The sequence below is a fragment of the Gorilla gorilla genome, chromosome 21 (genome assembly GCF_029281585.2).
Source record: "Gorilla gorilla gorilla isolate KB3781 chromosome 21, NHGRI_mGorGor1-v2.1_pri, whole genome shotgun sequence".
NCBI lineage: Eukaryota > Metazoa > Chordata > Mammalia > Primates > Hominidae > Gorilla > Gorilla gorilla.
In genome coordinates this window covers 75181613-75321291 of record NC_073245.2, presented here as the reverse complement: position 1 = coordinate 75321291, position 139679 = coordinate 75181613, and the positions used below count along the sequence as shown (strand labels likewise).

The 139679-nt window shown below is 53.6% G+C and overlaps 4 protein-coding genes across 17 annotated transcripts; 2 read left to right on the top strand and 2 right to left on the bottom strand.

Moving 5' to 3' along the window:
• Positions 1-10265: 10265 nt before the first annotated feature.
• Positions 10266-12442, top strand: BHLHE23 (basic helix-loop-helix family member e23). The gene has a single exon (XM_004062508.5). The coding sequence runs from the start codon at positions 10462-10464 to the stop codon at positions 11182-11184; it is 723 nt and encodes a 240-aa protein (XP_004062556.3). The 5' UTR covers positions 10266-10461; the 3' UTR covers positions 11185-12442.
• Positions 12443-47913: 35471 nt separating this feature from the next.
• On the bottom strand, positions 47914-63957 carry SLC17A9 (solute carrier family 17 member 9). Of its 5 annotated transcripts, XM_019017515.3 has the most exons (14): positions 62912-63957; positions 62531-62592; positions 58955-59152; positions 58413-58552; positions 55563-55662; positions 53571-53701; positions 52956-53052; positions 52645-52741; positions 52010-52097; positions 51157-51191; positions 50599-50714; positions 49969-50024; positions 49818-49847; positions 47914-49213 (listed from the first exon to the last, which is right to left on the bottom strand). In XM_019017515.3, the coding sequence occupies exons 2-14, from the start codon at positions 62569-62571 to the stop codon at positions 49050-49052; spliced, it is 1293 nt and encodes a 430-aa protein (XP_018873060.2). In that variant the 5' UTR covers positions 62572-62592; positions 62912-63957; the 3' UTR covers positions 47914-49049. The 5 variants fall into 5 exon arrangements, with proteins under 5 accessions (XP_018873060.2, XP_004062554.2, XP_055228598.2 ...); XM_004062506.4 differs by lacking the exon at positions 62531-62592 and having other exon boundaries at positions 62912-63956; XM_055372623.2 differs by lacking the exon at positions 62912-63957 and having other exon boundaries at positions 62531-62874.
• A 3351-nt stretch (positions 63958-67308) lies between these two features.
• Positions 67309-77726, bottom strand: GID8 (GID complex subunit 8 homolog). Of its 3 annotated transcripts, none has more exons than XR_010132334.1 (6): positions 77473-77706; positions 74082-74211; positions 72521-72717; positions 72013-72210; positions 68846-70963; positions 67309-68124 (listed from the first exon to the last, which is right to left on the bottom strand). XR_010132334.1 is itself a non-coding variant. In XM_055372631.2 (6 exons), the coding sequence occupies exons 3-6, from the start codon at positions 74197-74199 to the stop codon at positions 70790-70792; spliced, it is 687 nt and encodes a 228-aa protein (XP_055228606.1). In that variant the 5' UTR covers positions 74200-74211; positions 76899-77126; positions 77473-77601; the 3' UTR covers positions 67309-70789. The 3 variants fall into 3 exon arrangements, 2 of the variants coding, with proteins under 2 accessions (XP_055228606.1, XP_030860857.1); XM_055372631.2 differs by adding an exon at positions 76899-77126 and having other exon boundaries at positions 67309-70963; positions 77473-77601; XM_031004997.3 differs by having other exon boundaries at positions 67309-70963; positions 77473-77726.
• Positions 77727-77780: 54 nt separating this feature from the next.
• On the top strand, positions 77781-137601 carry DIDO1 (death inducer-obliterator 1). Of its 8 annotated transcripts, none has more exons than XM_004062503.5 (16): positions 77781-77924; positions 100993-101189; positions 103775-104615; positions 105370-105691; positions 108028-108240; positions 109265-109478; positions 118355-118817; positions 118956-119115; positions 120170-120286; positions 120421-120525; positions 120788-120923; positions 121142-121670; positions 122376-122529; positions 123252-123341; positions 124176-124371; positions 132925-137601. In XM_004062503.5, exons 3-16 carry the CDS (start codon positions 103777-103779, stop codon positions 136104-136106), a joined length of 6720 nt encoding a protein of 2239 aa, XP_004062551.3. In that variant the 5' UTR covers positions 77781-77924; positions 100993-101189; positions 103775-103776; the 3' UTR covers positions 136107-137601. The 8 variants fall into 8 exon arrangements, with proteins under 8 accessions (XP_004062551.3, XP_063558505.1, XP_018872471.3 ...); XM_019016926.4 differs by lacking the exon at positions 77781-77924 and adding an exon at positions 78434-88757; XM_019016923.4 differs by lacking the exon at positions 77781-77924 and adding an exon at positions 88866-88965.
• The last annotated feature ends 2078 nt before the right edge of the window (positions 137602-139679 follow it).

Below are 139679 nucleotides of genomic sequence, written 5' to 3'. Positions count from 1 at the left end.
GATGTGGCCCCAGAGTGGCCAAAGACACACTTGGCCGCTGCACCCCTGCTCCCCCAAAAGCCTCGCCCAGACTTGGCCACTGAGATGCAAACCTGGGGCCTTTGCTGCCTCCCGGCGGCCAGAAGAAGAAACGCCCAGGTCAGCCACCCCGACCAGCCTGCAGAGCCCTGGAGACACTGGTCACACCATCTGGGGAGGCCCTGGACCCCAGCCTGTCCCCAGACAGCACCGAGGGGCTGGGCAGAGCTAGTCAGACCATCTCCCCAGGCCTCCCCTCCTCCTTCCCAGACTGAGCCCCCACTCATGTCCCCATAAGGTGCCCAGCAGGGGCTCAGGACAGCATGGCCCCAGCAAGGGCTCAGCAGGTGCCAGGCTGCCCTATGCCCCTCCAGTCCACTCAGGGCACCTGGAAAGAACACAGGTGGACAAGGATGAGGACAAGGAAGCGCAGCCACAGCGTGGGGGTGGCGGGGCCTTAGAAACAGAGCAAGGGAATTGGGGACTTTGTCGAGTGTGCTGACGTCAGCGTCTGCACATGGTGAAGGCAGGGAGGCCGAGCGATGATATTCAGGAGGCGGAGTGCACTGAGTGCATTTCATCTGGAGGCTTTCAACTAACACTGGGTTTATCAGACGTGACCCTGGCATGATCCAGGAGGCCCTGTACAGGGGAGCGAGTGCAGAAATGGGGAGTCCCACAGGGCAGTGTCTCAGTCACCTGCTGCCTGGAGCAAACCACCCTAGAGCTTGGTGGCTTAAAACAACCCCCACTTTACAGTCACAACTCTGGGTACAGGACTGGAGAAGGGTCGGGGTAGCCGTGTCGGCTTCATGAGGTGTGGCTGGGTCGACCTCGTGGCTGCATCCCGTGGGGCTGGGCTGGGTTGCAAGGTCCAAGCAGGGTCACTAATACACAGGGGACCTTGGGTGGGCCATGGGCTGGGCACACCCTCCACGTGGCCTCTCTCCATGCTGCAGGAGAAGCTGGACTGGAGGTGCCGGGCAGTGAGCGAGCAGAAGCCGAGGCCACCACACCCAGAAAGGATGTGACGCCTCTGCTGCATCTGTCATGGCCACGGGGGTCCCAGCAGCCCAGACGCAGGGGTGGAGCAGCCCAGCACTGGGTGAGAGGAGCTGCAGGCCTGGGCGGGGTGGGGGGAGGTGGAGGCTGGAGAGGCAGGGAGAGGCAGGGAGAAGCAGGGAGCCCTGTGCAGATGGGACCTGTGATGGGGCTGACTAGGCAGGGGTGGGGGAGGTGGAGACAGGGAAAGGCAGGGAGCCCTGTGCAGATGAGACCTGTGATGGGGCTGACTCTGGGTGTCGGGAAGGTGGAGCACGGGGATTTCAAATGCACTGGATGAGCGTGAGCGAAGGCACTCAGAGTGGCGGCGGGGCTCTCGCTTGAGCAGCAGGAAGGAAGATGGGGCTGCCCCAGCGCGCCAGGGATGTGGGGAGGCCCAGCTGCCCCGAGGGCAGTGAGTGGGAGCCTAGGAAAGCCCAGGACCCGGGGACAGAGCCAGGCCCGACCCCACCCCAGGTGAAACAGCCTGGTTCACAGCTGGGACCCCAGAGGCACACCCGTCCCCCAAATAGCAAGGAGCCAGGCAAAATCTCAGGTCCCCTCTCCCACACCACCCACCAGTGGAGACATGAGGCTGCCTCAGGAGCCCATGTGGCATTTCTGTGCATGTCTGTTGCCACACAGCCAGGGGCACCCTGCCCAGAAAAGCCTGGCGTGGTCCCGCGTCCTCAGGCGGTGAGGAGGGGCCACCTGCAGCTGCCTCATCTCATCCCCAGCCTCTCTAGAGCACTCTACATCCAGCCCCGTAGTCAAGACCCTAGAAGCTCACCCAGATCTCCACACACAGAAACCCACCAGGCCGTTCACTGAGCATGGCCGAGCACAGGGAGGTGACGTGGGGCTGGACACCTCATCTGACTCCCCCAACGGGATGCCTCCTGTCTTCAATGAGGGCCGGGTGTGTCCCCGGGCCCAGGGCCCACAGCAGCAGCTGCCAGGCCACGTCTCTCATGGAAGACACCCTCTCTGGGCATGGGCATCAGCTTTGAAAAGACAGACCCCACTCGCCTGCAGTGCAGCGTCCACAGACTGCCTGGTGGGATTTCCCATCCGGGACCTCAGAGGCTGTGAGCTCGGGCGGCAGGAGGCAGATGGGGCCATTCGCAGTCTAGTCTTTGCTGATGACAGGGGAGGGGCCGAGGCAGGACTCTGAGAGGGAGAGGCGTGACCTGACCCTGCCTGAGGAGGACCTCACAGCTGCTGTGTGAAAGGGAGGGTCTGGGGATGATGGGAGGGCAGAAGCCATTAGAAGGCTGCTGTGCTGACCGAGCGCAGGCGGGAAGAGGTGCGGAGCGGCCGCATTCCAGATGAATGCGGGAGGGAGAACCAACAGGATGTGAGCTGCGAGGAAGCATGATTTGCCATCAACAGAATCTGGGGGTGTGGGTGGGCGGGTCTGGGGGAGACCGCAGTTCCATCTGGAACGCGCTGCATCGGAGGCGGCCCTCACACATCTGACATCCTGCGCCCCGCTGGATCCGTGAGTCTGGAGTTCAGCACTGGGGTCTGGGTAGGCTGTGGGAAGGGTATTGGATGAGATCCCCGAGGGGGTGGACACAGCTAGAAAAAAGGCCAAAGGACTGAATCCCAAGCCCTCCAGAATGAAAATGTCGGGGAAAAGAAGAACGGGCAAAGGGGGGCTGAGGATGAGTCACCAGGAGGTCACTCTAAGTATTAGCTGAAATAGTGATGATTTTACAAGGGGGAGGAAGGTCTATTGCATGAACTCTAAACTGGTCACCGCAGAATCAATGTTGTTCAAGACTGAAAACAACCATCAGACTTCCAGTTTCTGGTCATGAGGGACTAGTTAATCTGGACCCATCACTTTTCTGAGGGTGACTACAAAAGCTGAGCAAAATGTTAAAAATATTTACTTGGAATGCAAACAAACAAAATCCCGGAAAGACAAAGACCCAGAGTGAAAAAAGCCTTCGGGATGCTCACTTTTCCCCCAAAGCATTTGCTGCTTCAGATAGCTCACAGCCCAGTGAGGAGTGAGAGATTCAGCCCGCCTGAGAATGGGGAGTTGGCGAACATCCCCCCGACCCCACCACTTTGAGTTGGGACAACAAATAACCGCACCCTAGACATAGGGGTGGAGAGAAGGAGACCGGCTCTTGCAGCAACTCAGGGCCTTTTGCACCACTGCCAGGGTAGGAAAACCTAAACTGTAATCATCTTGAAATGATTTCAATCCCTGAAACTAGAGTAAGATGATCCAGGACCCCTAGTGCCCCCATGTCTCGCAGATGCAAACATAAACCCTCTCTGGAGGAAAATAAAATAGACCTCAAGTGATTTCTACAAAATAATTTTACAAATACAATGTTCAGTCCACAATAAAAATTCTAGACAATTGAAAAAACAAATCAGCAAGAATGAAAGCAGCAGAGACCATAGGCAGCAGATCTACCAGTCCAGACACTGGAGTCGCGAGACAGAGACAGGAACAAAACTGTGCTTACAGCATTTGCAGAAATAGAGGTGGAATTTAGAATTTCAGCAAAAAAAAAAAAAACCTAGAAAAACCAAATGAAAATTCTAGCACTGAAAAATAAAATCACTTAAATTATAAACTTAGTGGCTTTAATAGCAAATTCAGCTGAAGAGAGAATTAGTGAAGTGGAAAATAGGTCAGTAGAAAATATTCAGAATGAAGTATGGATAATACAAATGGAAAATACAGGTGACAGGTTAAGATACACAAAGGATTCAGGAAGAAGGACCAATATATTTGTAACTGGATCCCAGAGAGGAGATGAGAGAACATGAGGTTGAAGCAATACTCCAGAGTTAATAGCCAGGAAATTTCTAAAAGTAATCAAAATCATCAAATCACAAATTCAAGAACCCCACAAACCCAAAAAGGATAAATGAAATGAATCAATTTCTAGTCCACTGTGTGAGAAGCTTGGAAACAATCAATCTTTTCACAAGAACAAAACGTGAGCAAACTGAAAGTCAATAATAAATAATATTTCTTATATTCAACAGATGATGAGGTCACAGGGCAAACCACTGCCCAAAAAAGTTGTAGAGACGACAGACAGATGCAGAGAATCCCAATTCTGCAGAGCAGACACCTCCCTGGGAACCACTGCCAGGTTGGGAAAACCTAAACTGTCACTGGCAGATTGCTGGAGGCTGTGTGGCCAAGCTTGACAGTTAAAAACTCCAGGGCCCAGTCTTAGGGTGGAGGCCACACTTCTGTGAGTTTTACCTGCACAAACTCTACCAGATCCCCCAGGTAAATACCAGAGAAAAATCCCCTTGTGCTTTGGACAAGGGGAGGGGAGAAGTAGCACTTTCGAAATATGCCAGAGCATTCTGTTCTTCCTCTGCCCTCGAGAGAAACTATTTTTAACGTACCAGAGTTTAATCAGAGTCTAACCAACCTGGAGGAAGGGAAGTATCAACTCCAGCTCCCTCCAGTCTTTTATGTTGGGAAGGGAAACACACAGCCCGATTCTCTATCCCTCTTGTCTCATTTAAGAAGGAAAAACAGGATGGGCATGGTGGTTCACACCTGTAATCCCAGCACTTTGGAAGGCTGAGGCGGGTGGATCATCTGAGGTCAGGAGTTCAAGACCAGCCTGACCAACATGGAGAAACCCCGTCTCTACTAAAAATACAAAATTAGCTAGGCATGGTGGTGTGCGCCTGTAATCCCAGCTACTCAAGAGGCTGAGGCAGGAGAATCACTTGAACCCAGAAGGTGGAGGTTGCAGTGAGCCAAGATCATGCCACTGCACTCCAGCCTGGGCTACAGAGCAAGACTCCATCTCAAAAAAACAAAAAACAAAAAACAAAAAAAGTGTCCAACTGAAGAAAGTGTTGAGTGAGCTTGTCATGCATTCCTACACAAAGAGTACAACCGCAACATATTCTACAATAGCAAAGCAAAATAAGTAAAATCATTCCAAGTAAACTAACTAAACAGAAAGGCTTTCCAAGAACTGGGCAGCTGTTGGAACCAAGCCAATAGAGGACTGACTGACAGCTCATCAATGGCAGAGACGTGAGCATCTGAAGCTCTCCTAGCCTGGGTAATGGTCTGGAACGTAAAATCCCCACAGACTTAGGTTGGCCGGTTGACTATGCCAGGGCAACCCACAGGTGGAGGAAAGTGGCAATTCTCCACATACCCAACCGTTTATGTGATTATGTAGACAGGCTAAAGTCCGTGCCTACTCAGTAAATAAATCACTCTGTGCATGATTCCAACTTGTGCCTAAAAGTAGAATGCCAATCCAGGTATTTATGCCACCCATCCCTCTCATTTCTTAGGGACAGGAATCAGAGGTCACTGACTGGCTCACAGGAATAAACGGGATCAGTCTCTTGTGTTCCGTTGGCCTGTGGGGCTTTATAAGAGACAGGTTTAATTTGAGATAAGTGGACCCAGCTGTTTTATAAGTGGACCCAGAAGTTTAACTGTAGTTGGGGAACTAAGGAGAACTCGATAGAGTCCCCTCCACTTGGGGGGAAAGTTGACCTGCTGAGGATCCTTCCTTCCAAGTTTGTAATAGGACCCAGTCTCCCGGCTGGGTTGGAACCAGATCGTCTTCCTCAGTGGGGGAAGGGAGTCTTTGATTTCCATAGTCAAGGAGTGCGTTTTGCACTTGTCCTAAGTTGATCACATAATTCTGTAGCTTGAAAGTATCTATGTCTATTAGGAGGTCTGTACTTAAGAAAGGCCTTCTATACATTATTTCAAAAGGGCTGAGATGCAGATTTCCCTTAGGGGCCATTCGAACCCATAATAAGGCTACAGGTAATAAAGACCTCCAGGTTTCTGATGTCTCTTGGCATAGTTTAGCAAGAGTCCTTTTTAGAGTTTGATTAGCTCTTTCTACTTTCCCCAAAGACTGTGGCCTCCATGCCGAGTCAAGGCGGTACTGAATTCCTAGGGCTGAAGATGTGTTTTGGGTAACTGTCGCTGTGAATGGTGAGCCATTATCACTCTGTAAACTCTTAGGCAGCCCAACTCTAGGAATTATTTCCTTTAGTAGGAGTTTAGAAACCTCAATTGCCTTTTCAAACCGGGCAGTAGCGCACGCCTGTAATCCCAGCACTTTGGGAGGCCGAGGCGGGTGGATCACGAGGTCAGGAGATCGAGACCATCCTGGCTAACACGGTGAAACCCCGTCTCTAATAAAAATACAAAAAATTAGCTGGGCGTGGTGGTGGGCGCCTGTAGTCCCAGCTACTCGGGAGGCTGAGGCAGGAGAATGGCGGGAACCCTGGAGGTGGAGCTTGCAGTGAGCCGAGATCGCACCACTGCACTCCAGCCTGGGCAACAGAGCGAGACTCCGTCTCAAAAAAAAAAAAAAAAGAAAAGAAAAGAAAAAAACCCCACATAAAATAGTAAGTGTTTGCAAGAATACGAAGAGATTGGAGCCCTTGTCCGTTGCTGTTGGAATGTACAATGGTGCAGCTGCTGTGGGAAGCAGCGTGTGGGAACCTCTGAAGACCACGTGAGAACTCCCTGAAAGAACTGAAAGCAGGGGCTGAGCAGGTGCGCTCATCGCTCCCACTGGCCAAACGCTGGAAATAAACAAGATGGACGTGAACGTGCGGAGACCGCATGAGGTCATTTTCTGAGGTACTTGGAGCAGTCAAATGCAGAGGTGGGCGGCGGAGTCGTGGTTTCCAGCGGGTGGGGGAGGAGGGGAGCAGGGGTTACTGGGGACAGAGTTTCAGTTTGGGAAGATACAAACATTCTGGAGTTGGATGGGGGCGTCGGCTGCACAACACCACGGTTGTGTACAATGCCCCTGGGCTGTGCACCTGAAAATGGTCACAACGATCAACTTCATGTGATACACATTTTGACAGAGCACATATACACACGAAAGAAAAGGTGGAGTCTTCAAATCCCAGGGCCTGGGCGTTGTCCCTAAAAGCCAAACAGTGTGGGTCCCAGGGTTGGGGCAGGGGCCTCCGGTAGGATTTCTTTCCTCCTCCCTGTTTTGATCTCTAGAAGACCCTATACGTCCTGTGGAAGGGGAGCATTGAGGAGGCGCCGTCTCTGGGAGAGGCAGGGTGGGTTGTTCCAGTTACTAGCACCATGCCCTGCAGGCAAGAAGCTGGCTGGCCCAAGACCACCCAGCGGGGGCTCCCTTCCGCTCCCCCCACCCAGCCTGACCTCCTGGTGCGCCCACTGTGCCCCACCAGACCTCCCTTCCCCAATCCCAGCAGCATGGACAGCAGTGACGCCCACAGGGTGCTCACTCGGGCCACAGCACACCCCGGTCTTTGGGCACCCCCAGGGCCAGGGAGCAGTGGGAGCCAGGGGCCGCTGCAGGGACGGCTGCCGGCCACAGGTGCTGTCTCCTGGGAGGGCGGGGGAACCACCGGTTCAGAACAGCCCGGGACAAGTGAGTCCGCAGTTACAGACCCACTCCACGGGGCCGTCGCTAGACCACACGTGTTGTGGACAGACCCCACTTTACAGATGTGGAAACTGAGGCCAGAAGGGCTGAGCAGCTGGCCTTGTAAACGCCTCCGCCGCGCGGAGCCGCTTCGCAGCCTCCACAGCCTCTGCCCAGAGGAGGTTCGAGAAGCTGGCCAAGGTGCGGGGCTGCTTCATCGGCTGGGACCCCCGCTCAGCCCTCAACCCCCCAGGCTCACCTGCTGCTGTGCAAACTGGCAGCGTCCAACCCCAGCTCGGAGGGGCACTCCATGGCGGAGACGGCAGGTTCCTCCAGCTCCCCCATCATGTGGGCGCCTGTGAAACAGCCCCCAGCGTCCACCTGCGCAGAATCCGGGAGGGCCTGGGAACCCGCAGTTTCACCCCTCCCGGGCCCGCTGAGAAACACGGGTTCTGAGCCTCTGGGTGCAACTCCCAGAGAGCCAGCAGGTGGCAGCGTCGCACCGAAAACGCCGCCTCTGAAGCTGGCGGGGCTGAAGCCCGGAATGTGTGGCTGGTCCCGCAGGGGCCGCAGCAGGGGCCTCACCGGGTGCTGTTTCGTGCGCCTCACCCCTTACCCCCTGCCCATCCCTGCCTCCAACCCTCTGAGCCAAGGTCGATCGAGTCTACTGAAGATTAACTGGGCCTGGGAACTGGCCCAGAGCCCTGGCTCCCTGCTGGGGAGTTCGGACCTCCCAAAGCCCCGGCCCAGCCCCAACCCCAGCCCCATGGCGTCAGCGTCTCTGGCTTTAATGAGGACCCTGCTCCAGCCGACGCTTTGAAAGCCACTCTCACCCACACTCGTGATGTCAATTACCGCGTACCCCTCAGAGGCCTCCCCACCAGCGCTGGCTGCACCTCCCCTCGGGGGCCTCCTACATTCTCCAGCTCCATAGCTTCCCCTCCTGGTCAACCCCATCCTCCTGCTCCCCCAGCTCCGGGGACCTGTGGAGCCACCTTCCCCATGGCCCCCACCAGCCCTGCAGTTCAGGCCCAGGAGGAGGCCCCGCAGCCCCGGACCGCACCGGCAGCAGTGCCAGAGTGGCTCTCCGAATGGCCATGGCGCCTTTCTTCCCATAAAGACCAAACTCCCCGCGTGATTCAAACTGTCCCACAAGCCTGGTCCCGCCCCTCTATCTCCCGGCCCCACCCGGGCCCCTCACTGCCCTTCCCTGTGCCAGGGCTCCTCCGGCCACCTGAATGCTCCCCCGACCCCGGCCCGTGGCCACAATGACACCCACTCACCCTTCAGACCCAGGCCCAAACACAGCGGCCTCCTCCACACCAGGTATCCCCAATTCCCGGTCTATGCATCAGCCCCGAAGGCGGGGTGGGGCCCCAGGACAGCGTCTCAGACAGACGCTTCCATCCTCGGGGCCCCTGCGCTCCTGGCGGGCGTGTGCTGGGGGTGAGGCCGGTGCTGCAGGACGCGCAGCCAGACAGGCCGCCAGCCCGGCAGAGGCTGCCTCAGGCCCATTCCCCGCCGCCAGGACAAAGGCCTGAGTTTCCCACGGAGACTTATCCATGCATCTGTCTCCTCACACCCCGCACCTGGCAGGGAACCACCGGACAGGCCGGTCACTGCTGCGTTCCCAGAACCTTCCAGACAGCACATCCGCCCCACACACGTGCAGCTCCCACTCCCCTCCCGGGGCTGCGCACACAGCCCCATCGCTGTGGCTCCTCCTGGGGCGGAGCCTGGAGAACAGAGAGGGTATGCGGCCCTACCCAGGTCACACAGAAGGGCCCGACAGGCCGCTCCACCTCGTGCCATAGGCCTGGGTGGCCCAGTCTCCTACCCAAGCGAGGACCGGAGAAGCCACTATCCCTCAGCACACTCTAGCCTCAGCACTCGGCCGGGCCTCCAGGCAGGTTCCCACCTGGGAGAAGCGCTGGGGTCCTGGCCTTCATGCGGGGTTGTTCTGGCCTTCATGCGGGGTTGGAAGAGGACTAAAGAGGCGAATCCGAGGCTGGCCACATTCCCATCCAGTGTGGCTGGACCCCAGGGGTTCGGAGTCTCCGGGAAAGCCCACCAAGCCTCACGCGTTTCGCTGATAGATGCCCAGGAAGCGGCTGGCAGGGAAGAGGCCGTCCTGCAGCTCACAGAGCTCCCCTCCCACCCCCGGGGAGCCCCAGGCCGCGCTGCCTTCCACCTTCCCGCCCTCCCCGGCCTGCAACGCTCGTGGCGTTTTTCAACAGGTTCTAGAAACTCCCTCTCACTCTGCCCCTCAAGCCTGGCCACAGGGCGCCCCGAGGAGGGAGTGTGCGGGCTCCGGGTACACGCTGCGCCGCGGCTGCACCAGAGCGCCCACGACCCTGACCCCGACCCGAAGCGGCCCCTCAGCGGGACAGGGTGTTGGCGCTGGTGCTGCTGCTATTGCGGCGCGCCCCCCCGCTCTGGCCCCTGCGTGTCGCCAGGGACTCTTGCGCTAGGGTCAGACTCAAAGACGGACCGAGGCGGGTGCCCACCTGGGACGCGTGCGTTTGGTGGCGGAATCCCCGGGGCGGCCGGAGGCGGCGGCCAGGGAGTCGAGAAGCAAGTATTAGCGCTCCAGGACCGCGCGCGCCGGACCGCGCCGCCCCGCGCCGGACCGCGCCGCCCCGCGCCGCCCCTCGGTCCAGAGCCCCCACCCCCGGCCTGTGAGCCTGCGGCGCTGGTGGAGCCCGGCTCCAGAAAGAGGAGCTCACCCGGTCCCCCCTGATTGGACAGCAGCGAGGTCCCACCGGGCGCCTCCGCGGCTTAAAACCTAAGCGGGGGCGAGGGGGAGGTAGAGCCCGCCCCCTGCGCGTCGCGGCTGGGAGGGAGAGGAGGTGGGAGAGAAGGAAGAGGCGGAGGAGGCAGCGGGCGCCGAGGCTCTGGGACCCGCAGGCAAGCCAGACCGACGCGCAGAGCCGGGACCCTCATCGCAGCGGCAGCGGCAGCGGCAGCGGCGGGCTTGGGCCGGCCTCGGGGGCTGCTCACCCACATGAGCATCCGCCCACCCGGCGAGCCCCCGAGCCCAGGAGGCGCGGCCATGGCCGAGCTCAAGTCGCTGTCGGGGGACGCGTACCTGGCACTAAGCCACGGCTACGCGGCGGCGGCTGCGGGTCTCGCCTACGGGGCGGTGCGAGAACCCGAAGCGGCCCGCGGCTACGGCGCTCCGGGCCCGGGCGGCGACCTCCCCGCGGCGCCTGCACCTCGCGCCCCAGCTCAGGCGGCGGAGAGCAGCGGCGAACAGAGCGGTGACGAGGACGACGCCTTCGAGCAGCGGCGGCGGCGCGGGCCAGGGAGCGCGGCGGACCGGCGGCGGCGGCCGCGAGAGCAGCGGTCTCTGCGGCTCAGCATCAACGCGCGCGAGCGGCGGCGCATGCACGACCTAAACGACGCGCTGGACGGGCTGCGAGCCGTCATCCCCTACGCGCACAGCCCGTCGGTGCGCAAGCTCTCCAAGATCGCCACGCTGCTGCTCGCCAAGAACTATATCCTCATGCAGGCGCAGGCCCTGGACGAGATGCGGCGCCTGGTGGCCTTCCTCAACCAGGGCCAGGGCCTGGCCGCGCCCGTAACCGCCGCGCCCTTGACGCCCTTTGGCCAGGCCACTGTGTGCCCCTTCCCCGCAGGCGCCGCGCTGGGGCCCTGCCCTGACAAGTGCGCCGCCTTCTCCGGGACGCCCTCCGCGCTTTGCAAACACTGTCACGAGAAGCCGTGACCGCGCGGGCCCGCGCCCCTCCCGCACGCGTCCTCCAATCGCCCCCGTGACTGTCTCTCTGCCCGGACAGGAAAGGCCTGGAGAGACCCTGCAGACCAGGAGGAGGCGGCCCGACTTCGCTTCCAGCCTGTGCGCGGTAGACAGTTTAGCGCAGCGGGAAGCGCCAAGGCCGTCGGGGCGCGGTATTGAGCTCGAGAGCCGGACGCTGGACTCTGCGCCCGGGAACTCGCGGCACCCAGTGGGTATTGTCGGGACCCAGCAAGTCTAGGAACGGGGGTGGGTAGAGCATCCTTCGGGCACTGCCGTTCGCCCCCAAAAGAAGACCACCGCGGGGTCCCAGGGCCACGGCGAGGACGGGCACTGGTCAGATTCCGGACAGGCGGTCCTGGCCCCGGGCGCACGAAAGGTGGAGACGAAGAAAAGCCGGACTTACTGGCTCCTGATCCTCTCGCAGTGGGCCTCGCGCTCCCGCTCCAGCCGGCCCTTCGTGCTAAACTGCAGGGCGGTGCTCTGTTCCTGAGGACGCGCGTGGCCAGCACCTCCCACCTCGGTGACTCCGAGACTCCGCAGCCCTGCGGAGAGCCCACGATGGCCGTCTGCAGAGGAGCCGGACCGCGGGCGCAGGAAGACCCCGGGGAAGGCGTTTTCCAAGTAGGAGTTTGTTCTATTTATTTGGGAAGTGGACGCCGTCGCCGGCTGCCTCGAAGTCTGAGGAATTTGTCCCCTAAATGTCCCCTGGCCTCCCCCCCCCCCCCCGCCGCCATCCGCTGCCTGGGACGTCCGCGGGGTGGAGTTGGATGGAGACCGCTTTGCGGGCCCTCTGCCTCGGGGGGCTGCGTGGAGGAGGGTCCTCACAGCCCGCGCCCTACTTAACCCTGACGGTCAGGGGAGGGCCCCGTCTAGCCCTGGTGTCCAGCAAACCCCCTCCCCACCGATCCCCTCGCCCTTCCGAGGGAGGAGGCCGGGCTACGGGTGAGTAAGCTGCTGCGGGCCCCGTGCCCCGCCGGGTGTGAACGGAGATGCGCTGCGCAGTGCCCGTCCTGCGCAGCTCCCAGCTCTGCCACCATACGGGATCCAGGGAGCTGGGCAGGGTGCCCCCGGGGACCCATCTGTCCGCACCGGTTTGCGCCCCGCGGCCCCGCCGCAGTATCCGGCTTTATTAACCCAATTTCCTCGGCTGTCGGTAATGCCAAGGGGAGAGGGCCGCCGCCCTGCAACGCGCCTGTCTACAGCGTTTAACTTTGATTAATACATTCCACAGGGCCTTCTGTACTTGCAAAATGAAGTGTATGGTTAAGTCTTATTCATAAAGACATATGCCTAATACTGGTTTCTGCTAATTTCCACTTTTATTTCTTCATTGTCTTTTTTTTTTTCCCTAACAGACTAGTTTATCAGTTTTGCACATTCGAAAAGCTGAGTGCCAGACACCGTTTTTCCCCTTTTAGATAAAGTGGGAAAGCTGGAAACTCAAATGCCCTTCACTTCTAGGGTCATTTCAACGTGATCTTAAATAAATTACCTGCTTATCAGAATTTGAAACAGGGGTGTTTATTCTGGTTAAAATCAGAGACATTGGTACATGATTTATATTCAGAATAAAGCATTTTATTGCCATTTATTTTATAAAAATAATATGGTTAAATTTTAATATCAAGTGAAATAGTGTTCATTTGTAGCTGAATTCACAATAATTTCAATTTTCAGATACTTGTGTCCACTCGAAACCAGAGTCTGAAGAGTCTCTGAGATGCTAAAACTCATCCAAAAGCAACCACTTATTATAGCACATGTGGGAAATCATAAGGAAAAGGGCAGAGGAAAAAAATCTCTCTTTCTCTCTTTGGGTGGAGAATAAGTTTTTGAAAGAACCACTTCACTAATCAAAAATTCTTCCGATAACTTAATTTAAATAAAAATTCAAGTTACATTTAAACTTTTTTGTACATGACAAAGCTGTCTGTCTACTGTTCTACAAACGTCTGCATGCTTCTCACTTGGCCTGAGTGGAGTGTTTCGGAGAATTAGCTCGCCTTCTCTGCAGTGGCTGCTCGCGAAGCCACCTGGGCAATCACAGTGTCATCTGGCCTTTCTCAGATTTGCCCAAGGATCTTCTCATTCCAAGACAGCCCTCCACGGCCTGTGTGCCCACATCTGGCAAACAGCAAAGCAGAACCCACGCGGGTGCCTGTGCAAGCCCGTGGCTCCCGAGAAACGTGGGGGGCTGCTCGTCTTTTCTCTGACGGCTGTGCTCCTGCAGGTGTGTTGAGAATGGCTGGGGATCACCGGGAAAGAACTTCACCGTCACCACCCACCAGGAGCCACCCTTCCCCCAACACTCAGGGAGGAACCAAACACGAAAGAGCTTTGCTTCCAGCTGAGCTTTTCAAAACGCTCACTGTGTTGTTTTGTTTTGTTTTGTTTTTTAAGACAGAGTCTCGCTCCATCACGGAGGCTGGAGTGCAGTGGCACCATCTTGGCTTGGCTCACTGCAGCCTCTGCCTTCCGGATTTAAGCGATTTTTCTGCCTCAGCCTCCCTAGTAGGTGGGACTACAGATGTGCACCACCACGCCTGGCTAATTTTTGTATTTTTTTGTAGAGATGGGGCTTCATCATGTTGGCCAGGCTGGTCTTGAACTCCTGATCTCAAGTGATCTGCCTGCCTCGGCCTCCCAAGTGCTGGGATTATAGGCTGAGCCACCACGTCTGGCTAAGATGCTCACCTTTAGATTCCTTCTAGGTAGAGATGTGCAGGCTGTAGGAGGTGGGAGGCAGCGTCCCCAGAACCGAGGTGTTCACACCACCCCGTGACCAGTGTTGCTGTAGGGAGAGAACGTGGTCATGTGTAGAATTTTACGTTTTCAAGTGGCCATATTGAAAAAGGAAATAGAAGCAGATGAAATTATTTTTATTGATAACTTAATACTTATCCCAATACATCCAAAATATCATTTCAGTGTGTCATCAATATTTAAAGTTATTTGATATTTTACTTTCCTGGCACTAAGTCTTCAAGTTCCAGCATGTGTTTTGCCCAGCTCAGTTCATACCAGCCATGTTCCAATGCGTTTCAGTGCTCAGTGGCCACGCGTGGTTTGGCAGCCTCGGGTTTTGCAGCTCTCGGCCGTGAAAACACCAAGCACGCAAAGTACTCCTTGCTTCTTTCTCTTTGTTTAGTAATAACCAGGAAATGCCTATGGACTTAGGGAGTCCATTCTAGAGCTGGGCAAATAGGAAATGTCCCATCCTTGTTTCTTTTCCAATCCTGATTCATCGAGCCTTTCTCCAGAGTGCGGGCTGGGGCTGGGGCTGTGGCTGGGGCCTGGGCCGGCAGCAGGAAAGGCAGAGGCTGTACCCACTGAGTCACTAGGTCCACATGCCCCTCCAGCCTCACACGCGCCAACCACACCCAAGCCTAGGAAACAGGAGAAAGCGGATTACAAGGCCACAGAGTAAAGGTGTGGGCCCTGCTGGCTGCTGCTTGAGCGACTCACAGATCAAGACCTGTTCTTTTTTTTTTTTTTTTTTTTTTGAGACGGAGTCTCACTCTGTTGCCCAGGCTGAAGTGCAGTGATGCGATATCTGCTCACTGCAACTTCTGCCTCCTGGGTTCAAGCTGTTCTTCTGCCTCAGCCTCCTGAGTAACTGAGATTATAGACGAGTGCCACCACGCTCAGCTAATTTGTGTGTTTTCTGTAGAGACGGTGTTTTCCCATGTTGCCCAGGCTGGTCTTGAACTCCTGAGTGATCCACTTGCCTCAGCCTCCCAAAGTGCTGGGATTACAGGCGTGAACCACCACGTCCGGCCAAGACCTATTCTCTTGATGGCTTGGCCTCTCTTTGGAAACGGGTTTTGTGAAGCTTAGTTTGTGGCAGCGTGGGGCAGGCTTCTCCGAGCCCAGTGGCTCTGTAAGAGTCCCTCGTGGGGTCAGGAGATGCAGGTTGCCTGACCTAGGTCCCACTCTTGTCTTCATGCACTGATGGCCATGCCTGCTTCCTTGCTCCCCAGGGACTCTCCAGCTTGCTGAGTAAAAATAGAGGGCCCAGCAGGTTAGAAAACAAACGTGGGGTTCACAAGGCCTCTCCTTTTTTCTTTTTTCTTTTTTTTTTTTTTGAGACAGAGTCTTGCTCTGTCGCCCAGGCTGGAGTGCAGTGGCGTGATCTCGGCTCACTGCAACCTCCACCTCCCAGGTTCAAGCAATTCTCCTGCCTCAGCCTCCTGAGTAGCTGAGATTACAGGCGCCCGCCACCACGCCCAGCTAATTTTTTTGTATTTTTAGTAGAGACAGGGTTTCACCATGTTGGTCAGGCTGGTCTCGAACCCCTGACCTCATGGTCCACCCGCCTCGGCCTCCCAAAGTGCTGGGATTATAGGCGTGAGCCACCGTGCCTGGCCTTTCATTTCTTAAAGAGACAGATGCTTCTCCTGCATTTCCACGCGTTGGGATGCCCTGTGGTCAGCGTACCTCAGACAAGGCAGCCCTTAACACGCAGTTTCCTGCCTGAAACCAAGCTGCCAAGGACTTTCCCACCCCTGGGTGAGGCACTGTGGCCCGAGCACTTTTGGTTCCGCTGGTGCCTGGTATATGTTACAAGGAGCTTTGCTTCCCCCAGTTAAGAAATTCACTCACCTAAAACTGCATCCCTGGTTTTCAGTAACAGGCGATCGGCCTCCTATCTCAGGGCAAAACTGCCCCAGCTTCACCTCCACCCTAGGGCCTGTCCGGTGCCACTGGGTCCATCCGGCCCACAGCAGTTCATGGGCAGACCCTGGTTGACCAGGCACGCTGGCTTCCAACAGCTCCTTTTAGCTGATAATTTCATCCCAACAATGGGATTTGTTTTCATGTGCGCAGCTGTCACTAGACTCATTGGGGAACTTTGTTTTACCTTATGGTTAAGTCAATGCCCAGCTGCTTGCTTTACAGACGCTTACTTTACCAAATGCGCGTGTCTGTTTCCCTTGCAGGATGGGAACAGGAGAAGAAGAGGCACCTCTTCGTAAAGGACAAACACCGTTCTCCTGAGAGGATGGGTGAAATGCACAAACCGTCTCCAACCCCAAAGCCACTCTGGTTTCACCGTCGCTCTCCAAAAGACTTCCTGTTGGAACCAGCCACCAGAGGCTCCTAAACCCTGGTTAATCCAGCAGAGAATGATTACAGCAATTTTCTAATGCGAATTTGTTTGTGGTATGTTTTTAGTCTTTAATCGCTTTTGGCATCCCATTTGAAGAGATAGAAATAGAGGGATTTGTGATATATTAAATTATTTCTCCAACAATTACCTCTTTGAACTCATAACCCTGGATACTGTGTTCCAATACTCCAACCAAAGTCTGTTTCATAAAATTAGGAAGTTGATATGCATTTGCAAATTTAATCCCAAAGGGACAAAACCTGTGCTACCCCGAACGCAGAAAAGGTTCAAACAGCTAGCAAAGTCACCTTTGATTCAACTGTTTTACTTGCTGTAAAAAGTGATTTATGCTGTATTATTTCCAGTCTGACGTGCCTGAGGCATCTTTACTCACATAAATGTATAAAAGCTGTTGTGTAGTAGCTGAATGGAAAGATGGTCAGAATTATCCTTGAAGTTAACATAAGAGGAGGAGCCCCTCTGAGGGGCATGCATAGAAGGGGGTCTCAGCACACCGCACACCGCCGTGGCCTCTCCTGTCTCTGTCCTTCCCTGGTGTGTCTTTGCCCAGGCATCTGTGGGCATCCTCCGAGAGCCACCCTTGCAGGCAAGCGGCCTCTGTGGCTGTGCGTTTCTGGGGGCCACGGTGGTCGGAAACAGCGCAGAGTGCGCACGAGCCTGCCAATGGTCTCTGTTGCCCGAGACACACAGCGCCACCATGCATGCCTGCCCCACCCGGGGCCCCTGGGGACAGGACCACGATCTTGGCTAAAGTGCTCCTCAGAGAATGTCTGCACCTCTTCCTAGCCAGCCTCGTTTTGCCTCCAAGCTGGGTTTTGTCAAAAGTAATGAGCCCACAGTCCGTTGCTCTCCCGGGAACCCCTGATTGGCCCTGACGGGAGGCCAATCTCCCCGTGCACGTGGACGGCCCTTGCTGTCCTAATGAGGTCTCCACCAGTCCAGATCTGTGGCCGCAAACCCCGAGACACAGACAGGACCCACGATGCTGTCTGATGGCCACAAGGCATCTGACAGGATGCATTTTTGTCGCCGTCATCCACAGCCTCTGTGTGCTCTCGGCGTCTGGAGCTGCTTCTGGCCCCCAGCACTTCCTGCTTTCCGACCACGGATGACACCAAAGTTACCAAAGTTACAGGGTCAAACGGTCTCTGCATTTCATGCACGGAAACAAAACCATCCTCCACAGCCCAGCAGACTCCTGGGGCATTGCGTCCCGGTGGGTCCACGTAATGCAAACCGGCGAGAGACTCGTCACAAGGGTGTTCAGTACATGAACACACCCGCAGCTTTAGGGACTGGGATTCAGAAACCCACCGACTATGAACCAGTGAGTGCCAACAGGCCCATGCTGCTGGTGGAAGAAACGGAGGGGAGAAGCTTATTCTCCTCCAGACCCCACACCAACCAAGCCCCTGAGCAGAACCATCCCACCTGCCGGAGAGTGTCCCCACAGCCCTGAGCCGAGAAGTCAGTGACACCTACTGGAGAGAGTCCCCACGGCCCTGAGCTGAGAAGTCGATGAAGCCCTCGCTTTCATTCCAAGCACCATAGACAAACGGGAAGATGTTGATTTCACATTCAGGAATCTGGGTTTCCAAAATAAGCGTCTTCACCTGCTGCCGGGAAGAGAAGAGCACTCCCCTGCTTTTACCCTGGATCTGCCCTCAGGGTGGTGGCATCAGCGGTGTGTCCAGAATGAGCAGATGCATCCAAAGCCGTCTGCTCTCCTGCCTTCTACCTTAGCAGCTTCCAGGGCACTAACAGAAGGAAAAGCACTAGGCTCGCCCTCCCCTCTTCCCTCTCCCCTTCCCCTCCCCACTCCTCCTCCTCCTTCAAGGCTCTCTGCAGAAGATGGGGTGCTTCTGCAGTGCACCCCCTCTTGTCTGGGTAGCTCTGCTCCCCTAACCATCAACCCATGCTTTTAAAAATATCCCAAATGTATAGCGGGTCTCAAGCCCCTGGTCACTGCCCCCAGCCCAGGTAGGTGCTGGTTTCATCTGGCTTGGGGAAGGCCTGGCGGGTCTGGAAAGAAAAGACTGGCCCTGGTGGGGCAACTGACCGCCTGTCGTCACCCTAGTCTTGAGATAGGCAGACATCAGATGGGGCAAAAATTATCTCTGCCCAAGTGTGTTACCCAAACTTGTGTGTGTGTTTGTGTATGCTATATGTGTGTGTCCATGTGGTGTGCCTGTGTGGACACGTGTGCATATATGATGTGTGTGTGCATGTGTCCATGTGTGGTATGTGTGCGTGTGTGTGCATTTGTGTGGTTTGTGCGTATGTGTGTGGGGGGTGTGCATGTGTGTGGATATGTGTGGTGTGTGTGCATGCATGCGGGGTGCATATGTGCGGTGTGCATATGTGTGGTGTGTGCATATGTGTGCATATGTGAGGGGTGTGTACATGCATGTGGGGTATGTGCATATGTGGGGTGTGTGTGCCTGCATGTGCGGTGTGTGTGCATGCATGTGGGGGATGTGCGCATGTGTTTGGCATGTGTGTGCATACACGGGGGTGTGCATTTGTATGCATATGTGTGGTGTGTATGCATGCATGTGGGGTGTGTGCATGTGTATGCATATATGAGCATGTTTGTGGTGTGGTGCTGCATACAGCTCTCTTTCTGTGTGGGTTTCCAGCCCCCTCGCCTTCGTCCTGTTACAGCACAACTCTGACCTGCCAGGACAGCCCTGCTGCCCCCACGTCCCTCCGCCTCCAGCCCTGAGAGATCTCTGGGGCCCTCCTTCCCTTTCTGTCGAGTTTGCCTTGTGTGTTTCACCGAGGTGAGACGGGAGCCACCATTCCAATTCCCAGGACACAGCCCTTTCTGTCTTTCTTAAACCCTGGAAAGCCCTGGCAAACACGATGAGTTGGGTGTCCCAGAGGTCAGGCCCTGTAACCCTTTCCGGAAGGCGAAGAGAGAGTTGGAGCGTGGGAGGTTCCCCGGCTGTCCCCAACTCTGAGTGCCCCCGGCTTCCCCGTGCTTCTCCTGTGTGCGTCGGAGGGGTGAGCATAGAGAGGGAGGGAAAGCCGGGGGCAGGCCAGCGCGTTCTCATTGCCCGGCAGGAAGGCTGCGTGGCATCCAGGGCACACCCCACTCGCAGACGTCACAGCCGGAGGCACGTGGAGCCTCCCTGAACCCAGACACAGACAGGAGGGCAAGGAGAAGGGAGCGCCAGGGAGGATGATGGCCTGTCCTCAGTGTGGGGGTCCTTCGGCCATGGTTCCCTTCAGGCTTTCTCCCCCCAGGGACGGAAACTGGAGTGAGACTGAGTCACAACAGGGCCAGGGCAGGGAGGGGCCGGAGTTAGGGGCTGCGGCTGTTTCCTCCTGAAACTGAGGACTCCCACCTCAGGCATGCAAGGCGAAGACCACACCTGGCCTCAGGTCCCTCCAGGGTAGGCTTTGCTATCAAATGAGTGTTTTTTTTTTAACATTTCCATTTTCAGAGCCTTTTGAAATGGAAGCTGTGGACTTGAGACAACAGGCCTGTGGGATTCCATTGACCATCGACCATTTTTTCAGAAGGAGAAACCGAGGCTGGGGGAGAAGGTTACTCTTTCCAAAGCACCAAAACTCAGATTTAAAACTTGACTGTCAGGCTGGGCGCAGTGGCTCACACCTGTAATCCCAGCACTTTGGGAGGCCAAGGCAGGCAGATCACCTGAAGTCAGGAATTCGAGACCAGCCTGGCCAACATGGCGAAACCTAGTCTCTACTAAAAATACAAGAAAAAAATTAGCCGGGCGTAGTGTGCACCCATATCCCAGCTACTCTGGAGGCTGAGGCAGGAGAGTCGCTTGAACCAGGGAGGCGGTGGTTGCGGTAAGCCAAGATCGTGCGACTGCACTCCAGCCTGGGTGACAAAGCAAGACTTCATCTCAAAAAAAAAAATTAAAAATAAAGTAAAATAAAATAAAACTTTACTATCAGCCCCTGAGACCACAGCTGTGTCCACTGTGAGCATCGCCCCAAGACGCAGTGTAGAGATGTGGCCCGAGACCAAAGAGCATCTCGTGGCTGTGGCTCGGAGAAAATGGATGTCAGCCCAGGAGAAACGCCTGAGCCTCACCCAGGGTGGGGTCAGCCCTGCCTCATGGCTGTTCCAGAAGGTGGGCGAGAGCCACTGCGCCCGGCCAACGGTCGGCACATTTCAGTGAGCATGGGTGTAGCAAGTCAGCTGTGACTTTCTGCTTAATGAGGCTTAAAAGGTAACTTTGAGGAGACATGGCTCCCCCAAACCTGCTGGTTATCAGTGAGGGACCTGTCTCCGGCACAGGTGGTGGTGATGCTGCGGCTAACTGATATTGTGTGGGATTGCAGCTGTGGGGACAGAGGAGGGGACGGGACAGACGGACTCTCCAGGATGCAGTGTCACTAAGCAGCCTCTGTACAGCCTGCAGCAGCAAAATGTGTTGTGGAAAGGGGACGCTCCCCACCCCTTGCCCCCATCATGTAGTTGAACAGGTGTTTCCAAAATAATTACAAATGAACAGACGCGCTCAGAGGCTGGTGTGCTGGGGAGGGAGGGGCGTGTCCAGGGCCCTGCTGTGGTCCAGACACACTGCCTCACAGGCTGAGGGTGAGGTCTCCGCCCGGGCTCCGACCTCGGCACTGTGTCCCTGTCCTTGGCAAACTCCACGCCAGGTGGCCAGCTGAGGTCTGCACCTGCAGGCTGGGCCCCGGCTCCCCTCGCCCGTCCGGCCACCTTCTCTGCTGGGGAGTGACCGTCGTTCAGCCGCGTCCTGAGGATTAAGGGGGGACCTCCCCACTCCAGGCCCGCATGGTCACTGCATCAGGGTCAGCTGCAGTCCCACAGACGCAGCAGCCTCCAGCCAGACCTGAGTCACGCGGCTCCACGCCGCATGGCGGTGACACAGGCACCACAGCCCTTCACTAGAGAGCGGCAGCCGGAAGGGGCAGGTGCGGCCGGTTCTCTGCCTGAAGAGCCTGCAGTGGAGGAAACGTGGAGCTCACCGTGGTAACCATTCTTAAGTGTATAGTTCGGTGACATGAAGGACATGTAGTGTAGTGCAGCCAGCGTCACTCTCCATGTCCAGGACTTTGCTATGATTTGATCGTTTGTCTCGTAAATTGAGGTGTAATGTATGTACAGTGACATTCACCCTTCTGAAACACCACGGCCACACAGCCCCCACTACAGAGGAGACAGAGAACACTGCATCACCCCAGAGGTCCTGCTGTGGCCCCTGCCCTGTGCCCCTGTGACCCCTGGCCTGTGTTCTGTCCTGAGTTCTGCCTTTTCCAGAATGTCTCATAAACAGAGTCACCGGACTGGGGACCTCAAGTCTGTCTTCCTTCCCTCCCTGTGCCCTAGACTGTCAATCAGCACTAACGTGGCTGCACTGGGGGGTTGAGGAGCTGCAGGAGGTGTTTCTGTAAACCCTGGAGTGGGCCAGGCCGGGAATTGCTGTCATTCTTATTCTGCTGCCCCACGGGGGCCCTCACTGAAGCTCTGAAAGTCGTATACCGCCTTGATTTTTGCAGGAGGAGCCCTGCGTGAGCCTCTGGATGTGAAAGAGACGTTTGGGGAATGAAGTGATCGGCCCAGCCTTAATCTTGCTGGAAAGATCCATGGACCTGTGTCGAGATCCTGCCTGCAGTTCTGGGCTGCTGCGCACGGCACACGGAGAATCCGCAGTGCGATGCATGCTTGGCAGCCCTTCGGAAGCAGCCCAGCTGTCTCCCACAGTTCCAGAAACACTTCTCCAGATTCCAGCCACAGCACAGCACACCGGGTGCCGGGTTGACAGGGTGGAGACAGGCAAGGGGAATGAAGTGGCCAGGCACGCACGGGCGAAGGGAAGGCTGCGTGGTGTGGAAAGGCCTGGGGCAGCTGGGGGCTCAGGCCCTTGCAGGACTGACGGATTGAAACAGCAGCAATGATCTGGAGGGGACGCCAGGGAGGCCCCTGTGAGCTCAGCCCCCAGGGCTGCCGCTAAGCTGCCTGTCACTTGGCATTAACCTGGGGACGTCCCCAGCCCTGACTACAAACACTGCAGAATATAAACCAGTCACGAAAGGCCCACGCGATCTTGCAAGGAACCAGCAAAGGAGAAAGGACCAGACTAGCAGCTCCTGAGATGGAACAGGCCCGGCCAGAGACACGTTTTACTGTCCTTTGTCTCTAGAAGGTGGAACATGGAGGGTGGGTTTTCCTACTCAGATCTTGTCTCAACTTTTTTCTCTTTCACGTCTTGATGGACAGGCCTTTAATAGACAAGCCAGGTTTAGGGTGCTTCCACCAGGGGAAGTCACGATGTCAGGACGTCAGCACCCCAAACGGAGCCTGGTGCGTTGCTCCCAGCCACCTCCCAGGCCGGGCCCAGACAGCAGGGCTGTCTCCACAAGCCCGCGTTCCTAATCCCCCTCTAGGCAGCTCAGTTATCTGTCGGGCACTGTGGGATGTTATGGATGAGCTATGATTATATTTCCCCCGTAACACCCTAAGTCAATCTTCGCAATTTTCATTTTGCCGAGACTTAATGTAGATTGTGCCCTGTTGTTGACTCCCATTTTAATCCAAAATCGCTCATTAAATGGAGACCAGCAGGCGTCGGTGGGCGAGGCCTGTGGGCTGAGCCTTGGCCGAGAGAGACCAGAGCAAGTTCCAGATGGACAGAAGCAGCTGCCCTCGTTACGTGCTGGGCGCTAATCTGCACATTACAGTTATTAAATGCAACCAAAATTCCGGGGATGACGTGGTCCCTGGATGCCTCTGGACCAGGAGCCTGCCTGGGGCTGCACTCCTGCCTCAGAACCTCAGCGGGAGGAGGACAGGCAGCTCCGCACAGAAGCGGCGGTCTGGCCCCCAGGGTCTACTACAGGCAAAGGCCCCCCACTCTGTGCCCACGGACAAAGCCCACCTGGAAACCCCTGGGATTCCCTGCCCACCTGGCCGAACACGCCCGGCTGGGGTGCCAGATTCAAAAACAGTGACTAGGTCCCAAGTATTGCATGGGGCATATTTACCCTACAAATGTATTTATAGTTATCTGAAACTCAAAGTTAACTGGGGGCATCCTGTGTCCTTACTTGCTACATCTGGCCACCCTCCCCTGCCTCCCAGCCTCTCCTGCCTCCCAGCCTCCCCTGCCTCCCAGCCTCCCCTGCCTCCCAGCCTCCCCTGCTCCCAGCCTCCCCTGCCTCCCAGGCTCCCCTGCCTCCCAGCCTCCCCTGCTCCCAGCCTCTCCTGCCTCCCAGCCTCTGCCTGCCTCCCAGCCTCTGCCTGCCTCCCAGCCTCCCCGCCTCCCAGCCTCCCCTGCTCCCAGCCTCCCTGCGTCCCAGGCTCCCCTGCTCCCAGCCTCCCTGCCTCCCAGGCTCCCCTGCCTCCCAGCCTCTCCTGCCTCCCAGCCTCTCCTGCCTCCCAGCCTCCCCTGCCTCCCAGCCTCTCCTGCCTCCCAGCCTCCCCTGGCACACTAACCAGGTAAAATCCTGCAGCTGCCAGCACCTTAAATGTGGTTGCAGTTATTAAATGCCACCAAAGTTCCAGGGCTGACCCTGCCCTGCGGCCCTTCCTCCAAAGGATGCTGTAAACACCTTTCCAGTGAGTTTCCTGGGGGCAGGACTGGCTACAGAATTTGCAGTCCCAGCACAAAATGAAAATATGGGGCCCTTGTTCCAAAACTGTTAAAGATTTCAATATGGCAACTTTGGAGAATTAAACCAAGCAGAGGTCCCTTCTCATCACAGGGCCCTGGGCAGCTGCTCGGGTCATGCACGGTGAAGCCAGCCATGCCTGGGGAGGGGAGGGGTGTACCTCGAACCCAAGTCAAGCAGCACAGCAAGCTAGGCCCACGACAGACCCACTTCTTAGCACCCTCCTCTTCCTCCATCCCTCTTGGCCCCTTCATCCCAGTACCCCACGGTCACATCCATATACGTGTGCACACGTCTGCACACACACCCAGGAGCACACACTTCCACACTTCCACCTGGACACTGCTGCCTGTGTGGGAGGTGGAGACAGGCCTGGTTTAGCTGCTGCTGCCCTCGCTCCCGTCCATGGAACAGAGTCTGTCCAATCTCCATTTGGAGAGGAGATGGCCAGTTTCTATCTCATGGGAGAGGCACGGGTTTCCCTGTGGGTTCTGTCCCTCAGCACGGGCGGGCCAGAGCATGAGTTGGAGCACTGCTGTGCACACAGGTGACATGGCCCCATCTGTCTTCACATCACCTTCTCCTCTGTGTGCATTCGTCCCCAAACTCCCCTGCCTCTCTCTTCTAAGGATGCATGCAGGCCAGGTGTGGTGTTACACACCTGTGGTCCCAGCTACTCAGGAGACTGAGGTAGGAGGATCGCCTGAGCCCGGGGGGGTTCGGCTGCAGCAAGTGAGCTACGATGGTACCACTGCACTCCAGCCTGGGCAACACAGCAAGACCCTGTCTCAAAAAAAAAAAAAAAAAAGGGTGTATGTTGTATTAGTAGTTCCCACATTGCTATAGAGAACTACCTGAGACTGGGTAGTTTATACAGAAAAGAGGTTTAATTGGCTATGATTCCCCGAGCTGTACAGGAAGCGTGGCCGGGGAAGCCTCAGGAAACTTACAGTCATGGCGGAAGGCGTAGGGGAAGCCAGGGCGTCCTACATGGCTGGTGCAGGAGGAAGAGAGAGTGGGGCGTGGGGGCACTTTCAAACCACCAGATCTCGTGAGAATTCTATCATGAGACAGCACTCAGGGATGGTTAGAAGCCATTAGAAGCCACCCCCATGGTCCAACCACCTCCCACCAGGCCCCACCTCCAACACTCAGGATCACAATTCAACATGAGATTTGAGTGGGGACACACAGCCAGACCATGCCACAGGTAATGGCATCAGGGGCCCCTCTGGTGATCCAGGATAAGCCCCTTTTCTTGGGACCGTTAACCTAATCATGTGTTTTACCACGTTCACAGGCTCTGAAGATTAGGGTGTGGACCTACCTTCTTGGGGGCTGCCACTCAGGCCACTATGGGTATTTTCTTCTGTTAAGAATGTTCCCAGTGGTAGAGGACGGTTTCCGTAGAGATGCAGCTCCGGGAATCGGGCCTCCCTGTCCTCCTGCCTGCTGGGACAAGCACCTTCCTCAGAAGCCGCGCAGTGGCTGGTTTCTCATCTGCCTACAGAGACATTGTGTATCTGAGTAAATATCCCTTCCCTAAAAAGCAGAATGACAGCCTGTTGCAAACAGTGCTTCTGGCTACTTGCTTCCTTAGTCGATCTGGGAACTGTCTGCATCGTGTGTGTGACTGAGCCCGGCTCCTCTGAGCAGCAGCCCAGGTTCCATCTCTGACTTCCTGGCCTTTGCCAACAGCTTGCAGTGCTGGGAGTTGGGATTCACGGCCACCACCAGATGCAGAAGGAGGCAAGGAGAATCCCCCTAGGAGGACTCACGCCCTGCCCACACCTTGATTTGGGGCTTCTGGCCTCCGGGACCATGAGGGGATCAGTTTCTCTTGTTTTAAGCTGCCCAGTTTGTGGTACTTCACGGTGGCAGTTCCAGAAGACGAAAGCAGCACCTGCCGTGAAAAATCCTAAACTTGGGCTGCGTGCGCCCCCACGCCCTTTGGCATCCTCCTGGGGTGGCGGCTTTCCTTTCCACCTGGGCCTGTTCACATCTTTCGTGTAAGTTTTTTTCTCCCAGAGGAATGAGAGGAGAGGGTGGGAGAGCTGTCAGTGTGAAAGTCCATCAAGTGTGCATGGCAGCAAAGCTGCCCCCACCCCACAGGTCAGCCAGCCAGGGTGCCCAGAAATTGGGCACAGAGACCCTTGTGTGGTCCTGTGGGCCTCTGCAGCCCGGCACGGGAGCCCCCACTGTGGAGGTGTTGGATATTGCGTGGATCACGTACTGAGTGCTCAGCAGCCTGGCTCAGGAGCCCCTACCGTGGAGGTGTTGGAGATGAGGCAGGTGAGGGACTGATCGCTGTATAGCCCAGCTCAGGAGCCACTGTTGTGGAGTCGTTGGAGGTTGGGTGGGCTCAGGTACTAAGTGCCCACAAGCCGGCGCACTCCCCGCTGGAACCCTTAACCTAATCACGTGTTTTACCACGTTTGCAGGCTGTGAAGAGCTGTGGAGATTAGGTGGGTCAGGTCCTAAGCACTCCGCAGTGCAAGCCACGAAGCCAGGCTCTCGTTCCCCTCTTGCAGATGGGGTGGTGGCGGGTGAAGGAGACCCAGGGCCTCCCGCTGCTTTCGGAGGAGCCGGAACTCAGGGCCCAAGACAGCTGCAGGCAAGTCTCCCGGCTGGCCCCATAGAGGCAGCCCCTGCCTGGGGTGGAAAGTATGCAGGGAGGCGGCTCTCTGGCACACACAGACGCTCTCCTGGTCCAGGCATTTGCATTCTTGAACAGAAGGTCATGCACCCTCCACCTCAGGATGCTCAGACCAAGGAGCACGGAGGGTGGGCTTGCTGGGCTCTCCTGAAAGTCACAAGCACCTTGGAGGCCACCCCAGGAATGTTAGGAGAAGGCAATGCCAGCCGGGCCACCCCAGGAATGTTAGGAGAAGGCAATGCCAGCCGGGCCACCCCAGGAACGTTAGGAGAAGGCAATGCCAGCCGGGCCACCCCAGAAGGGGCGTGTGTCAGTGGCTGGGAGGATGGCCTCAGTCCTCCATGTCCACGCCAGGAAACAGGTGTGGGGCCTGGGCTGATGCAGAGAAGACGAGCAGGGAAAGGGGTCCCGATCCAGACCCCAAGAAAGGGTTTTTGGGTCTCATGCAAGAAAGAATTTGCGGCGAGTCCATAAAGTGAAAGTAAATTAGGAAAGTAAAAGAACAAAAGAACGGGGACTCCACAGGCAGAGCCGCCGCATGGGCTGCTGACTAAACTCACTTACACTTATTTCTTGATTATATGCTAAGCAAGGGGTGGATTACTGATGAGTTCTCTGGGAAAGGGGTGGGCAATTCCCAGAACTGAGGGTTCCTCCCCTTTTTGGACCATATAGCGTAACTTCCTGACGTTGCCGTGGCATCTGTAAACTGCCATGGCACCGGCAGGAGCGTCTTTTAGCCGCTAACCTATTATAATTAGTGTGTAATGAGCAGGGCGGGTGAGCAGAGGCCACTCTTCTCACCATCCTGGTTTTGGTCGTTTTGGCGGCATCTTTACTACATCCTGTTTATCGGCAGGATCTTTATGACCTGCATCTTGTGATACCAGTCCTGCCGACCTCCAGTCTCATCCTGTGACTCCGAATGCCTCACCCCTGGGAGTGCAGCCCAGCAGGTCTGAGCCTCATTTTACCCCCTCCCTACTCAAGATGGACTCGTTCTGCTTTGAGCCCCTCTGACCACAGTATCGGAGGAACAGGAATTGGGGTGCGGCTTAGCTGGGTGGTTTTCACAGGAGGTTGCTGTTGAGGTGCTGGCCGTGGCTCTGGTCATCTGAAGGACCCACTTCCAGTTGGGGTGTGGCTTAGCTGGACGTTTTTCACAGGAGGTTGCTGTCGAGGGGCTGGCCATGGCTCATCTGAAGGATCCACTTCTAGGAGGGTTTCCGCGGCTGCAGGCAGGCGGCCTCTGTTCCTCGCCACGTGGACTCCCAAAGCGGGCAGCGCCTCACCTTGGAAGTCACACTGTCCCTTCCACCACTTCTTTGTTTTTCTTTTTTTTTTTTTTTGAGATGGAGTCTCGCTCTGTCACCCAGGCTGGAGTGCAGTGGTGCGATCTCGGCTCACTGCAACCTTTGCCTCCCAGGTTCAAGTGATTCTCCTGTCTCAGCCTCAAGTAGCTGGGATTACAGGCATGCGCCACCATGTCCAGCTAATATTTTTGAATTTTTAGTAGAGACAAGGTTTCACCATGTTGGCCAAGCTGGTCTCCAACCCCTGACCTCCAGTGATCTTCCCACCTTGGCCTCCCAAAGTGCTGGGATTACAGGCGTGAGCCACCGCGCCCGGCCCCTTCCACCACATTTTATTCATGAGAAGCCAGTCGCTAAGTCTGGCTCACACTTAAGAAAACTGCTTTTGAGGGGAGGATTGTCCAAAAAAATGGGGGACATTTTAAAACCACCACACTCAGATAGTTCACTGACAAGGATTTAAAGAAAACCACCAAGGCTGGGTACAGTGGCTCATGCCTGTAATCCCAGCACTTTGGGAGGCCCAGGTAGGAGGATAACTTGAGACCGGGAGTTGGAGACCAGCCTGGCCAACATGGTGAAACCCCGTCTCTACTGAAAAATACAAAAAGTAGCTAGGCGTGGTGGCGCACGCCTGTAATCCCAGCTACTCAGGAGGCTGAGGCAAGAGAATCGCTTGAACCTGAGAGGTGGAGGTTGCCGTGAGATGAGATGGTGTCACTGCCCTCCAGCCTGGGCAACAAACGGAGACTCTGTTTCAAAAAAATAAAACAGAATAAAATAAAATAATATAAAATATAAAGAAAACCACCCAAAGATCCTTCCACACATGTAAAAATAATGATGGGGCCTAAATTCAACCTTCAGATGAGTCTCCAAGCTCTGGAGTTAGAAGCGAACATCCCAAAAGAGGGGCCACATACGAAGGAATGTCCATCATCGACCCTTCAAGGCCAGTCGCCGTCCTCTCTCAGGGGTCTTTGGTGACAATGACCTCTGTCCTCGGGGCGAGGTCTGTGCCCATCGCTCTATCCTCACTGTTCCTGTCCTGCAGGTACAAGTAGTTGGCTCGCATGCCTGGCTTTCATGACGCTGGATGGGCGTGTCCCCCGAGCTCTGTGTTCACCCGTGTCCTCAGGGTGGGGGCGGCCCGGGTGTGAGAATGTGATTGTGTTTTGCAGCTTTAGCAGGGGTCTCCGGGTCCTCCAGCTGTCTCTGCTGAGTCCCCCATCCCCATCCCCCCTGTGCCCACCCCTGCATGCTACGCTGGCTCTACCAATCCCCTGAGACTATCTTTTATCATCAGTAATAACGCTCACGTTAATTAACTTAATGAGCTTAACCCAGGTAATGACTCTATCGCAGGAGCGATTCCAGGTCCCAATAAAAACTGTGACGTCACATTTCCTCTGCATATTTATGTTAAGCTTCCATTGTTCTGAAACAAAGCGGAGCTTCCACAAGAACGTTCTGGAGGGGATGCTGGAGCCTCACACTCCTTGCCCCAGTAGAAAATGGAAGGGCACTAGAGGGCTAAGATCCCAAACGTGCCCCCAGGCTCTCTCTGCAGAACCCTCTCGCCCCACCATGCTGGCGTGGCCCCCAGGAGGGTGCAGGCTGGGATAGGAGACTGGGGCATCCCCGCAACGCAGGGGCCAGAGCCTGAACCAATGCCCGAGAGACCAGGCAAGCCGCTGACCGCTGTGAGCCTCCGTGTCCTGGTCTGTGAGATGACGGTGAAGACGTGGCTCCTGCCACCCCTGGGCTCAGCAGATGAGGCCCACAGACACCCAGGAGGGGTGGACACCCTCTTAAAAGTGAGAATGCACAACAGGGCGGAGTTCGCAGACACCAACTGGCACAGTTTTCAGGAGGATAGTCCTGTTCTAGGGTCACATTTTCCCCTGTTAAAATCAGTTTCCTAGTTCCAAGGCTCTGAACTCACAGGGCTGGACATTTGCATTTGAATAAAGGGCAGAGTGGAGAATTACACCCACAGGCCACTGCAACCCCATGCCTACATCACCCCCATGTCAGCCTCCAGCCACCTGTACCCCCTGCCCAACTGCATCCCAGTCCACCTGCACCCCTGCCCACCTGCACCCCTGTCCACCTACACCCTAGTCCACCTACACCCCGCCCACCCGCACCCTCTGCCCACCCGCACCCCCGCCCACCAGCACCCCCGCCCACCCGCACCCTCTGCCAACCTACACCCTCTGCCCACCTGCACCCTCTGCCCCATCACCCTTTTCCCACCTGTACTGCACCCACCTACACCCCTGCCCATCTACACTCCCACCCATCTGCATCCCCGCCCACCTGCACCCCCTGCACACCTGCACCCCTACCCACCAGCACTCTGCCCACCTGAACAGTGCCCACCTGCACCACTGACCACCTGCACCCTCTGCCCACCTATGCCCCCTTTCCACTGTACCCCAGTCCACCTGTTCTGTCCCACTGCCCATCTGCACAATACCACTTGCCCTGCTGCACAGCCCCAGGCTCTCCTCCATCCCACCTCATCCTCAGAGCCCGAAGTGCCTGCTCTTGCTCCCTGGCCCCTCTCCCCAGGTTTCCTCACTGTAGGTCATTTCTAGGCCTAGGAGAGGTGTCCTCAGGCCTGACAAGGTCCAGCGGAGGGCTGGACGCAGGTTGGAAGGTCTCACCTCCCACAGTGCCAGCTCCTGTGAAGAGATGACCTGTGGTGTCCCCTAGCCTGCCTGGGCAGAAACCAGGGAGAGGGACTTTGACAGAGCTGGGCCAAGCAAGTGTCAAGATCAACACGTTTGCATGAAAGACTGTGGTTCTGGGGCCCCGAGGGACTGCCTGGTGCCTGCCTCTCCTGAGCACCTCACCTGAGCAGGGGCCGCCTCACCCCCAGGTCCAAGCGCCTGTCAGGTTTCGTGTTCTAACATCAGGAAGGAGACACTTGCCTCCATCCACCCCAGACGTGTGGGCAGCGGGTCCTCTCAGAAGGACTCTGGGACCAAGACGGGCGAGGAACTGGGGTGGCCTCACCCATGTCAGCCAGCTCCCAGGTCCAGACTGGACCCTGGCTCAGGCGCCAGGCCCTGGAGCTAAATGTGTCCCCGGAGTCCTTGCGGCAGCCTGAGAACCACGTGCAGTGGCCTTTCTCAGATGCTCAGATGCCGGGGAAGCCGGGGCCAGGACTCCCTTGAGGCCAGGCCTTTTCCAGACGCTGGAGTCCTCCCCAGCCCGCCCGGGCCCCGCCTCTTAAGGCACCAGTCCTCCATGTGGTCCGTGTCAGGATGGAGTAAGATGACTGGGGAGGGCCTCAGGAGAGCGCCGTAGACCCTGCGCAAAGCCCTGGTGATACTGGCTGAAATCAGCAAATCAGAGTGTGATGGATGGACAGGTCAGACCACAAAGGACCAGCGTCTCTCTGTGTCGATGACGTCCCCTGTCCTGGACTCCCATCAGTCCCCTGGGGCCTCCACCCACTTGGCAAGCATTGTGTGAAAATCAACCTCTGCATTAAAAACAGCTGAGGTCAGGCTTTTCGCGGATTCTGACAGGTGTTCTCCCTCGTTGTTCTCAGCTTTTTGCTTTTTTTTGTTTGCAAAGGGTGCCTGTGTGGGCCTGGGCCTGGGCCTGGGCCTCCCTCCCAGGCCCTCCCATCCTTCCGGGGCCTTCTCTCTCCCTCGCTTCCTCTCAGTCTGGGGAGCCTCTGGCTTCGCATGGAGCCTGGGCTGATCTCTACCCCTCATCCATTCCAGAACTGTGGCCTCTGTAGAGTCCTGGCCTGTTTCTCGGAGGCTCACAGGGACTCTGGAGGCAGAACTTGTTCCTCCCTGACAGCCAAGGCCCAGAACCAGTGCCACGGAGAGGTGTCTGGCCTGTGGCTGCCTCGTCCTCTCTGTAAACCCAGCCACGCAGGCCCAGCTCATGAATATTGATGGCACCTCCTTTGTGGTGAGCGCGCGCCCAGCCACCCAGGCCTGCTGCTGAGCAGCCACCGCTCCAAGATCGATCCAGCTTTGTTGAGTGTCAGGACACACGGCGGCGACAGATGGACGCTCGCCTTCAAGCCTCTGTGCACCCGGGCCCTGCACAAAAGAGCCCAGGATGTTTTTAATATCACACACTTGCCTCAGGGCTTGTTTTAAATCCCCATTTACCAAGGGTTCCAGCTTTTTATCAGTCAAACGCCTTAAGCACTTTGTCAACCTGGACATCTGGCCGCACGTTTAAAAAATTTTTATTTGCTAAAATATTTAGTAGTATGGCAGGGGAGCTAGCTGGAGACTTGGGCGGCCGCGCATATGCTCACACCCGGCCACTCCTGCAAAGAGCTCGAGTTGCTTCGCCAGCTCAGGGCTTGGCTGCTCCAGCCCAGGACAGGGGAGGGAGGTCAGGAGGTGGAGAGGATGCGCTGTCCTGGCAGGAGGGGCCTCCTATGGATAACCAGAATCTGCCCCAGTCGGGGGCAGGGTGGGCATTCTTGGGGAGGATTTGTAGCCCTCCCCGCACACCAAAGACCAAGGGGGAATCTGTGACTTCGGGAGACAGTTGCAGCTGAAAACAGGGGATCGGCCAAAGCTGCACACGTGCATCTCGAGAGCGGCAAGGATTCGACGCCTCTTCAACAGGACACGGGAGCCAGGTGGGGGTGTCCAGCCCTCAGCCCTCAGCCCAGGACAGACCAGCGAAACGCCGTCCACCCATAGGTGCCTCCATGCCACAGTACGCCCTTGCAGCCTAAGTGAAGCACGGATTCCTGCTACAACAGGGACGAACCTTGAAAACTCAGTGCTCTGTGGAAGAGGCGGGACACGAAGGGCACTTATGATTCCACTTTCATGAAATGTCAGAAATTGCAAAGCCACGGAGACAACAAGGAGATTGGTGGCTGCCAGGGGCTGGGGGCGGGGGGTTGGGAGTGATGGCTTACAGGCACGAGGTGTGTTTTGACAAATTGAAAAGATTCTGGAAGTACATGGTGGTGATGGTTGCACAACATTGTGAATGTCCTTAATGCCACTGAAAAGCACACTTAACAATGGCTGAATTTGCCAGGCGTGGTGGTGCGGGCCTGTAATTCAGCTGCTCGGGAGGCTGAGGCGGGAGGATTGCTTGAACCTGGGAGGTCAAGGCTGCGGTGAGCTGTGATTGCCCCACTGCACTCCAGCCTGGGCCTGCCTCAAAAAAAAAAAAAAAAAAAAAAACAGTGGTTGAAATGGTAAGTTTTCTGTTATGTGTATTTTGGCACATTCTTTACAAAGATAATCACAAAGAAGAGATGGCACTGATGTCGATGGTAGCAGCCTTAACCCTGTCACACTGACCGATGGTCACAGGTCTCTGTGTGCTCACTGAGGACATGACGATGGATAAGAGCAGCCTGGCCTCGCCCCAGTAGAATCCCCAGTCAAGAGCAGGCACAGCAGTAACCAGCCAACTCAGCCTGAGAAGAAGGAAGGCTTCCTGGAGGAGGTGACCCTTGGGGGTGGGCATCCAGGCAGGGGAACAGCACATGCAGAGCCCTGAGGCAGCAATGAGGGTGCTCAGGGGAGGGGAAAGGGTGTGTGGGTGCGGGAGGGGACTAAGATTGGGGAGGGCGGTGCCAGGTGCCCTGGCTGGAATGGAGGTCGGGGCCTGTACTGGGGACAGGGAGGGGTCTGCTCTTTGCCCTGAGCGCGGGGGTTGCCATTGTAGGAAGGGGATGGGAGTGATGAGGGCAGCTTAAATCTCTGCGATGGAAACCCTGTTCTGTGAGCCTGTCCTGTGTGCCCACCGGGGAGGCCACAGGCCTGCAGTTTTGGGGCAGGGCCCTCAGTCCTCTGTGAGGGCAGGTGAGGAGGCACCACCATCCCCCATCCTCTTCTCAGCCACCTTTAAGGCCACCCATGGGTTCCACAGCTTCCCTATTCCCCCTTCCAGGGACAACCCGGGTTCCCTGCCCGTGTGAGCCATCGAGGTGCGGCCGGGTCCTCAGCCATCGACTCGGAGCAGGCTCAGCCACCGGCACCTCCCCCGGCCAGGCTTCAGTCCCTCCTGCAGAGCCTCTGGAAGCCAACTCGAGAATGCATGCACCATGAAATGGATTTGTCTTTGCCTGTTAATTAATGCATAGCCTAATCACAATGCATTAGTTGGAAAGCCAGGAAGGACAAGAATTATAGCTGTGAAATGGTCCTGGGGGCAGTGGCCATGGGCTGTGGGGGCCAGGCAGGGTGAAGTGGGAGGACATCATTTGTTTTCAGACTTCAACATGTGACTTCCTCCATGTTCCCTCCCCACTGCCCACAGCTTAGGCCAGTGGAGACAGTGCTCAGTCCCAGGACTTGCCCCCAGGCCTGAGAACCCGGAGGCTTCTCATGCCAGATCCTGAGGGCAGCCTGCACTCCTGGCTCCTTGGGCTCACAGCTCTGGCGTCCAGCAGAGAAGGACATCCAGTCCCAGGGCCGTCAGGGAACCCCAGAGCCTGTGAGCACAGGGAAGGCACAGGGCAGGGCACCCTCAGTGTGGAGAACCAGGTGGGGTCTGGAGAGATGGGGGTCCTCCCCAAGCTTGTGGCCTGGCAGCTGTGGTCGCTGGAAGGAAACCCCTGGGAGGAAGTGGAGAGAGGTGGGGAGGGGTTGGGGCAGCTGGTGCTGTCGGGGCACTTCTGGAGGAGGCCAGAGCTGGGCACTGCCGGTTGCCTTCCAGGGTCCCTGCACTCAAGGCCTCGCCAGCCTCAGATGGGCCCAGCCTGTTCCTGCTGCCTCCTGTTGCCCCTCTCTCAGCCTGCCCCCTTCTCCCAATGCCCAGGGCCCTCTGCTGTCCCCAGCCCAAGTGGAGTCACGGTCCCCCACTCTGTCCCACCAAGGGCCTGCTCGCTGCCCCCCAGCAGGTCTTGGTCTGGCTGCTCCCTGGCCGCTCCCGGGCCCACTGGACCCTGAGGCCTCACACCTGCACCCATGGTCCACAGGCTCTACGCTGGCAAGGAGGGAGACAGCCCCGAGGTCTCAGAGTGGGTCACCCTCAGCGTCGGAAGGAGCACAGTGAGGGTCAAAAGATTCTGGAGGGTTCTGTGTAGCCAACTCACCTTTGGAGCCCTCGCCCATCCTGGGTTCTCACAGAGAGGCGTTAAACCACTGCCCCTGAACCCACCGGGCCTTTGCCCATACTGGTCCAGAAGCCCTGCCTGCCCTCCCCAGCTCTTCATGGCCTCTCTCCCCTGAGGACACTGCCCCTGGCTTCTCCTAGCCCAGGGTCCCATTTCCCCACTGCATGAGCTGATTCATGCTATTTTCTGAGCCTGGGTGGATGGTGGGACCTCCCTGCACCACGGACAGAGCCTGGGGCCGAGGGGAGCCCAGCAGGAACCCCGGAAGGGCGCACACGGCCCCACTCTGATGCACAGAAGGGACAACAGCAAGAGTGACTTTGAGGACGGGGGTGGCAGCGGCGCCCGCCCAGCTGAGACTGCCCCAGAGGAGAGACCCACGGAGGTTGCTGGGGGGAGGGGGGAAGGGGAAGGAAGGGGGGAGGGGAGGGGGGATGGGGGAGGGGCAGGGCCAGCGCCACCTGCCGCCACCGCCCGCCACCCCAGAAGCCATCTCCTCTGACACTGGCCCCGCTCACCGCAAACTTCTTCAAAGGGAACATTTGTTCTCCTCTCAAGGAGACAGGCACATCCCCTCCCCTGCTTTCAAGTCCCGGCAAAGGCGCCAGTCAGCATGAGCGCTCTTGCCTGGAGCCTGCCAATTACGCCAGTCCCGGAACGCAGCCGAGCTCTCGTGTGGCCGCGCGTTTCAGCCGACAGGAGGCTGCCTGAGCCCCTCCCGCCAAGCGGCTCCGTGCCTGTCACCCCCGCCCCGTGCCTCTCTGTGTGGTGCCGTCTGCACCCCGTCCCCGTCCCTGGGGACCCCGGTGGGTCTGGGCACGCGGCCCCTCCACCAGCGACGCCGGACCTAGGCCGCAGGTTTGGACTGTGTTGTCTCCTTTACCTTTAGATGTTCAGCAGCATGAATATTCTCATTTTTTATTTAAAACTAATTTGGAGTTCTCGCTCTCCAAGGGGCTTCTAATCACCAAAAAGTGCCTCGGGCGAGAGCTGATTGACAGGCAGCGTGGCCACTTCTGAAGAACAAATTGGCCACTGGCAGCATGGCGCACAAAGGGAACGCTCAGTGCTTATTATTTATGAGCTATTAGGGAGAATGCGATTAGCATCTGCTTCCCACATGGGCAAAAACACCTGTCAGACATCAGGAAACCATAAAACATTGCACGTTTAACAGCTACTTTGTTTAAAAAGTCATTAAAATTGAATGTCAGCTAAAACTTAGGAAAACATTTATTCTTCAGCCCCCTTTGAATCGTGCTGGTGAGCAAAGGAAGATGGGACTGATTCTGTCCGGGACAGACACCGGTGGTTTGTGCGCAGAGAGGGCCTCCCCGTGAGCAGGCGCAGCTGCCGAGCTGGGCAGTGAGGGGGGCCGCACTTGAGCCTGAGATGCAGGGTTGGGACTGCAGGACCCTCGCCCGTGGGGTTCAGACCAGGACTGGCAGGGAAGCCACCTGTCCCTGCCTGGGGCCGCTGGACTGAAAGGACCCAGTCAAATCTGGCAACCGTGGGCTGCATGCGTTCAGGGGCTATTCTCCTCTCTTCGTTTTTCTGCAAATAAACCGAGTTTCCTTGCCAGCTCTAGACAGCGACCAGCCAGCAGGGTTGGGCAGGGCTGGCAGGCAGTCCTGTCTCCTCGCCTCCCCTGCAGGGTCCCCCCCAACGCTGGCTGAGATGGCAGCTCTCCGCCCACGAGGGGATGGCCGCAGCCCCTCACCCTTCTCTCTGAGAGCTGCCGAAAAGCCGCCAATTAGGCCAATCCTGGAGATGACTAGGGACAGGAGCCTGTGGCCCTGGGTGGGTCTGCACGGCAGGCAGGGGCGCTAATGAAGGAGCCTGAGCTGTGCTGAGGGGCTCTGCGTGCTGGAGTGTTGAGCATCTGTCTGTCCTCTCCCAGGCCCCAGCTTGCCCAGGGACAAGACGAGCCTGAGCCATTTGCTGCCCACGGTCACTACTCTGTATGGACCGATCAATATGGAAAATCCAAGACCATCACGAGCTTTGTATTGCAGTGGGAGGGGCAGGAAACTCCACTCTGGGCAGAGCTGCTATCACCTCAGCCCTCCTGGCAGAGGGGGCAGAGAGGGCCCAGCCAGACAGAGCCACGTCCTTGGCCCTCGCAGGATGAGGGGAGGACCAGCCAGGGCATCGAGCTTCGGTCGGGCGCAGGAGCCAGTATGTGTTCTCAGCTCTTATTGGGAGACCCTGGCTCAGCTGTTTGCGCTCCAAACATTTGTGATCCAGGTTTTCGACTGCTTTTGCCTGGGGCCCGCGTGGTGCTGTTGAGCTCAGGGTCACCTTTGTCACCCACTAAAGGCCAATGGAAGAATAACCTCCACTTGACATCAGCTAGAGCTTCAAACCCAGCCAGGAAACTGAAGGCGCCCAAGAGAGATGGGGCGTGATAATTGGCAAATTTTGACAGTGGCCAAGTCTTGTTCTTAGTTTTCCACATAAAAAAGTTAATGTTGGTAAAATCATTTCCTCCAATTAAACGTAGAAATGGAAAATGTTTGAAAACGGGGTACGTGACCGCTGATCCTTGAGTTCCCTGGCTTAGCAAGGGAATGTCCAAGAAAGTCCCTCCTAAAACCATCCGCTCCATGGGATGCTGGCAAAAACACAGAGACAGACCGTCTGGGGTCAGCGTGGGGGCAGCGGTCAGCCGTGCTGGTGCCTTCCCGAGCCTGTAGCCAGATTGCCTATTTGGGGAAAAAATGGCGGCACGGGGAGCACGTAAACAGCCTAAAGGGCGGAGGCAACTCCTTCGCTGAAAACCCCTCAGGCCCCGTGAGAAACCCACACTGAGTGTCCACAGGAAACACCCCGGCCTCCGAGGGTCCCCCCGTCCCTGGGCACTGCCATCCACCAAGCTCAGCCCCCCAGGACAACGGGGTGAGGAAGTGCTGCCCGTGCCCAGCTCCAGAGGGGTCCCTGAGGAGGAAGGGCCCGGCTGCTCAGGGCTTGTCTCCAGCTTCCCCACGCTGGCTCAGGCTGTGGGAACAGAGGACGCTTGGGGACGGGAGGAGCTGCAGAAGCAGAACTGAGACTCAGGGGCCATGGAGGGGGCGGAGGCTGAGTCTTCCTGGGCTGGGCGGGGGGGACCTCCAGCCTCCAATTGCCCAAATGAGCTTCAGGAAAGGCTTCGGGCCTTGCTCGGGTGAGCAATCCTCTCATCCTTGCCTGGGACCATCCTGGCCCTGGGGGAGGAAGGAAGGAGGATGGCCTGGATATGAATGGCAGGGAGATGCCCAAAGGAAGTAGCCAATCCCAGATCCCACTCTCAGCCACCTGGGACAGGCGAGGTGGTGTCTGGGGCTGGAAGCAGGGAGCAGTTTTCTTGGCCTCTGGGGCTCACAGCCCCCTGGTATGTGTCCCTGGCGAGGCCCAGGGAGCGGGGTGCCGAGCAGAGGTGTCTCAGCAGAGGGAGATGGGGGTGGGACAGCCGCTGCCCTTGACAAGAGACCCTACGACCCGGCAGGAGAACGCTTCCCATTAGGGGGCCCAGGGGAACCCGCGGTGCACAGACGCCCAGCAGCTCGAAGGATACTGACCAAACCCCAGAGGATGCCTGGGCAGGGTTACTTCCCTCCGCTCACTCGTGTGTTTTACTTTCTCAGATAACGGTATGCGGTTTCTGTGACGTCTATCAAGGTGACATCCTAAAACCAGAAAGAGGAAGTGCGCCAGGAGGGGAGACGGCCCACAGGAGCCGTGAGACCCCACCCTGGCCTCGTACCCCCTCAGGGACCGGCCGCCCCAGCAGGGTGGTGGGGACGGTTAGGGGGCCAGTTCCACATGCTCCACTTTAACAGGGGGGTCAGCAGCTCCCCGACACCAGGCGGGCTCTAAGGACCCCTCCACAGCCTCGGTCCCTCCTGATCCTCCCGTGGGTCACAGTTCCAGCCATTCTGGTGGGTGTGGCCACAGTGCCAGCCATTCTAGTGGGCATGGCCACAGTGCCAGCCATTCTAGTGGGTGTGGGTGTGGCATCAGGTGGGGGTTTCTATTCTGTTTATAATGACACGTAATAACAGTCCATGTTGCAGGCACAGCTTACCGTTGCACACAGGGCGCAGCCATCAGAGCAGCGCGGCTGGCGCCTCCACGCCTTGTGAGTGTTCTGTGGGGCTGACACTCCAGGCCCTGCTTTCTGTGGGCTGACCCTCCGGGCCCTGCTTTCCAGGCTCTGGAGCCTGTGTCACCCCTCTCGCCACAGCTCCGCATCCCCTGCAGCAGCACCTCCTGCCTGGGCCCATCCCTAGGGCTCCATCTGTCCCCAGCTTTCTCCTGGCTGGACTGAGTCCTGTGGCATTGTGGCCGAACATGTCATCTGCCATGGTCCTCTCAACCCGGTTTGGCTTTTTTTCCTTATTAATAGGGAGGGTCTGCTGGGAGCCCTCCCAGCAAGGGGCTTGGGGTCTCGCCTTAGGCTGGGCCCCCACAAACTTGATGGAGATGGAGATTTGCCGAGGGAGGGTCCTGGGGCTGGGGGGGCAAGGCAGGGCGGGGGAGGAGTTGGGGTGCGATGCAGCCCCGACAGAAGCTTCTGCGGCCCACAGGTGCTCTGGAGCCTCCGTGGCTTCGGGGTTGTCCCCCATGCTGACCAGTCATCAACTTGCTAGCATGAGACCCAGGAGAGGGACTCAGCTGTGAGCCGTCTGTCGCCACCACCCCTCAGTCCCCAGGGAGGTCAGGGCAGTGCCAGGCTGTCGTATGCTCTCGGGTAGCCTCGCTGCTTGGTAGGCCCTGGGTCCAGGGCAGGCGGGAATGGAGCCTCGCTGTGCTGGGCTGAACTGTGTCCCTCCCCTTCCTGTGCAGAAGCCCTAACTCCCACCTCAGGTGCAGCCTCATTTAGAGTTAGGGTCTTTAAAGAGGTAAGGAAGGCAAACTGAGGTCACCGGGGTTGGTCCTAATCCAGTCTGGCTGGATTAGAAGAGGAAATTTGGACACAGACATACACAGAGGGATGATCAGAAGGACACAGGGAGGAGAGTGGCTTCCGGAGGAACCAGCCCTGGTCTTGATCTCGGTCTTCTGGGCTCCAGAGCTGAGAGAGAGCCCATTTCTTTTGTTTGTTCGTTTTTGTTTTTTGAGACAGGGTCTTGCTCTGTCGCCCAGGCTGGAAGGCAGTGGTGCAACCATAGCTCATGGCAGCCTTGACCTCCTGGGCTTAAGCCATCCTTCCACCCCAGCCTCTGGGGTAGCTGAGACTACAGGCTCGCACACCCACACCCGGCTAATATTTCTTTTTCCTTTTGGTAGAGACAAGGTCTTGCCATGTTGCCCAGGCTGGTCTCAGACTCCTGGGTTCAAGCAATCCTCCTGCCTTGGCCTCCCAAAGTGCTGGGATTCCAGCCACTGTGCCCCGCTGAGAAAACTCATTCTTGTTGTTTAGGCTGGCCTGTCACACGGCCCCGCTAGGGCAGCAGAGGTAACTCACACGACACCGTCAGACCCACCCCAGCACCAGGCCTGTCTGTGTGGGGGTTCCAGATTCCATTCATGGAAAACGTTCCTATAGGCAGCCCTAAAAATAGATGGCAAGGGGAGAAGGGGCCAGAAAGACCTGGAGCCTCTCTGCTGGGGGAAGGTTGGGGGCAGATGTGGTTGTGGGGCTGGTGTGGGTGGGTCGGGGGCCCCAGAGGCAGTCCTGCACCTGCTGGGGGAAGGTTGGGGGCAGGTGTGGGTGTGGGGTTGGTGTGGGTGAGTCGGGGGCCCCAGAGGCAGTCCTGTGCCTGCTGGGGGAAGGTTCGGGGACAGGTGTGGGTGTGGAGCTGGTGTGGGTGGGTCGAGGGCACCAGAGGCAGTCCTGCGGCACCTGTGCTGGGGTGGGAGCACACCGCCAAGACCCCCACATCACAGAGGCTGGTGTGGGTGAGTCAGGGGCCCCAGAGGCAGTCCTGCGCCTGCTGGGGGAAGGTTGGGGGGAGGTGTGGGTGTGGAGCTGGTGTGGGTGAGTCAGGGGCCCCAGAGGCAGTCCTGCGGCACCTGTGCTGGGGTGGGAGCACACCGCCAAGACCCCCACATCACAGAGGCTGGTGTGGGTGAGTCAGGGGCCCCAGAGGCAGTCCTGTGGCACCTGTGCTGGGGTGGGAGTGCACCTCCAAGACCCCCGCATGACAGAGGCACAGGGAAAACAGTAAAATACATTTCCAGCCTGAGCTCCAGCTGAAGGTTCTCCAAGCCGGAGGAAGGAGGGAAGATGTGAGCCACTGCAGGTTTGGAGGATTGTAATTAATGTTAAAGGTATTCAATAATTCAGTGGGACAGGCTGTATTTTATCCCACATGTCTCTGGCATTTTTAGTGGCCTCTCAGGTTTGTCCTTGGCACGGACACTATTGGCTGAGGACTTTTTCCTGAAGCAACGCTGAAGTCCAGCTGCCCGCCTCAGGGGGTGGGCGGAGGTGAAGTCAGTGCTGGTCAGATTCTCTCTGAGCAACAGCCATGAGCAGAGGCCAGATAGCTACAGAGGGCCGGGGCTCTCCGGGCAGCAGCTGGCTGGCACTGGCACTCGGGTGGGCACACGGGCGCTCCCTGCCCAGCACTCCCTGCCGGGCCCCTTCTGCCACCGGGGCTCCTGGGACTGCTCTCTCAGTGAACAGCCTTCCGTCCTCCAACCAGCTCAGACACCCCCTCCCCCCACCCTAGGTGCATGTCTGGCCTCTCCAGGTGGCTCCTGCGTGGGGTGATTCAGCTTCCTCACAGCATGGTGGCCGGGTCCCAAGAGTGAGTGCCCAGGATATCCAGGCAGAAGCTGCAGAAATCACATTTTAGCTTCAGAAGCAGTCACAAGTCCCCACCCCCAGATTCAAGGGGAGGGGACACAGGCTCCATCTCTTGAGGGAAAGAATGTGGGTGCCAGTTTTAAAACAGCCTCAGCAGGGCACCCTCCCATGATGGGCACAAAAGTGCCCAGGCAGTGCTGGGATGGGAAGACCCTAGAATTTCGGCAAACCAGTGTGGGAGACAAGTGTCCCTGGTGCCTCTCGGACACTATATTTCCAACCCACAGATAGATAAGTCGGGGGGCAGAGAAGAGTGCTCGGACCCCAAGGGGGATCACAGGGACCTTGGCCTCCCCATCCATGGCTGTCTGGCCCAGGGCCCCTCCTGCACCCCACATGGCCACCAGGTTGTCCAATGGACTCCAAGGAGGACCAGCCAGAGCGGGGCTGGAAGGCGAGGCGTGCCCTGAGGGTGGACGCCCCCGGCAGCCCCCACTCCATGCACGAGCACAGCCTCCCTGTCAGCTTCTTTGAAAGTTGAGAGCGTCTTTTGTATTGCAAAGGCCAAAGGGCCAAGCACGCCTTTAATTAAAATGCACGTCCTTTAATTAAAGGCCTCATAACACATGAAGGGCATCCACTGAATTATGATGTGTGACATAGTCATTACCCTGCTGTTAATTACTAATTAATGAAGCTATTTCAATTAATAGCTTCCCCACCGTCGCTCCCCCTCGGACAGGCCCCCTGCTGGGCACGTCAGAACACAGACCTCGGCTCCGCGCCAGCAGCCGGCGACGCTGAATATTCATGCCTCGACTTCCACGCTTTACAATTAAACACAATAAAGTAAATTCCCGTCAAAAGTATATTCCAACCGCTGCCCATCTTTCCTTCTGACCGACTTGGCAGGACCCAGGGGAGGGGAGGGGCCGGGCAGCCCGGCGGTACCCACTGCTGACAGGCAGAACGCAGCTTGGAGGGCTCCTGAGAGGTGCTCCCACTAGGGCATCCCCCAGGCATTGTCCCAGCTCGAATGTCCCCATCCAGGGGAATGGATGTCCAGGGTCCCCAAGGGGGCAAGCAGAGACCTCCAGGTATTGCCGTCCCACAGATGAAGGACAATGGCCCAGAAATAGGGAGACAGCCCGCCCAGAGTGGGGGAGGGGTTATTAACATACTAATGATGGCTATTAAGCGGCCATTAAAGATCCTGATTTAAAGAAATGACAGAAAGGCTGGGCTCGGTGGCTCACGCCTGTCATCCCAGCACTTTGGGAGGCCGAGGTGGGTGGATCACAAGGTCGGGAGATTGAGGCCATCCTGGCTAACATGGTGAAACCCCATCTCTACTAAAAATACAAAAAATTAGCCAGGCATGGTGGCGGGTGCCTGTAGTCCCAGCTACTCGGGAGGCTGAGGCAGGAGAATGGCAGGAACCAGAGAGGTGGAGCTTGCAGTGAGCCGAGATCGCACCACTGTACTCCAGCCTGGGTGACAGAGTGAGACTCCATCTCAAAAAGAAAAGAAAAGAAAAGAAATGACAGATAAGTGCCTCTTACAGTGACCAGGAGGGGAGGTGAGTAGGAGAGCCCTGGGGAGGCTGGCGTGGGGCGGTCCGGGCCCGGGGACAGGACCTGGGGGTCAGGGAGCTCGGGCAGGCACAGCCCCAGCCCTGGAGGGACATGCGGGGTGTGGGGCGGGAGGACTCAGGGCAGTGGGCTTGGGGAGAAGCCGGGAAGTGACCAGGATGGGGCCTCTAGGGCTTGTGGGCTGCGAGGCTGGCAGGGGCAGCCACGGCTCGACTGCAGCACGCCGGGAAACTGGTTTTCCCCTCCACAGGCCTCTGTGTTTCCCAGCTTCTCTGGACTGGTCATCACAATAGTAAATATTTCCAACAGGACTCCCCGTCACAGGGACTCGAAATCTTCATGCAAAGTCCCGTGGGAAAGAGCAAGCGTAGAGCTCGGTGGGCACTGCAGCGCCCGGACCACCAGAGCTGGCACCGCCCGCATGTGACCCCCGCCCCAGCCCGTGTTCCTGAGCCAGTGTCCTCAGTGATCCTGTGCCCACAGCCCTGTGCCTCGCCCAGCCTCCCTAGGCCCGCGGACCCGGAGCCGCTCCTTAGACGATGATTGTCCTGGATGGGGCCGGGACTGCAGCCCCCGCCACAGAACTCCTACCCGAGCCGTCTGTCCACACTGCAGCCCGGCCCTGCCCTGCTGGGCCCTGTGGTCTTTGAGGGGAAGGGCATGGGGGCGTGCTGGACCATGGGGAGGGGCGGCGAGGAGAGCCTGGAGCTCTGCCCTGGGCCAGGATTCTGCCCCTTGTCCTTTAAGGGGGAGGCAGGACACGCTACGCACCCGGGGGAAGGACGCGCCGTGGTGACCCAGGCTGGGGACAGACGGGATGGTGAAAGGGTTCTTGCCCTCCGTGCATCAGGCCCCTGAGGCACACCCACCAGTCCTGAGAAGATGCGGTGCCCACGCCTGGCCCCCTCCCCCGCGTCCCGCTCCTGGGCCTCACACTCTCCCTACTCGCATCCCAAACTGGACGTCACTTTGCCCCCTGCCATCCCCCACGCTGTTCCTCCACCTCGTAGGTCTCCCTTGCAACCCGTTCCCTTCTCTCACAGCAGAGCGGCCGGCTCCTCCCCCACGCTGAGTCCCAAGCAGGAGACAGCTTTGCTGGGAGCTCAGAGAGCCGTCACAGCCCTGTCCAACGGCACCCTCTGTCGGCCCGACAGCGAATGACCGCCACGGCCAGGTCCTGAGGTTGTGTGCACACTCAGTCACGAACACACAGACATGCATATTCACGCGCACACGCACATGCGGCAACTCGCACACTCAGGCACATGCACACTCGGATGCGTGCACACACGTGCATGCTCACCCACACTCAAACACAGGGTCACACAACTCATACACACACAGACACACATTCTCCCACACACACTCAAACACAGGGTCACACAACTCAAATACACAGACACACATGCTCCCACACACATTCAAACACAGAGTCACACAACTCATAAATACACACACAGACACACATGCTCCCACACACACTCAAACACAGGGTCACACAACTCATAAATAAACACACAGACACTACACGCTCCCACACACTCAAACACAAGGTCATACAACTCATACACAGACACACATGCTTCCACACATACAGGGTCACACAACTCATAAATACACAGACACACACACTCCCACACACATTCAAACACAGGGTCACACAACTCAAATACACACACAGACACACACACTCCTACACACATTCAAACACAGGGTCACACAACTCATAAATACACAGACACAGATGCTCCCACACACAGCCCCAGCTGGCCAGAGCCCCTGCTTCCAGGGCATGAGGGCGCTGATGAGAGGTGCCGTGGGCCCTGCCGCCTCCTCCTGGCTTTCGGCTGCCCTCAGGGCTCCAACCTAGCAGCAGAGTGGTTTGTTGGGGGGGTTCTGAAAATCCAGACCCAGAAATGGGAGCTCCTCGTGGGCCAGCATCAGGATCTGAGGTGGGGGGGCTTTGGGAGCTGGGTCTGACGTGGCACTGACAGCACGTTCTGCCTTCTAGCAAGGTCCCAGGAGGGCGGGCACCGAGCTGGAGGACCAGGAGCCTGTGTGCGGCTGGGAGTCTCCTGCCCGAGGCTGTCTGTGCTGGCCTGCATAGAGGCCTCCAGGCTCACAATCCACCCAAGCAGGCCCTGCCACTCGCTTCCTCCACAAATGACCACAGGGCCTGGACGGTCCTCCCCAGCCTTCCCAGGCAGGTTCCCTCTCATTCCCGCCCACGTCCCGGCCCCTCCGCCCCAGCCGTGTCAGGACTGCCACCCAAGCCTGGAGCTGACCTGGCAGAGGCAGTCAGCAGCTATGGCCGAACAGCTCCTAGAAGAAGGAGCCAGCACACGGGCGAATAGACGAGCATGCTCTGCCATCAGCGCTCACTCTGCGGCTGAGGAGCTCCATCCCGCAGTGCATCTTATTCCAGACTGGGGGGGCCAGGGGGTTGGGCTCCCACAGCTCCTGCACCACGATCCTGCAGAGCTGCCCCACGGGGTGCAGATGGCATCTGGGCCTGTCTGCAGCAGACAACAACATGCAGACCCCGCCATCCCCTCTGCTGGAGCTGGAGAACAAGCAGACCACCTACAGTCTCCCTGACTCGGGTTCCAACATCCGCCTGAGGAAAGGCCCGGGAGGTGGCACCCAGAAGCTGCTGGGAGGGAAGGGGGTGGGCCTGCCTGCCGTGCCTGGGCCTGCGCCCCCACATCCCACATGACGGCCTCCCCGGCCCCCACTCTGCAAGGAAGTGACAGAAACTCCACAGAATCCAGAGGGCCTAGGAATGTTGGTCCTGCAGGACTGTGCAGCCCAAGGGGCGGCCGCACTGCCCACCTAGTCCTGTATCCCTTCTGGGTTCTCCACTCCAGTTCCCTGGGAAGGGCTGCCTCCTTGCTCTCAGAGATTTTACAGCTGGCTGTGGATTTTAGACGGTGCTGACTGGTTGGGCTCCGTGGTTCATGCCTGTAATCCCAACACTCTGGGAAGCCATGGTGACAGATCACTTGAGCCCAGGAGTTCAAGGCCAGCCTGGGCAACACAGTGAGAGCTGGGCATGGTGGTGTGCATCTGTGGTTCCAGCCGCTCGGGAGGCTGAGGTGGGAGGATCAACTGGAGTCAGGGAAGTTGAGGCTGCAGTGATCTGTGATTGTGCCACTGCATTCCAGCCTAGGTGATGGAGCAAGACCCTGTCTCCAAGAAAAAAAAAAAAGTAGGGCCGGGGCCGGGCGTGGTGGCTCATGCCTGCAATCCCACTACTTTGGGAGGCCGAGGCAGGTGGATCACCTGAGGTCGGGAGTTCGAGACCAGCCTGGCCAACATGGTGAAACCCCATCTCTACTAAAAATACAAAAATTAGCCGGGCGTGGTGGCAGCCACCTGTAATCCCAGCTACTTGGGAGGCTGAGGCAGAAGAATCGCTTAAACCCGAGAGGTGGAGGTTGCAGTGAGCCCAGATCAAGCCACTGCACTCCAGCCTGGGGGAGACAGCAAGCCTCTGTCTCCAAAAAATAAATAAAATAAAAATAAAAGGTGCTAATTGCACACTCGTGTTCATAGGTCCATCAATGGGTGAACAGATATAGAAAACATGGCTTATCCACACAATATTTTATTCAGCCTTAAAAATGAGAAAAATGCTGACACTTGCTACAAAACTGATAAAACCGAAGAACACTCTGCTGAGTGAAGTAAGCCAGACGCAGGCAAACCCAGCGTACGTCCACTGGCACTGGTCCCAGAGCAGCCACACTTACAGTCGAGACACAAACGGGAATGGGGTTGCCGGGCTAGGGGGAGCAACGGGGAGCTAGCCTTTAATGAGCACAGAGCTTCGGTCTGGGAAGATGAGAAAGTTCTGAAGGCGGAGGGTGGCGGTGGCTGCACAACGCGAATGTACCTAATGCCACAGAACCGTGCACTTACAAATGGCTAAAATGGTAAATTTTATGTTAGGTAGAGTTAGTGCAAAATGAGGAGGAGAGAGACAGCAATTCATTCACAACGCACGGGCCCCACCTCTGAATTCAGCCGCAGGTGGGCTTCCTGGGCTTGGCTTCCTGGCCTCCAGACAGCAACTGCCAGGCTTCTGGAAGCCCCTCCTGCCCCAAGAACCCCCAGCGGCATCCAGCAGTCCAGCAGGGCCGTCCCGAAACCTCTGTGGGGGTGATGCTCTAGGCTGTACCCATGGTGCCACAGGGTTGGGCTGACCGAAACTGGAGAGATTGTAGGGGAACATTTGTGCTCCAGTGCAAAACTCCACTTTGTCTTTCCAAAGCATACCTGGGCTGTCTGACTCCATGGGGGCCCCACATCTTGGAAAAGCTGGGTGGACAGCTGATAGCAGGGTACGTCGCTGTCATCTGTGGACAGGCAGGACCCCTGGCGGCAAAGGAACCCCGAAACCCAGCCTGGCTCTGCTGGCATGCTCATTTCAACACTCCCGGCCTAGGAGTCCGTTCCTGGGATTCTCCTTTGACCTGATTCCAACGTGTCACTCGTTTCCTCATGAATTAGTTACAGAAAGTCTTTAACACGTGTTCATTCTTAAAAAACAAAGGTGTTAAATAAAGTAACAGTCTTCTTTTTGAATAGTTTAATAGTTATTATTTAAATAAGGCTTTGGCGTGCTTTTCCACATTTTTAGGTTTTTTTCTCTATGTGTACACCTTGCAAGATGTATCATTAACTCATGAAACCACCAGCTCCTCAGGCAACGAAAAGGGAGGTAGAAAGAACGCCAGAAAGGTGGGTCTGTGTGTTCTGGGGTGCGTGGGGCCCGCCCCCGAGGAAGGTGCCAACCGTCCCTGGAGAGCAGAATCACCAGGCCTGGGAAAGCCATGCGGGTTCGAGAGCCTGCGCCATGGCCATGCTGGGCAGGGCCCAAGGGGTGCCCAGGCGTCTGCCCACTGAGAACACTGTTAGTGCGGAGGGATCCACAGGAGGGGAGAGCGGCGCCAGGGTCCCGGAAACAGGCAACGGTCTCTAGCCCGCCACCCACCCACTGCCCTGGGGGTCTCTGTCAGGCTGCTGGGAGACACAGAGACTCTGAGGTCATGTCTCGAGGGTGGCTACCTGGGGAGGCTGGGCAGAGTCTGGAGACATTTCTGGCTGTTGTCTGACTGGGAGGAGGGAGGGTAGGTGCTGCTGGCTAGGGGTGGGCGGAGGCCAGGGATACCTTTAAGCAACCTACAGTGCACAGGACAGCTCCCACTAAGGAGGACAGCCCGCCAGAGACACAGCAAAGTGGGCTGGGATTGGGGAGGCTGCAGCCTGGTGCCAGCCTCACACTGGCCGGCGGGCGCTGCAGGAGGCTTGCGGAGAACACGGCGACCGAGGGAGGTTTGGCGGGAACCACGGCACTGTGGGAGGCTTGGCGGGAACCACGCGGAAGATCGTGGTGGGAATGAGGCTGCGCCTACTAACAATAACCCCACCCACCCTGACGGCCACACCAGCCTGTGAGGAGGACAGGGCCGAGCCCGCTGGCAGGTAGGGAAACTGAGGCCCAGAGAGCAGCGAGCCTGGTCTGGACCCAGGCCCACCCCACCCTCCCACCAGCTGGTGTGGACTCTTCTTAAGGAGCTTCAGGCTCCACAGTGGTTTGTGTTCCTCTCTGCTCATGTGTCTGACATGGAGTGACCAAGTCCCACACACTGAGTCCCCTGTGTCCCGGGGCTGCTGGCGCCTGGGTCCTTGGAGAGGCTGTAGGGTTGGGAGCTAGAGGTCCTCATGGGTAGAGCTCAGGTCCACCCTCTGAGCCTGTCCAAACACCAGGAAGGTGCACAGCCCCAGGTTGCTGATGACGGCCACAAAGTTGAACAGGCAAGTCCAGGAGCCCGTGGTCTCGATCAAGTAGCCGCCTAGACACACACCCACGACACCTGCCCAAGAGAGGGCCAGGCGGGCTGAGTGCTCCCAGGCAGCCCAGGCCCCACACCCCACCCTGGTTCCCAAGGTAGTGCCAGGGGAAGGGCTGGGGGTCTAGCGCCTGATAGAAGCCCCCATGGTTCCCAGGGCTGAATTCAGTGTCCCAGCTGTGGGTCAGGCTCAGACTTGGAGGGTCTTGGAGGGGCAGAGATCTCAGAGGCCAACCAGAAAATGGCCTGGTAACAAGTCCCCTTTGTCCCGCTGAAGGGGAAATGGGAGCCACAGGCCGGCCCAGGCGAGGCTGAGCTGAAGAAGGACCCCCATCATCCATGGCACTCAGTGGTGCCAGGCGGTGTCCCGGGGACCCTGGGCTACCAGGATGGGAACATATCTGTGAGTCAGGGCAGATGGCGACTCATGAGCCACCTGCCGTCAGCAAAGTCTAGTGGAACCTGGAAGGCAACCACATCCTCCTCTCCTGGGCCTGCTCTGGGGTCTGTGCCCTCCTCTGACACCCGGACCCCCTCTGAAGGGAGGCACACCCCCACCCTGCAGCACCTCGGTGGGCTCAAACCCCACAGACAGGGGAACTCCTGGGCACAGAGGCCCGCCCCTCACCTGCCAAGGCCCCGGCTGTGTTGGCCACACCTGTGAACAGGCCAGAGCGAGAGAGAATATGAATGGTCAGCAAAAGCCCTCTGGGATCTCCCATGGCTCACCCACCCGGAGGCCCAGGGAGGGGAAAAGCTGGGGTGGGCAAGGTCCTCACCAAACAGAAAGCCGGCGCAGGACGGGGCCAAGTCCTGGATGTTAACAGAAATGCCACTGTGGGGAGGAAAGAGGGTGGTGAGTGGCCCTGGCCACCACCGAGCTGGTGGCCCAGGGTTGTCACAGGGGAAGCGGGGAAGGTCTAGTGGAGACATGGGAGGGGCTGGGAGACGCTCAGGCCTGCTCCCTGGCCAAAACACTGCAGCCCTGCACACCACGCCAACCCGAGCCCCAACCACCCACTGGCCAAAACACTGCAGCCCTGCACACCACGCCAACCCGAGCCCCAACCACCCACTGGCCAGAGCACTGCAGCCCTGCACACCCGCCAACCCAAGCCCCAGCTGCCCGTGTTCATGGAGGACCCAGTGCAGGAAGCGACTCCTTAGAGTAAAGGGCTGTGGGGAAAGCGTGTGTGCACAAATCACGCACACATGCTGCTCACTGATGTGAACTGCTGGTTCCTAAAGAACTATTGGGTCTTCAATGCAGTCGCTGCCCAGCAGCTTGGGAAGGGGGTGAAGTGTGAGGAAGAGACTGAGAGAGGCGGACAGAGCTCCCTCTTCACATGTGCGGGCCTGGGCCGTGCGGGCAGCACGGTGCTCTGGTGGATGGAGCGGTCGGCCCTCACCTGTGGTTGAAGGTCTGGAGGCCAATGGAGGCTGATGCAAAGACCACAGACTCACAGAAGCTGGAGGTGTGGCCCAGGCACAGAGCAAAGACGCTGGAGAGGCCAAGGCCCATGCCCTGCAGGAAAGCGCCACCGTGACGGGCAGGCACCCAGCCCGCCTGCAGCTGGGCCCTCTCCTGACTCAGCCGCCCGAAAGCCCCCCTGGGCGCACTGCACAACGGTCAGGTCGGCTGCGACCAAAAACCTCTCTCAGACCAGGACCCCTAGAGGAGATCTGGGGGGAGTCTCCGCAAGAATCAGCCCCGCTCCAAGGGAGAGGCCCTATTCGACGTGGGCAAGCTCAGGCCTGGGCCCAGAGGGGCACAGGATGCTGACCCCAGCCTGCCCCCCAACAGCTGTCTAAACAGCCCCCTCTGGGCCCAGTGCTGGACACATGGAGAGGCCTGGCATTTGCCTGGTCCCAGACATCAGGTGACTTGGGGACACAACCCTGCGGTCCTGGGAGACCCTGAACAAAGCAGGGATATCCAGAGAGAACGACCGGAATGATTCTCCTACCTGCATGAGCTTCCGCACCGTGATGGCTCTGTAACCTACAGGGGGAGGCCAAGGAAGGGGCTCCCGTTAGCCCTTTCGTGCTGACACCCCAGAGGGGGTCCCATCCCGAATGGCTGCAGAGGGGCAGCAGGGGAGGAAGAGGCTTGGGGCTCAAGACAGCTATCCCGTGCTGCAGGCAAAAACGTGTGCACACACGTATGTGTGGTGCAGCCGCGAGGCTGCACGTGCGCCTTTGGAAGGTCCCCAAGGCGTGGGTTTGGGCAGAAACACAGAACAGCCACACAGCAGTTACAGAGGCGGAAACAGGCGAGTGGCCCCACTTCCTCTGCTGCTCCAGATTTTCTAGCTTTTCCACAACGAGTGTGTATTCCTTTTGCAATTAGGAAAAACACGAACATTCTAAGAATAGGCACACATGTGTGGAGAGAGCATGTGGGCACGCGTGTGCATCCGCCTGTACGTGTCTGTGCAGCGGACACTGCACTAGGGGAAGAAACACGCAGCCTGCTCGGGGCTCATGCCAGAGTGGGTCTGGAGCACATGGAACAAAGACAGAAGCTCTTCCAAAGGTTCAAGGATGCTTATAACCTCTGACCCCTCCAGGCGCCTTCCTGGAGGGTCAGGGGCTGCATCTAGCCCCCAGGGGTGAGCTCCACAGTCACCATGAGACCAGACCCTCCACCACAGTCTAACCCCACCCTTTAAGGAGGAGGCCGAGCCTGGAAAGAAGTGCCTCTCTGTCCCAGCTCTCCGTGTGCTGAAGCTGCACCCCCAGGAGGGGAGCATCCTGCCCCTCGAAAGCGAGGTGAACCAGGGTGTGGCTTCCAGCCCCGGTTCCCTCCCTGGGGCTCACCCTGATTGATGAGATGATCAGAGAGAAACCCACTGAATAGACTGGCCGGAATCGCCACCAACCAAGGCACCACGTTGAAGATCCAGCCCTGCAGGGGGGAGTGTGGCCTCAGAGGGGGCCAGGGCCAGCACCTGGCCATCTGGAAGAGGATACTCAAGCTGGACAGCGCCCCCGTGCCCATCACTGCCCAGGAAAGCTCTCCGGCAGGGCCAGCCCTGCTCCTGAGAATGTGCAGCTCTTGACCACCACCCGGCGGGGCAGCAAGACAGCCTCAGAGAAGGAACCATGCTGACCGCAGGTGACCCCTCTGTCCACATCCCGGCTTCTGCACCGGCCTCCTCAGGCTCTGAAGTCGGGTTCTGTGGGCCAGCAGGTCACGATGAGGGCTGGGAGGGCTGCAGCCGCAGCAGGTAGACACCGAGCGCCCACATCATTTCCAGCCTCAAACACAGAAACCTGCCACGAGCATGGACGGGGTCCTCTCCAGAGGAAGAGCCTGGAAGTGCCAGGACCCTCAGAGTCCAGGAGGAGCCGAGAGTTCCACCATCTGCAGGCCAAGGACCCACAGTGCCTGGTGCAGCTCAAGCCTCGTGCCTTCTGGGCGCTCCTTCACCCTGCGGGAGCCCCCAGCTCACCTTGGCGTCAGGGAAGGTCTCCTCGAAGAAGGTGGGCAGCCAGGAGAGGAGGACGAAGAAGGAGCAGGCTGCAGAGAGCTGGGAGATGACGGCTGCCCTGCGGGGCCCAATGGTGGACCGTGACTCTGGTGCCGCACAAGCTGGCCGGGCCTGTGGGACCCACCCCGAGAGGCCTCCCCTGGGGGCCAGAGTTCCACTTCTCTGAGCCCTAGGCCCTGCTGGCTCAAGGGCTGTCAGGTCCGGCCAGGTTCACACCCCCATGGTCACCGGCCCTGCCACTGCTCCAAGGGGTGGCACAGGTCCCAGCTCACCAGACAGCAGGCTTCCGGAAGAGCCGTCTCCAGGGGACTCTGCTGTACCTGGACACCGGTCGGCTTTGGGCCAGGACACCCAAGGCCAGGATGAGATCTGAGGGAGCAATGGTTTCAAAGTGATGGCTATCAGGGCGGGAGGCGCCACCCATTGCCAAAGGATTGGGGATTTGGGGGTGGTTCCAGAGGGGTCAGCAGGCCTCGTCCATGCCTCAGGTTGCACATGGGCGCCAGCCTCCCATGGCCTCCTCTACCAGACACCTAACAGGCAGCATCACCTTTGAGAACTGCGTTCTGAACGACCCTCCACACGGCCTCCTCCAGAGCCCCCTGGCCACCCAAAGACTCGGCTGCTCCTGCACCCTGCCTTGACCTGTGCCCAGCAGGTCTTCCTGGGTGTCTGCCTTAGCCCTAGATGGAACCTTCCAGATCCAATTGAGTGGCGGAGCCGCTGACAGCTCAGCACCCGAGCGCTTTTCCTCACTGGCGGATTCTTTGGGAGGTCAAAGCCATCGTCTCCGGGCTCCTGCTCCAGGCTGCTCAGCGGCTGCCACCAGGGGAGGAGGCACTGGGCAGCTGTGGGCGCCCGGGACTAGCCCGCCCGGCCTGCGTTACCTTTTTCACTCAGCAGGTACCTGTACACGTACCACACCCAAAGCAAGGTGAGGCCGCCGGAGAAATAGAAGATGCTCTGCCAGCCATACCATTCCAGGAGCAGGGAGCCCACGGCCCCGGTCAGCAGCGTCCTGCAAAGACAGGGGGAGTGTGGCCAGGCCCCTCAGCGGCACCCCTCGGGTGAGGAGAGGCCTCTCAGAAACCCCACCCTGGTGCAGGCTGAGCCCCTGGAGAAGAGGGTGTTTTCATCGCCTCCAGAGGAGCAGCTCAGAAGCCACCGCCCTGGCCTGTTTTGTTAAGGACTTCGGGTACTCAGGGGAGACTCCGGACACACAGGGCTGGGGCGAACTTGGGACCAGCCACGCATGTGTCCCAGTCGGGCGGCTGCTGTGGAACTCACATTGTTTTTCACATCTTGCTTCTAGGCCTTCCAATTGGCCTACAATTTGTCATGTGGATCCTTTTCTACTAGAAACGGCACCGAGGAGGAGACGGTGATGAGCATATACTACAGTGAAACTCCGCACGGTTTTTGTGCTTCAAACATCATTGAGGATAAAATTCAAAAAGACTTCTGGATGCAAAAATACCATGATGGCCAAATCCAACAACCCCCATCCCGTCCCCATGACTTCATTGTCCCAAATAGCCCCTCAGAGGCTCCCTTCTGGGTGCAACCTGGCTGGCAGCCCAGCCCCCATCTGCTGCTGAGGCCCCTCCACTGGCACCAGGGGGAATAGTTAACATCATGGCAAAAGGAGGAAGAGAGAGAGCCCCAAAGCGGGGCCTGGCATCCAGATGGGGCCTCCTTCCTCCCGCGGAGCCTCTGCGGGGTGGACATAGCTCCTGGGGTAGCAGGACTTGGCCTTGGGCACCAGGGCAGGCTGGGGTAGCACTCTTCCTGCCCAGCCCAGCCCACAATTGACCCTGTCTCTGCTCCCCACCTCGGTGCAGAAAAACCGCAGGACACTCAATGAAACCGGGTTTCGGAGAAGTGAGGATTCATTCTTTAGTAGAAGTATATCCCCTCCGGTTTATCTGAAATTCACATTCCTCTGGGCAGTCTGTTTTTATTTGATGAATCTGGTCACTCTAGGCCTGCCTGGGCCTGCTCCCGGCCCCACCTACAGGGGCCGCCTCCGCCCCTCTGAACCTCAGCAACAGTAACACGAGGGCCTGAGCCCAGCGATTGGGAAGCCCCGGTCAGCTCCTGCACCTATCCACCCTGCTACAACCATCGGGAAGGCCTCCCACCCCTGGCCTGGCCTCGATCCAGGCCGCCAGCATCGCTAGAGGGTCTGGAGCTCCCCAAGGAGCGGGCGCAGGGAGGGAGGACTGAGGGGCACGGGGTTGCCGCATCGTGGATGAGGACAAGCCGTCCTCCAGCCAGCTGATAGGCCCACCCTGAGGACAAGCCGCCCTCCAGCCAGCTGATAGGCCCACCCTGAGGACAAGCCGCCCTCCAGCCAGCTGATAGGCCCACCCTGAGGACAAGCCGCCCTCCAGCCAGCTGATAGGCCCACCCTGAGGACAAGCCGCCCTCCAGCCAGCTGATAGGCCCACCCTGAGGACAAGCCGCCCTCCAGCCAGCTGATAGGCCCACCCTGGCCCAGACGCTCCTGCGCTCACAGACTCTCCTGTCGAGGGTGGGGGCCAGCGGATGGTGGGGACGGGCATCTGGCATCGTTAGCACAGATGAAAGAAAATGAGATGATGTGGCCACTCCTCAAACCCATGTCCCCAAGTCCCAGCCTCATCACCTGCCAGCCACTCCAGAAAGGCAGAAATATGCACAAAGCAAGTGCGGTGCCCGGGGCTGGTACCTGCAGAGCACAGCCTCGGGCTACAGAGCCCAAAAGGCGCCTGCGGGACCCACCTCACCATGGTGGCCCTGCAAGCCCATGTGGCCCATCCCCCACGCAGACCAGGCGCCACTCGGCAAGGGGCTCACCTGGTGGCCTCTCCTGGGCCCCGTCTTAGGCCAGAACTTACCCAAACTGGGAGCCGGCGCCCACGATGCTGTAGGTGAAGGCTCGCTCACTCTCCCGCACCTTCTGCGACAGCAGGCTGGTCAGGGCAGGGAAGTAAACCCCTGCAACAAGTGGAGGGAGGGTCTCTCAGGGTCCATCCAGGGAGGCTCCTCCCGGCCCATCTGCTCAGGTTTGGGCTGTGATTCCAGAGGACGTCCACCTGTCCCTCTAGCTCACCTCCCCACCTGAGGGACCAGCAGGGCAGGGCTTTTGGTGCCACTGAGGAAACAGACTCCTTTTGGGCGAGGCTCGCTCAGGGTCGTGCCACCCGCACGGCTGAGGGAAACACCCCTGCTTCCAAGCTAGCCCTCCCACCCCACGAACACACACACGCACATGTGCACACTCTCACCACCGGCCTCCAGCTGTGCTCTACAGAGTCCTCGCACCAACACACACACACACGCGCCTGCACACGCAGGTGTCCACCGGCACACTTCTTGGCAGTGCTGCATTGTGCTCACACTGATGCAGATACACGCATACGCATGAAGATGCACACCTGCGTGCACAGAAACCTGCCGCATGCGTGCACAGACACATACTTCCCCCAGGAAAGCTGCCCTTCCCTGTTTTATAAACTGAGCTTCCTCCCAGGATTTCTTTTGGACCAAGTGTTCTCAGCCGCTTCAGAAGTTTGGAAACCACCTTACCACCCAATGCAGCTCCACATCCAGAGGGCTCTGAGCCTGACCTGGAGGGACTCTGCGAGGGGAGGCACCACAGAGCCACGGTGACAACAGGAGCTTGTCCCCCAAACCCACGGGCCGTGTCTACAGGGCGCTGATGCTACCCTGCAGGGGGGCATCGTCAAACAGACGGCCACACACAGGAAGCGCCTGCCTGGCCAGCGCCTGTAACTTTTAACCGCAGAGCGCTCACTCATAGGCTCACGGCTCAGAGGCAGGGCCCGTTCCCTCGCTCCCTCGAGGGAGGCTGGGGGCCGCCTGGCGGAGCTCCTGGGGCTCCCTCCAGAAGTCCGATGCCCCGCAGCAAGAGCCACAGGTCTTGGGACACTCGGCGTCTCTGCTCTGTCCGAAGACAGCGTGCACAAACATGGCAAAGCCAGCCGCAGGTGGTGCCCACTGTTACCACGCAGCCGCCATTGCTGCCCCCCAGACCCCCAGAGTAGGCTCGTGGGCACAGGATGACATCTGACATTGAGACGTGCCAGACTTTGAAGCTTTCTAGAAAACAGAATGTGCCTCAGGTGTCAAGTCATCGTAGCACAACAAGCTGGGCCCCACAGAGGAAGCGCAGCTGGAGCTGGCAGCGAGCCTACGGGGTCTGGCTGCCTGCTGGGTCCCCAGAGCTGCCCACGAGGACAGCCGCCTGCCCCAGGGCAGAGGGTCTTCTCAGCGACACTTGGAGGCATTGGTCAGCCCAGTCCGAGGCAGCGCCACTGTTTTCCTCACAGCTTCAGCCTTGGGACCCTCCTCCCTCACCCCGAAGACCCTCCAGTAAACAAAGATGAGGGCCCCCACCCCCCGCCAGGCCTGTCCTCCCCTCCAGGTGGTTGCCGATTCGTTCATTCCTCCCCTCCTCCTCCAGCTCCTGCAGTGGGGCCTGGGCAGTGCCTGGGGAGGCAGTGGTGCTGGAGGGGCTGGCTCTGGGATGGGGCCTCACAGTAAACACACAATCCTAAGTCCTCAGTTGCACTCGCTGCACCCTCTTCTGAGGGTGGGCCATGCACGGGGCCCTTGTTCTCATGTGACACCCCATGACCATGAGAGTGGCCTCTCTCCTGGGCAGACCCCCTTCCTCTGTTATGGAGACAGTCCCAGGCAGCACCTTCCAGGCCATAACCTTGGGGAGTGAGGGTGTGGAGAGGGAGGACAACGAGGCCTGGGAGTGAACTCCCCAAAGTCTCTGGACTTGGAGGAGAGGGAGGGCAGAGGTTCTAGGGGAGCCATGGCCAGCGCTCTGAACCTGATGCCGGCTCAGGAAGGTAGGGGGAGTCCTGAGTGGGGGGTCTGGATGGCCCAGGACACTGGGGGAGGAGTGGCCCAGGCTGGGAACTGCTGATGGGTGGGGTGGCCAGGCAGGCTGGGTTGGGGCCAGCAGGTCCCTGCAGGCTGGAGGCCTGGCTGTTTCTCCACGGGACCCCAGCCAAGTAGGGGCCCCTCAAAGCCCCCTTGGCCCCCCCACCCACCTTGTTCTCCTGACAGTTAAGGCGCTCCAAGGCCCTAGTATCAGAGGCATCATCAGCATACGTGTGACCAAAATGCACAAAACCGAGAGTCCCACAGCGGGTCCCTTGCAGCTGGAATCCACCACTGAACTAAGGTGTTTGGTGACAAAATTCAGGGGCAGGGGCAAGTTCACTACACAGGTGCCCCCTGTGATCCTGTGTATCACTGCAGAGTGTGCACCTACAGAAGGCACATGCATGGCCACACGTACACCCTCATATGGGCATGCTCACGCACGTACACACGCATATGGGCACGCATACGCACATACACATGGATACAGGAACGCACACACACATACACATGCATACAGGCATGCACACGCATGCATACCACCTGCATGCACAAGTGCATGCTCACACGTGTGCATGCACACATACGTACACACATGCACAAGCACAAACATACATACACACTGCTTGCATACACGTGTCTGCAGGGACATATGCACTTGCACACGCACACACACAGGTGTATGCATGCACGCGGGCATGCCTATACACACAGACTTGTACACCACCTGCATGCACGCGTGCACCTGCACACACATCCGTGCACACTCCCCTTGTCTCCCCACCTGGTGCCAGAGAGCGTGAGGGAGCCGCCTGAGCTCCCCTTACCTTGGAGCAAGCCCATGAGGATGCGTGAGAAGGTCATGAAGGCCAGGTGGGCACTGCTCAGGTGGGCGAGCAGTGGGGTGACGGCCGTGATGGAGCCCCAGGCAGAGGCTGACAGCAGGATGACCTTCTCACCCCCAATCCTGGAGGGAAGACAGAGGGAGGTGAGGATGTGGCTGTGCAGGACCAAGGGGCACCACCCTGACTCAGGGCAGCCCTTGAGTGGGTGCTCAGAGCTGGGCCTGGCCTGTCTGCCTCTACAGGGCCTGCTCATGACCCCAGAGCTGCCTCATGAGGAGACCAGGTACTCCAGGGGAGCGGCCTGCCTCCTCTGCCTGCAGGGCCCTGGGGCCTTGCCAAGCCTGGCCTCTCCCCTCCCAGCTCCCATCTTCCTCTGGGGGAGTCTTCTGCCCAGATTTATCCACCAAGCTCCTTCCCCAGGAGTTGCATCCTCTGTGTGCAGCAGCACAGCCGGCCCACTCGCCCCTGGAGGCCCCAGTGGGGCGGCCCCCACCAGCCTGGAGATGGGGAAGATGGGCAGTTACCGATCCCCGAGGTGGCCGCCCACAACCTGCGTCAGGCAGTAGCCCCAGAAGAAGCTGCTGAGCACGATGCCGGCCTCCTTCTTGTTCCAGCCGAAGTCCTGGCTCATGGAGACGGTGCAGATGGGCATGCTGGAGCGGGCGCAGTACAGAAGGCATGTGCCCAGCAGCAGTGTCCCCGTCCACGCCTGGCACTCAGGCCTGCGGGACAGGAGATGGTCAGGCCCTGGGGAGGCCGCACGGCCCTGCTGCTTCGAGTTCGTCACTCAGAGACCTCCCTCAGGGCTGGGGGACATGGACTGTGAATGGGGACAGCTTTGATGGAGGGCAACTTGGCAAGCATTCAAACACCTAATCGCACCCATCTGCTGACCCCTGGGAGAACACAGGCAGCCAGAAAGGAGGCACAGTGGCTCCTGGGAGCAACTGAGTGGCCAGCACTCGGGCAGGTCACAGCAACGACTCATCCCCACAAAAGGTGCCTGGGCCGGGCCCTGCTTGTTCCCCTCAAAGAGAACAGGGGAGAGGGTGACCAGGAGATGGGTGGCAGAGGAGTCGGACACTGGAGAGTCTCACCCCACCCTTCCCAAAAGGTCCTGTCTGCCCCTGCGGGGAGCTGGCTGCACCCCGGGGGTGTGCTCCCAAGAACCTGCCACAGATGAGTGAGTGGATGACGGTGTGCTGTGGACAGAGGGGCAGGTATCCGGCCTTCTTGGCACTCTCTGCAAGTCTGCGCCTAGACGCTTCCCACGGGAGAAAAGACCAAGTCGGGCACTGACCATGCCCGAGGTCACAGAGCCAGGCCGGCCAGCTCACACTCCCAATCCTGGTGAGGGAGGCCGGGCGAGATCTCAGAGGCAAGAACAGGTAGCTCCAGAAGCCCAGAGCTGCGTCCTCTCACACCTCCCGCTCTGCCAGAGGCTATCCTGGCTCCAGCCCCTCCCCACAGCAGGGCCAACCATTAACCCCCTGGAGTTTGGAGAAAGTTGTGTGGGAGGAAGTGCTGTCTGTCCTGGATCTTGGCAGTGAGTGTGGTTTCGCCAGCGTCATTTGCAGCCAGGTTCCACTCTGGGGACAACTGGCTTGCCCCATATCTGGCTGCTCCCTGGGTTACCACAGAAGGACACAGTCCTCACTGCCAGCCTGCCTAACCCAGTACAGCCCTGGCCTCCACGCCCTGTCCTGGCGTGGTTGATACCCGCAGCCCTGTTGCTTACCTAGCCCCAGGCTCTCTGTAAACAGTTTTCATTGACTTAACACACGAGGCTTGCAGAAGGGACATGGGGGCCCCCACGCTTAACTTTCCACTAAAAGCCACACAGTCCAAAGGTGCCTTTAAAAAGGAGCTTTAGAGCCAGGTACGGTGGCTTATGCCTGTAATCCTAGCACTTTAGGAGGCCGAGGTGGGCAGATCACTTGAGCCCAAGAGTTCAAGAGCAGCCTGGGAAACATGGGGACATCCTCAACTCTACAAAAAAAAAAAAAAAAAAAACTTTAAAAATTAGCCAGGGCCGGGCGTGGTGGCTCACGCCTGTAATCCCAGCATTTGGGGAGGCCGAGGCGGGAGGATCACAAGGTCAGGAGTTCGAGACCAGCCTCGCCCACATGGTAAAACCCCATCTCTACTAAAAATGTAAAAATTAGCCAGGCGTAGTGGCGGGTGCCTGTAATCCCAGCTACTTGGGAGGCTGAGGCAGGAGAATCGCTTGAACCTGGGAGGCAGAGGTTGCAGTGAACCGAGATCAAACTACTGAACTCCAGCCTGGGCGACAGAGTGAGACTCCATCTAGCAAGACTCCATCTCAAAAAAAAAAGAAAAAAAACAACAACAATTAGCTGAGTGTGGTGGTGTGCACCTGTGGTCCCAGCTGGGAGGCTGAAGTAGGAGGATCACTTGAGCCCAGGAGGTCGAGGTTGCAGTGAGCCGAGATTGCACCACTGCACTCTAGCCTGGGCAACAGAGAGAGACTCTGTCTTGAAAAAGAAAGGGGGGAGGTGGGGGACCTGTGTCCAGGTGGCACCTGCCCCGCACTGCCTGGCCACTAGCTAGAAACAGCAGAAAGCTCAGTTGCACTGATCCTCACCCCCATCGTGGCCAGCACAGTAATGAGAACACAGAGCCACTCCCGGGCCTCCTTGGAAGGAGGAAGTCAAGAACAGCCCTTCCAGGCAAGCAATCTGCCCTACGCGGCAGGCGGCAGCCATAGCCCCTTCTCTGAGCTGGGCAGGTGGTGCTGGCCAGGTGGGCACAGGGGCACCCTCCACAGCCGCTGGGGAGACAAGGATGTCAGGCTGGAGAGGATGGCCCAGACAGTCGGCTACCTGAGGGCTGACTAGGACCCCAGGCTGGGAATCCTCCATCCTGCTGGGGGCGCGGGGGACAGGGGGTGTGCCAAGAACCGGAAAGCTTTGGGCAGCTTCAACAGCTTCCTCCCACCACTCTGCACTCCCTGAGCCCAGCAGCCTGCTTCCTGTGAACTTTCTAGAGCAAACGGCCCCTGTGCAGAAGCAGCATCCACGGCTGAGCAAACAGGTGGTCACACGGCCCCTCCATTCAGAAAAGGGAACTGTCCGGGGCCAGGCCAGGAGAGCAGCGAACCGGAGAGTGTGGGTGCCGCCCTCCAGCTCTGTTCTCGCCTGGCCCAGCCTTCGTGATGTGGCTGCAGGAGGGAGGGCTAGGAAAAGGCGTGCGTGTGGCAGCCTTGACCCACAGGCCCCTCCAGAATCTTTGGCGCTACCCAATAAGGGCCTGCAAAGGAAGTTGTAAGAGCTGTGGCAAGGGCTCCTTTTTAAACATCGAGCCTGGGAGGGAGTAGTGAAGGCGGAGCCACTCAAACCCAGCCGCCAGTGAGGAGGCCCTGAAGCCCTGGGGAGCTGGCCTTGCCCGGCAGGCCTGGATGAACGTGGGTGGGGGAAGAGGAAGAGAGCAAGGGGCAGGGCCCGCTGAGGGCAGCCCTCCCCTCTAATTGGCGCCTGACAGGGCTGTGATCTGGGCTGCCAGCTTTTCCCATGCAGCCAGCGCTCCCTTCATCTGGGTGCCAACATCCGATGGTGGCACTGCCCCTTTGGGCCTTCCTGCAACTCTTCCCAGCACTTCTAGGGTCCTCAGCCCTCATACAGCTGGGAACTGGTGGGGCCAGAAGGTGCCATTACCTTGCCATGCTCAGGGTAGGTACCCTGGGGACTCAGTGCAGGCAGGAGACTGCTCTGGAACCCACAGGGCCTGAGTCTAGGCCCAGGGTCCAGCCACTTAAGGCCTCAGCCCAAGACCCAGAGCCAAGGGGTTCAGCAGTGTGGGGGCTGCTCTCAGGAGCTCCCTGGCAGAGGCCCTCCCCAGCTGACCAATGGCCCGCGGTCACCATCTCGCCCGGTTTCTGAGGCGTCACCTGCCCGGGGAGCCTCCTACAGGCAGCAGTGCTGGTGGCCAGGCAACCTGCCCAGGCCCTGCTTCTCCCCACCACCAAATGCTCTGAGAGCTGAAGCCAGCGGGGAGCTTGTCCTCAGCACACAGCTGGCACATGGTGGCAGGACCCCCCCCCCACCCCTGTCCAGCTGCAGGCTCCAGCCCGTGCCCCCTACCTGGCCTCCTGACTGTCCTGGCGCCTGCTTGTCAGGGTCATGCATACACAGGGTGGTTCCACCTGGCGGGGGGTATGCCTCCTGACTGTCCAGGACAATGCCCCTGGCCTGGGGAACATAGCCCTGCCTGGAAGAGCCCCAGGAACACTGGCTGGGATAGGGTACTTGCCAGGTCCGTTCCTGGAATCTCATGGCAGGGAGGAAGGACAGGGCACTCACTTCCTTCCACCTCCCACAAGGAACACAGAGGGCCCCACAGCCACAGGAGCCCGCCCAGCTCAGCCCTCCCCACCTAGCATCGTCCCACATGGCAGTATCTCAGCTCCCTCCCCACGGCCCCATCTCCCCACCCCTCCCCTCCCCCCCTCACCCCCGCCACACCTGGACCACTGGGTGTCCCCGGCCATGTCCCTGCGGGCCTCGTCTGGGGGTGGCTGCATCGGGCTTGGGGTGCTCGGACGGCGTGGGCACAGCTGTGTCCCGGGGCTGCCTCCCAGCCCAGGCTGACCCACCCGGGCAGCACCGCCCAAGTCCACGTGTCAGTCCCAGCGCGCTTCCGTCTGGTTCTCTCAGGACTTGTCGCCCCCAGACGGCCACCAGGGCAGGCAGGCGGGGCAGGGCGGGGCATACCACTCGGGTGCCCGCCCCACCCTGCTGACGTCCGTCCCTGCTGCCCCATAGGAGCAGGGCCGACGGTCGCCCTGGCTGGGTCGCCCTGACTGTCCGACGCGCCCTGGCTCAGCCCCAGCTGAGGTTAGTGTGGGGGCAGAGGGGGATTCCCAGCAGCAGGCCGGTCAGACTGGGGCTTCAGAGAAGGGCCCTGGTGGTAAGCCTGGTCCAAGAGGTGCCGGCCCATCCCTTGGACACGACACGGAGCCATGGGGCCGTCTGTCCCCTGTCTATAAAATGGGGAATGATGGCAGTCCCTGCCTTACTGATCAAATAAAATCAGGGATAAAGTCTTAACCAAGTGCAAAGAGAGTAAAAGTACAGGGTCACTGATTTTTAAAATGGATCTTTCGGGGCAGGGATGGGTCCACTCCTGAGCCCTTGGACCAAGCTTGGGAGAGCTGGACAAATCCAGCGCTGGCCCATGTCTTCTCAGCAGATGCCTGTGAAGGTTGTCATTGGCCCCTGGGTTCCTGGACAAAAGGTGTCCTGAGGACCCATCACAGGCCAGGTTCTGGGCTCGGGGGCAGGGGCGACGGGGTGGGGCCCCCACTCTGTGTGCTCCTGCTGCCATGCCAAGGATGAAGCCAGCAGGGGAAGGCCTCAACCATGCAGCCTTTCCCCAGGAGGCGGCAGGGCCTGCTCCTCAGGCGTCGCCCCCACCTCAGTCCATCCTCCACACAGCAGCCACCACCCAGGGACCGAGGGAGACACGCATAAGGCAGGGCCCTGCACTTAGAACAGAACCACATTTACCCCCCTCCCTCCCCCTAGCCCTCAGGTCTCCAACAGCCCAACCCACTGCACTGCAGGGCCTGCTCCCAGGGCCCTCTGAACAGAAAGACACGGGCACCCTGAAAAGCGAGGTCATGCTTTCATCCATCCTGACGTAGGGTAGGTGAAAAGATGGTGGCAGAGAGAGGTTTATCGCCCCAAACAGCCCTAGCCCATAGCCAGGAAGTTTGGAAACTGTTGCTAAACGTATCGCTGTCAACAGCACCCTCTTTGAGGTGATTCGCTTCCATTCACTCTGTGATGGTGATTTCCTACCAAGATCTGTGATCATGCTGCAGCAGACATTTGCCATCTGGTTACCCAAAGTCCCCTTCCTCCTGGAGCTGATGTTCTGGGGCAGGTAGACAAAAATCAAAGTAGTGAAAGGGGTAGGGAAGGGGTGTTACTTCAAATAGGTTGGGCTGAGGAGGCACCCCTGGACACCTGAGTGAAGGCTGGATGAGCTGAAGAAACGGGCCATGCAGGGATGGCTGGGTGGGTGAAGGGGCCATCTCACAGGGACATTATAAAGCTGGGTGCTGGCAGTGGCCAGATGGAGGCTCTCCAGGCTTCTGGTGGATTCTGAGAGCTGCCCTGCACCCAAGCATCTTTGAGGCCTAAGGTGAAAAATTAGGTACGGACAGTAGACAGTCAACACCTGGGTTTTCAAGGACACAGGGTGATCTTGCGGACAGGGCAGTCACAGCCAGCACCCACTGGCCTCTGCTTCTGGAGGGCTGCGTGCCTCCCTCTTGTTGGGCCTGGCCCACCTAACTTCTTGTTTATTTCAAGTGCTGCTATAGGGAGACGATGCTAGAAATTTTTCTAAAGCAAATCCATACCTCACTACGTGTGGCTCCCGTTGCCCAGCCTCTGCATCCGCACCCCCCGCAGAGGCCCCAGGAGACCCCGCACAGCTTCTTGTAAACCAAGACAAGCCAGCCCGGGGCCTGGGGCTCCTCCCTGCACCCCACTTAGCCCTGCACCCTTCCAGCCCAACTACAATTCTCAAGATGAGGAGTCCATAAAAAGGAGACTGACAGATGACACTTTCCTCTGCCATGACTGACAGGCAGCAGCAAGAGGGAAGACCGCGGTACTGGACATCACGTGCGGGAACTGCCTCAAAGGTGGGGGCACCTTTCGGGCTGAGCTAACCCAGTCAACAGCAGACTGGAAAAAGACAAAGAACTGTGTGAGATGATGCTCAAAACCAGAAAGATGAACTCTGCAATGACGACAAATGGATTTGGTGTGATGTGGGCGTGATACAGAGAATCATTCTTGAAGGTTCTGGAGCAGTTCATTTTTCTCAGAGCTGGTAAAGTCATTGTTCAAATCTTACAAGCACTAGTGTTCAACATTTCTAAAACTGGGAGGGCCCAGTGAGGACTGGATGGGCACACAAATCTATAAACGAGCACGGACGAACCCTGGGCTGTTGTGACCGCCAGCACCTCTTCCCGTTCTTCCATGACCCTCCATGGCAGAGAATTCTTGGTGACGGGTCAGCCTGCTTCACTTTCAAAGCCAGCTGGGAAAATTACCAAAGCTGTCAGTCACACACCGTGATCCACAAGAGGGAGAAAACCTTGTTTGTGTGAGGAATGCCTACAGATGTGTCTCCAGGAAGCAGAAGTCACAGCCAGGCGGAGACCTTGCCTGACACGGGCAGCTCAAGGCAACAGCAGCTCCACTGCTTCTCCCTGGTTCCCAAACTCATCAATTCCACCTCAAATACACAGAGACCCAAGGACAGGAGGCGCTGCTGCACTCAGCACTCTTCATCTCCGAAGTGAGCCTGCGGGGTGACCAACTGCCTTGCATGGACGGACAGCCGGCGGAAGAGCCTGCAACGTGACCTGCATTTACAAACGTGAGGAAACCCACTCACCTTCAGTTGTTACTCCTTTCATGAATTCTTTTGGTTATAGCTGTGCCTATGGCTTTACAGGCTTCACCTGATAAATGCTCTTCTGTACTATGGACAATTTGGACCCGTAAACCTGGCCTTGAACTAGGTGACACTGAAATGTTACAGACAACTCAGAACGTCACATTCCCTTCAAATATTCCCCACACACATGCACCAGGCTGACTGGCGGATACTGGGGTGTGAAATGAGAGAAACAGCCCCCACTGTGCAGATGTGGGGACATGATTATTATCAATTAACCACAGGCTGCATCTCAGCTCCTGCACACCAGGTGCCTTGTGCCGGTGGCTCTGTAGCATGGGCCTGTTTATCTCCAAAGCCATTTTGTGGCTTCTAGAAAAGGCAAACAAGCTCAGGACATTGTACCTCCACGGAGCACATCTCTTAGAAGATTCTTGCCATAGCTAGTTGCACCAAAGGCCCATTCAAACCCCATGTTCTACTTTAACAGAAGTGAAAAACCACAAGCAAAGACGGCATTCCAAAATAAGGCAGAATATCTAAGACAGGAAGGCCATGTGTGCAAGGATGGTGTGAGCCTCCAGACTGTAGTGTGGGAGCTCACACTGAAGCATTCCTGGTGATGCCCACCTCCACTAAGAACTACCGTGCTGCCTTCTGACCCGTGAGGCTAATGGACCGGCACAGGTGTGTGAACATCAAGAACACTGTGACATGCCACTGCCACATAGGGAGGAGCAGCAGGTGAGGAGAGGCCTTCCCTGTTCTCTGATACCCAACAAACACGCAAGCTCTCAACGCCTCGCTCCATGATGCCCGCTGCTCAGCTTCTCTGCATGGGCAGTTTCTGAATTTCACCTCAGGCCCTTGAAGCGGTCAGTCTGAGTCCTTTCCAAGAACCCTACAACTGCCTTCCACTCATGAAGACGCTCATGGCCCTGAAAGCATGGTAGCCACCCAGAATCAGACACCTGTAGTTATCTCCTGCCTGGGGCTCTGGCAGGTGGTGTTGGGTGTCAGGCTGACTGGTGGATACTGGGATGTGCTGGCGTATTCCCTCTGTTTTTAATATGTTTGGAAATTTTCATTAAGCAAAAAAAAAAAAAAAAAGAGTAATTACTTAGGCTATTAAAATCAGTTTAAAATCATGCAGTGGGTAGCTCAAAAGTTCTACTTCCTTCACACCAAGGAAACTAGTTTATGAAACATTAAGTGCCCCAGTCAAGAGAGCAGCCGATAGGTTTCAAATTAAACACACCAAGTACAGATTTACAAACTAAAAGAGGCAGCACTGTCAGAGTGAGAGGAGAGCCAACTACAGTTCCATGAGGCGAGCTTTCTTCTGTCCTTCCATTCCAAGATACCAACTTTCAATACAAATGCATTAGTATTTGTTACTAAAATACCCTTAGGAAAAAAAAGAGCTTCCAGATAACAGTTCTGAGAAAAATGTGAAAACTTTTACTGTTACATTAAGAACAGGTGGTAGAAGCAACCTATTCCGCACTTCTCAAAAGATACTGAGGGGCACATATGCCACGCTGGAATAAAGAATACAGAATCAAACATGTACAAAGGTACCACAGCAGGTTATGGTTCATACAGGACTTTAAATGACCCATGTTGACAATACAATTTGCAAAAAATATGAGAAAAGCAATACATATTTCTGAAACAAAAACATACCTGTTGTAAAAAACAACACGCGTAGTATCAGAATAGAACAGTCAACAGAGCAGCAGTTACTGAAGACAGACGGCAACAGGCAGCTGCGCCAGCCATGGGTCTGCCGTGCGGCTGCACCCATGAGGCCCCATTGCAAACAACGCAACGTTCTCCATCAGCGGGGAAGCACACAGACTGCTTGGCCACCAAGCTTTCCGCCTGGTCTGTTCACACTGAGATTTAGCAGTAACAGCCCAGAAGGGAATGCAGCTCCCCGCTCCCTATGACATCAGTGTCTTCAACACATGTGTAAGATTCTTTCTGGAGCCCCCAGCTCCTCCACTCTTCAAAGCTAACAACGCACAGAAATAGAAATAAGAAAGCAAAGACATCACATTGCCTTAGAAAAGCTGTCCTCAACTCATCTTCTCTACATGTTTTCAGATCACGTCCTGACGGAATGGAAAGAGCAGCTCCACCTCCCCGAGGCTTCCGTGGACTCCGCACACACACGACCACCAGTCTTCAGTCATGTGCCATGGAGACTTTGGTCCCAACCAGTGTCTGCCTTTTCTAGAAACTGGAGACCCTGATTCAAATGGCAAGATGTGTTAGTTCCCATTTGCCTTGCAATAACCCTATGCTTCACAAAGATTCCAGACTAGGGGTTATTCCTCACCCAATTTCATGCATCTGGAACACAGAGTACCAGAATACTCTCACATCTTATTTCAAGGCACTCTCCACCAGAAAGTATAAAAAGGATAAACTACTCTGTAAAATGTGACATTTTTATAAAGACAACAGTGAGATCCAAAATGAGACAAAGTAGAATTATACTGAATGTTCATTATCCCAAAGTGGCTTAATTTCATTTGCTTGCTGCAAAGACAAAGACTGTAAAAAGGAGCAAAGAAAGTGTGCAAAGCACTTCCTTGGAAGACCTCGTCCACTAACAGATCATGAGAAAAGCAAGTGCAGCCCCTTACATGAAAGGAAGGCAGGCAGTAACATCGGAGACTTCCCAGTCTCCCCGACATCTGCTCATGCTGGATGCTGGCACCGGCTTATCAGCTACCCACTGGCTGAAATGGAAATCAACACCAGCACTTCACGTGACAGCCACATAGTGACAGTCCAGGCATGTGAATGACCCCATTTGTGTTCCCCTAGTTTGTGGAGAGACTTCCTATTGCTGTGCTTCTCACACCCTCTAGTTTTAAGAATATGTCAAATTGATGATATATTATGCAAGTAAACGATCTTATATACACGAATAGTGAAAGATAATTAGGAATACGCTGAATCACCTGGTGCTGTTGGAGAAAACGTGCAGATGCCTCTCTCACCTCACCGTTTTCTTCTAGCTTCCGCTATATTTCATCCCCTATTAGTTACTCTCTTTCCCTCCAACTTATCTTCATCCTCAAACCTCAGAGGAAATAATCGCAAGGGTCACATCTGGGCGAGTGGTAGTTGGAAGGCAGCATTTCTAGGGGGTAGGGAAGCACCACCTCCCCAGCACCGCATCCTTACAAAATCTAAAGGGCAACCAATGGGTCAGTCTGGAGGCCGCCATGCTTCTGTAACAACCGCAGCAATTTTATCTTTGCATCTCTTACTGGATTATACAAGCCATCTAGGTAAAAGTAAACAGTGCCAAAAGCTCCTACCCACTGGAAAGAGAAGTAGAGGGCTTGAAAACACAACTTTGCCAGGCTCCAACACAGAAAGAAGCATCATTCAGAGGTGAGAACAATGCTGTGGACGCCTCCTGATCAACACTCAAGGGATGCAGGAGCTCGGTGAGGACGGTCCCTCAGAGGGAGATGACCCGACCGGCTCAGGTACTGGCGAGCTGGCCACCAGACCTAGACCATGCTTGTCGAGATGCCTTGCTACTTGAGAATAAGGCGAGATCCCAGATTCAAGTGCTAGCAGCATTCTGCCCCTCAGATGCACCTGCAGGCTCCACTGGCTCCAAAGGACCCCCTTGGATGGGTCAGCAATTCCACGAACATCCACAAAACCAACACTTAGCACCGCTCAGTGGGGTCAACAGTGCCCGGTGGTCCGCTGCAATGAATCCAAACACATCTGTGCCCAGAGCTACAAGGCCATGTGCCCATCAACTGTCCCAACTCGCGGGCAATGCACGCAGCCCTGCACCACTTCCCTCCTGCCCACCACGGAGCAGGGGACAGTTCTGTGAGTGAACAGAAGCAGGACATCGGCAGAGCCGGCTGACGATGGAGGATGAGATGCTGCCGAGATGCTGGAGGGCAGATCACTGAGGCTGAACACGCGTTCCTTCCGCCAACAGTCATGCACCACCTGCTGGGGCTCTGCGTCCCCACTGGCCAAGGGCTGCCTCGCTCTAATGAAGGCCGCTCACTCAGCACAGGGCCAAGTGGCCTTTCCAGCTGCAGGTACCAGAAAAAGCCACTGCCGCTATCACAGGCGGGAAGAACGCCCCAAAGACAAAAGGTCATTTGAGATGATTAACATCTTTTAGAGGCCATTTTGGTCATTCTTGAAATCAAAGAGAAACCTTTATTTTCAACAAAACTGCCCAGAAGAGATGGTTCATTGATCCACTAGGAACAAGTCTCTCACCACACACAGCACCAAAATATATATTTAAAAAATTAAAAAACACATAGCCCCCTCACACGCATCCCCCAAAAGCCACACAACCCAGACCAAAGGGAAAACAAATCAAACTCAATGCCCTCACACACGACCCATCTTTGAATTAGGATTTACAAATTTATATATTCTTTCCTATGGAAAAAGAAAAAAAAAAACACAAAAACCACAGGGGTAAGGAAAAACCTGTAGGTGAAGGCCCAATGTCTGCCTAAGCTAACAGAAAGCAGAATCATGATTCGTGCTTTTCCTGTATTTTGAGTGGGATGCAGCCTAACAGCACAGCCCTCCGTGGTAGACCGAATCCTTCAGCAGCCAGAGGCCCCCGGAACACTGGAAGAGCAAACCGCAACCTTCCAGATTCTTCAGCGAGTGCCAGAGTGCAGGCTCTGCATCAGACTGCCAAAGAGACGGCAGCTTTCCTTGCAAGTTTTCCACTGCCTACAAAGGCCATTTTTCCCTATAAAAAAGATGCCAGGTCAAAAAAAAAGTACAAGGGAGAAAAAGAGTTCTCTACTGCAGTAAGAATCTTGCAGTCGCAGGCTGATCTGAGGCAAGTCCCACGACGCAGGGGTGGTGTTGGGTCCACCACACAAGCGCAGGGGCTACTTGGGCTCCTCAATCACACCCTTGCTGAGGTCTGTCATTTTGGGATATTTTACTTTCTTCTGGTCCAGCTCGTTCTGAGCCCAAAGTAGTAGTTTCAGTAATTTTGCCAGTTTGGGTGTTGACTCGCGATTTTCATAATCTAGGACAGCTTGGTTAACTTCACTCCACACCTAGAATATAAATACATCTGATAAAAATCACCATACACGCAGACCACCAGCAGAGTCTATTAAAAAGAGGCAGTTTAAACAAACATTAAGCTCCTAACTGCGAGACACTCTCGGGACATGAAATACATAGTCCTTGCCTGGGGAAGCTCACAGTCTGGTCGTTAAATGTCACATCCAACCTCGATGGCAGTTAAGTGCCATGAGCAAGGCTTGAACAAAGTGCTGAGGGGACTGGGAGAGAGGTAAGACCAGCGTAGCAGGACATACCAGCACCCTCCTCACAAGCCTCAAGAAAACATCTCAAGTGGACTCTAGGACAGGCTATCCTTCCAAGACAGTGTAGGGAGGACAGAGCCCCTGGGAGAGGACCCGGGGGAAGAGGGACCTGGGTCTGGGAAGGCGAGGAGCTGTCAGGTTCTGCCAGACAAAAACATAGCAGCAAGGAGAGAAAAGTTTCAGAAGACAGGATTTTAAATGAGTAATACTTGGGAAATAAACAGAAAGAAGGTTCAGATAAATATAAGACATCAGCAAAGGGTGTGAATACTCTGTAACGGTCACCAAGTCCGTTGTCCCTAGTTTGACAAGATAAAAGATTAAAAGCCAGAGAGAGGCTGAGCATGATGGCTCACACCTGTAATCCCAGTACTTTGGGAGACTGGATCACCTGAGGTCAGGGGTTCGAGACCAGCCTGGCCAATATGGTGAAACCCCATCTCTACTAAAAATACAAAAATTAGCTGGGCGTGGTGGCACACTCCTGTAGTCCCAGCTACTTGGGAGGCAGAGGCAGGAGAATCGCTTGAACACAGGAGGTGGGGGTTGCAGTGAGCAGAGATCTCGTCACTGCACTCCAGCCTGGGCGACAGAACAAGACTTCACCTCCAAAAAAAAAAAAAAAAAAAGCCATGAAGGAACCACTTAGCATCCCAGGCACAGAAGCCACCTGTCTCTCAGTCCACACCGCAAAGCCACACACTTGGCGTTGTCACGAAGCCCCCTCAGAGCACATGGGGAATGGAAGAAAGCTTCCCTCTGGCAGGCCCCACCTTCTGCCTCTGCATGGTGTGGAGGAGGTCTCCGAAGGGCGACTCCTCGGGACTGTCAAAGGCCAGCAGTGCCAGGGTACGTTCCATCTCTGTGAGGCACTCTCGGCTCTCCTCGCCCTGCTCCGCCAGCTGAGTCTGTGCAAACTCCAGCGCTGCCTCTGTCTCCCGCTGGCGGATCAGCTCGATCAAATGCTGTTGCTGGAGGCAGAGACAGACAAGCTTGACCCACACACATCCAGGCCAGGGACTTAGGGCAGGTGGTACCAGGTCCCAGTCAAAAGTACATCACAGAGGGAAGACTTTTCTTGCATCTCTGAGTTATCAAATTTGCATTTTTAAAAAAAAAACAGCTTCTGAACTACATAAAAGAGCAAACTCAAACCCCTCCCCCTCACATGCATTGAAATAACATTATTAAAGCAAATTAGCCTAGTTATTTCTCAATCACTGCAAATAACTTTAACTTATCAAGTATTCGCAAACCAGACTACCCTCTCCTGAAACACACCTGCAAATGGAAGTAAAGATACCGGTTTGTGTCCAAGAGCTCTGGGTGGAGGCTGTTGATCAAGGCGATGGCCTCCTGAATCTGACCTTTCAGTATCATCTCCCGGATCTTGATTCGTTCATCAAGTGTTTCCAGATCCACACTAGGTTCGATTCCAGATTCCATTCGAAACTTCTCCGCTGCTTCCTTAAAGCCCTCTGAAAAGAAAAACCATCTTCACTGCTAGGAAAGTTAGCAAGGAATTAAGGCAAAGACTTTGTATCTCCAGAAACTCCAATTGCCTCAATTAATAACCTCTGATGTGAACCACACTTTCTTAGGAACTCGGTATTAATATCTTTATAAGTTACAAGTTATGCTCTCAAAATACATATAGAAAATGAGAAGAGTATACTTCATTCCTTGTTATCCCATCCAAAAACTCTAACCCATTAGCCAAAGAGGTCAGAATGGCTGCTGGCCCAGTGTGTTGGTGTGGGCTCCTTTGAGAGGACAGATAATAGGTCCAGACGCCAGCAGCCGCAGCTCTGGTGCCAGGTTAGGCAAGTCACACTGGCTCAGCCTCCACAGCACAGGGGCCCTCCATGGTCAGCTATACCTGCAGTGGCCTGTTGACTCCCACCTCTTAAGAGTGTCTACAATTTTTCAAAGCCAGCATGTGTGCCCCTTCCCCTGCCCCCGACATAATTATAGGCCTAAATTTCCTCTTCACCTTCCAAAAATATTTTTTTTGAGATGGGGTCCCACTCACTCTCCCAGGCTGGAGTGCAGTGGCACAATCTTGGCTCACTGCAACCTCCGCCTCCTGGGCTTAAGTGATCCTCCTACCTCAGCCTCCCAAGTAGCTGGGACTACAGGCACGAGCCACCACATCCAGCTAATTAACATTTTTTTTTGGTAGAGACAAGGTCTCACTATGCTGCTCAGGCTGGTCTCGAATTCCTAGGCTGGAACAATCTTCCTCTGTCTCTCAGTGCTGGGGCTATAAGCATGAGCCACCATGCTTGGCCCAAAAAAGTTTCACAGAGATTAATTTGGGAGAAGGAACTGGGGACTAACAGGAGGGAGATTTTTCATGTCATGTCTTTTAAAAACATCTATTTTCTTGCCATATACAGCACTGCCCTTCCTCCAGTTGACATCAAGAACAGCCTGAGTGTTATTTCCCTCTGCACGCTTCTGCTCTTCCCCATTCCCATCCTCTGAGTTGGGCATACTTTCCAGAAACAGGCCAGCATATTTTTGCAGGCTGGCCAGAAGAGATCAACTATTTGGGCTTTCAATATACTTACTTCACAACAGTCTCAATTATTGTGAGTAACTGTAAAACTGTCAAAGGCTGAAAAACGGGTTTGTGTTAGGTCTCAGAGACCTGGAATAATCTCATCTTCAGAAAAGGCTTTCACACCATAACTTCCAAACCTACCAGGTTAGCATTGTGTTTTCATAATGTCTGAACACAAATAACTACGTCATCAAACCTCAGTGCTACAGCACTCCTTATGTGTTCAAAAAGGGAGAATCACATTCACGCAACAGCATCCTCACTGTAAGCCATTACCTGTGACCAGGTAGTTCATGATGAGGCGGTTCATGTCTGCTCTCTGGACATGCAAGTTATTGAGCTTTTCCATCCACTCATCTTTCGTGATTTCATCGGGTTTTTCTGCATAACTCATTCTGATTTATTTCTACAGGAAAAAAATAACAGCTGAGGGAGGGGTTTAGATGCTCCTCCAAGGGCAGAGGGCAGCGCTGGAAGAGCTGTGATCCGGAGAATCCCACACTGAGCATGTACGGAAAGACAACGCTGCTGTGGGACACCCACCAGACTGAGAACGCCAATGCTTAGCAAAGAATAAGTTCACTTCAACTTTTTCTACTCTGGTATCAGGAGAACGGACTGTGCTACAAAAACAATCTGGTACTCCTTACAAAGCTGAACATGTGTGCTCCTCACAACCCAGCAATTCTACTTTTAATACATTTATATTCTAGAAAAACTCACCAGGATGCACCAAACACAGACAACGCTGTTCACAGAAGCACCGTTCAAAGCGGCAGGAATGTGGAAGCCACCCACCTGAGCGTTCATTCAACAGCAGCGTGGACCAAGGGACTGTGGCGCACAGAACTGCATGTTTAAAACCCTTGGGCAGATGGGTTTTGGAATTCGGAATTCTTCAATGTACAACGATTATTTGGCACAATTTACCATGTAACAGTCTCACTGGGGTTTGGGGGCACTCCCCATCATCAGACGTTATTTCTTCACTGAAATGTGTTAGGTATCTATACTAAGTGGTAGAGGCTATTAAACTTTACCTGGTGAGGTTTTGGCCACCACATAGGTTAAAAACAAAACCAAAAACTTTGGTTTCAGAGATGTTTAGATTTTTAGCATTGCTGAGAAGGGACTGTGGTCATGTATTCACACAAGAGAATTTCATAAAGCAGTTAAAATAAATGAGCATGACACAAAGTCACCTGGATGACTCTCATAAAACAATGCTGAATGAAAAAAGAGAGTTGCGGCCGGGCGCGGTGGCTCACGCCTGTAATCCCAGCACTTTGGGAGGCCGAGGCGGGCGGATCACAAGCTCAGGAGATCCAGACCATCCTGGCTAACACGGTGAAACCCCGTCTCTACTAAAAATACAAAAAATTAGCCGTGCTCGGTGGCGGGCGCCTGTAGTCCCAGCTACTCCAGAGGCTGAGGCAGGAGAATGGCGTGAACCCGGGAGGCGGAGATTACAGTGAGCCGGTATCATGCCACTGCACTCCAGCCTGGGCGACAGAACAAGACTCCGTCTCAAAAAAAAAAAAAAAAAAAAAAAAAAAAAAAAAAATTGCCGGGCATGGTGGCAGATGCCTGTAATCCCAGCTACTCGGGAGGCTGAGGTAGGAGAATGGCGTGAACCCGGGAGGCGGAGCTTCTAGTGAGCTGAGATGGTGCCACTGCACTCCAGCCTGGGTGACAGAGCGAGACTCCGTCTCAAAAAAAAAAAAAAAGAAAAAAAAGAAAAGAAAAAGAGAGTTGCAGGAGAGGCCAAATCTGGCGTGAGTTTCATCAGGAACAACAAGACAAAATACATGACATGTGCTTTAGCAACAAATATGTACGTGGCAAACCTATTTTGTTTGTTTTTTTTTTAAATAAGGGCATGAAAGCTGACACTCAGGAGGAGGTTACCTGTGGGAGGGGCAAATGGCTGAAGCCCCAGAGGCAGCTGTTCCGGCTTTGGGAGAATGGGTGGGTACCTGAGACAGGCAGGGGCACGCCACCGTCCACTCTTTCTCTTTTGCCACTGATATATACGTTACACATACTACTTTATACGAAGTACTGCTAAAGTGTTTCAATAAATTAAAAAACTTTGGTCTCTTGGCTGAAAATGGGATGAATGCAGGGTGGTGAGATCTGAGCAGCCAGTCCGTTAGGGAGACACCCAAGCGAGAGAGAACATCGGCAGAAGAGATGGAGAGCAAGGTGAGATCAAGATGCTTTGGCCAGAGTCAATGGCTGCTGCTAGACAGATTACCGGACAAAAGAGAGGGAAGAATCGAAGATGGTCACAGGTTTCAAGCATGAGAGGCCCTGCAAGATGGGGCCACAAATAAGGAGGAAGGACTGGAAGAAGAACAGGTTTGAGAAGCAGGGCAAGTTTGACGTGACTATTAGACATGCGTCTGGAGAAATCAAGCAGGTGTCTGAATCACAGATCCTGAGCTCAGTGCTGAAAACATGAATTCGTGAAATAAGGGGCGGGGGGGGGGGTGCTGGGGCACAGGGATATTTAAAGCCAAGAATTCAGCAAAGACCATAGGAAGAGCGTAGATAGGGAATGAGAATCGTCATTACTTGGAGGATGCCAACCTTGAAGGTAAAGCAGAGAAAGTGGCACCAGCAGAAGAAAACTTGATGTGGAGCGGCAGGTAAAGTGGAGGAGAAACCAGGAGTCGCTGTCACACACGAACACCCATCTTTCGTAGTCAACTGCAAAACTCACTGAGACCAACTTTTTATTCACGACAATTAATGGTAACTCAAGGACTCATTTTCTTTTTCTTTTTCTTTTTTTTTTGAGACAGAGCCTCGCTCTGTCGCCCAGGCTGGAGGGCAGTGGCGCGATCATGGCTCACTGCAGCCTCGACCTCCTGGGCTCAAGCGATCCTCCCACCTCAGCCTCCAGAGTAACTGGGACAACAGGAGCGCACCACTCTGCCTGGCTAATTTTTTTATTTTTAGCAGAGAAGGGAGTCTCGCTGTTGCCCCGGCTGGTCTCGAACTCGCGGGCTCAAGTGATCCGCCCACTTCGACCTCCGCCACCGCGCCCGGCCCTAGGACCAACGTTAAGAGCTCCCTAGGAAAAGGCACCTTTTCTCTCGGCTCATTCGGTGATCGGCACTCACAGCGCTTCCACTCCGGGCAGTTACGTGCGCCCATGAAAAGCAACAACTTTGTAGAACTGGCCAGTCCTGTTGTTAGCAGGAGGAACTCGGTAGTCTCAAACTCCAGCATAGAAAGATTCAGCAGAAGAAAACACCCGTGTGCTGAAGACTCCTACTTTCCATGCCACACTTTACGTCCTCACCCGCTCGGTTTCTGCTTTAAAGCAGCAGATTTTATTAAAAAGACTTCGTTACAGACGTCGCTCCTCCACAGACACAGCTACCGCCGCCCCTCAGGCTGGCCGGGACCGCCCCAGAACACCAGCGCCTGAGGCCGCGCGCCTGGAGGCTGAGCCCTGAGTGCCCCCTGCGCACCGGCGCGGGGCGGCCGTCCGGGCCCGGACTGACTGCGCGCCCCAATTCCGCACCTGCCAGCGCCGGCGCTTCCAAGGCCCCCAGAGCGGGGGCGGCGCGCACCCCGGCCACATCCCGCCTGCCCGCTCGCCCCGGCCCCGGGAGACGCTCGGCCCGGCCGCCCGGGCCCGCCGCCGCCATCTTACCGTGCGGAACCTGCCTCCCGCGCTGCGCGGTCTGGGCGGCTGCGGCTCCGCAGCCTCTCCTGGGCTGGGGAGAGGTGGCGGCGGCCGGGGCGCCCGAGTAGAAGGAGGCAGAGGTGGGGGCCGAGGCGGGGGCGGGGGCGGGGGCGGGGAGCCGGAGGGCAGGCGCACCGGCGGCCGCCCCTCAGCACCTCTCGCGACAGCAAGAGAGCGCGAGAGCGCGAGCCGATGACCAATGAAGCGCCCCCGCGAGGGGGCGGGGCGGACGGCCTCCCGGAAGCGCGGAACCTCAGCTTCCGTACTTGCGCAGAACTCCCCTCGCGGCGACCACGCACTACGGGTTGGCGCCAGAGTCAAAAGGCGTCGGCCCTCTGGCAAGATGGCTGCTGCGGAGGCGTTGGAGCGCGGAAACCTGGAACCGGGATGGCGACGTCTACACTGAGTCGGAGGCGAAGGTCCCAGCTTTTTTCCTGTCGTTTGCGTGAGGCCGGACGGGGTGGGGCGGGGGAAAGGCTCCGGGTGTCCGCGGCCGCCCCTCAGACGGGGAAGGAGTCCCCTCCCGACCGGCGGCCTGCCAGGGCTAGTGTCCCTGAGGTCCAGGGAGAGAGGGCTGACCCGAGTCCGGGCTGGGCGAGAGCTGTGCTGTCTGCTCGTTGAAGCGAGTTCCGCCGCTTTACTCGAGATGTTGTTGAGCGCGTCCTCACTCGAGGCCAGGTGGGGAATCAGAAGGGCCCTGCCCTCAGGGCGCCTCCCAGGGGCTACGCCGAAGGGCGGGACGCGGCCAGGGCGCGCGGGACAAAGGAGACCCCACTTGCTTGCGGGGCGGAGTCCCGGCGGCGGCGCGGGGCAGGGCCGGGGTTACTCGGTGACTGGAGACCGCCGGGCAGGAGCGCGGGTTGAGGCCGCACTTGGGTATTTGCGCGTTTACTTGCTTATTGCCTGTCCGCTCAGGAGGAATGCGAAGTCTGTCATTGCAGGGTCCCATGTTTCCGTTGCTGGGAAGTAACTTAAAATATTTGATAGAGCCGAAGGAAGAAATAGAGTCCTTGAGGGGCAGCCCCTGATTTCATCTGTGAGGAATTCACGGGACGGCTTCTTTCTGAAGTCAGGGGTGAGGTGGTTTCGTGTGTTTGCTTACAAGCGAGCTGAATAACGTGTAAGCTATGTCGGTCGGTCTACTCAGCGACAGTAAGTCCAGTTCGGCAAATAGGTTGGAGGAGACTGATTTTGGACATTTTCCGTTAATCGAAAGAGCTAAATCTACAGGTATAAGGTCTTGACAAAATTATGCTTCATACGCAGAGGCAGTACATGCCAGTAATTTTTTCATTTGCAACTACATAACCCTATGGGAAACAGTTATTGGTCTTTATTTAGTTATTTATTTTGAGACGAAGTCTCACTCTCTCGCCCAGGCTGGAGCGCAGTGGCGCCATCTCGGCTCACTGCAACCTCCGCCTCCTGGGTTCAAGTGATTCTCCTGCCTCAGCCTCCCGAGTAGCTGGGACTACAGGCACCCGCCACCACGCCCGGCTAATTATTTTGTATTTTTAGCACGGGTGGGGTTTCACCATGTTGGCTAGGCTGGTCTCGAACTCCTGACCTCAAATGATCACCCCTCGGCCTCCCAAGGTGCTCGGATTACAGTCATGAGCCACCGCATCCGGCCTATTTTTATTTTTTAAAGTTTTTTAGAGACGGGGTCTTGCCTTCTTGCCCAGGCTGGTCTCGATCTCCTGGGCTCAAGCCATCCTCCCGCCTCGGCCTCTGGGAGTGCTGGGTTTACAGGCGTCAGCCACCATGCCCAGCCTGAACGTCAAGGAAAAAGTGTGCAAGGGGATGCACGAGCAGAAAGCTTGAGTGCTAGCGCCTTAAGGTGACATTCCTTAGCATTCCAGTCCAAAGAGGCTGTCTCAGTGCCTGCCTGTGGGTCACAGGTTAATGCCCCTCCTCCCAACAGCCAACCGGTTACCAAGTCCTGCTCGAGCCCCCTCCTTAATCCTCTCTAGAAACTGGCTCCCGTTGTGTTGTTTCCCAGCCTCTTCCACCATAACATGGAAGCCATCATCTTTGCTTTTTGGATTGTTAGGATGTCTCCGTAACTCCTGTTGAGTTCCAGAAGTCCTGTCACTACCTCTCACATAGCAGACAGGGTGATCTCTCCAAAAGCCATCACTCATTGACTCTATCCTTCTAACATCCCTTGGGGACTCCCCAATTGCCTGTGTAAAGTTAGCGCAGCTATAAGTCTGCACTCCTGATCTTACTCTCTGCTCCAGCCATCCCAGCTGATTGGAGGTTTTCTCATGTCAGCAAGCTTTGTTATCGCTATGCTCTTAGTCTGGGCCCTAGCTAACAGCCTTACCTAGGCTAACTCCTGCTCACCTCCTCAGTAGAGACGTGGCTTTCTCGGGGAAGTCTTCCCTAACAAAGCTGGATTGAGTGCCTTTCCTTTATGCTTGCACAGAATCCTAACTTAGCTCTTCGTAGCTCTTAGCACACGGTCCGTGTGGTTGCTGTCTGATGGGATGTCATGATTCACCATAAAATGGTAAGCTTCATGTGAGTTGATTATGGCTAAATCGTAATAGGAGCTCCATAAATATTTATTTGTTGAGTGATGAAGGAATAAATGAGTGAATGATTATGAGGATCTTAACTGGAAGCAATACTAGCAAAAATGGAAAGAGACCTTCAGTCAGGATGGAAATGAGCAGTCCTTGGTGACTGACAATTTGTGGGAGCTAAGAAGGAAGACCAGAGTGATGCGGGTGAGTAGCCCAGCTGATGAGGTGGTGGCACCAACTGAGAATGATCATGAAGAAGAAGGAGGTGCAACAACAAGGGAAAGGTGGTGAGTTCACCGTGGGCCTCATTCAATTGGAGGTGCCTGTGGGACACATCTAAAGCTCAAGGGGAAGAGCAGGGCTAGAGTTGAGAGTTGATGGGTACAGTATTCAGAGGAAGCCCATGGAGACAAGGAGTGGATCAAGTCCAGAATGCAGAGCTGCAAGCTGTATTCACTAAGGAAGAAGCTGCCTATGAAGGGTAGCAAGAAAGTGGCCGGGGGGTCTGACAAGAAGCAGGGGCTTCAAAGGCGCTCCCTGAAGCCACAGGGTGTCGGGTTTCGAGAAGCTATGTTAGCAGTTTCCAGGCGGCAGGGAAGTCCAGGGTGAAGGTGCCAAAACTCCCCATTTGATGGTTTTTGGTGAGAGAGCAAGAAGTTGAGGGATGCGATGGGAATGGGAAACATTGGAGTGTGGTGAGCAGGGGTGAGGTGAAGACAGCGTAGTATGTTGAAGGTTTTCAGAAGCCATTAGGGCCATGCACTTATGTACTGAGAAGTGAGCAGTGAGCTAGATGCCACGAAACGCTGCAGCAGCAGGTGAGACTGAGGAGCAGGGAGGGGGGTCAAGGATAATTTCTCAGCTTCTGGCCTATGAATTTATAGGGTGGTGGGACCATCCTCTGGATAGGGAACGCCAGAGAAGAGCCTGGATGTATGTAGTAGGGAGGTCAGAAGTCCTAAGCTCATTTTGCATGTGTTAGGTAGGTTTTGAAGTGCATTTGAGGCATTCACGTGGAGATGCCAGGGGAGCAGGTGAATGATGGTGCCCAGATCCAGGCAGAGATAAAGGCAACTACAGCCAGGTGCGCATGAAGTCTCCGTGGAGAAGGTATGGGTGGAGGGAGAGGAGAAGAGCCTGGGCCAGAGCCCTGAAGACACCAGCATGGAGGGTCACCAAGAGTGCAGGAGAGCAGGAAAGAGGTAGGTGGGTCCCAGGACAGGAGAGGGTGCAGGGCCACACGGGTTGACATCTGGGACAGTGACAAGGACTTCAGCCTGCTGGATTCATCAGCTGCCTGAGCTTTCCTATGACAGAGGTGGGCATGTGGACGAGAGAAACCAAAGGCTTGGCCCTTACAGTCAGCTGAGGGGCAACCAGGTGTTGAGAGTTTCCAGTGTCTTGCAAGCTGAGGTGGTGGCTTTGAACTTGAGTTGTTTCATATTGAAAGAGATGAACAGAAAGAGGAGTGCTAAAGGTATATTAATCTTAAAAGAACATTAATGAGTTTTTAAAAAGGGGAAAGCAGTTTGCCCAGGCTGGAGTGCAATGGCGTGATAATGGCTCACTGCAACCTATACCTCCCAGCTAATCCTCCCATGTTAGCCTCTTGAGTAGCTGGGACTACAGGCGGAAGCCACCACACCCAGCTAATTTTGTTTATTTTTTGTAGAGGAGAGGTCTCACTATGTTGCCCAGGCTGTTCTCAAACTTCTGGGTGCAAGCAGTCCTCTTGCCTCAGCCTCCCAGAGTGCTGGGATTACAGGTGTGAACCACTGCATAGAGTGCTTCCTTTACTCAAATCATAGAATGTTTAAAAAACCAGGATATCAGCCATGTTTCAAAACCACATTATTCCCATGGATGTTTTGTTTTACTCTCAAAACCCAAAAGCATAAAATCAAACCCCTACATACTGGAGACTTCAGGCTTTCAAAGAGATTGGGCAAATCAAACCACCTTATTTTTCAGGATAATTGATAAACCCATCAGTTGTTGATGCTTAGAATGGTTAGTAGAAGTAGGTAGGAAACACTCAGACCTCAATTTTCATGGACTTCACTTTTCACAGTATTTTAAACAATTAGAGATGTTGGAAAGAGGTAAGGAAGAATTTTACTATTTAGTCTGCTGCACATATTCTTTTTTTGTTGTTGTTTTGTTTTGTTTTTTTTGTTTGAGACAGAATTTCACTCTTGTTGCCCAGGCTGGAGTGCAATGGCACGATCTTGGCTCACTGCAACCTCCGCCTACCGGTTTAAGGGATTCTCCTGCCTCAGCCTCCTGAGTAACTGGGATTACAGACATGTGCCACCACGCCCGGCTAATTTTGTATTGTTAGTAGAGATGGGGTTTCTTCATGTTGGTCAGGCTGGTCTCGAACTCCAGACCTCAGGTGATGCACCTGCCTGGGCCTCCCAAAGTGCTGGGAATACAGGCATGAGCCATGGCGCCTGGCCTGCTGCACATACTCTGACACCATGTGTCTGGTGAACCCAGTCCCTGTAAAGAATCTTCACTGGTGATTGTTTGATATAGGTGACCTTCCCCCTCCCTCTTTTTGCCTGATTTTATTTCCCTTTCTAGATTATACTACTAAATTAGAAAGCACTGAATATTTTGTAAGTTTGTTTGGGTGAGAGCAAGAATAATCTTTTCTTGATTTTTATTTTTATTTTTTTAAGACCTTTAACTCCTGCTGAGGTTGAGACAAACCGTATCTAGCATACTGTTACCTGAAACAAATGTGGTAGGAGGGAAGGTGATACAGTCCTGCCATTGCAGACCAGTGGGAAAGGCCAAAGAGTGTTTTGAGTAGCAATGTACATGGTCAAAGCATTGTTTATATACTATTTCATTTGAGTTTGATTATGTAGTTTGAACCTGGCTGGTCAGGATTTGATAGACAGTTATTGGTTTGGGATCTGACTTTTCTTTTTTATAAAAATTAACAAAAAATATATGTAAATATACACACATACATGTGGATAGTTCTCTCTGTGTCTTAAGTTATTTGTATGCATGCAGCTGTTGTGATCACGTGTCTGATGGGCAGGTAGAAGTAGAAATAAGAGTTCCTATGTTTCCCAGGCTGGCCTTCAACTCCTGGGCTCAAGTGATCCTCTCTCCTGGGCCTCCCAAAGTGTCAGGATTACAGGCGTGAGCCACCGTGCCTGGCCCTACATTTACTCTTTAAATACTTTCCTATTGGAATGAAAGAGGCAGGGTGGCTCACACCTGCAATCCCAGCACTTTGGGGAGGCTGAGACAGGGGAATCCCTTGAGGCCAGGAGTTTGAGACCAGCCAGGTCAACAAAGCAAGACCTCCCTGAAGGGAAAAAACCTCCAGTTCCCATTTGGGTGTCTTCTGGAAACTGCTAATACCTCAGTCTTTGTTGTTGTTGTTGTTGGTATTTCCTCCAAACACACTCTTTCTCAGTTTTACCATTTTGTTTTTGTGAACTAAGCAAGAGCAGGAATTAATTTATATAGTTATTCGTATCCGGACAAATTCTGGAAGGTTACTGGAGTCTCTTTCACTTCTTAAAGTGTTTTCATTTAAGAAAAAAATCTTTTATTGTAGCCTGCACAATTGTAGCCCTATCCTTCCCCCAAAGGTCCCATACTCCCAAGGCATTGAGGTTAGGTAGAAGGCCCAAGAATGGGGCCGGGGCCCATTGCGTCTGGAATGCAGTGTGAACTCATGGCTGTCTTTGACCTTATGGACATCCCTGCACCTTCCTCCTGGTGCTCGCCAGCAGGTGCAGGAATTCAGTCGTCTATGGGTTCGTTTCCCCTTTTTCGCGGGTCTCTATTCCGTGGTGTGAAGAGCCTGTAAGGGTAAATGTCCTATTTGGGTACAACCACTTTACTCTTATTCTGTCAGAATCTGTCCAAGCGTTTTTTTGGCTTTCTTGTTTGCTGTGTTCCTTTAAAGATGGTTGAGATAAAACCAGTCAGAAAAGAAATAGTTTTTTGCCCTATACTTAACTAAAATATTGATTTATTCCAAAGTTGTTTTTATTTACTTTTCACTGACCTCAAAGAGAAAACTTAGACACCTGAGAAACATGAAACATTCTCAGAGGAAGGAGTGATAAGCATGGTTCTGTATTAATGTGTTCACTCCTTAGAAGATATAGAAATACTGCAGCTCAGGCCAGGCACTGTGGCTCATGCCTTCGGAATCCCAGCACTTTGGGAGGCAGAGGCGAGTGGATCCCTGGAGTTCGAGACCAGCCTGGGCAACATAGTGAAACCCCATCTCTACAAAAAATACAAAAATTAGCCAGGTGTGGTGGCATGCACCTGTAGTCCCAGCTACTCGGGAGGGTGAGGCAGGAGGGTTGCTTGAGCCTGGGAGGCAGAGGTTGCAGACAGCCAAGATCACACTACTGCACTCCAGCCTGGCAACAGGGTGAGACCTTGTCTCAAGGAAAACAACAACACAAACTGCAGCTCATTCTTTCTAAAGGTATCTGGAAAATGACAGAACTGAGAATAACATCCAGATTCAGTTCCCTGCCATGAGAAGTTCCTTTTGCCTTGTTTGTGGATATTGTTGTCAGTTCATTGCAGCTGTCTTGAGTAACTTACAGAGGCTAATGTGACCAAAGAAAGATCCATCCCTTGTTGTTTTTCTAGTTAAAAGTCACAGCACAGGTTTCTGGTAACATACAAATGATAAGACACTGTCCATAATTCTAATTACAAAAATTCAGTTTGTATAGTAATTTGGTACAGCATTAAGGGGGGTGATGCCCTCCTCCCATCTCATTTCCCTCCCTTTTTCCTGTTTCACATTTATTCTTTTGTCTAAAAGACAGAAAATTGGTATGATTCTCCTATGCCGCATAGAACCTGTAGCTCCATCACATCCCACAGCTTTCTAGAGGTCTTTGGGGTTGGAACACAAAGTTTAACTTCTGTTTCTGTTTTTCCTTGAATTATTTTGTTTCCTGGCCCTTTTCCATTTTGCCGGTTCCCCTTATCTTACCCACTGTCGTCCATGCTCTCCCTCTGTGTTGGTTGTCTCAAAACAGCATTCAGCGGAATTCATTGTGTGGGTGAATTCTGTGAAGTTGCCTTTTCTGGCAGTGCTGTTACTCAGTGATGCACAAACATAGCATTTGCCCTCTGGTAGACAAAGATCTGTGTTTTTTGTTTGTTTGTTTCTTTCTTTGAGACAGAGTCTCGCTGTCACCCAGGCTGGAGTGCAGCGGGTTCAAGCGATTCTCCTGCCTTAGCCTCCTGAGTAGCTGGGATTACAGGCACCTGCCACCACGCCCGGCTAATTTTTGTATTTTTAGTAGAGATGGGGTTTCACCATGTTGGTCAGGCTGGTCTTGAACTCCTAACCTCAGGACCTCAGGCGATCCGCCCACCTCGGCCTACCTAAGTGCTGGGAACAGGCTTGAACCACCGCGCCCGGCAGATCTGGTTAGTATTCTTTAAAGGAGCCAAAGGCAGTGCTTTACTGTTTGCTTTGAGGGGAAGTAGTGGACGATTTGATTGTGACACCTTTTAGCATTGGTGAGTTGATTTATCTAAAATTAACTGTTAAAGTTAGCTGGCCTTATACAATGTAAAAGTAAAGAAAATTCATCAGTTTCTCAAAAAAAAAAAAAAAAAAACCAGCACGCAGTGGCTGAAGTTTTTGTTAGCAATAAGAAAACAGTAGGCATATATATATACTTTTTTTTTTTTCTGGGAATCCACGTTCTCCTCCTGGGTAAAGGAGAGGGTTGTATTTTGTGATTCCTTTTTCCTGCCCCAAGTGGCTGGCGATACAGCCCCCGGCGCGCCGGGCACTGAGGCCCTGGAGCACAGCGTGGGGGGCCTGGCACAGACACGACTCACGACCGGGCCGATCTCCGGCCAGAACTATGTTCCGGCCGCCCGGTCGCGGGCCCGCGGTGCATCCCTGCAGGCCTCCATCCTGCCTCGGCAGAGGTCTGCAAGAATCCTGTGGGTGTCCCCCGGAGCGGGCAGAGGAGGAGCCCAGCGCCGAGGCCCAGGCGCGCCCCGCCCTCGCCCCTCCCCGTGCCCCTCCCCCGCTGCTCCCCTCCCAAAGGCCGAGACCTGGACGCTGCCCGGTGGCCTCGGCGGGGGCCTGTCCTTGGCCGCTGCCTCTCTGAATCCCAGGTGAGAAGAATAAAACGTCCTGACGCTGTCCGGCTTCCGGTTCTTGGAGAGGACGGGCCGTCTCTGCCGAGAGAACTGTGCGGAATCAGGAAGCGCTGGTGCTCCTTCGCTTTCACGGGACTAAGCGAAATCCGGCTTTAAACGAAGTAAAGCCGGCTGCCTCCTGGAGTATTTTTGTCATAGTATTTTTATTTTGGGTCAGGGTATTCTGCTGCGGACCCTGAGTCTTAGGAGGGAGGCTTATAGCAGCGGAAAGCCATTTTTTTTTTTTAAAGAATTGCTGAGTTTTCCGGATTGTACTTTCAAAGACTTTCCGTAAAACTTTGCGTGGCATGGGGGTTGCAGAAACTGGTGTGTACACATTACAAAAGTGTACTGTTTACACCTATTTGTGATGCACCCATCGTGTTTTTCTCCGTGAACCACCTATTAAGCTTCCTGCTGGAGCGCTCTTGGCCCCCTTCCTGCTTTCTGGGCCACATCCTGTTGTAAATCGGTGCTACTTGTGGGGTTTTGTTTGTGAATTGGGGATATTTAAGGAACAATTTATTGAAACAACTGAAGACTTTGTTTCCTCCTTTGGGTTTTACTTTTAAAATAAATTCGGTTAGGAAAAAGTATTCTTTTGCTAGTGGAGTTCAAATTCAAATACCCAGACTGTAGATTCTCCAAATGCCTTTCTCACCAGGGAGGGCAGCTCCCAGGAGTAGTGACGGCAGGTAAGCTGGAATAGAGCTGACTTCGTCACCTTGTAGGTGGGGAAGGCCAGAGTGGATAGTCTGGCCAGGCCCTCCACAGCCGAGCCAGCTTCTGCTGGGGGGCGGGGGAGATGAGAACGAGAGGCAGGTTCCAGTATCCTCTGGACTTGCAGGAAGGAAGGCATTCTGCGTATCGCTGAGCACTGCGGTGAGCTGAGTGAGGGTTCCCTTTCCTCATGTTTTCCTGCCTTTTTCTTCCTCTTGGTTCTCTTGTCCCTGAGCCGCCTTGTCCACTCTTTCTATTCCCTTAGTGCCTTTCCATCTGTCTCTCCTGAGTGCCCAGCGTGAAACTGTACCCAAGAGTTAAAATCTCTTAAAAATCTCACCATCTTGGAGAAACAAATTGTGGCTGGTTTAAAGATCCTCAGCTAAAGAGACTGGGCTGAGGTTCCCCCATACCAGTTGGATTTAGAGAGAGCCTCTTGTAGGGAGGCCTCATGTGGTCTTCACCTGGGCCTCAGCATGTGAGCCCTCCTTTAACAGAGAGCTTGCCCAAGATCTCACTGCTTGTTAAAGGTGGTCTCAACCCCGTCTGTCTTCTAAGTTTCCCACTACCCCATGTCTGAGAGCAAAAAGCCCTCTTTGCAACCTGAGGACACACTCAAGATGGAAGACTGTCAAGCCCATCCCTGCCAGATTCTATTAATGTGGTCCTAATGGGCCACACCAGCAAAAACAAGCTGCGTTGTATTCCTTTGAAGAAAACTAAGTCTGCCTCAGAAACTGGCAGACCCTGTAATCTTCAGCGGTATTATTAAAAAGCACACCTGCCTCAAAGCCCCTGGTTCGTCCATGGAAGCATCGCAGAAGCCTCTGTATTAGGGGCAGCTTTACGGCACTCTGGGCCCCTTTTACTCTTGGCCAGGGCCAACGCCAAAGGCTAGATGGTCCATGCTTCCAGGTAGCGCATCACTGTTCACAGAAGCGGAAACAAGTAGTGGGGCCACCTCCACCGCCCCCCCCCCAGGTCCCTGCCCTCGGAGCAAGTGGCCAGTGCCCATGGTGCCCCCTCCCAGTCTCTTTCCTGCAGTATCTGGGTACAGACAGGTGATGGAGTGTCACTCTAGTTACTATTGAGCGAACTGAAGAAAATCCACATGGAAGGTTGACATCTACCATACCTCACTTTCCCCTCTCTTGATAGTGTCTAATCTTTCCCTCCAACCCCTGTGGGCAAACATGTCCATGCGTTCTTTGAGTTCTAGCTACTGGTCAGTAGTTCTGAGTGTAGGATTGACATGGTGGGAGGAGGCAGAGCTTTGGGACCACACCGCCAAGGTCCCTGGGGCCTAGAGGTCTAGCGTGCCCGCCTCCCTTCCTCGCTGTGCTCCTTTCTCTCCCCCCACCCCCACGCTCCTGGTTTCTGGAGCCGAGCTTGGGGTGGGGAGGCAGCAGGGTAGGGTCTTCAAGTTGGAGAGAAACCCCGCCCACACCTGGACCTCGCCCCTCGCTGCCATTCCCAGCCGAGGCCGTCAGGGGCCCGCGGTTTGAGAAACACAATCTGGAAGAGAAAACCTGGGCCTTTTCTTCTTTTATCCCCTGTCCCCGCCCCCCCACACCTCTTACAAATTTAGCCCAGGAGCTTTCTATCCCCACCGACTTGAAGGGTTTATCGGTCTTAAGAGCGAAATCCTGGCGGAGTGCAGTCCCTCGGGGCTAGCATCCACGTTCCGCCTGCGCCCTGCCCGGGCTGTTCCGAGGGATCCCCGCAAGGGCACTGCCCCAGCTTTCACTCTTGGGGTCGGGGAAATAAGGTGTCCACAAAGGATGCAAGCAAGTCATTGTCAGTGCAGACCCGAAGGGCGCGTCCGGAGTGCAGGTATGAAAGACGGGCGCATGCGCGCAGTCCGGGGCTGGGCTTCGCAGCCCGGGCTCCGCTCTAGCCCCGCAGCGTCTCGGTGGCCGGTCTCGTCCTCCGCCCGCCGCGCGGGGGCGCCGCTCTAGCCCCGCGCCATCTCGGTGGCCGTCCGCCCACTCCGCGGCGTTCGGGGAAATGGCTGCGAGACCCTAGAGGCCTGCGGCCTGCGGTAAGTGGCGTCCCGGGCGCCGGGTAGAAGAGCCGGCCGCCGCTTGGGCCGCCCTCGGGAGCGGGGCGGGGCCGGCATCGGAGCCCGGCTGGCGAGAGCCGCGGATCCCGCACAGGCCGCTCCCGCCGAGAAGATGGCGGCCGCGGAAGGGAACGAGCGGGCGGGCGGGGCCGGTCAGAGCCGCCCCGGCTTGGGGCGCGGGCCTCAGACGCCGGCCCTGGTGGGCTGCGTGAGGTCGAGGCGACTGGCGAGCACTCGGTGGTCGCGGCTGGAACGGTTCCGAGGGTGGGAGTCGGGGCGGCCGCTCGCGGGGAAGAGCGCAGGGCTGGCCTGGGCGAGTGCGGCCCGGGGCTCGGGGGGCTGCGTAGCTGGCTTGTAAGTGCAGCTGGTTTCCCTAGGCATTCTCGGGGACCTCGGCGCTTCCTCCCGGGCCTTGGGTGCGGTCGGGGTGGCCGGCTTAGCTTCTGGCGTGCCTTCGGGGGATTCCGGCACTGCAGGGCGGCTGGCGCTGCAGGAAGCGCGAAGAGCGCGGATTCGCTTTCCTGAAGAGTGTGTCCTTACCTCCCCCGCGCTGGTTTTCAGTTTTTTTTGGGGAATAGTTTGTTGCGTTGGTGTGTACTGGCCGTATTTGTGACACATTTTGCCTTCCAGTGACCCCGGAAGCCGAAAGGGCCCGCTCTTGCGCTCGGCGGGAGGGGTGCTCGTGCTGCCTCCGCTGCGGCGTCCGGGGCTCCTTCTCGGGGTTCTGAGACAGTGGAGGTCAAGGCCGGCTTTTCTGCTCTAAATAAAGGACTTTAATATATAAGTTTAGAGTTTGGGCCACAGGTAGCAGTAGCTTACTGCGTTACCAGTTATTGAAAATACTCTTTAACTTGTGCCTGGGCCATCGATATCCGTGTCATCTGCCTGCTGATGGAATGAGATTTGAGCCTAGTGCACTCAGGGACTTAGAGGAGGGAAAGGCAGATGGGAACGTCTTTTCGGTGTATTCACATAACCTTGCTATATACCCCGTGTTCCATGGTTTCCCTAGGGCCACATATGACTTGGTTGAAGTACAGTTCTGAGAAAGGTCCTTAGCAGTGCCTTTTAAGGAGCAAATACAGTCTTTTTTTAAATGAGCATTCATTGCTTACTGTTAGCACGAGGGATACAGCAGTGACCAAGGTGGCCCCTGTCCCAGTCCTGGAGACAAGTTCATTGAGGAACTTGAAAGATTATCCCAGCTCCTTCCTTTAAATCAGGTGTTGCCAACTCGTTTACCCTGGAGCCTAGGGCTCTTTAGTGGCCCTTTGGGTTGCTGTGTGTGTATGTGTGTCTGTGACTATTTCACTATTTTCCTATTTTAAATACGGCATAGACATCTCAGAAGTGTCACCCAGGAAGACAGACACAGCCCTGTTGTGAAACTCCCTGCTTAATGCACACTTGTTTTCCTACTTGCTGTGTACATGGGGAGGAGATGTCTGCTCTTGTAGACTTGTTTCAGCAAGTTTCATAAGATACCTCTTTTGGAAAAGCGCGTATCTTGAATTTTTTCAGGCTTTCCACCAGAGGCTGTCCCTTATTAGTTGTTGATTGAATTCAGACTATGTCAAGCAGAGCTCATTGTGCTGTGGTGAGAAGACAGGGCACAAATAAGATAATTTGTGATTGACTGCCCAGCTGTACCCATGGTTACCAGACAGCTCAGCCCATGTTGCATGTGCATGTGTGAGCCTCACAAAGGCTTGTCCAGGACGTGTGGATCATCAGTTGGGCCTTGGAGGGTGCTGGGGTTTCTTCATGTAAGGAGGAAATGATTGGAATGGGCATTGGCTCCCGTTTTGCTCGTGGTGAAGTTGGCAGGTTCTGCTGTTGATACTGTGAGTTTTTCTACAGCCTTAGGGTCATAATTCCCTTAAGGTCAGTTCTGTGGAGCCCAGTAGGGTGCTTCTCTTCAGTGTTTATTTTTAAGCTGTGCCACGTCTTCATTGTTTGGAATCTCTGTAAACAAGACACGTTTTTCCTTTTTATATGCCTGTCCCATGATACCAAGTGGCTTATTTGGCTCTTGAAGAGCTAAGATTGAATGTGTTTAACAGGTGACTCCCTACTATCTGTGGGTCCCTGCACTGTGCCCTTGCCTGAGAGGTCTCATCTCTCTCTGGCAGGCTCAGAAGACCACTAGAAAATTCTCTCTAAACAGAGTCTCTCACTTACATTTCTTATTTAAATGATGGGGTCCCTTACAGTGGATACTAAGATCAGCCTTTTTATGACTACTATCAAATGATGTGTGTTAATTGCATTACAAAAGTTCTATAATTAACAGTTAATGGAAACTACTAATTGGGAAAGAGGAGGTCAAAGAACAAAGTCCAGTTTACTCATTTCATGTACGTGTACACAGTCATCTGTGAGACAGTCTGTGTTGTCCAGGCCTCATTTTATTTTTTGAGTAGTAATTTTGAGGGTAAGTTGTTATATGAAGTTGAATAGGTAATTGTACATATTTTAATAAGAATTCTGTAACCATGACCATAAAACTTAATAGGTGGTGGTAATCGTGTGTAAGTTGTAAAGGAGGCATTTCTCTCGTTGGGTATCAAATTTTGATGCCGTGGTTTTGCTTTGCATATGCTGATATAGACATTTAAGTGGTACTTATTATACCTTTATAATAAGGTAAATCAACTTTTTTTCCAAAATGAAGATACCTTAATGTGTTTGGTTACAAAAGTAATACACATACAGGAAACTTAAACATTATGTAAAAATAGAAAGTAAAGGCACTAGAAAGGGTGCTGTCCAGAAAAGCTCCACGTTACAGCTGTTTTGCACTAGTGAACGGGATGCGTTGGAGGCTGTGGCCGCTGCCCTGGCCGGCTTGTCTGCGGCTCTCACTCAGGTGCCAGGGAGTTTTTCTCACGGCTGTGCATGTGATGGTGCATCACCCTTAAAGAATTCCCGGCCGGGCATGGTGGGTCGTGCCTGGAATCCCAGCACTTCGGGAGGCCAGGATGGGTGGATCACTTGTCAGGAGTTCGAGACCAGCCTGGCCAATATGGTGAAACCCCATCTCTAACTAAAAATACAAAAATTAGCCGGGTGTGGTGGTACGTGCCTGTAATCCCAGCTACTTGGGAGGCCGAGGTGGGAGAATCGCTTGAACCTGGGAGGTCGAGGTTGCAGTGAGCCGAGACCACACCACTGCACTCCAGCCTGGGCGACAGTGAGACTCTGTCTCAAAAAAAAAAAAAAAAAAAAAAAAAAAAAAGAATTAGGCCAAGCATGCTGATGCGCTCCTGTAGTCCCAGCACTTTGGGAGGCTGAGGCCAGAGGCCAGAGGACCCCTTGAAGCCAGGAGTTCCAGGCTGTAGTGAGCCGTGGTTCTGCTACTGCTCTCCAGCCTGGGTGACAGAGCAAGACTCTGTCCACCCCCCACCCCCAACAAAAAGAATTTCACTATATAGATGTTTCTTGATTTTTCAAACTAGTCTGTTAGTTTGTGTTCAGTTTGTCACCTTTGTGAGGAAAAAAACACTCATAAGTTAGTGTGTACTTCCTACTTATTTCTCCTGGGTCATCGTGAAGCACTCCCTGCCCTCCATGAGAACAGTATGTCACCTGCTCTCTTCCCTGTGCCAAGCCCATAAAGGGCTGTTGGCAAATATGTCGGACAAATAGACTCACCTAAGAGGGCCTTTCTCTCCAAGCCCTCGCCAGCACAGGCTGTGTCACTTTCGTAGGTGGCACCTACCGTCTGTTGCACACTTGCCACAGATGATTTGGCACAGGATGTCGCTTCAGAAGACCTTGTAGGAAGCTGTGAGGTGGTTACTGTCCCCATTTCACAGACAGGAAAGTGCAGGCCTTAGATGCACTGCCTGATACCGTGTGGCCCCGGCGTTCGTAGACAGATACACTGCCTGGTACACTGTACCCTCCCCCCCCCCCCCCACTATCGTTTGCAGCTGGGATTGAACCCTGCATTCATAGACAGGTTCCCCCTTGAGTGAGCCCCCCATCTGCTTAACTGAGGGCTTGTCCTGGTTATAAATGTCTGGGTGGGGGTGGGCACTGCTGGCTGCAGCTGTCAGGACTGGGAATGCTGAACCTGCACCGAGGGGAGTGGGCCCCAGAGATGCTCCCAAGACCCTGGAGACACAGGCCAGGTAGACTGTGTGTGTGTGTGTGTGTATATATATGTGTGTGTGTATATATGTGTGTGTGTATATGTGTGTGTGTATATATATGTACATATATATACACACACACATACGTATAAAAGAGCCGGGCATTGTATATATATATATATATATGTGTGTGTGTGTGTGTATATATAGTGTATATATATATATAGTGTATATAGTGTGTATATATATTGTGTGGATATATATATATTGTGTGGATATATATTGTGTGTGTATATATTGTGGATATATATAGTGTATATATATTGTGGACATATATAGTGTATATATATTGTGGACATATAGTGTGTATATATATTGTGGATCTATATATAGTGTGTGCGTATATTGTGGATATATATATAGTGGATACATATAGTGTATATATATTGTGGATACACACACACACACACACACACACACAATAGCTGGGCATTGTAGTGCATGCTTGTAGTCCCAGTTACTCGGGAGGCTGAGGTAGAAGGATAACCTGAGCCCAGGGAGATTGAGGCTGCAGTGAGCCGTGATCAGTCGCTCCATTGCCCTCCAGCCTGGGCGACAGAGACCCTGTCTCAAAAAAAAAAAAAGAAAAAATTGGCTGCAGCTCAATTTGAGAAGCAGATTCTTGTGAGAGAAGGGTTTAAAGAAGAAAGCGCATTCTCTCCGCCTGGACTTAGGTGGCCGTCATCTCACCTGGCAATCCCTGCCTGGTCAGGAATCACATGAAACTGAGTGAGAGTAGACAGGGTGTCTGGAAAAAGGGAATGCTAAAGCAGTACCTGTCACTGCCACTAGGATCTCGACTGAACCGGAATGGCCTCGGGGAGCAGCCTTTCAGGCTCCAGCAGTGGAAGGCGCTGCTGTGTCAGCGGTTCCCAGACTGGCTGGACCCAGGACTGCTTTACACTCCTCAAAAGCAGGGAAGACCCCAAAGAGCTTTTGTTATATCTATTGATAGTCACCATGTTTGACATTTAAAAATGAGTCATTTAAATGCTGAAGTGCCTTCTATTTAAAATTGGAAACCAGTCGGGCACGGTGGCTCATGCCTGTAATCCTAGCACTTTGGGAGGCCAAGGTGGGCGGATCACCTGAGGTCAGGAGTTCAAGACCAGCATGGCCAACATGGTGAAACCCTTTCTCTACTAAAGACACACAAAAAATAACTGGGCATGGTGGCACACGCCTGTAATCCCAGCTACTCGGGAGGCTGAGGCAGGAGAATCCCTTGAACCTAGGAGGCGGAGGTTGCAGTGAGCTGAGATCGCGCCACTCTACTCCAGCCTAGGTGAGAGGGAGACTCCATCTCAAATAAATAAAGTAAAATTGCAAACCATTATATATTAACATAAGTAAACCATTTAGTGGAACCTGTTTTCAATGACGAAAACAGTGAGAAAGATGGTTTTGTTTTCACAAATCTCTTTGGCTTAACTGACAGCTTCTGGATTCGCACATCTCCTTCCGAATTCAAACTTAGTGTCTCCGTTCAGCTTCTGAAATGCTCTAGCATATACTCCGAGTGGCTGTGGAAACAGCATGGAATGTTGGTGTTGTGCAGACTGCTTTGATCTGGGGGCCTCCCAAAAGGACCCCTGGACCACCCTTTGAGAACCACTTCTCTAAGAGTTGTAGAATAGTTGGCTCTAAACACTTGGGGAAATTGATTACTTTTAGGAAGATAAGCTGTGTCTTTGAACAATTTTTAGTGGCTCAAGCATGTGCTTGCCCCTTGGGGCAAGTGTGGAATCAGTCTGATTCGCTGTCACCGGTAAAGCTGTTCCAGTACACACCTCTCCCTCAAAGTGCGCTACACAGCCCCTTGCTGAATCCTTTGCAGCAGTGAAAATCGGGGGTTGGGGGGAGGCAAGAGTAGGCTGTGCTTGGGGCCATGGAATTATGCAGGTCTCTAAGGGTGTGGACCGAGGAGAACATAAAGGAACAGTGATTTAAACCCGTAATAAACAGATGCCCTTGAGGGGAAGCAGCCCCCACAGTACCCTGCTGGGATGACCTCCTGCAGCGCACCCCACCTCACGTGGTACCCGGGGAGCTCACACTGCCACACTTGCGGCATGAGGTGGATTTCTTCATGGGGATAAGAACCTGTGCATTGTGGTCCTCACCAGGGCCCAAGTGGTAATCTTTTATTAAGAGCAACAGGAATCCTGGTATATAGAATTGGGACCGTATCTTAAGTGTTTGAAACCATATTTTCTTTTTTACTGAGACAAGAGGAGTCCATCAAAGGTAGTAGTTTAGGAGACTGTATGTCCAGCCATTAAATAGAGAACAATAAACCTCACTTCTCCTTCACCTCGATAAATGATTTTATGTGACTGTTTCTGGTTCCTGGCATTCATTTGGAGAGTTGAAATTTCCCACCTGAGTTGCCCACCAAGGTCACCAGCCTGTGTTTTGCGCTAGGAAGTAGATAGAGGGAAATGGCAGGATTGTTGTAAGCTCACATGGGGAGCTTGGCGGCCCGGCCGTAGCCGGGGGCTGGCCAAAGCATTAGTCCTCAGCAGGTTTTTCAGTAACAAGTTTTGCTTTTTGTCTCCGCGTATCTATAAAAACACCAATACCCAAGAAATGTAAAACAACAATAGGTTGTTTCTGGATTTTTCTCTACATTTTCCTTGTGAGAAACATACTGTGTTGTGGCACCCTTGCTGCTTTTTTTTTTTTTTTTGATTGGGAGTTTTGCTCTTGTCGCCCAGACTGGAGTACAGTGGCACGATCTCAGCTCACTGCAACCTCCGCTTCCCGGGTTTAAGTGATTCTCCTGCCTCAGCCTCCCAAGTAGCTGGGATTACAGGCACCTGCCACCAAGCCCTGCTAATTTTTGTGTTTTTAGTAGAGATGGGGATTTCACCATGTTGGCCAGGCTGGTCTCAAACTCCTGACCTCAGGTGATCCACCTGCCTCAGCCTCCTGAAGTACAGGCATGAGCCACCACACCCGGCCCAGAATAATTTTTGTAATGACAGTATTACTTGGTAAGCAGCAAAACTTTGAATTTGCCATCTGAAGGATTTAAATGTAATCTATGCAATTGAGTCAGATTCTGCATAGATACTAAAGTAAGTGAAAGTTGGGCTTCTTCAGTTCCTTGTGGGCCCAAATCTCTTTCCTGTTAGGTGAGTGCAGCACAGTGTTTCCTGCCGCAAGCTGGTGGAGCTTTGAGTGGGCCATCATGGTACATGAACGGCTGCTGCTGGTGGCTGGAGAACACGTCGCATTTGGGGATGTCATCTGAAGTTTCTAGGCATATTCTCCTAGTGACTGTCCCATTAATGAAAACTGAGCTATCAAGAGTCTTTCATTGGGTAATCTTTCCTTCATTTGTGGTAGTTTAAAGATCTTTTACCTAGTGTCTTCTCAGTTGCTCCTCATCTGCATAATAAACAGATTGATGAGCCAGGAGACCCTTAATAGGCAAAACATAAATAAATGTAAACTTTGGCCTACCCTGTCAGAATTAGCGAAAATAATGAAGTTTAGAATAGTGAGGTTTTATTGTAGCATTATAATTTCTGACTGGCGGGTTAAAATTGTTTTGAATATTGTTTCAGGGGAATGTGAGGTTTGAAGAAACAATGTTTGCCACTAGGTGAGGTAAACTATGCAGTTTTGTTTTATCTTTTTGCTTAGAAGTCAGAGCTCTTTTCCTGGAGGTGTGATGTTATGAAAATAGAAACTTAATTATGGTTGTATGTCATATTTTAAAGTGTCTTGGAGATTAATTACTCAGAAACTAGTCTCAAGTTTTTGGAACTGAAAATCTTTAGGTGGGAGCTGGGCACTGTGGCTCACACCTGTGGTGTTCCAGCTACTCAGGTTGAGGCAGAAGGATCGTTTGAACCTGTGAGGTAGAGGCTGCAGTGAGCCCTGATCATGCAGCTGCACCACAGCCTGGAAGTGGGCACGCTTGAGTTAATGACTTCAAGCAGATTTTAGAGTAGTAAAAGTTGAGCATACAGATTTGCAGTGGTTGCAAACCCATGCATTGTAATAGTTGTAGTCAGGCTTTTTAAAGTTACAGAGCTGACCTTTTGGGAGGATATTTTTATTTGGTTTTTAAGAAATTTCACTTTTGGCTGCTTACTGTTTTGGTGAGTTGGGGAATCTGAGGGAAGATTAACAGATAGTTACAGAACACTTGTGGAAGGAAATGTTTAAAGTCTCTTCTGATGTCTGAAGCATAGGTATGTGTTACTGCTTTGCACATATCCAGTGTACTCCTCAACTGGTAGAAATGGCATGTTGTCACAGTTCTTTGTGTTTCATGGGCTCCTGAGGGGGAAGTCCTTGAAGCCCTTTCTGGGGCTAAGAGGTAAAGATGACTTCTGCATGATAATAGTCTAATAGTACAGGCCTTTTCTGTTGAGTTTGACATTTGCATCGGGGCACAGGGCAGATTGGAGCCCTCTTCAGCACTGTGCATGGGCACCGAATGTTTAGAATATGCCAATTTTCCCAAATAATGTCCCTGATGATGCAGTAAATATTAATTTTGTCATTCGGAACCCGCAAACATTCATCTTTTTTACTTTCGCTGTGATTAAATGTCAAGTTACATATAAAGCTTCTGCTGCATCCGCACGTGGGCACTGTCCACGCACAGCCCTAGGGGATTGAGCTGGGAGCTGAGTGGTCTCGGAAACGCTGTCTGTCCCTGACAGAACAACAGACAGAGGACAGTTTTCAGACGCAGCATGTGGCAGGCGTTTTGTCCAAAACGAGTGATGTCTCAAAGAAAAAACGAACAGTATTTGTTGCTAAGGATAAAATTTGAGCTTTGGGGTGAAAATTGGAATTTTAGAAAACTTGTATCTGCCATTGTAAACCTGATGGCTTTCTAGTAATTAAAGTCTTCTTGGAGGTTGGACCCGACATTATCGGCCAGGTGAGGTGACTCACACTTGTAATCCCAGCACTTTGGAAGGCGGAGGTGGGTAGATCACTTGATCCCAGGAGTTTGAGACCAGCTTGGGCAACATAGTAAGACCCTGTCTCTACCAAAAAAATGCAAAAATTACCTGGGCATGGTGGCATGCACCTCTAGTCCCAGCTACTGGGGAGGGTGAGGTGGGAAGACCGCTTTGAGCCTGGCAGTGGTGTGTGTGGGGGAGGTGCTGAGGCTGCAGTGATCCTTGATTGCACCACTGCACTCCATCCTGGGCAACAGGAAAAAAAATGTTTGTTTTATGCTATCCGATGAGATGTGTGGACATTGAGAATCTCTGTCTGTAACTTGAACCCGTGTCATCCAGGTGAACAGCATGCACATGGGTCCAGAGTGCAAGGACGTGTCCAGAGTGCAAGGACGTGTTCAGAGTGAACACAGCAGTCAGTTTTCATGAAAGAAAGGGAGAAGTTCCTTGACAAAGGCTGCAAATTCTGTTTCAGCTAACTTTTATGAAACTGCTACTTGGCAAGAGTTGGTGTAGTATCAGTGAACATCCAGTTATGTGAAGATGGTTACAGTACTCCATTCTAAAGACCTATCTGTGTGAGGCAAGATTTTGATGACATGTTTTAGCTGAAACACTCTATGGGAACAGATTGAGGGCAGAAGTAGACATGAACATGGAGCTGTCTTCGGTTATGCCAGAAATTTGCAAAAATATACAACAGGGCCACTCTTCCTGTTCATTTTTGTTTGTTTTGGAAATAACTTTCATTTAAAGATACTATTAATGTATTAATAGGTTTATTTTTAATACATACTTAGAATTTTGAAAATAGCAATACATTCCACATAAACAAAAGCTCTTTGGTGTTCTCAACTTGTAAGAGTAAAAGTGTCTTGAGACAAAAGGTTTGAGAGCCGCCATTCAAGCATCTGGAAGTCTGTGTGTCCTCTGCTTGAATCGCCGCTCATCAGCTGCTTCTAGTCAATAGAAAATGAAGCAGTTTTCAGCTGGGGAAAAAAATGTGCTTAGAAATGTAGAAATATTAAATTTGGTACATTCTGTTTTAACCTGTAGTTTGTTCACTTCCCAGTTTCAAGGATACCCACATTTTTCTTTCTGGGGAAAAGTTGTTACTGATACAATATGGTTGCAGTTTTATGAGCACATTCCCCCTGTGGTGGGCTGTGTAGTGTGTAGAATTACACACTAATTATACACACAAAAAGTTGTGTTAGAACAGGTTTTTTTGCTTGTGCCTTGATATACATATGTTTTTATTTTACAAGCTGACTGAAATGTTATAGTAAATTTTCTCTGTTGAAGACATTATGAAATCAGTTTTGTAAATATAAAGTGATCTGATCTTTTCCGAAGGTATATCCTTCATTGAATTCTACTTAACAGAAATAACTACATTTTTCTGATTACTCAGAACTCAAATCTAGTAGCGTGTTTATTTCGCAGATTAACATAAATTGAATTTTTAAAAATCAGTTTTCGTTCCCGAGAACTTCTTAATTTCTTTGCTTTTATAAATGTTCAGTGTTGGCTGGGCACGGTGACTCGTTCATGTACTCCCCAAAACTCTGGAGGCTGAGGCAGGAGGATTGCTTGAGGCCAGCAGTTCAAGACCAGCCTGGATAACATAGCAAAACCCTGTCTCTAAAAGAATTTTTTTCAAAAATTAGCTGGGCATAGTGGCACGCATCTGTAGTCCCAGTTGCTCATGAGGCTAAGCCAGGAGGATCACTTGAGCCCTGGAGTTTGAGACTGTAGTGAGCCATGATTGGGCCACTGCACTCCAGCCTGGGCAACAAAGCAAGATGCCAACTCTTTAAAAAGTAAAGTAAAATAAATTAAATGCTCAGTGTTGCAAAATATAAAAGTTTATTTCCAGTGTTTTCTGAGCAGTCATTTCTGAATTCTTGAAGTAATTGTTTTGAGGATGATAGTTTTACCACATTGAAGAGATGGTGACTATGATGATGCCGTTTAGCTTATCATAGGGAATGCCTGTCTTATTTTTATTTTTTGTAGAGACAGGGTGTCTACATGGTGACACGTTGCCTGGGCTGGTGTTGAACTCCTGGGCTCAAGCAGTCCTCCCAAGCAGCTGGGATCACAGATGCGAAACACTACGCCCAGTTGTCACTGTCCCTTTAAAAGGAGGGGAGTTGGAATGTTTGTCCCTTTGTTCTGAGGTTGCCAGGGAGACCACAGAGGAAAGGCAGTTGGTCTTGAGGCTGAGGAAGAGGTGAGAGCTGGGGCTCAGTTTGGAAGTGTGGGCTTTGGGGCAAGGACCTAGCTAGAAACTCGGCACCTGGAACCTTTGAGTGTTGTGATGTGACTGGTTGAGAGAGGATATAAGAGAAGTGTTTCTTAAACACACGTGGTGAACTGTATCGTGTTGATTTTAGTAAGTCACAAACATTAGTATTCTAAAATTTTTCTTGTTTTTAATTAAAATAATTCAGATACAATATTAAGAATTTTCAGTTATTACATTCTTATATAATTTCGATGTTCAGCCTTTTCACTTTTTGTTCTTGTTCCTCTGTTTTGTGGTGGATTTTATTGAGTGGGGTCCATCTCGGACATAGGCTCCAAATGGAAAAGAAGCTGATGCTTGGCGACTCCTCTCTGGCCCTGGTCTGGCTGGGCCTCTGCCTGCCTCCCTGGGGCAAGCCTGGGACTCCACTCCTTCCTGCGCTGCCCTGGCCCCTTTCTCTTGGGGGTTGGTAGCATCCGCTGTCCTGGGTAGAGGTCCTTAAGGACACTGCTTGCGTGCTGGTTTTCAACCCCCAAGCTGTCTTTGTGGGTCACACAGTATCACTCAAATAATAGGTTACTTGAGAAGTTCGGTACTCCCTTTTAATTGTTGTCGATACGTAGTTTACTTAAGATATGTAAAATATTTTCTTATTTTCTTTTAGGATCTTACTCCACGGGAACAGCCTCTAGATAATCTGAGTTGTTGAAAATACGAAGCCTGTTACTCGTGAACAGTGGCTGACAACAGTGGTGTTGTGAGCCTGGCTGTCTGCTTGGACCCAGAGGTTTCGTCTGCCAGGGTTTTTGGTTGTATTTAGGATTTCAGGGAAAAGTGTCCAAGCTTTCAGTGTTGGAGCAGGTAAGGTATCAACACTGTTAGTAGCAACAAAATTTTAACTTAATAAGTCTGTATTTGCTATTTATAAAGTGGCATTTGTAAAGAAACTGATAGTAGAGTGTAGTATTCGTATTCATTTGAAATACATTCAGCCATTTGTATCAGCAGTCTCTATAGCAGCAGATTCTGCATCTGTGGATTCAACCAGCTGCAGAATGAAAATATTTGGGGGACAAACAATAAATAATGATCTGACAATAAAAAATAATAAAAATGTTATAAAACAGTGTGGTACAGCAACTGTTTCTATGATGTAATCTAGAGATGATCTAAATATTTGAGAGGTTTTGCATAGGTCATGTGCAAATAGCCTGTTCTCTCTTTAATGAGAACCCAGTTTTATAAACTAGAGCTCTTCCCGTAGAAAGCTACCAGCATGGATGCAGCAGCCCTTTTCGGCTGGGTTGGAGCTTCATAGGCCCCCAGAGGCAGAGGCGACTGCAACTTTGTGCCCTTCTGGGCAAAGGCTAGTGCGAGCCCCTCAGGCTACATCTTTAGTAGAAACTCCACGTGTTGTGTGAAAACGAGAGCTTGACCCTCTTCTGAGATGACAGTCACATCTCTTGCAAATATTTTGGCTTGCACAAGCAGAAAACTTTTTCTAAATGTAAAATTTCCAATGAGAACGAATAAACCATTTTAACTGATGTGGTTTAATAATTGCTCTACCATATATATTTGTAAGCAGCATTCTCTGCTTTGCCCTTAATGTTTGAGGTCAGCATTGCCTCCTGGATCAGAGCGGTTCCTTGTGACTTGCCTGGGGTCACCTGGCTGGTGAAAGAAGCCCCCCTTTCTGTTCACCACCGTCTCTAGTGCCCCCTCACACAGCAGCCTCCAGAGTTTGCACCCTGACTTGGAGTCGCTGCTGGTGCCCTGATTGAGTTGAGCTGTGTCCTTTAACAATGGGGTCACTTCAGGTGAGCATAGAAGTGATGTGTCCCTTATCTCCAAGGCTTCCGTGGAGTGCCCTGGGGGGTGTGGGTCATGTTTACAGAGCGTGGAGGCCACGGCCAGGCAGCATCTTTAGCTGGACAGGAAAATGAGAAGTGACAGCATTTAGAGGGAAGCAAAAAGAACAACACAGGTTACAGGTTGCAAGTAATTTTCCATTTTGTATTTTTGTTCTTTTTTTTTTTTTGAGACTGAGTCTTGCTCACCCAGGCTGGAGTGCAGTGGTGCGATCTCGGCTTACTGCAACCTCCACCTCCTGGATTCAAGCAATTCTCCTGCCTCAGCCTCCCAAGTATCTGGGATTACAGGCGCCTGCCACCATGCCCAGCTAATTTTTGTATTTTTAATAGAGATGGGGTTTCACCATGTTGGCCAGGCTGGTCTTGAACTCCTAACCTCAAGTGGTCTGCCTGCCTCGGCCTCCCGAAGTGCTGGGATTATGGGCTTGAGCCACCAGGCCCGGCCCCATTTTGTATATTTTTTAAGGCTTTCATTTTATGCCAGTCCTTCCCCCAGGATGGAACATGGCATAAAGTCAGAGTCATCATTAGCATTGAAATGTAATTAAAGCTTGGACAGCTTGGAAAAGAATTCTCAAAGTATCTACTGTCTTTTTCAGATTTTTGTCATTTCAACAAGAGTAAAAGTTTCATAAATAAGATTCTTTAGTAATGTATTAGAATGAAAGTGAAAAATAATACAGAAAAAAAAAAATATACTGGCCTGGCACGGTGGCTAACTCCAGCCTGGGGACAGAGCAAGACTCCGTCTCAAAAAAAAAAAAAAAGAAATATACCTTAAAGTGATCGCCTTGACCATGTTTTCTAAGTGTCCCAGTTGTCTGTTGCTGCTAACAATATCTCCAAAGCTCAGTAGACTAAAACAAGGTTTATTTCATACCACACAATCTGTTGAGTCAGGAGTTAGGCAGTTCTCTCACTTTGTGCCCATGAGGGTCATTCACTTGGCAGCAGGGCTGGTATGGAGGGTCCCAGATAGTGATAGCATCCTTCCTGGCCCCAGCCCCTGGTTGGGGAGCTGAAAGTCGGGACTCAGCTTCTTCATATCCTCTTTTCAGCATGGTGGTGGCCAGCCCATACTTGTAAAAGTCCAGAACAGACTTGGGTCCCTTTGCAGGCCACGCCCAAACTGGCACAGCGTCTTGTTCACTGTGCTTGTGGTCAGAGCAGCCCATCTGCCTGCGGAGGTGCTGGGGAGCTCGTGCCACCTCCGAGCTGCTCACGTCCTTACTCAAGTCCTTACCCTGCTATACTGTCCAATATTTCCTATTTGTCCCTACTGCCTGGCTTGTGAAGCCTTGTCCTAAGCAGTTAAATGATGAAATTGTACATTTGATTTGCTAGCTGTATTTTTGTCTAAACATTAGTTGTTTAACTGTATTAAAATTATCTTTACAAATCATCTTGAATCATCTCACATAGCACACATTAGGAAACACTGGTCAGAAGGACTTGCTTTATGTAGAGCTCCGCTGTTTGTAGGGAGGTAGCCCCTGCTGCGCGTGTTTAGCGGCAATGTCATCTTGTGTTCTGTGGTCAGTTGGTCACTATGTGCTTACGCTTTACCGCTAGGTATGGACGACAAAGGTGACCCGAGCAATGAGGAGGCACCTAAGGCCATCAAACCCACCAGCAAAGAGTTCAGGAAAACATGGGGTTTTCGAAGGACCACTATCGCCAAGCGAGAGGGCGCAGGGGACGCTGAGGTTGACCCACTGGAGCCGCCACCCCCACAGCAGCAGCTGGGCCTGTCCCTGCGGCGCAGTGGGAGGCAGCCCAAGCGCACTGAGCGCGTGGAGCAGTTCCTGACTATTGCGCGGCGCCGTGGCAGGAGGAGCATGCCTGTCTCCCTGGAGGATTCTGGTGAGCCCACGTCATGCCCCGCCACAGACGCCGAGACAGCGTCCGAGGGCAGCGTGGAAAGCGCTTCTGAGACCAGAAGCGGCCCCCAGTCTGCTTCCACAGCTGTGAAGGAACGACCAGCCTCTTCTGAAAAGGTGAAAGGAGGGGATGACCACGATGACACCTCCGATAGTGACAGCGATGGCCTGACCTTGAAAGAGCTTCAGAATCGCCTTCGCAGGAAGCGGGAACAGGAGCCCACTGAGAGGCCCGTGAAAGGGATCCAGAGTCGCCTGCGGAAGAAGCGCCGGGAGGAGGGTCCCGCCGAGACTGTGGGCTCCGAGGCCAGTGACACTGTGGAGGGCGTCCTGCCCAGTAAGCAGGAGCCCGAGAACGATCAGGGGGTTGTGTCCCAGGCTGGGAAAGATGACAGAGAGAGTAAGTTGGAGGGAAAGGCGGCTCAGGACATCAAAGATGAGGAGCCTGGAGACTTGGGCCGACCGAAGCCTGAATGTGAGGGTTACGACCCCAACGCCCTGTATTGCATTTGCCGCCAGCCTCACAACAACAGGTGGGTCATGTGTGGGCACCCACAGAAATCCCAGGGTTGCAAACAGAATTTTCCATTTGTTTTCATTTTAAAGGGTTACAAAGCTAGGCTGAATGAGCGATTTGTTGGAAAAGATGAACAAGTTGTCAAAAAAGAAACACATGAGAGTGGCTAAGGACTTCCTAGAGCCACCTCTCCACTCTGGTAGCCACCAGCCACACATGGCTGTTTCCAGTCAAGTGAGGAGGTGAATAGCGCCCCACCCCAGTCATGTGAGCCACGTGCAGCCAGTGGCTCTGTGTAGACAGCATGGAGGAGAATGTGTCCGTCACTCCGGGGTCTGTCTGTCAGACTGCTCCTCTAGACTGCCCCTTGGGAGACATAGCAGAGGGGCATGTGCAGACCGCAGCTGGCCTAGTGCAAACATTGGGGCGGCTCAAAAGATCTCTGCTAGGACTGGGTGTCAGATGGTGATAGGCAGCCTGTTGGCTTGGCGCTGGGATAAAGGCATTGTCGCAGTTTTGGGGGGAGACTTGCTGAGGTATCTGTGGTGGATGCCTTAGAGTTCGCTCCTAAAATGCGCTACTCTTAAAAAACGGTGAAGTAAATTTGGTTGAATGTTAAAATCAAAGGAAAGGCATGAGGACGTTCTTAATCTCTACTTTTCTGTATATTTGCATTTTTTCATGAAGTTAAAACCAGTTGGCTTATTAATGTGTTGAAAAGTGCTTGTCACTCACGTCCCATTGCTAACACCGTTATTTTATAATTTCAGGTTTATGATTTGCTGTGACCGCTGTGAAGAATGGTTTCATGGCGATTGTGTGGGCATTTCTGAGGCTCGAGGGAGGCTTTTGGAAAGGAATGGGGAAGACTATATCTGCCCAAACTGCACCATTCTGCAAGTGCAGGATGAGACTCATTCAGAAACGGCAGATCAGCAGGAAGCTAAATGGAGACCTGGAGATGCTGATGGCACCGATTGTACAAGTATGGGAACAATAGAGCAGAAGTCTAGCGAAGACCAAGGGATCAAGGGTAGAATTGAGAAAGCTGCAAATCCAAGCGGCAAGAAGAAACTCAAGATCTTCCAGCCTGTAAGTGTTTGTCCGCTGAGACAAGCATTCAGCAGTCGGCCTCACGGGTTTCAGTCTCGCTCTAGATAGAAATTCCTCCCAGGACGGGTGCTGCACCCATGTGGGGCAGTGCCTCTCCCGGGTTCCTGCCTCACTCCACCTGGGTGAGGCCTTTCTATTTTTATTCTTACCCTGTCTACCTCCTCTACTATTAATGACTTAATTGTTGAAATCAGCCCATCTTTGAGGATTTGGGTGTTGCTTACATGTTTTGTATGCACTAGCAGAAAGGAATTGTTTCTGAACGATGGGAGTGGCGGTGCTCCTGTGTCACCTGCCGTCTCCAGCTGCCTCGTGGTTCTGGTGCTGGCTCCTCGGGGTGCTTGTGTTGAGAGTGGTTTCTCTGTCTTGCAGCTGTGTTGACACTTAATTCTCTCCCCCTGATGTTTATGACGTTTCCCACATGCTGTCAGCTTCTGCTGCTGTCTTGTGTTTGCAGTCTCCATTCCAGTCCCCACAGGGCAGGTGTGACTTGGCGTGTTTTCACTCTGGTCCCTCCAGCGTCCCGGGCCTGTCCCCACCCAGCTGCCTGTCCTCTGGCAGGTATTGGAAATTGCTGTGTCTAGAAGCATCTCTGCCTTCACACTCTTGCACTGCGTTAGCTGCAAGGTGAGGATGTCCGAAGGCTGGGCCGTGCACCTAGGAGCGTGCCCTGGAGGCATGGAGGGGCTGAAGGCTCATGCTGCGCTGCTGTCAGAGACCACATCTAGGCATTCAGAGATGAATGGAAATGGGAATTCATGAGAAAAGTCATTGGTTTTATGTCTTTATTTTGTAAATATATTGATTCTGTTTTTTGTGCAGTTGAGGCTTCGCTCTGTTGCCCAGGCTGGAGTTCGGTGGCACAGTCCCAGCTCACTGCAGCCTCGATTTCCTGGGCTTGAGTGATCCTCCCACCTTAGCCTCCCAAGTAGCTGGGACTGCAAGCACACACCACCACGCCCAACATTTTTTTTTTTTAATTGTCATTGTGCTTGACAATACCCTGCACAAACCTAAATTGTATTCTCAATAAAACTTAGATTCTGTGGAGGAAAACTGATTATGTTAAATATTTAATTTGAGAAATAAGGTTTCGCTTAAGTATGTGTGAGGGACATGTTCGTGTGTGCTGAGGCCTGATCATCGAGACAGACTTTGTAAACAGCAGTGGTCAAGCTGCTTGTGGTGCGGGAGTTTCCTCCTGCTGCATGATGAGTTACTGCAGTCCTGGCTTGAAGGAGCTCACATTTATGCCTCCATTTCCATGGGAAGCCTGGGCCTGCTGCTCAGGTCTCACAGGTCTGCAGTCACGGTGCAGCGGGGGCTGTGGTCTCGAGAGGCTTGGCAGGGGATTCCCTTCCAGAAGCCCTCACGCTGTTTTTTACTATATAAGTGTGTCTGGCCGGGTGCTGTGGCTCACACCTGTCATCCCAGCACTTTGAGAAGTCAAGATGGGAGGATCACTTGAGGCCAAGAGTTCGAGACCAGCCTGGGCAACGTAGCGAGACCCCCATCTCTACAAAAAAAAAAATAATGAGCTGGGCGTGGTGGTACGTGCCTGTAGTCCCAGCTACTGGGGAGGCTGGGGTGGGAGGATCACTTGAGCCCAGGACATCAAGGCTGCAGTGAGCTATGATTGTGCCACTGCTCTCCGGCCTGGGCAACAGAGCGAGACCCTGTCTCAAACAAAAAAAAAGTATGTTTCATGCAATTTGGGGGGCATACTTAACTGAAAAATTACTCATTGTTTATCTGACATTCCGATTTCATTGGCATACTGTATTTTACTTGGCAGCCTTGCCCTCAGATCCTAGCCACAGGTAACCCTCTCAAAGCAGGGAAGCTTACCTCAAAACCAGCTATGAAGTCTTCTCTCTTCACGAAAGACCCAGTTCCATTTTTAAGGGTTTTTACCTGATTGAGCCGGACCCATTTGACTTGCAGTCATCCCAGTTAGATCCTTAATTACATCTGAAGAAGCCCTGCATGTGGGTCCTCTAGCGGAGCCTCATGGTGGATGTGAGGTCCCATGGGCCCCGCCCACCCTCGACAGGGGTGCACAGAGCAGAGGGCGGGAGTCCAGGGGTCTCCTCACACTCCTGCCCCCTGCAGGGCATGACGGGCAGTGACAGTGTGAATGCCTTACCTGGCTTTTTCATAGCTTGAATCAACAAAATGTTTATTCATATTAAAAGTACTATTAGTATCTCATTTTAAAACTGTGGCCTTGGTACTATAAATGGTGATTTTACAAAACACACAACTGCTTAAAATTGGCAAGTACATTGTTTGAAGTCATCTGTTTTGTTCTGCAGGTGATAGAGGCACCTGGTGCCTCAAAATGTATTGGACCCGGGTGCTGTCACGTGGCGCAGCCCGACTCGGTGTACTGCAGTAATGACTGTATCCTCAAACACGCCGCAGCGACAATGAAGTTTCTAAGCTCAGGTAAAGAACAGAAGCCAAAGCCTAAAGAAAAGATGAAGATGAAGCCAGAGAAGCCCAGTCTTCCGAAATGTGGTGCTCAGGTGAGTGGACCAGGACCAGCCGCCCAGGCAGTGGACGCACAGGCGTGAGAGCGTTTGTTACAGAACTGTTGGTTTGTAGACCGTGTGGGGGTGGCAGGTGTAGGGGGCGCACACGTGGTGTCGCCTTGACCTTTGTCTTCCACCTTCCCACCAGTTTTCCCTTCTCTGCCCGTTAGCTGAGGGGTTAATTAACACAAGTGCAGTAAAGCAGATGCTGACAATGGCACTGCACGGGGGGCATAAGACTTCAGGACACACCCTGCTGTCTTGTGAGAAGAGTTGGTAACCAGCCGGTGGAGTTTGTAGAGCGTAGACTTGCAGGCAGGTAGGAGTGGGAGGCGGGTTCGGGGCAAGGCTGTGGTCTTCATTTAAGACCCGGCTCTCAGAATTGTCTCATGTTTGTACTCCGTGTTATTTGGAAAGAATCAAGGATGTTTAGAAATCGCAAACTCTTGTCTTAGACTTGAAGGCCCTTCTGAGGCTCAGGTGGCGGTGGCTGTGTCACTGCCCCTGTTATGTTTGTGACCAGCAAAGCGTAACTAGCACTGTTCGGGGAGTTTTCTTGATTATTTTCAAATGATTATTTAGCCTTCGAATGACTTAATTTTTAAGGCTGGTCCTTTTGAACCCTTGGCGTTGGGCACAGCCTCGCGCGCAGGCCTTTCCTCTCATTTGGCTCATTTGGTTCATTGCCGCACTCCTCCTGTCATCTTGGCAGCCTGTCCAGTGGCTGCTCCTCCTGTCATCTTGGCAACCTGGCACCTCATCAGGGTTGCAGGTGACTCTGTGCCAGCCGCCCTTCACGGAGCACAAGTGGTTGAAGTTCTCAGTTTTGCACGGGGACACTGCGGGCCCACTGAATACGCAAATGTGTTGAACTGCTGCCACGCAGGCGCAGGATGGGTGCAGGGTCTTCAGATGGCCTCAGGAAGACATTGGGTCCCCGCCTTCATCTCTCAGTGAAATGAAGTGAAGGTATGATTTCTTACCTTTTTAATGATTTGGGGTTTTACTGATTATCCAGGCAGGTATTAAAATCTCTTCTGTGCACAAGAGACCAGCTCCAGAAAAAAAAGAGACCACAGTGAAGAAAGCAGTGGTGGTCCCTGCGCGGAGTGAAGCACTCGGGAAGGAAGCAGCTTGTGAGAGCAGCACGCCGTCGTGGGCGAGCGATCACAATTACAATGCAGTAAAGCCAGAAAAGACTGCTGCTCCCTCGCCGTCACTGTTGTATAAATGTATGTATCACCTAGGGGTTGGCCTCCTGGACCCCTCCCGTTCTTTCTGGATAGCCATCCCCTGGGCCTGTCCAGGACTGGGAGTTGCAGCTGTGTGTTAAGCTGATCACAGACACCGGCTGCACCATCAGCGGGAAGCAGAGCCCATGTCCAGGATGCCTCCTGCTGCCCTGTGTCCATCCCTAGTCTGTCAGGACTTCCTGTCACTGTTTTCCAAAGCTGTAAACCTCACTGGTGAACGTTCACCTTAATGATTGATTCTTTAATCTCTGTTTTCACTGTCAGGCTCTGGTAAGTATTCGTATTCTCTTCATCCCAGTCTGATTGCATAGCCACACTGCCCGGCACGCCACATCCACCCCTGTCTGCACATGAGTTGTTCTGACGACAGCGCTTTATACGCTTCAGTTTTTCCACATTGTCCACGGCCAGCACATGAAAGCATCACTTCTTTTTTATGTTGTGGGAATCTTTGCAAGTTAGTGTTGCGTCTGATTTTCAGGTGTACATTTATTTTTGACTGGGCAGATAGGGGATTTTTTTTTTCCATGTCCGATTCACACGCTACACACCCGCATGAACACATTCGAACTTCGAAGGCCACACACTCCTGCTTCATAGGCCCCACGGTAAGTGAGTTCACACCTAGAACACTGTCCTGACCGCAGGACGCGTGCCTTGGACTTGGTATTCTACATGTGACTGGCTTTCTTGCCCTCCTCTCTTGAATGTTTACTGTTAAGATCATATCCTGCCCCAAATTTCAAATTAATGAAATGAAGATATTTCAAACAGATCTTTGAAACCTCAGATTCTGTGGTGCAATTTTAATGTTTTCTTGCTTCTCAGTTTTCTGCTATAAAACTATTTTCAATTCAGTCTTTAATGCCTTCTGTCTATAGTGCATTTTGTGCTTTTTTTAAAAAGCACCGAAAGGTTAAATAGTCTCAATTCAAAGATGATCACAGAGTGCCCCACTTTCCCGTCGTCAGACTTTGAGCAGATTCCCTAAGGGAAGGCACTCATGCAGGCAAGCAGACCTATGCTAGGTCTGGTGTGCCTTACAAAAAAGACACTTTTTTTTTTTTTTGAGACAAGAGTCTTGCTCTGTCACCCAGGCTGGAGTGCAGTGGCACGATCTCGGCTCACTGCAAGCTCCACCTCCGGGTTCAAACGATTCTCCTACCTCAGCCTCCTGAGTAGCTGGGATTACAGGCCCGTGCCACCATGCCTGGCTAATTTTTGTATTTTTAGTAGAGACGGGGTTTCACCATGTTGGCCAGGCTGGTCTTGAACTCCTGGCCTCATGTGATCTGCCCAACTCGGCCTCCCAGAGTGCTGGGATTGCAGATGTGAGCCACTGCGCTTGGCTAAAAATATGCAGTTATTGAGTCTGAGTAGCTTAATAAAAGAAGAAAAATATGTCCCTCGTTTTGATCATGTAAACAGCCTAGACCTAAGAAATTGAGCCGCACATAAAATGAATCATGCAATTGCTGCATTATAATGAATCTCGAGATACCTTACATTGTTTGAGCTGAGAATTTTATGCTAGCAAGTGCCTCAAATGTTCATCAGATTCTAGCACCTCTACGATAGAGCAGTTCTACAGAGCTAATGTGCTTAAAGTGTCACCCACCTGTGAATGCAGAGGGATTTTTAATGCTGTACTAAAATTTAGCTGTACATTGGTTTTAGACACGTAACAGTGAAGAAAAGAAAAACTGCGGTTATAGTGTCAGTTCAGATAAGTGGGTGATAATTTCAGTTTGGTTAATTTCCATCTGTGTCAACCAAAATTGAAAAGCTGCCAGAGACTCCACATGTGGAGTTGGAAGAGTCCGTGTACATTGTGGGGAGGGAGCATTGGTGGGAAGATGGGGAAATGAGGGGCTCTCAGCCCTGGGTTATTGCTTCCTGCCTGCCTCCTGCACTGTGAGCGGGGAGAGGTCGACCAGGAGGCTGCTGTTCTGCCCATAGCGGGGTACTCTGACCTCTTCTCCCTCTTCCCTTCTTTGCCACACATCAGCTCCCCTGGGAAGCTGATTTGCTCCAGGGACAGGAAGTGGGGGAAATTGCCTGTTAACCTTCCCAACACATCACCTCAAGTTAAAATTGGTGGATTTCCAGCATTTATATAGGATGCGAATGGGGACGACACACTTTTGAGCTAGTAGCTTCTGCTCGTTTTGTTATCCCGTAAATGTTGTCTTCCCAAAAGGTGATCGATTGGAGCAGAGTTAGAGGCATTGGTGAGAGCAGCTACCATGTCTCTGCCTCTCCCCTAAACACCTCTGCACTTTTGTAGGCTCAACAGATACTGGGGAGCCTGCCACCACTGTATGCCTTTGGGGCCCCTGCCCTGCCTCCCTGGCTGGCCACGGAGCTCGCCCTCCCTGGTAGGGGGTGAGTTTGGAAGTGAGAGGCTGGTGTGGGTCTGTCCCATGAGCTGATTCACACTTGCCTCACCACACACACCATCAGAAGACCCACGTGGTGGAGCTGCCGCTGCTGCTCCCCAAAGTGCCCCCGGGCACCCTCCTGTCCTTCCCATGGCACTCGGTTGACCTGGGGGTTCCTGTCCAACAGGTGAGGCCTGGTGTGCACAGACACTCTGCCGCCATTGCTAGGAGGAGGCTGTGTCCCCTGCTAAGATATCAGTAGGTCCTTCACAGCCTCACCTTGTTCCTCCCATTTGTTTTTAAAAATTGTTTCTTATATATACAGTTTATTTAGCTTACGTAAACATTTGGTGCACATAACTTCTCTCAAAGATCATGATGTTTCTTTTGTGGTTTTATAAATTCTTATTCCATTTTTTTCTCTTTATTTCCACTGTTCACCTCCCATTATTGTCCAGGCATGAAGTCAGTTGGAAATGTTTTTCTGAGATGTACCTGACTGACTAGAATTCTGAGATGGAATTCTCAAAATTTTGAGATGGTATTTGATAGGTGCAATTTCTAGTATTTTGTCTCCCCAAATGGCTCATTAAGTGACTTAAACACTGAGGATCTGAACAGATTTTGACTGCAAAGCAGATTCTACAGTTCATTTCATCTAACCGTTGGAATTAAAATGGAAAACCTTGCCAGTTTGTAAACCCAAATCCAGATGCTGTGTTAAGCATGGTGCCCAGGTGGAAGCACTGCCTCTTGTTCCCACGTGCTGCCACAGAGATGGCCCTGGTGGAGTGAAATGGACGGAGAACACCGTTCACAAGGATAACTCATGGTGTGGGCTCCAGAAGCACATTTCACTGAAATCCTAAGAGGACCCAGTCTCAGTTTTCATTAATAAAAAATACATGGGGGGACTCTAGAACTTAAGAGTGTTTTGCAGGAATTTAAAGCCGGGAGAGGAGGGTGGCTTGTTTCACTGGTCGCGTGAGCTCTTTTTTATCTGTCTCCTCCAGAGTTGTCAGCGGCAATAAAACGAGACTGGGAGTCATCAGACTCTACGTGTCCACCAATCTCTTCCTCCCAATTAGAAAAATCAGAATTTGTTCTGAGAAAGAATATAGCTTGATAGTTGTTTTTTTACGTTATCCATATAACTGGAAGTTTCTTGGCTGTCAGTAATGACATTCTTTTGTTTATTTTTAAGTGTTTTACTTTTTATAAACTTAAAAAGCAGCCTGCCATTGAGAAAATTACATCAGGGAAAGGTTTCACACCTCCGTAACCGTGACCCTGCACGGTGAACTCCCACATCAGCACCGTCCCGTGGTGCCCCTGTCCGTCCCTCAGCTGCCCCTTTGTGCTTATGCTTCAGCCACCTTAGGCAGGTGGGGTGCAGGGATGGAAGTTTCCAGCAGGATCGGTCCCCCTGAATTCACCACCTCTTCAGTGACCTTCATATAGGACCTTTCGGAGCTGTGGATCTACTCATAGTCTAAAGATGAATACTCAGGAAAGCCTCCTTGGCATTATCGGTGTCACAGAGTGCAGAGGTCAGCTCTGAAGACGCCTGCTACAATTCCTCCAATGTGGTACACAAGTTTCAGGTAGATTTGTATAAAGTTGTAAAATAATACTAGGTTTCTTTTTTTTTTTTTTCTGTTAACACATCAACATACACAGTTATATTCTTAGCTTCTAAAAGTTAGAGAAGTAACTTAGAAGATTGACAAGAATTTTTGCTACTTATTTAAATGAAGGTTGCGGCAGCTTTCATTTGCTGCAAACCTGGAAGAGTTCGGCAAGAAGAGCGTAAGGTAACTGGCTTTATCCTCAGCTGACCTGCTTGGTGCTGTCAGCTAGGGGCTTTATACTGAGTATGGCCCTTTGGGACTGGAGGGATTACAGGGGAGGGTTGTGGACTAATTTAACATGCCCCTAACATGTTGGTTTAAGTAGTAAACAATTGAGATAAAGGTTAAATTACTGGTGTGGGAGATCTTGGGAAGAGCAGCAGCTCTGCTCCCAAATGGGCTTGGCAGCCAGGCACACACCATGTGCAGCTGGGCACAACTGAAATTGCAGTTGAGTGGAACGTCCATCTGTCCACGTGGCCCTCATCACACGAGTTTCTTAGGGAGAATTACACACCTCTCCATTAAGTTGGAAGGCACTCAAGTAGCGGGTATTAGTAAGAAAACTGACCAAGGAAAGCCTTGAGTATTCCAAAACACGGCAGTCTAGCTGTGGACCCTGCAAGGGCGTCCTGGCTGTAGTGATGGTCTCCTCTCAGGAGCGTCTGCGATGTAGTCTGCCTGCTGTATTTGGGAAGTAACCGTTTCCCCGCAACATGAAAGCAAACTAGTAACTACTTATAAAAGGCGAATTCATGTGAACACATTCTAGCATGTTGAGAGGAGCAAAAGCAGAACATTTTCTCTTGCTGCTGTCACCTTGATTGTTCCCACTACGGGCAATCTTGGAGTGAAGAAACAGGTAAAGAGGGAAACTGCATTGTTGTACACACGCCTCACTGAGGGCTGCAAATAGGCCTGACGTCACAGTGAACAGAATTTACTTCCACAATTCCTTCACTGTTGAGTCTATTTTCAGGTGCATAGCGTAGAAACAGCCCTTAGAGCTGTAGTGGATGGTGATAGGCAGGATTCAGGACACCGTGGGAGACCAGTGGAGGTCTGAGTGCCCCAGCTTCCCTAAACCAGCTAGCAGTACCGCGACAGGGCGGGCCACTTCATTGTCAACACCTATGTGAGGGCGTGTGGTGTTTATTTTAGTGATTTTTATAACCAGTTCCTTTCCCTGTGGGGAGCCATCCAGCACATAAGGTTGCTACATGGGGGCCTCTGGACAGTCCAGAACTGAGCAGACTTGGTCTCTTGCCCCATATTTTAATCCCTGTCCTGCTACAACTTCCACTGGGGCAATTGGATGAGTTCTGCAGAGAGGAGTGGAGTAGCACCATCCTCCGGTGGCGGCCTGATTTTCTCCTCCCCGTCTCTGCTCAGGCCCTGGTGCCACCCAGTGGCCAGCGGCGCTGTAGCACCCAAGCCAGCCAGCCAGCCAGCCTTCTGCTTTGGGGGAAATTGGCCAATTAGAGTGTGCTGCTGATCCCTGTGCACGACGACGACCTGCTTCATTCTGCAGTTGGCTGAAACCCAGACCCGGCAGCAACAGTTTCATCTGGGCCAGTGGCCTGGGCAGGCCCCCAGAATGTGGGAGCTAAAGGAGACAGCACTGCGACCAAGGGGCAGAGAGGTGTGGGGAGGGGCAGGGGACCCCTGGCTCTCAGGCATCAGTGCTGTGTGGTGTGACCAGGTCACCACCACTGCTGCCCTCAGGGGGCCCAGCAGCGTGTAGGGGAGGCTCGTACCCTGACAGAGCCCTGTGTTTCTGCAGTGGGGTTTTTTCCTGGGTTGCTTGGAGTTGCTGCTTGCCCTTCTCTGAAGTTATACACAACGTAATAGTTCAAAGTGAATTTGGATGAACTTGCAAATTGAATTTTAGCTCCACTAAAAAGTTTCTGTCCCTATTTCAGCAGCAGCTGACCCAAGTTGAGCACCAGCCATGCTGTCCCACCTGGAGTGGAATGGGTGTGTGCTCGGGTCCCTGGAACAGTTGCTGGATAGAACATGTCCGTTCAGAGCAGGAATGGGGCTTTCTGCGTGTTGTAGGACACTGCTCCCAGAGGCCCGGCTTGGAACATTCTGCCGTTCACTCACCTGACTGCCCATTTCCATGCTCTTTAAAGCACAGATGAGGGATGACAAAGGTTGCCTTTAGAAAGGGAGCAGTTAATTTTCTAAAATAGCAATGGTTAAGGAAAGCTATTTCCTGCTTTTAAAATAAATTACGTTAATCTGCTGCCCCCACTCTTGGGTAATGGGTGGTTTTAATCCCATGTATTGGGAGTGCCCTAAAATTCATCTCTCAACTTGGGTTTTCCCTAAGTGAGGGAGACAATAGTGTAGTTACACGAGCAGAAGTCTGAGTGTGGCCATGGACGCCTCATTCCAACACTTACGATCTGGAGAAATGGAGTTGATGGTTTTGAAGTTAGCATGTAACCCTAACTTGCAACAAAGTGAACGTTAAACATCGTTAAAGATACCGTTCAGGTCACAGCACACAGGTGTTCTGTGTGTGACAGCCGAGGTATTTTGCCGAGGTTTCTGGAAATGCCTTCAGCCAGCTTTTTTGGAGTTCTTTAAACGTGATATTAAAACACTCCAAGGTTTCTAGTGCAGTCACTGAATTGGTTTGAGGTTTCAGTTTGAATCATGGTTGGCTTCCCGGCAGGTGTCTGTTTGCCGCCTCTGGAGACCAGGGCTTGGTTCCTGGTGCCTGCCTGGTGTCAGTCTCCTGCCTGTGTGCCTCCAGCACCCTAGGCCTGCTGTGCCTTTTCATTCCATCCCCACCCCACCCCCTCGCTGCTTCCCCCAAGAAAAAGGGCCTCCACTGATTTTTATTTAACCTGACTGACCTATTGCAACCCTGCAGGCAAGATGCTGCAGACCTGTGAGCTAAGTCTAATGAGTTAAACTGAGTTGTTAAAAACAGATTTTCAAACACTAAGGTAGTGACTCCTGGGGTGTATAGACCTGATCTGATGACATAGTACATGTAGAATTAAAAGCAAAGTTTCCTGGACAGATAAAAACTAGCTGTCACCTTTGTTCCTGTCGTGTTAGACATTGCCATTGTTTATAGTGCGCTTTTAAGATCCATCTCCAACAGGAATGAGTGTTTTGGGGTGTGGTTGTGGGTGAGGAGACAGGGCTTGGCAGTGTTGCCAAGGAGGGGGTCCTGTGGCTGAACCACATCTAGCAAGGGGTAGGCAGGGGCCATGAGGTTAGAAGGGTCCTGAGATGAAAATACAGGGTTTGCCTTTACTTAGTTACCATTAAAATGATGGTTAGGAAAGAACACGTGGAAATCTTGAAAGTTGGGGCGAATATCTGTTAACAGTGACACCATTGTTTGAAAGTTGGGGTATCTGTTAACAGTGACACCGTTTTTCGGATCCATGTAGTACTGTTGCGAGTTTTGTACAAATGGAAGGAGTTGTACTTATCTGGGAAGTTGGGAAGACTTGCAGCCCTGAGGCTGCTGCTTGGTGGACTGGCTGCTGGGGAGGGCTGGCACCCGCTGCCAACATGGCCAAGCCTGGCAGCCCATGCGGGACATCCTGCAGGACCAAGCTGGGGCAGGCTGTTGAATCAGGCCTTATTTGTAGAGTCTTGGCTCTTTCCTGAGCTTTCAGACTTACCTCATTTATTGAAAGCAGTCAGTAAGACAACGGTGGAGGAGTGCGGTTTTATTTTCAATCCCTGGGTAAAACTGAAGCGCTCTTGGGAGCATTTGTCACATTCTCCCATTTAGGCCTTTGGGAGTTTTGGAGGCTTGCTGCTGTACCGATCGTTGGAAAAGCCTTTCCTCAGGAGGTGCCTTGTTTACTTGATCACCCAAGGTAGCTCCCAGGCACTTGCCTGTAGAGCTGAGATGGCCTCTGCCGTCTTGGGGCCCTCACGGGGGCCCCCTATTCCCCAGGCGTTTCACTCTGCTCCACTAGCTGGATCCCTGCCCCGGCATGCGGTGCACCTCAACGAGCCCTGTCCCCTGGCCATCTGTCCCCTGGCACGCCGTCTGTCCCCTGCTCGAGGGCCTTTGGGCTCTGACGATCTCACATGGGGTTATAAGGTGATTGATTCTCTACTGACATAGAAAGCTTTTTGTGCAAGTTGAGGGGGTTTGATGTCTTTGAGCTTTTAATTATAATCCTTGTTTGGATTCATACTTCACTTAATGGAATTACAGCCTGAGGGTTGTGAATGGACGCATTCCTGTAACAGCATTGCTGCGTTCTCAGCTTCTCACTCTTCACGTAAAGGCGTGGCTGCTCTTCCCGTGGTTCAGGTGTATGCCAGCTTTCCATATTTTTATTAATGGCATCGCCTCCAATGGACTCCAGTCTGGAAGGACAACGAAGTGAGATGTGTAAACCCCACCCACCGGGCTAAGAGAACCTGTTTTACCCTTCTAAACGATCTTTTTCACTGAAGTTTACAAAAAGTTTGCACCTGAATTAATAATGATAGTGCTGTTCTAAATCTGCCTTTTAAAAAGTGATAATAGGAAATTGTCCTTCAGTTTTGAAGCTTAGCTAGTGCTCAAGTCAAGCCTTTAATAACTAGAGTTTGCTGGTTGAAGGTAGAAGATATAATAATAAAGCATTTTTCTTTCTGAAATAAAATGTAGTCACCGTCATAAATGCTGCTGGCGGTCCTCCCTTACACTCCTCTGAACATTAACATTTTACAGATCCTTTTCTCTATGTGTATCCTATTCAGTAATGCCAGGTGGGCACTTACAGGTTTAAGGGTAAGTCTGCTTTTTAGAGTCAGGTGACAGCACCCTGTGGTGTCCTCCCTTACTCAGCGCCTGTGTTCTTCTTTGTAGCCACGAAGGAAGACAGGAGGTCCGAGGAGAAAGCGGCAGCCACGGCAGCCTCAAAGAAAACAGCCCCTCCAGGCTCCGCGGTGGGCAAGCAGCCTGCACCTAGAAACCTCGTGCCAAAGAAATCTTTTGCTAATGTGGCAGCAGCGACACCAGCCATTAAAAAGCCACCCTCAGGTTTCAAGGGCACCATCCCCAAGAGGCCATGGCTCTCCGCTACCCCATCGAGTGGTGCTTCAGCTGCCAGGCAGGCCGGACCGGCACCTGCAGCGGCGACGGCTGCCTCCAAGAAGTTCCCCGGCTCCGCTGCTTTGGTGGGAGCCGTAAGGAAGCCAGTGGTACCTTCTGTTCCAACGGCCTCGCCAGCCCCAGGACGCCTTGGGGCTATGAGTGCTGCACCATCGCAGCCAAATTCACAAATTCGGCAAAATATCAGACGCTCCTTAAAAGAGATTTTGTGGAAAAGGTGGGCTGTTCTGCTTGATTTCTTAACCCATTAAAATGGAAGGGCTTTCATTAGAGTGTGGCTGCAGGATGGCCTCACTGTTCAAAAAGTTTAATATACACAAGTGTCTTATGTAGTTCCTTTTTTTATTCTGTTCAGAGTCAATGACAGCGATGACTTAATCATGACAGAAAACGAAGTAGGAAAAATTGCCCTCCATATTGAGAAGGAGATGTTTAACTTGTTTCAAGTTACAGATAATCGCTACAAGAGTAAATATCGCAGCATCATGTTCAACCTGAAGGACCCTAAAAATCAGGTGTGTTCCTGGTGTCGGTGCGTTGGAGTATTCCTGTTCTGTTCGCTGGGCGCTAAAGGGATAAACCAATATTTTGAGATGTTCGTGTCCTTTCCAGGAAAGCTAAGACGTTTCTTTCTCCTCTGTGACCCTTCTGCTGCCCATGTATTGTTGCACTGGCGTTGAGCGTCCTGGAAACCCCTTCCCTTCCCTGCCTTAACTAGGGTCGCGTCTGCTTCCTGGCTTCCCTGAAGTGCGCCTTTTATCACCACGTTAGTCTCCTCTCAACATTGCTGTAAAGTTACAAGCCAGTCGCTTCACTGGGCTCCAAAATAAAGTCCAGTTCTTCATCCCAGTATATGAGGGTGTCCACATGCCGGCCTCAGACAGCCTTTTCCACCTTATTTTCTCATATTCCTCATCAGCCGAGTGAGCCTGATGGTTTGGGCTGCTTGAGTTCTCACCACTTGGAGCAGGGGCTGCTCACGCCCAGGTAGTGGGATCAGTCCTTCCTCACTGCAGCATGGGCCATGCGACGAGGACAGAAACTCCAGCTGGGAGGGATAGGCCGCCGGGCTGACAGCCTTCTGGTGGTCTCTCTCCATCGGCCTCCAGGCTTCTCCCTGTTTAGAATTTTAGGATATTGAAATACCCCGACTTTGCATCTCACCATTGAACAGCCCTAAACAGAAATGATTTGTTCCTGACACTACCTTTTTGACTTGTGTCCACCTTGTGTACATAAGTGTTTTTCCTGAGGTGTTGTGTGTTGTTTTTTTTTAGCAGAGCTAGTGCAGCACAGGCCGTGAAACCCACTGTTGAACCTTATTACCTGTGCTCTCTGGGCTGCCATTTGCTCACAGCAGGGATATCCCGGGGCGCACTCTCATAAGGCCGTTTGGGGAGTTAGGTCACACCCTGCAGGGAGGGCTCAGCCCAGTGCCACGCGCAAGTGGGCCCTGAGGGCCTTTGTCCTGTGCCCGCTAAACTTCTGGGCAGCTGTGTTTTCCATACGCTCTCTGTATTGACAGATACAGGAATATTATTTGAGTAAACGAAAAATACTTGTTTATAGGGACTCTTCCATCGTGTTCTGCGTGAGGAAATCTCTTTGGCGAAACTTGTGAGACTGAAGCCAGAAGAACTTGTATCTAAAGAGCTTTCCACGTGGAAAGAGAGGCCAGCGAGATCTGTGAGTGCTGAGGGGCACCTGCGGAGGCACCCAGGACTCGAGCTTAATAGAAATAAATTCATAGATGGCTGCATGAGCGATGCTTTCCTCCTAGAAAACAAGGCCTAAGCTCTGTTTCATCTTTTTCATTTCAGGTGATGGAGTCCAGAACTAAACTGCACAATGAAAGCAAGAAGACGGCCCCCAGGCAGGAGGCCATCCCCGATCTGGAGGACTCTCCGCCAGTGTCGGATTCAGAGGTAAGCATTTGGGAGATTTTGTGTTCACTGAGAATAGACTAATCCATCCCAAATGTTTTGAGGTTATCTTAAATTATTGGGCAGGACACTGAGCTTACAGCAGGTGTATGTCATTGTGGCATTCCTCAGTCCTTGTATTCGGTGGTCCTTTTTTCTCCCCCGTGGGTCTCAATCCCATGAGACTGCTTTTCTTGTGTGTTGCTAATTTGGAGCTGAGTTTGGAGAAGAAACGACCTCACTTTTTTTTCTTTTTCTTTTTTAGGAACAGCAAGAGTCAGCACGTGCTGTCCCTGAGAAGAGCACAGTGCCGCTTCTTGACGTCTTCAGCAGCATGTTGAAAGACACCACCAGTCAGCACCGCGCACACCTCTTCGATCTCAACTGTAAAATTTGCACAGGTGAGCACAGTTCAGGGGATGGAGCCTTGGAGCTGAGACTAAACTTGGTTTTGTTAAAAATCACTGAACCTTCTAAAAGCAACCGCACGTAAGCTTAAACACACAGAAAGGCCAGAATGATTTCCTGCCCTGCCTTTAGAGTATTGCTTTCGGCTTTGTGTGAGAAACACCAGTGTGCCGGCTGGGTTTCTCACAGAGCCTTTCCTCGCCTTCTTCAGGCCAGGTTCCCTCCGCAGAAGATGAGCCAGCTCCGAAAAAACAAAAATTGTCAGCTTCTGTTAAGAAAGAAGACTTAAAATCAAAGCATGACAGCTCTGCACCTGACCCAGCTCCTGATTCAGCTGATGAGGTGATGCCGGAGGCTGTGCCTGAAGTTGCCTCTGAGCCAGGCCTAGAAAGTACTTCTCATCCAAATGTGGACAGAACATATTTCCCTGGGCCTCTAGGAGATGGCCATCCCGATCCCTCCCCGCTGGAAGACCTGTCCTCCTGCCCAGCCTCCTGTGGGAGCGGGGTCGTCACCACCGTCACAGTGTCCGGCCGGGACCCCAGGACCGCTCCAAGCAGTTCATGCACAGCCGTGGCCTCCGCAGCATCCCGCCCAGACAGCACCCACATGGTGGAAGCCAGACAGGATGTGCCGAAGCCTGTCTTGACTTCTGTGATGGTGCCCAAGTCCATACTAGCTAAGCCATCCTCATCTCCTGACCCAAGATACCTGTCAGTTCCTCCGTCACCAAATATCAGGTGCGTACTTCAGATGTGGTCTGAACAAGCCAAACTTTTTTTTTAGATTAACGAAAGGAAAGATAACTGGTGATTAAATAGTTGAACTCGGAAATGTAACCTGAAATACAGCTTCACTCTTTCATCTTTTAAAAAGCCCCAGTTGTAGGGTGCCTTATTGTCCTTTTGGAAGTAGAGATCTTAGAAATTTACATTTAAATTTGTGCTCATCCAGTTTTGTTGCCTATTCACTTTATTTTTCTTTAACCAAAATGTCTGTATCATTTTAATTAAAGTAAGTAATTGGCAAAAGTAAGCTACCAAAAACGTAAAACTTGCAAGAGTTCACTTTTGCTTTTACATATAAAGTCTTTGTACTCTTGAAGCCGGGCACAGTGGCTCACACCTGTCATCCCAGCATGTGCTTGAGCCCAGGAGTTTGAAACCAGTCTGAGCAACATGGCAAAACCCCATCTCTACAAAAAAGACAAAAATTAGCCAGGTGTGGTAATGCACGCATGTAGTCCCAGCTACTTGAAAGGCTGAGGTGGGAGGATCACCTGAGCCTGGGAGGCGGAGACTGCAGCCAGCTGTGTTGCACCACCGCACTCCAGCCTGCATGACAGAATGAGATCCTGTCTCAAAAAAAAAAAAAAGGCTTTCTACTTTTGAAATTCTCATTGCACAGAGAGACATTGACTTTTTTTTTATGGTTTTGTTTTACAGCACTTCAGAATCACGTTCCCCTCCAGAGGGAGACACGACCCTCTTTTTGTCTCGACTCAGCACCATTTGGAAAGGATTTATTAACATGCAGAGTGTGGCAAAATTTGTCACTAAGGCGTATCCTGTCTCTGGGTGTTTTGATTACCTCAGTGAGGTTAGAACCAAGAAAATGTGTGTGCGTGTGTGTGTCTTTCATAGGAGTTTCTAAACTAGAGTCAAACACATGACTTTCTCCCTTAATTCAGGAGGTAGGAGAGAAACAGAAATGCCTGACACTCTTGCAACCGGCTGTCTGGATGCAGAAACGCCTCTTAAATACAAAGTGGCGACGGCCGTGATGAGTCCGCAGGTTCAGCAGTTTGGACAGGGTCGGAAATGTGAGCCTGCAGTCTGGCCTCTCAGTGATCGGTTTCGCTGGGGCACTGACCACATGGCTGTGCGCACAGCCAGGTGTTCGGAGCCTGCTTTACACACACCTGGCCACTTGCGGGGTGGCGCATATGACCCCATGGCAGGCCTTTTAGTTTTCAGAATTAACCAGAAAACAGCAGTAGCATTTATGACTTTAATGCAAGGAGTCACCCTGGCTCATATGTGAATCGTTACTCTCTGTGTATGTACATAAAGACAGCATAGAAGTGTTGGGCAGTCATTTCTAAACATAATCTTGTCTGGCAGAAGGTTGGCATCACACCCCCTTTGGATTTGGTCACTTGTCATCCTGGACGTAATACATTTAATACAAGTGTGACTCTTTTCCTTGGAATAGCTGTAGTCTTCTTGAATCTTGGGTAGTATGTGCCTTCACGTGGCTGCATTCATCTTTTTGTGACTACTACAGTTCAAAGTGATTTACGCAAAGTCCTTTCTGTTTAGGATTTGCCTGACACAATTCACATTGGTGGGAGGATCGCACCGAAGACAGTTTGGGATTATGTTGGCAAACTCAAGTCTTCTGTGTCTAAGGTACCTGCTTATAGTATAAATTCTGCAACCATGGAAAATTGTGTTGATTTCAACACATCTTTTTTTAACCTCTCGTTTGGATGAGTTAACACTTAAAATGTTAGCCTGTAGCTTACTAGATATTTCCAGGTGAATGTTAAAAATTAAGTTTTGCAGTGAGCTGAGATCGCACCACTGCACTCCAGCCTGGGAGACAGAGCAACACTGTCTCAAAAAAAAAAAAAAAAGTTTACATAGTTGTATGATTGTGTGAAGGTGTCTGAGTGTGCCGTGGTAGAAGTTTGTTTCTCATTTATTATAATGTATGTGCGGTTAAATTTTAGGAAGAAATAGATACGTTTTATTTTCTTGTTTTTTTATGATTGAAGGAGCAGAAGGTGTCTTTTGCAGGGGTGATCAGGCTCAGGGCACTCAACCTGGGCTCTTGAATGGTCCTGGTTTTCTGGGACCCCCTGAGATGTAGCTACAGCTGTGCGTGTCTGTCTGTGGTTTTCTCTGGGGAATCTCTGTAGTCTTCGTCAGGTTCACGAAAGGGGTAGACCCTGTCGTCTAGTTTAACCCCCTCTAGGGAGGGGCACAGACAGCCATTGCAGATCATGCAGCTGGTTCCTCGTGACCGGGGCCATCGTGCATGTAGGAAGAGCCGGCTCGGCTCCAGACACTGCTGGGCTCACATGTCACGTGAATTGCCTCACTGAGACAGCAGCTCTGTGAGATCGTGGCTGTGAGTCGGAGAGATCTGACAAGGTTTCCTTTTGAAAGCAGGATGTGAATTGGGCGTGTGATGCTTGAGCCACATTTTCTTTATGAGTGCTTCCCACTCTTCCATTGCAGGAGCTCTGTCTGATCCGCTTCCACCCCGCCACAGAGGAAGAGGAGGTCGCCTATATCTCTCTCTACTCCTATTTTAGCAGCCGTGGCCGCTTTGGTGTTGTAGCTAATAACAACAGGCACGTCAAGGACCTCTACCTGATCCCGCTGAGCGCCCAGGACCCTGTTCCATCCAAACTCTTGCCCTTTGAGGGACCAGGTAAGCGCCGGCTTTCTGGGTGGAGGTGAGGCCCACCTGCACCTGCACCCCTCCTCCCACTGACATGCCCTGCTGAGTCCTGACCAGCCCAGGGCTCTCTGGGAGCAGGAGTTAGGAGCACAGACGCAGCGGTTAGCAATAGGATTCATCTTTGAGGGCGTAGGACTGTGGCACGAGAAGTACCCCTGATTCACAGCATAAACTGTCTTAGGAGAGTTTTTTAGAGAGGGAAAAACCCACAGCCTGCAACCAGCTCATCTTGGCCTCAGGTCAGAGAAGACTCAGTGCCCAGGAGCCCGAGGCTCAGCCAGAAAGGGAGGTGACACTCCCAGCGGCCCGCTCTTTCCTCTAGACAGACTCGGGAGCCAGCACACACCGGGAAGTGGCTCCGTCAGGGATCACTTCTCTAACAGGGATGGATTTCCAGGAGACTTAACAATAATGACATAGAAAACTATTTCTAGAAATAATTATTTTAAAATCTGCGGCTCAAATTGTAATAGGTTCATTCATCTTTGGCAAGCTACTTTGTGTTTGCACGTTCCTTGGAAAGTACTGTATTTAAACGATTATTTACAAATAGGCTAAAATACATCTTTGTCAAGGGTTGAGGGTGATTCCAGGGGCCACGTGCTCTGTTAGTGACCAGCTCTTTCATAGCCCCTTAGAAGAAGCTGATGTGACTTCAGTTAGGGATTAGTATCTGATGCCCAACTGAAGTGTCTCCGTGGCCATGCAGTCCCCAGAGGATTGGTGTTCTCTCAAAGCGGGTGTGTGGATCACACAGTGTCCTCTAAAGTGCTTCGTCATAAAGGCAGGTGCTGTCTGGACCCTGTGCCTCAGTGCCCTCTGTCCCTGTCACCAGGCCTCGGCGGGTGTTCCTGCCATAGCTGTGCAGGGTGCTCCCACCCACACCCCTCATGCCGCACCCTAGCTAGCTGGGGTCCTGTAGGGGCCACTCCACATCTTGGGCAGGACTTCTGTCGCCCCAGACACAGCCCATGTTCCTACTGGAGCCCATTCTTCACAGCCGGAGTGGGCTCAGCCTATGCCTGTGTTGTGGAATTATATGTCCATAAAGGGATTGGTTAGTATCAGTAATTTCAGGGTTAAATATTTGCTGGCTTGGTGCATTAAATTATTTTAGTGCCAGATAAATTTTTAAAAGCAAAGTGCTTTAGGGTGTCCCCTCAAATCCTACTTGGGATAAAGAGATGCCACCTAATGGGTGGCAGAAAGGACCCTGGTAGAGGTTCTTGGTGTTGCTTGTGAAGAGCTCTGGCCAGCTCCACGTGACCAGGGAGAGGAAAAGCCCGGCCCTCCTGGAGGTGAAGACCGAGAAGCTGACCTCTCCGCACCTGTGAAGACCCACTGGTCAGTTGCAAGTGCGACAGTGTGTGCACTCAGTGCAGACACTGCAGCACCTCAGCACTTCCCTACCGGGGTGGAAAGAGCACTTTTTCTTTACAGAAACATGATTCATAGATAGCGAGCCTCCCCTTTTTAAAACAATTGAAGCGATATTTCATCCTTTCTTGAGCTTCTCTCCCTGCTCCATCTCCAAAGTTGGAGCTGTCAGGTGAGCACAGGTTGTAGGGTGTTGAGCGAGCCCCGGCGCATGCCGGGCACCGGGTTCCCCACACTGGGCAGTGACGGGGCCCAGGGAGGCCACCAGAGGAGCGGCGCCTCCATTCTCCCCACAGCAAGGGCTGGCTGTGCAGGTGCAGCCCCGGGGCAGAGGGAAAGGACAGGTCTCCCAGCACCTCCCGGATGGCACCAGGACAAGGAGGGCTGGGCTGGGGTCACTCACCTTGTCTGCTGAGTGCGATGGCGCCAACCACCCACACTGTCAGCTCCGCGACCAGCTGGGGGAACGTCACACTCGCCCACCAAGGCACTTGCTGAGGCCACGACGCCGCCTGACGGGGACACACAAAAGCCCCAGGGACTTTGATCCACGATAAAGAGCAGAGGCGTCTGGGTAAAGTAACACAGGGCGAGGGACTTTAGAAAAGTAACAGCTAGTGAAACCTTTCCATACACTTCAGAAATGTTTTAACTTAAGACTTCAGTATAATGTTAACTTCTCCTGATGTCCTTGTTGACATGAATGCGTGTGCGTGAAATCTCACACACTTCCATGGTCACTAAACAGCCTTGACCCCGGGCCAGGCCATCGGGTACTCGGCCCGCTTCATGTACTGATTACTTGACTTGGCGTTTTCTAGATATAAACATGTACATGTGTGTCCTGGCTTTGTGGTGTAAATGTGTAGTGCGTGTGCATGTGCGCGCGTGTGTGTGTGTGTAAGGCTAGGTCCTGGCACGTTTCCCCTGTCTCAGCGGACCCTGTCCTCACGGAGATAGCCCAGAAGCCCTTGGACAGCACAGGCCACACCTGAGGGTGCTGATGGTGGTGACTCCACAGAGCTGTGGTCAGGGGTGAGCGTGTGCCGCGCAGCTTGGAGTCACGCCCCCGGAAGTGCTGGGCGAGGGTCTGCAGGACCCAGCTCCATTCTAGAGCCTCAGTTCTCTGCGGCACATGCAGCACAGGCCTGAAGGAGACCTGGCGCCCCAGCCTTGAGCTGCCCGTCTGCATCAGGGCACTGATGTGGGAGCATCTTCCCCTGGGGATGTTAAGGAGAAGGTCCCGTTGGGGGTAGAGATTCACGCAGAAAAGAGTGACTGACTCGTCCATGTGCCTCAGTTTATACCACACAATTGCAGGTGTCCGTGCCTCCCACACATGGGGACCTAGTGGGTTTTGACAGCGTGGTGTCCAGTCCCAGCCCCCTCAGTGCTTGCTGTTCACACTTAAGCAAGTGAAGGCCTGAAGGTGCCCAGCTGTGCCCTCAGGGGAAACTAAGTCACCCGCCCTGTCAGCACTTGGCCCTTGTCGGGCAGTGAGAGTGGAGCTGCCCCCGCAGCACCCTCAGGAGCCATGCAGTTCACAGCAGTAGCTGGATCTCCCTGAGGACATTTGTCCTTGCATATCTTAATGATTTGTCCACAGAAACACCGGGTTGTCTTCCTCTGCCCCTCTGCCCCGCAGTGGGGGCACTCTCTGTAACTCAGCATCACGGGGCGGGGGCAGCTGGGAGGCCTGGTTCCAGGTGACCTTCTCCACCTAGATGTTCACCCCACTCAGTTCCAGCTTTACCAACAGGGCTCCCCGCAGGGACTTGGGGTCGCAGAGTCCCGGCCTGTCTCAGGGCCTTGTTCATGGAAGGGAGATGAGTCAGGTTGAAAGCTCATCGTGTAGGGTTCTGTGCGGGGCCCTTACAGGACTGGACCGCAGCCAAGATGCCAGCCTGTTAACCATGCCCAGCCCCCGTCATTTCCGCGTGAAGCCGCAGGCCTCGGAGCCTTGGTCTGAAATGCCTGTGGAGTAACCGCGGTCCATAAACATGGGTGCACAGTCTGTTCTCCCCAAGTACAGGGCAGGAGGAAACACCGCCCTCTGTAGCTGCTCGAATGGAAAGGGCTCTTTTCTCTGAGGTCTTTATACATTAGAAAGCTCTTCTGGGAAGAATGTTTGAACCCATAGTGTCTTTCTGTATTCACTTTTAATTGCTTTCTAAATTAGCTGAGAAATTCTGACTTGAAATATTGTCAGGTAAGCATTTCTTCAGTTTTCATGTGTGTATGTAACAGTAGCTTTGCATGGAAATTGTAATCAGAGTCAAATACAGTATTGAATGGAATGTACTGCCTTCTCCTCCTAAATCAATAAACATCTTTCATGGAAACTGGTCCTTGTTTGTTTGAATTGGAACCATTTGGTGGCTCCTGGTCACCTATCCTAGGCCCCCGTTTGCTTTCCATAAGCCAGCGCAGCGCACCCTAGTGGTGTCCCGAGCTCTGCAGCCCACCCAGCAGCTGCTGGAGCTGACGCAGTGCAGGCTGGTGCTGCCCTGGGGCCCTTCTCGGCACCCCGGCACCCAGAAGAAGATGGACGTCGCTCTCCTCTTACCTGAGACGTGCTGGACCCAGTGGCTTTGTGCAGGTCTTAGAGATTCCCAGTTGGAACGAGGGAGGGTCTGTGTGTGTGTGAGTGGGTGTGTTTGGTGGGTTGGGGGAAGTCACTTCTTCCCACCTTAATTGCCAAGTCTTTCTATCCAAGTCATACGTCAACCCTTGTTGATTAACTTCCACACAGTTTCTGTTCCAGCAGGTGTGAACATTTTGTTTTGACAGATGCAGACAATTGAGAGAGTTTTCATTTTAAATCACTGATAGTGGGATGTGCCAGGTGGGTTTAGGGGTAAAGGCCTCATTGTGATAGTTTGGGGTTGGGAGGAGTCAGGTTTCGGGTGGTTCATTTAGTAAGAAGGAGCGTCTTCCTGCAGCCTCAGGTTCAGTACCAAGGGCGCTTCCTGCACTCTGAGAAGCAGGTGGTTCCCTTTGCCAGCTGCCTTGTCCCCCAGTCCCTGTTGCGACACACCTGGACACAGATCCTGGTTTTGGTCTTGGCCCACACAGCTTTTCGAATACACCCTTTTATCTTCAGTTTCTTGAGCTCTTTTCCTGTGCGTGTGGTCTGATTCTGACCACTGAGTCCAGACCCCTCCGTCATGAATACGCAAAGGACACAGACATGGTGCTAAAAAGGCCTGTTTGCTTGCACGTGGTACGCCCTGAAGAAAGCCATTTGCCTTCTGGCCTTTCAGAGGGTGTTGGGGGAACGTCCACACCCTTGTTCCAGGCCTGATCAGTACCCTTCAGTGGAAGTGCAGGGGCACGTTTAGCCGCAGCTGGCGTCTCCAGGCCCTGGTCCCTGGTTGCTTTATGAACTGAGGCCCTCAGTAGCCCTCAGGAGGAAGGTGGGTAAGTAAGCCTACCGTGCCCTGTGCCACCCGCGACCTGGCTGGTGCCAGCTTCGTGCAGGCCTCACTCTCTGCACCTTCCCGGGGCACCCTCCCTCCCAGGGCTCACACACCACGGGGCAGCTGCCGAGGGGAGGGGCTAGCCTGGGAACAGCCCCTGGGCAACCTCGACTGCCCCTCCTGAGGTGGGGGCTCTGTGACCTTTCGACCTTACTGGTCTGCTGGACATGCCAGGCAGTGGCAGGCACACCCTTTCCTCCAGGGGAAGATGGCTCCCAAGGTCCAGCCAGGCGAAGTGCACTGCTCCTTCCACGAAGAGTTATTTCCAAGGCGCCTGCCACATTTTACATATTCATGCAACCATACATAATAACAAACATGAGTTGGGTGACAAGATTTGACTGTTTCACAGCGGGTGTGCCTTTTTGGACAGCCCAATTTAAATTTTAAATGGCGGGGAAATTCAGAACGAACACCCATCTGACTCTGCAGCTTTCTTTATTCAGTCACCAGTGTTTGCAGATGAGAGCACCAAGAGCTGGGAGCACTTACACGTGCCAGCTGCGTGTTTGATGCCAATCTCCAGATGGTTGCTGTTTTCAAGACTAAAGAATCTTGCCAGGGTTGGGATATACTAATTATTTTTTTCATTAACAAGCAAGTTAGCCATTAAACATTTGAGTTGTAGTGACACACCACGAGACGGGACCACGTAACAGTGATTTTGTACATCACACTGCCACCCTAACAGCCCTTTAGAAGCTGAGTGTCTCCCTTGGGTGGCATGTCCCCTCTGTGTCAGAGTCAGCACTAGGCTTCCCCAGGTAACTTCCCCACACGAGGCCCCACAAGCCCTACTGCCCAGGGTCCTTCACGAGGCCTAGCCCATGCCTGTGTCTGTTCCCCGTGTCAGGTTCTGCAGGCAGAGGGCCTGGCTTACAGAGCCCGGCTTACAGAACTCAGCCTGAGCCTCAGTGCCCTTCCCACCAGGGCGTGGTGGGCTCTGCAGATGTATGGTCCAGGAAGGCCATAATAGCCAATTTCATAACCGAACATACCCGAAAAGTGGATTTGAGTAAGCTGTGTAATAGCTTATTCAGTAAACAGCTGTTGTGCTGAGAGAAATACCATTTTAAAATATGTTCAACTCATGTTAAGCAGAACATGAACTCGACAGGTTTGCTGAGCAGCAGAGCTCAGCTGTGCCCTTCGGTGTGGCCCGGCTGGTTTTCCTGCTTCCCTCCTCCTCTGCCCACCCAGCCCTTTCACTGGCACTGTGCTACTATCCGGGGGACAGAGAGTGAAGAGGAGGTGGAGGTGAGGTGCTGGGAATCTCAGCTCTGTCCAGCAGCCTGTGAAGGAAGAGGCCTTTGGTCCTCTCTCCAGGAGGGAGGAAGTGTCCCGTGGAGCAGGCTGGTCCCAACTCAGTCTGGCAGGCCTGGTATTCCTCCCTTCACCCGTCTTCCGTGCTCAGCCTGTCCATCAGTTCCTTAGTGGAATTTAGGGAGATGAACAACAAATGTACTTAGAACTACGTGGTGGTGCCCGTCCAAACAACTACCTGAAGCAGTCCGTGATGATCTTTAACATCACCTGAAGCACGGGAAATCATACTGGTTTTCACTGTAAGGGGAAGAAAATCTGTAGTGTGAGCACCTTTTGTATACCACAGTCACGTTAAATTATCTGTACCGTTGAGTTGTTACGGTTTCATCTCACATAGTGTTACGTCGCTGCCGCTGAAACGTCCCACCCATGTGTATCACTTTCCCTCAGCTCCTGTTTTGGGATGTGGGTTTTTATATTCCCCTTTGGCATTCTTGATTGATTATGAGTGTGGGGAGGGTCGTTACTGGAATGTTAGTACTCCTGATTGAAGTTACCACAACTTACGACGTTGGGAATATCTTTGAATAATTTTTTTTAAACTAATACTGTGCCTTAAAACCCCCAGTGCGCGTCGTCCACCTGCTCTGCTCTTTGCCACCTGTTTGCTGAGCACCTCGGTGCTTTACATGAGCATAGTGTCTGTCCTGTGTACAAAGACATGAACCTTAGGGAGTCTTTGATATGTTAATGCTCACTGAATTTCTAAACCCAAAACATTTATTTTATCTTTTTTCCAAGAGAGTCTCACTCTGTTGCCCAGGCTGGAGTTCAGTGGCACGATCTTGGCTCACTGCAACCTCTGCCTCCCAGGTTCAAGCAATTCTCTCCTGCCTCAAGCCTCCTGAGTAGCTGGGACTACAGGCACACGCCACCACGCCTGGCTAATTTTTTTGTTTTGTTTTGTTTTGTTTTTTTGAGACAGAGTCTCACTCTGTCACCCAGGCTGGAGTGTAGTGGCGTGATCTTGGCTCACTGCAACCTCCACCTCCTGGGTTCAAGCGATTTCTCCTGCCTCAGCCTCCTGAGTAGCTGGGACTACAGGTGTGCACCACCACACCCAGTTAATTTTTGTATTTTTAGTAGAGACGGGGTTTCACCATGTTGGCCAGGATGGTCTTGATCTCTTGACCTCATGATCCGCCCACCTCAGCCTCCCAAAGTGCTGGGATTACAGGCGTGAGCCACTGCACCCGGCCCAATTTTTGTATTCTTAGTAGAGACGGGGTTTCACCACGTTGGCCAGACTGGTCTCAAACTCTTGACTTTGTGATCCACCCGCCTTGGCCTCCCAAAGTGCTGGAATTACAGGCGTGAGCCACCATGCCCAGTCCAAAGCATTTATTTTAGCCATTTCATTTAATGCCGTTTTTCCTGTCTAGTTGTAATTCTGACACCAGAGACTAATGGATGACCTCATGGCTTGTGCTTTATTGATTATTATGACTTTATTGATAATTTAATATTAGTATATTTAGAGTAATTATGTGTTGCAACTCCTAAGTTAAAGACAAAAAGGGGTCCGGATGCGGTGGCTTACGCCTGTAATCCCAGCACTTTGGGAGGCCGAGGCAGGTGGATCACCTGAGGTCAGGAGTTCGAGACCAGCCTGGCCAACATGGTGAAACCTCTTATCTACTAAAAACACAAAAATTAGCCAGGCATGGTGGTGCATGCCTGTAATCCCAGCTACTCAGGAGGCTGAGACAGGAGAATTCTCCTGAACCTGGAAAGCAGAGGTTATAGTGAGCCGAGGTCGCGCCACTGCACTCCAGCCTGGGCAACAGAGCGACACTCCATCTCAAAAAAAAAAAAAAAAAGGCTGTTTGTTACCTTCCTGGCAGTGGCACGAGGGGAAGAAGAGCATAGCTGAGCTGTTGTGTTGAGGTCATGTGCGACAATGCCCTTTTCACCCTGCGGGCTCACACCATGGCCTCCCTCCCCTCCACACTACTGCTCTAGCATTATAGATAATTTAAAATATGTAACAAATTCAGACGATTGGGATGAATTCCCTTGTGGATTGGGCCTTCGGTTCCATGGTTGGTGACGAGGGGTTAGTCGCCCCCTTCACATGGCTCCGGGAGGACTGGGTTGGTGCATTCCTGGCTGGGTGTGTTCCCAGCTCGTTCCCGGGGCAGTGCGTTCCCCGGGCGGTGCGTTCCTGGGGCGGAATCGTCCAGGCTTTTGCAACTGTCTTGACACTTGATCTTATTTTGCCACAGAATGGCTTATTTCTGTCTATTAAACGTTCCCCGTGAAAGCCCTTAATGAAATTCACCTCTAAAGGGTAAAAGCTGGATTTAGATTCTAAAATTTGCACAAATATTTTGTTTTTCAGGTCTTGAGTCACCACGTCCGAATATAATTCTTGGGTTAGTAATCTGCCAAAAAATCAAACGTCCCGCAAACAGCGGAGAGTTAGACAAGATGGACGAAAAGCGGACCCGACTTCAACAAGAAGAAGCGGACGTTCCGGCCTATCCAAAAGTAGCCACAGTCCCGCAGTCCGAAAAGAAGCCCTCCAAGTATCCACTCTACTCTGCAGACACGGCTGTCAGCACCACACCTCCTGGGTCGCCACCCCCTCCGCCCCCTCTTCCAGAACCACCGGTGCTAAAAGTGCTGTCATCCCTCAAACCTGCAGCCACCAGCCCAGCCACAGCAGCCACAACATCAGCAGCAGCCTCCACGGCAGCTTCCTCCACCGCTTCGTCTGCTTCCAAAACAGCATCACCGCTGGAGCACATCCTGCAGACTCTCTTTGGAAAGAAGAAATCATTCGACCCGTCCGCCAGAGAGCCTCCCGGGTCCACCGCAGGTCTCCCCCAGGAGCCCAAAACCACAGCAGAGGACGGGGTGCCGGCACCTCCGTTGTTAGATCCGATCGTCCAGCAGTTCGGTCAGTTCTCAAAAGATAAGGCTCTAGAGGAAGAGGAGGACGACAGGCCATACGACCCCGAGGAGGAGTACGACCCGGAGAGGGCCTTCGACACTCAGCTTGTGGAGCGAGGGCGGCGCCACGAGGTGGAAAGGGCTCCCGAAGCAGCTGCAGCTGAGCGGGAAGAGGTGGCCTATGACCCCGAGGATGAGACCATCTTAGAAGAAGCGAAAGTGACTGTTGATGACCTGCCCAACAGGATGTGTGCCGACGTGAGAAGGAACTCCGCGGAGAGGCCTGCCGAGTCGGTGGCCGGGGCTGCCACGCCCTCCCTGGTGGAGCAACAGAAGATGCTAGAAGAGCTGAACAAACAGATCGAGGAGCAGAAGAGACAGCTGGAGGAGCAAGAAGAAGCTCTCAGGCAGCAGAGGGCCGCCGTCGGGGTCTCCATGGCCCACTTCTCGGTGTCGGACGCCTTGATGTCTCCACCACCAAAGTCGTCCTTGCCCAAGGCGGAGCTGTTCCAGCAAGAGCAGCAGTCTGCAGACAAGCCCGCCTCACTGCCCCCCGCCAGCCAGGCGTCAAACCACAGGGACCCCCGGCAGGCGAGGCGCCTGGCCGCTGAGACCGGTGAGGGGGACGGGGAGCCTCTCTCCAGGCTCTCGGCACGTGGTGCCCAGGGTGCCCTGCCCGAGAGAGAGGCTTCCAGGGGTGGCCTCGTGGGCCAGGCGCCCATGCCAGTCCCGGAGGAAAAGGAGCCAGCCTCTTCCCCCTGGGCTTCGGGCGAAAAGCCCCCAGCGGGGTCCGAGCAGGACGGCTGGAAGGCAGAGCCTGGGGAGGGCACCCGCCCTGCCACGGTTGGAGACAGCTCGGCCAGGCCTGCCCGGAGGGTGCTGCTGCCCACACCGCCTTGCGGTGCCCTGCAGCCCGGCTTCCCGCTGCAGCACGACGGTGAGAGGGACCCTTTCACCTGCCCGGGGTTCGCGTCGCAGGACAAGGCTCTCGGCTCAGCCCAGTATGAGGACCCAAGAAATCTTCATTCTGCTGGAAGGAGCAGCAGCCCTGCAGGTGAAACAGAGGGGGACAGAGAGCCACAGGCCAGACCCGGCGAGGGCACCGCCCCGCTCCCCCCACCAGGACAGAAAGTGGGGGGCTCTCAGCCCCCGTTTCAGGGTCAGCGGGAACCTGGACCTCATGCTTTGGGGATGTCAGGGCTTCACGGCCCCAATTTCCCGGGACCAAGGGGGCCAGCCCCTCCGTTTCCAGAAGAGAATATCGCTTCTAACGATGGGCCACGAGGGCCTCCGCCAGCCAGATTCGGAGCCCAGAAGGGGCCCATCCCTTCCTTATTCTCGGGGCAACATGGGCCACCTCCTTATGGGGACAGCAGAGGCCCCTCACCCTCTTACCTTGGTGGACCACGAGGAGTGGCACCATCCCAATTTGAAGAACGCAAGGATCCCCATGGGGAAAAGAGGGAGTTCCAGGACGCCCCGTATAACGAGGTGACGGGCGCCCCGGCCCAGTTTGAAGGGACAGAGCAAGCCCCATTTCTGGGAAGCAGAGGCGGCGCGCCTTTCCAGTTCGGAGGTCAGAGAAGGCCACTGCTGTCTCAGCTGAAAGGCCCCCGAGGCGGCCCCCCTCCCTCTCAGTTTGGAGGTCAGAGAGGACCACCCCCTGGTCATTTCGTGGGCCCAAGAGGGCCCCATCCTAGTCAGTTTGAAACTGCCCGGGGCCCTCATCCCAACCAGTTTGAAGGACCCAGAGGCCAAGCGCCTAACTTTATGCCAGGTCCCAGGGGCATTCAGCCTCAGCAGTTCGAAGACCAGAGGGTCCATTCACCACCAAGATTCACAAACCAAAGGGCGCCTGCACCCCTGCAGTTTGGTGGACTACGGGGGTCTGCACCCTTTTCTGAAAAAAATGAGCAGACCCCTTCGCGATTTCACTTCCAGGGCCAGGCCCCGCAGGTGATGAAGCCGGGCCCCAGGCCCCTGCTGGAGCTTCCCAGCCACCCCCCGCAGCACCGGAAGGACCGCTGGGAGGAGGCCGGGCCGCCCTCCGCGCTCTCCTCCAGTGCGCCCGGACAGGGCCCCGAGGCCGACGGACAGTGGGCATCGGCCGACTTCCGAGAGGGGAAAGGCCACGAATACAGAAACCAGACTTTCGAAGGGAGGCAGAGAGAGCGGTTTGACGTGGGGCCCAAAGAGAAGCCGCTGGAGGAGCCCGACGCCCAGGGCCGGGCGTCCGAGGACAGGAGGAGAGAGCGCGAGCGCGGCCGAAACTGGAGCCGAGAGCGGGACTGGGACCGGGCCCGGGAGTGGGACCGACACCGGGACAAGGACTCCAGCCGGGACTGGGACAGAAACCGGGAGAGGAGCGCCAACCGCGACCGAGAGCGCGAGGCCGACCGGGGCAAGGAGTGGGACCGCAGCCGGGAGCGGAGCAGGAACCGGGAGCGCGAGCGAGACCGGAGGCGCGACCGGGACCGGTCCCGGAGCAGAGAGCGGGACCGAGACAAGGCCAGGGACAGGGAGCGGGGCCGCGACCGCAAGGACCGGAGCAAGAGCAAAGAGAGCGCTCGGGACCCGAAGCCCGAGGCCTCGAGGGCCTCCGACGCTGGCACCGCCTCGCAGGCCTAGACGCCCCGGCCGGTAGAGACACCTTTTTAAAGCCACGTTCGTAAGATGCGTTGAACAAATAGCTTTTGAAATAGCCACGATCTTAGATTCAGGATAGAATATTCTGGACTTGAACATTACTGTAATTTTGTGTAAATGGTTTCTTACAAGATTTCACATCTTTACAATTCTGATGCTTTTTTAAAAGAACTAAACTTTAATATTTCCATTTAAAATTAAAGAAATGGGAAATTGCCTACGGAGCATATTGCTTTTCAGATCATAGTTATCTTTTCCAATAACTTTATTGTAAATTTTAAGGGAGTTTCATTGGACCCTAGAGCCATACCTTCACTGACATCTCATCCGTTTGTGTTTCCAAAAGCTGCTTTTACAGGTCTTAGCCGCTGCCCCGGAGGCCGGTGTGGGCGTGACCTGCAGGCGTCCACCCTGCGGCTGCGGGAGAAGTGTTAGTAGCTTGTATCTGGAGTCTTGAGAAACACAAACCTTACAAATGCATCTTTCTTTTGTCATAAAATTGGAATTACAGTTTTCAACTGGGAAACAGAAACACATTTCTTAGTGTGCTCAGATTTTATATATCACCTTATCAATGTTTTCCAAAATATGATTTAAAGCAACATCTGTCCTAGTATAATTGTTGCATTTTAAATAACAATTTATTGAAAAATGTTAAGTTTTACCAGCCTAAAAAAAGTAACAAACCAATTAAGTGTACTTTGGGGGCAGGGAGGAGTCCTTGATTCGAATAATCAGGAGTTTTGTTGGTCCAATTTCACCTTCTGAGCAGTTCTTCTGTATCCCGGGAAAAGTACACTCAGCCCCAAACTGGTATTTGTCAGACGATACATGTAAAAGTTTGTCCTTGAATGTGGAACAAGACTTGTGTAAAGTCTGAGACGGGAACTAGTGATCACTAGCTCAAGAACTGCAAATGAGACAGGAAGCTGTTCACTGTGAAACAGTCTCTTGCTTGTCGTGTATTTTTCGAGTACTTCTGAAGTGTGAAGTAAAAAAATCTGGCTAATTTATTTGTACAAATACACTTTGATAATTTTTTATATTTTCATAAACTTACTTTTACAGATGTATAATTAAAGAACTTCACTTGTTCTTTGGAGTCTGTTATTCCATTGTACGTCACTACAGATTTTTCACTTTATAGCACAGATTTTTTTAAGTTAAGAAAACATTGAGAATGTATCAGTTTGAGATGTTTGGTGTTGAAAGCCAAGTGTCCATAGGTTAAATTACATTAAAGTAGGTGTCATGTTCCAACATCTAGTATGATGAGAAGGTTTTGTTTAACATATAAAGCAAATTTTTCTAATTTAAATACACAAATGTAAAAATCAAGTGTGTTTCTTTAGTTTACTTGATAGAGATTCCTGTAAATTGTATTTTATATTGCGGAGGCTTGTATCACTGTACATGAGAACATGGAACGACCTAGGTTTTGTTACTCGCAGTAGAATAAACAGCTACAGGAAGTTTCTGTCTCGGGTCTTCATCAGCCTTTTTCTAACGCGGAGAAGTTTGGGGTCGTGCACGGACGCCCTGGCCACCCAGTTTCTTGTTGCTGGTTTGCCTGGGCGTGGGCAGGAGTGCCCTTTGGACCCCTCCCTGAACTCATGCTGAGCCCAGGGTGAGACTGGCCGGGTGTGGGTCCCCACATCCTTCCGTCACGGGGCAGCTGTCTCACTCCCTGTGGGGACCCAGCACCATCCAGCTCCGGAGACGATGGGCAGGAAGGTCGGGAGGAGGGACTCACCCCCTTCAGACCCTCTCCTGGGGCTGTCTGAGTGGGAGCCCGAGACCACTGCAACAGCCTCAACTGCGGTGAAGGAGTCTCATGGTTGGGGAGTGAGCCCCGAGGCCCCAGCCCATCCAGGCTGCAGCAGAGTGTGCACCCGCCCTCTGGGGGGCGTGCTGCTGCTGAGGATGTAGGTGGGCACGCGGGCTTGGCGGCCCAGACCCAGCAGTGCCAGTGGAGGAGACACGGTGGCCCACGTGCCTGCACACAGCGCGGCTGCAGGGACAGGCTCGGGGAGCTGGCGCCTGGCCTGCGAGCTTCCTCTGGTCGCCTGTGGGCCAGAGCTTGGCTTCCGAACAAGCGTATGGGTCCACAGCCCAGCCATGAGCAGACGCCGGTGGGACGTTTCCGCGCAGACCAGTGCAGGCCCCTTGGCCAAGTGTCTGGTGGGGCAGCAACAGCTCTGACCAGCCTCCTCCAACAGCTCCAGACCGTGACCTGTGCAGCCAAAGGGCTCACTGTGGAAACATGGCGAGGAAGACCTAGCTCCAGTCTGCCCCTGGGGTCGGCCGCGGCCCGGTCAGCCACACGAAACAGGGAAAGGCCCAGGCCCCGGAGCCCTGGCACCCACAGGACCACGAGGCACCACAGGGTCACTGAGCTGTAGCTCCCTGTTCTAGCACAGAGGCCGAGGCAGCTGTCGGGGGAAAATGGAAAGAGCCATCTCACTCAAGAACTTGGCACGGGGGCCTCCAACAGGGGGTAACACCCAAAGCAGCCAGCACCCTCCCCACACCAGGCATCAGCGAGTCCCAGGGAGGAGGCGGCAGTGGGGACCGTGGATGTGGCTGAGCTCGGGGGGCCTAACCAGAAGGGGAGAAAAGACAAGACCACATGAGACATGCCCAGACAGACAGTGACCTCAGCCCTCAGTGGCAGGGCAGGGCCAGTGAACAGGCTGAACCAGGGCGAGACTGGCTGGGTGCAGGTCCCCACATGCTGGGTCCGTCTTCCTGTGGGACACCTAGCAAAAGGGAGAAGAACCAAGCCTGCCCAAAACATCACACCCAGCAGTCACTGCTGTCGTTATTTTGGTATTTTCCTTAATCTTTTTCTCTCTGCATCTAAATTTTGACAAAATCGGGGTCCCTCAGGAGCACGCTGTGGCCTGGGGTTTGCTCCTCCTCCTCCGGCTGCTCTGCTGCTCCCAGCCGACCTCACTCCAGGGCTCAGGGGACCATGTGGGGACCCTGCCATTGGCTGAGTATGTCTGTTCCACAGGAGGCCGGGAGGCTCACTGGGCCTCCTCAGAGGAAAACCTGAATCAACTCCGTCATCCGCCTCCATAAACCACAGCTCTGCCTGGCATCTGGGCCTCCTGAAATGAATGTCCTTTCAGCTCCAGGGTCTAGTAATTCCTAAAAGGCCTGATTATTTCCCATTCCCGTTGCGCAGACTCCTGATAAACAGAGGAAGATTCCTTTGGGAAGGGGCGGTGGGAACTGCATGTTTTTGGCATTTAGCAGGGCCCCTTCCTCTGGGAGACTCAGTCTGTCCTTCATTCCAGGGGCCTGGGTCTGTCCAGAGTCTGGAACTTGGCCGAGGGCCCGGGACTCTGTGTTGGGGCTTCCAGTCAGAGCGCAGGACTCCTGCTCTCGGACCTATGGCCTTTCTGCCAGCACAGAACGGGGACGCCTTTGGCAGGATGTCTTTTTTTTCAGTTCTAGGGAAGCCGCGCCCATCAGGCAACGCGGGAACTCTGTGGGTCAGATGACTGTGCCTCTGCTGCCGCTCACGGCTGTGCTGGGAATCACATCCGG

Coding starts and splice junctions, on each gene's coding strand:
- BHLHE23 (XM_004062508.5), top strand. CDS start 10,462: ATGAGCATCCGCCCACCCGGCGAGCCCCCGAGCCCAGGAGGCGCGGCC.
- SLC17A9 (XM_055372623.2), bottom strand. CDS start 62,649: ATGTTCCCCAGGCCAGGGGCATTGTCCTGGACAGTCAGGAGGCATACC. Junction 59,153..62,530: donor CAGGACAGTCAGGAGGCCAG/GTAGGGGGCACG, acceptor CCTGTCCCGCAG/GCCTGAGTGCCAGGCGTGGA. Junction 53,053..53,570: donor GTACCTGCTGAGTGAAAAAG/GTAACGCAGGCC, acceptor TTGCTCCCTCAG/ATCTCATCCTGGCCTTGGGT.
- GID8 (XM_031004997.3), bottom strand. CDS start 74,199: ATGAGTTATGCAGAAAAACCCGATGAAATCACGAAAGATGAGTGGATG. Junction 72,718..74,081: donor CATGAACTACCTGGTCACAG/GTAATGGCTTAC, acceptor TTTTCTTTTCAG/AGGGCTTTAAGGAAGCAGCG. Junction 70,964..72,012: donor ACACCATGCAGAGGCAGAAG/GTGGGGCCTGCC, acceptor TTTATATTCTAG/GTGTGGAGTGAAGTTAACCA.
- DIDO1 (XM_004062503.5), top strand. CDS start 103,777: ATGGACGACAAAGGTGACCCGAGCAATGAGGAGGCACCTAAGGCCATC. Junction 104,616..105,369: donor CGCCAGCCTCACAACAACAG/GTGGGTCATGTG, acceptor TTATAATTTCAG/GTTTATGATTTGCTGTGACC. Junction 124,372..132,924: donor CTTGCCCTTTGAGGGACCAG/GTAAGCGCCGGC, acceptor TTTGTTTTTCAG/GTCTTGAGTCACCACGTCCG.